Below are 144,179 nucleotides of genomic sequence, written 5' to 3'. Positions count from 1 at the left end.
TTCAGGACATGATCAGTACAATAAGCCGACTTGGTTCCCCAAATTTCATTATTCTATGTTGAAGCGTTTGTTTCCAGTAACAGTTTGAATTTTTAGGTTTCACTCTGTTTTCTCCTATATTCATACATGTATTTGGATCTCTAAATCCAACACGGTTTGTGCTAGCTTCTTGAAACCTGACACAATAAGGTAGTTTCACGTTCTATCTCTATGTTTTGTTTCCTCTTGATGTAGCCCTATGCAGTGACTGGCGAGAAACACTTTCAGGGAAAGGGGTTGCCAAGCTTCCAAAAACTATGAATCTCCAGAAATCTCAGCAAATATTTTTTCACCCAAACTGGATGAAACTTTCAGATAATGATCAGTACACTAAGCACATTTGCTTCACCAAATTTCATTCTTCTATGTTGAAGCGTTCGTTTCCAGTAACAGTTTGAATTTTTAGGTTTCACTCTGTTTTCTCCTATATTGATAGATATATTTGGAACCCTAAATCCAACACGGTTTGTGCTAGCTTCTTGAAACTTGACACAATAAAGTAGTTTCACGTTCTATCTCTATGTTTTGTTTCCTCTTGATGTAGCCCTAAGAAGTGACTGGCGAGAAACACTTTCAGGGAAAGGGGTTGCCAAGCTTCTAAAAATTAAGAATCTCCAGAAATCTCAGCAAATATTGTTTCACGCAAACTGGATGATACTTTCAGGTAATGATCAGTACACTAAGCCGACTTGGTTCCCCAAATTTCGTTCTTCTATGTTGAAGCGTTCATTTCCAGTAACAGTTTGAATTTTTAGGTATCACTCTGTTTTCTCCTATAATGATACATGTTTTTGGAACTCTAAATCCAACACGGTTTGTGCTAGCTTCTTGAAACTTGACACAATAAAGTAGTTTCACGTTCTATCTCTATGTTTTGTTTCCTCTTGATGTAGCCCTATGCAGTGACTGGTGAGAAACACTTTCATGGAAAGGGGTTGCCAAGCTTCCAAAAACTATGAATCTCCAGAATTCTCAGCAAATATTTTTTCACCCAACCTGGATGATACTTTCAGGTAATGATCAGTACAATAAGCCGACTTGGTTCCCCAAATTTCGTTCTTCTATGTTGAAGCGTTCGTTTCCCGTAACAGTTTGAATTTTTAGGTTTCACTCTGTTTTCTCCTATATGGATAGATGTATTTGGAACTCTAAATCCAACACGGTTTGTGCTAGCTTCTTGAAACTTGACACAATAAAGTAGTTTCAAGTTCTATCTCTATGTTTTGTTTCCTTTTGATGTAGCCCTATGCAGTGACTGGTGAGAAACACTTTCATGGAAAGGGGTTGCCAAGCTTCCAAAAACTATGAATCTCCAGAATTCTCAGCAAATATTTTTTCACCCAAACTGGATGAAACTTTCAGGTAATGATCAGTACACTAAGCACACTTGCTTCACCAAATTTCATTCTTCTATGTTGAAGCGTTCGTTTCCAGTAACAGTTTGAATTTTTAGGTTTCACTCTGTTTTCTCCTATATTGATAGTTGTATTTGGAACTCTAAATCCAACACGGTTTGTGATTGCTTCTTGAAACTTGACACCTTAAAGTAGTTTCACGTTCTATCTCTATGTTTTGTTTCCTCTTGATGTAGCCCTATGCAGTGACTGGCGAGAAACACTTTCACGGAAAGGGGTTGCCAAGCTTCCAAAAACTATGAATCTCCAGAAATCTCAGCAAATATTTTTTCACCCAAACTGGATGAAACTTTTAGGTAATGATCAGTACACTAAGCACACTTGCTTCACCAAATTTCATTCTTCTATGTTGAAGCGTTCGTTTCCAGTAACAGTTTGAATTTTTAGGTTTCACTCTGTTTTCTCCTATATTCATACAATTATTTGGATCTCTAAATCCAACACGGTTTGTGCTAGCTTCTTGAAACCTGACAAAATAAGGTAGTTTCAAGTTCTATATCTATGTTTTGTTTCCTCTAGATGTAGCCCTAAGAAGTGACTGGCAAGAAACACTTTAGGGAGAGGGGTTGCCAAGCTTCTATAAATTACGAATCTCCAGAAATCTCAGCAAATATTTTTTCACCCAAACTGGATGATACTTTCAGGTAATGATCAGTACAATAAGCCGACTTGGTTCCCCAAATTTTGTACTTCTATGTTGACGCGTTCGTTTCCAGTAACAGTTTGAATTTTTAGGTTTCACTCTGTTTTCTCCTATATTCATACATGTATTTGGAATTCTAAATCCAACACGGTTTGTGCTAGCTTCTTGAAACTTGACACAATAAAGTAGTTTCACGTTCTATCTCTATGTTTTGTTTCCTCTTGAAGTACCCTAAGCAGTGACTGGCGAGAAACACTTTCAGGGAAAGGGGTTGCCAAGCTTCTAAAAATTACGAATCTCCAGAAATCTCAGCAAATATTTTTTCACCAAACTGGATGATACTTTCAGGTAATGATCAGTACACTAAGTAAACTTGCTTCACCAAATTTCATTCTTCTATGTTGAAGCTTTCGTTTCCAGTAACAGTTTGAATTTTTAGGTTTCACTCTGTTTTCTCCTATATTGATAGATGTATTTGGAACTCTAAATCCAACACGGTTTGTGCTAGTTTCTTGAAACTTGACACAATAAAGTAGTTTCAAGTTCTATCTCTATGTTTTGTTTCCTTTTGAAGTAGCCCTATGCAGTGACTGGCGAGAAACACTTTCATGGAAAGGGGTTGCCAAGCTTCCAAAAACTATGAATCTCCAGAAATCCCAGCAAATATTTTTTCACCCAAACTGGATGAAACTTTCAGGTAATGATCAGTACACTAAGCACACTTGCTTCACCAAATTTCATTCTTCTATGTTGAAGCGTTCGTTTCCAGTAACAGTTTGAATTTTTAGGTTTCACTCTGTTTTCTCCTATATTGATAGATGTATTTGGAACCCTAAATCCAACACGGTTTGTAATAGCTTCTTGAAACTTGACACAATAAAGTAGTTTCACGTTCTATCTCTATGTTTTGTTTCCTCTTGATGTAGCCCTAAGCAGTGACTGGCGAGAAACACTTTCATGGAAAGGGGTTTCCAAGCTTCTAAAAATTACGAATCTCCAGAAATCTCAGCAAATATTTTTTCACCCAAACTGGATGATACTTTCAGGTCATGATCAGTACAATAAGCCGACTCGGTTCCCCAAATTTCGTTCTTCTATGTTGAAGCGTTCGTTTCCAGTAACAGTTTGAAGTTTTAGATTTCAATCTGTTTTCTCCTATATTGATAGATGTATTTGGAACTCTAAATCCTACACGGTTTGTGCTAGCTTCTTGAAACTTGACACAATAAAGTAGTTTCACGTTCTATCTCTATGTTTTGTTTCCTCTTGAAGTAGCCCTAAGCAGTGACTGGCGAGAAACACTTTCAGGGAAAGGGGTTGCCAAGCTTCTAAAAATTACGAATCTCCAGAAATCTCAGCAAATATTTTTTTCATCCCAACTGGATGATACTTTCAGGTAATGATCAGTACAATAAGCCGACTTGGTTCCCCAAATTTCGTTCTTCTATGTTGAAGCGTTCGTTTCCAGTAACAGTTTGAATTTTTAGGTTTCACTCTGTTTTCTCCTATATTCATACATGTATTTGGAACTCTAAATCCAACACGGTTTGTGCTAGCTTCTTGAAACTTGACACAATAAAGTAGTTTCACGTTCTATCTCTATGTTTTGTTTCCTCTTGAAGTAGCCCTAAGCAGTGACTGGCGAGAAACACTTTCATGGAAAAGGGTTGCCAAGCTTCTAAAAATTACGAATCTCCAGAAATCTCAGCAAATATTTTTTCACCAAACTGGATGATACTTTCAGTTAATGATCAGTACACTAAGCAAACTTGCTTCACCAAATTTAATTCTTCTATGTTGAAGCTTTCGTTTCCAGTAACAGTTTGAATTTTTAGGTTTCACTCTGTTTTCTCCTATATTGATAGATGTATTTGGAACTCTAAATCCAACACGGTTTGTGCTAGCTTCTTGAAACTTGACACAATAAAGTAGTTTCACGTTCTATCTCTATGTTTTGTTTCCTTTTGATGTAGCCCTATGCAGTGACTGGCGAGAAACACTTTCATGGAAAGGGGTTGCCAAGCTTCCAAAAACTATGAATCTCCAGAAATCTCAGCAAATATTTTTTCACCCAAACTGGATGAAACTTTTAGGTAATGATCAGTACACTAAGCACACTTGCTTCACCAAATTTCATTCTTCTATGTTGAAGCGTTCGTTTCCAGTAACAGTTTGAATTTTTAGGTTTCATTCTGTTTTCTCCTATATCGATAGATGTATTTGGAACCCTAAATCCAACACGGTTTGTGCTAGCTTCTTGAAACTTGACACAATAAAGTAGTTTCACGTTCTATCTCTATGTTTTGTTTCCTCTTGATGTAGCCCTAAGCAGTGACTGGCGAGAAACACTTTCATGGAAAGGGGTTGCCAAGCTTCTAAAAATTACGAATCTCCAGAAATCTCAGCAAATATTTTTTCACCCAAACTGGATGATACTTTCAGGTCATGATCAGTACAATAAGCCGACTTGGTTCCCCAAATTTCGTTCTTCTATGTTGAAGCGTTCGTTTCCAGTAACAGTTTGAATTTTTAGGTTTCACTCTGTTTTCTCCTATATTCATACATGTATTTGGATCTCTAAATCCAACACGGTTTGTGCTAGCTTCTTGAAACTTGACAGAATAAAGTAGTTTCACGTTCTATCTCTATGTTTTGTTTCCTCTTGAAGTAGCCCTAAGCAGTGACTGGCGAGAAACACTTTCAGGGAAAGGGGTTGCCAAGCTTCTAAAAATTACGAATCTCCAGAAATCTCAGCAAATATTTTTTCACCCCAACTGGATGATACTTTCAGGTAATGATCAGTACAATAAGCCGACTTGGTTCCCCAAATTTCGTTCTTCTATGTTGAAGCGTTCGTTTCCAGTAACAGTTTGAATTTTTAGGTTTCACTCTGTTTTCTCCTATATTCATACATGTATTTGGAACTCTAAATCCAACACGGTTTGTGCTAGCTTCTTGAAACTTGACACAATAAAGTAGTTTCACGTTCTGTCTCTATGTTTTGTTTCCTCTTGAAGTAGCCCTAAGCAGTGACTGGCGAGAAACACTTTCAGGGAAAGGGGTTGCCAAGCTTTTAAAAATTACGAATCTCCAGAAATCTCAGCAAATATTTTTTCACCAAACTGGATGATACTTTCAGTTAATGATCAGTACACTAAGCAAACTTGCTTCACCAAATTTCATTCTTCTATGTTGAAGCTTTCGTTTCCAGTAACAGTTTGAATTTTTAGGTTTCACTCTGTTTTCTCCTATATTCATACATGTATTTGGAACTCTAAATCCAACACGGTTTGTGCTAGCTTCTTGAAACTTGACACAATAAAGTAGTTTCACGTTCTATCTCTATGTTTTGTTTCCTCTTGATGTAGCCCTAAGCAATGTCTGGCGAGAAACACTTTCAAGGAAAGGGGTTGCCAAGCTTCTAAAAATTACGAATCTCCAGAAATCTCAGCAAATATTTTTTCACCCAAACTGGATGAAACTTTCAGGTAATGATCAGTACACTAGCCGACTTGGTTCCCCAAATTTCGTTCTTCTATGTTGAAGCGTTCGTTTCCAGTAACAGTTTGAATTTTTAGGTTTCACTCTTTTTTCTCCTATATTGATAGATGTATTTGGAACTCTAAATCCAACACGGTTTTTGCCAGTTTCTTGAAACTTGACACAATAAAGTAGTTTCACGTTCTATCTCTATGTTTTGTTTCCTATTGATGTAGCCCTAAGCAGTGACTGGCGAGAAACACTTTCAGGGAAAGGGGATGCCAAGCTTCTAAAAATTACGAATCTCCAGAAATCTCAGCAAATATTTTTTCACCCAAACTGGATGATACTTTCTGGTAATGATCATTACAATAAGCCGACTTGGTTCCCCAAATTTCGTTCTTCTATGTTGAAGCGTTCGTTTCCAGTAACAGTTTGAATTTTTAGGTTTCAATATATTTTCTCCTATATTGATAGATGTATTTGAAACTCTAAATCCAACACGGTTTGTGCTAGATTCTTGAAACTTGACACAATAAAGTAGTTTCACGTTCTATCTCTATGTTTTGTTTCCTCTTGATGTAGCCCTAAGAAGTGACTGGCGAGAAACACTTTCAGGGAAAGGGGTTCCCAAGATTCTAAAAATTACGAATCTCCAGAAATCTCAGCAAATATTTTTTCACCAAACTGGATGATACTTTCAGGGAATGATCAGTACACTAAGTAAACTTGCTTCACCAAATTTCATTTTTCTATGTTGAAGTTTTCGTTTCCAGTAACAGTTTGAATTTTTAGGTTTCACTCTGTTTTCTCCTATATTGATAGATGTATTTGGAACCCTAAATCCAACACGGTTTTTGCTAGCTTCTTGAAACTTGACACAATAAAGTAGTTTCACGTTCTATCTCTATGTTTTGTTTCCTCTTGATGTAGCCCTAAGCAGTGTCTGGCGAGAAACACTTTCAAGGAAAGGGGTTGCCAAGCTTCTAAAAATTACAAATCTCCAGAAATCTCAGCAAATATTTTTTCACCCAACCTAGATGATACTTTCAGGTAATGATCAGTACACTAAGCCGACTTGGTTCCCCAAATTTCGTTCTTCTATGTTGAAGCGTTCGTTTCCAGTAACAGTTTGAATTTTTAGGTTTCACTCTGTTTTCTCCTATATTCATACATGCATTTGGAACTCTAAATCCAACACGGTTTGTGCTAGCTTCTTGAAACTTGACACAATAAAGTAGTTTCATGTTCTATCTCTATGTTTTGTTTCCTTTTGAAGTAGCCCTAAGCAGTGACTGGCGAGAAACACTTTCAGGGAAAGGGGTTGCCAAGCTTCTAAAAATTACGAATCTCCAGAAATCTCAGCAAATATTTTTTCACCCAAACTGGATGATACTTTCAGGTAATGATCGGTACACTAAGCAAACTTGCTTCACCAAATTTCATTCTTCTATGTTGAAGCTTTCGTTTCCAGTAACAGTTTGAATTTTTAGGTTTCACTCTGTTTTCTCCTATATTCATACATGTATTTGGAACTCTAAATCCAACACGGTTTGTGCTAGTTTCTTGAAACTTGACACAATAAAGTAGTTTCACGTTCTGTCTCTATGTTGTGTTTCCTCTTGATGTAGCCCTAAGCAGTGTCTGGCGAGAAACACTTTCAAGGAAAGGGGTTGCCAAGCTTCTAAAAATTACGAATCTCCAGAAATCTCAGCAAATATTTTTTCACCCAAACTGGATGATACTTTCAGGTAATGATCAGTACACTAAGCCGACTTGGTTCCCCAAATTTAGTTCTTCTATGTTGAAGCGTTCGTTTCCAGTAACAGTTTGAATTTTTAGGTTTCACTCTGTTTTCTCCTATATTGATAGATGTATTAGGAACTCTAAATCCAACACGGTTTGTGCTAGCTTATTGAAACTTGACACAATAAAGTAGTTTCACGTTCTATCTCTAAGTTTTGTTTCCTCTTGATGTAGCCCTAAGCAGTGACTGGAGAGAAACACTTTCAAGGAAAGGGGTTGCCAAGCTTCTAAAAATTACGAATCTCCAGAAATCTCTGCAAATATTTTTTCACCCAAACTGGATGATACTTTCAGGTAATGATCAGTACACTAAGCCGACTTGGTTCCCCAAATTTCGTTCTTCTATGTTGAAGCGTTCGTTTCCAGTAACAGTTTGAATTTTTAGGTTTCACTCTGTTTTCTCCTATATTGATAGATGTATTTGGAACTCTAAATCCAACACGGTTTGTGCTAGTTTCTTGAAACTTGACACAATAAAGTAGTTTCAAGTTCTATCTCTATGTGTTGTTTCCTCTTGATGTAGCCCTATGCAGTGACTGGCGAGAAACACTTTCATGGAAAGGGGTTGCCAAGCTTCCAAAAACTATGAATCTCCAGAAATCTCAGCAAATATTTTTTCACCCAAACTGGATGAAACTTTCAGGTAATGATCAGTACACTAAGCACATTTGCTTCACCAAATTTCATTCTTCTATGTTGAAGCGTTCGTTTCCAGTAACAGTTTGAATTTTTAGGTTTCACTCTGTTTTCTCCTATATTGATAGATGTATTTGGAACCCTAAATCCAACACGGTTTGTGCTAGCTTCTTGAAACTTGACACTATAAAGTAGTTTCACGTTCTATCTCTATGTTTTGTTTCCTCTTGATGTAGCCCTAAGCAGTGACTGGTGAGAAACACTTTCAGGGAAAGGGGTTGCCAAGCTTCTAAAAATTACGAATCTCCAGAAATCTCAGCAAATATTTTTTCACCCAAACTGGATGATACTTTCAGGTAATGATCAGTACAATAAGCCGACTTGGTTCCCCAAATTTCGTTCTTCTATGTTGAAGCGTTCGTTTCCCGTAACAGTTTGAATTTTTAGGTTTCAATCTGTTTTCTCCTATATGGATAGATGTATTTGGAACTCTAAATCTAACACGGTTTGTGCTAGCTTCTTGAAACTTGACACAATAAAGTAGTTTCACGTTCTATCTCTATGTTTTGTTTCCTCTTGATGTAGCCCTAAGAAGTGACTGGCGAGAAACACTTTCAGGGAAAGGGGTTGCCAAGCTTCTAAAAATTAAGAATCTCCAGAAATCTCAGCAAATATTGTTTCACGCAAACTGGATGATACTTTCAGGTAATGATCAGTACACTAAGCCGACTTGGTTCCCCAAATTTCGTTCTTCTATGTTGAAGCGTTCGTTTCCAGTAACAGTTTGAATTTTTAGGTTTCACTCTGTTTTCTCCTATATTGATAGATGTATTTGGAACTCTAAATCCAACACGGTTTTTGCTAGTTTCTTGAAACTTGACACAAAAAAGTAGTTTCAAGTTCTATCTCTATGTTTTGTTTCCTTTTGATGTAGCCCTATGCAGTGACTGGCGAGAAACACTTTCATAAAAAGGGGTTGCCAAGCTTCCAAAAACTATGAATCTCCAGAAATCTCAGCAAATATTTTTTCACCCAAACTGGATGAAACTTTCAGGTAATGATCAGTCCACTAAGCACACTTGCTTCACCAAATTTCATTCTTCTATTTTGAAGCGTTCGTTTCCAGTAACAGTTTGAATTTTTAGGTTTCACTGTGTTTTCTCCTATATTGATAGATGTATTTGGAACTCTAAATCCAACACGGTTTGTGCTAGCTTCTTGAAACTTGACACAATATAGTAGTTTCACGTTCTATCTCTATGTTTTGTTTCCTCTTGATGTAGCCCTAAGCAGTGACTGGCGAGAAACACTTTCATGGAAAGGGGTTGCCAAGCTTCTAAAAATTACGAATCTCCAGAAATCTCAGCAAATATTTTTTCACCCAAACTGGATGATACTTTCAGGACATGATCAGTACAATAAGCCGACTTGGTTCCCCAAATTTCATTATTCTATGTTGAAGCGTTTGTTTCCAGTAACAGTTTGAATTTTTAGGTTTCACTCTGTTTTCTCCTATATTCATACATGTATTTGGATCTCTAAATCCAACACGGTTTGTGCTAGCTTCTTGAAACCTGACACAATAAGGTAGTTTCACGTTCTATCTCTATGTTTTGTTTCCTCTTGATGTAGCCCTATGCAGTGACTGGCGAGAAACACTTTCAGGGAAAGGGGTTGCCAAGCTTCCAAAAACTATGAATCTCCAGAAATCTCAGCAAATATTTTTTCACCCAAACTGGATGAAACTTTCAGATAATGATCAGTACACTAAGCACATTTGCTTCACCAAATTTCATTCTTCTATGTTGAAGCGTTCGTTTCCAGTAACAGTTTGAATTTTTAGGTTTCACTCTGTTTTCTCCTATATTGATAGATATATTTGGAACCCTAAATCCAACACGGTTTGTGCTAGCTTCTTGAAACTTGACACAATAAAGTAGTTTCACGTTCTATCTCTATGTTTTGTTTCCTCTTGATGTAGCCCTAAGAAGTGACTGGCGAGAAACACTTTCAGGGAAAGGGGTTGCCAAGCTTCTAAAAATTAAGAATCTCCAGAAATCTCAGCAAATATTGTTTCACGCAAACTGGATGATACTTTCAGGTAATGATCAGTACACTAAGCCGACTTGGTTCCCCAAATTTCGTTCTTCTATGTTGAAGCGTTCATTTCCAGTAACAGTTTGAATTTTTAGGTATCACTCTGTTTTCTCCTATAATGATACATGTTTTTGGAACTCTAAATCCAACACGGTTTGTGCTAGCTTCTTGAAACTTGACACAATAAAGTAGTTTCACGTTCTATCTCTATGTTTTGTTTCCTCTTGATGTAGCCCTATGCAGTGACTGGTGAGAAACACTTTCATGGAAAGGGGTTGCCAAGCTTCCAAAAACTATGAATCTCCAGAATTCTCAGCAAATATTTTTTCACCCAACCTGGATGATACTTTCAGGTAATGATCAGTACAATAAGCCGACTTGGTTCCCCAAATTTCGTTCTTCTATGTTGAAGCGTTCGTTTCCCGTAACAGTTTGAATTTTTAGGTTTCACTCTGTTTTCTCCTATATGGATAGATGTATTTGGAACTCTAAATCCAACACGGTTTGTGCTAGCTTCTTGAAACTTGACACAATAAAGTAGTTTCAAGTTCTATCTCTATGTTTTGTTTCCTTTTGATGTAGCCCTATGCAGTGACTGGTGAGAAACACTTTCATGGAAAGGGGTTGCCAAGCTTCCAAAAACTATGAATCTCCAGAATTCTCAGCAAATATTTTTTCACCCAAACTGGATGATACTTTCAGGTAATGATCAGTACACTAGGCGACTTGGTTCCCCAAATTTTGTTCTTCTATGTTGAAGCGTTCGTTTCCAGTAACAGTTTGAATTTTTAGGTTTCACTCTGTTTTCTCCTATATTGATAGATGTATTTGGAACCCTAAATCCAACACGGTTTGTGCTAGCTTCTTTAAACTTGACACAATAAAGTAGTTTCACGTTCTATCTCTATGTTTTGTTTCCTCTTGATGTAGCCCTAAGCAGTGACTGGCGAGAAACACTTTCAGGGAAAGGGGTTGCCAAGATTCTAATAATTACGAATCTCCAGAAATCTCAGCAAATATTTTTTCACCCAAACTGGATGATACTTTCAGGTAATGATCAGTACAATAAGCCGACTTGGTTCCCCAAATTTCGTTCTTCTATGTTGAAGCGTTCGTTTCCCGTAACAGTTTGAATTTTTAGGTTTCAATCTGTTTTCTCCTATATGGATAGATGTATTTGGAACTCTAAATCCAACACGGTTTGTGCTAGCTTCTTGAAACTTGACACAATAAAGTAGTTTCACGTTCTATCTCTATGTTTTGTTTCCTCTTGATGTAGCCCTAAGAAGTGACTGGCGAGAAACACTTTCAGGGAAAGGGGTTGCCAAGCTTCTAAAAATTAAGAATCTCCAGAAATCTCAGCAAATATTGTTTCACCCAAACTGGATGATACTTTCAGGTAATGATCAGTACAATAAGCCGACTTGGTTCCCCAAATTTCGTTCTTCTATTTGAAGCGTTCGTTTCCAGTAACAGTTTGAATTTTTAGGTTTCACTCTGTTTTCTCCTATATTCATACATGCATTTGGAACTCTAAATCCAACACGGTGTGTGCTAGCTTCTTGAAACTTGACACACTAAAGTAGTTTCACGTTCTATCTCTGTTTTGTTTCCTTTTGAAGTAGCCCTAAGCAGTGACTGGCGAGAAACACTTTCAGGGAAAGGGGTTGCCAAGCTTCTAAAAATTACGAATCTCCAGAAATCTCAGCAAATATTTTTTCACCCAAACTGGATGATACTTTCAGGTAATGATCGGTACACTAAGCAAACTTGCTTCACCAAATTTCATTCTTCTATGTTGAAGCTTTCGTTTCCAGTAACAGTTTGAATTTTTAGGTTTCACTCTGTTTTCTCCTATATTCATACATGTATTTGGAACTCTAAATCCAACACGGTTTGTGCTAGATTCTTGAAACTTGACACAATAAAGTAGTTTCACGTTCTATCTCTATGTTTTGTTTCCTCTTGATGTAGCCCTAAGAAGTGACTGGCGAGAAACACTTTCAGGGAAAGGGGTTCCCAAGATTCTAAAAATTACGAATCTCCAGAAATCTCAGCAAATATTTTTTCACCAAACTGGATGATACTTTCAGGGAATGATCAGTACACTAAGTAAACTTGCTTCACCAAATTTCATTTTTCTATGTTGAAGTTTTCGTTTCCAGTAACAGTTTGAATTTTTAGGTTTCACTCTGTTTTCTCCTATATTGATAGATGTATTTGGAACCCTAAATCCAACACGGTTTTTGCTAGCTTCTTGAAACTTGACACAATAAAGTAGTTTCACGTTCTATCTCTATGTTTTGTTTCCTCTTGATGTAGCCCTAAGCAGTGTCTGGCGAGAAACACTTTCAAGGAAAGGGGTTGCCAAGCTTCTAAAAATTACAAATCTCCAGAAATCTCAGCAAATATTTTTTCACCCAACCTAGATGATACTTTCAGGTAATGATCAGTACACTAAGCCGACTTGGTTCCCCAAATTTCGTTCTTCTATGTTGAAGCGTTCGTTTCCAGTAACAGTTTGAATTTTTAGGTTTCACTCTGTTTTCTCCTATATTCATACATGCATTTGGAACTCTAAATCCAACACGGTTTGTGCTAGCTTCTTGAAACTTGACACAATAAAGTAGTTTCATGTTCTATCTCTATGTTTTGTTTCCTTTTGAAGTAGCCCTAAGCAGTGACTGGCGAGAAACACTTTCAGGGAAAGGGGTTGCCAAGCTTCTAAAAATTACGAATCTCCAGAAATCTCAGCAAATATTTTTTCACCCAAACTGGATGATACTTTCAGGTAATGATCGGTACACTAAGCAAACTTGCTTCACCAAATTTCATTCTTCTATGTTGAAGCTTTCGTTTCCAGTAACAGTTTGAATTTTTAGGTTTCACTCTGTTTTCTCCTATATTCATACATGTATTTGGAACTCTAAATCCAACACGGTTTGTGCTAGTTTCTTGAAACTTGACACAATAAAGTAGTTTCACGTTCTGTCTCTATGTTGTGTTTCCTCTTGATGTAGCCCTAAGCAGTGTCTGGCGAGAAACACTTTCAAGGAAAGGGGTTGCCAAGCTTCTAAAAATTACGAATCTCCAGAAATCTCAGCAAATATTTTTTCACCCAAACTGGATGATACTTTCAGGTAATGATCAGTACACTAAGCCGACTTGGTTCCCCAAATTTAGTTCTTCTATGTTGAAGCGTTCGTTTCCAGTAACAGTTTGAATTTTTAGGTTTCACTCTGTTTTCTCCTATATTGATAGATGTATTAGGAACTCTAAATCCAACACGGTTTGTGCTAGCTTATTGAAACTTGACACAATAAAGTAGTTTCACGTTCTATCTCTAAGTTTTGTTTCCTCTTGATGTAGCCCTAAGCAGTGACTGGAGAGAAACACTTTCAAGGAAAGGGGTTGCCAAGCTTCTAAAAATTACGAATCTCCAGAAATCTCTGCAAATATTTTTTCACCCAAACTGGATGATACTTTCAGGTAATGATCAGTACACTAAGCCGACTTGGTTCCCCAAATTTCGTTCTTCTATGTTGAAGCGTTCGTTTCCAGTAACAGTTTGAATTTTTAGGTTTCACTCTGTTTTCTCCTATATTGATAGATGTATTTGGAACTCTAAATCCAACACGGTTTGTGCTAGTTTCTTGAAACTTGACACAATAAAGTAGTTTCAAGTTCTATCTCTATGTGTTGTTTCCTCTTGATGTAGCCCTATGCAGTGACTGGCGAGAAACACTTTCATGGAAAGGGGTTGCCAAGCTTCCAAAAACTATGAATCTCCAGAAATCTCAGCAAATATTTTTTCACCCAAACTGGATGAAACTTTCAGGTAATGATCAGTACACTAAGCACATTTGCTTCACCAAATTTCATTCTTCTATGTTGAAGCGTTCGTTTCCAGTAACAGTTTGAATTTTTAGGTTTCACTCTGTTTTCTCCTATATTGATAGATGTATTTGGAACCCTAAATCCAACACGGTTTGTGCTAGCTTCTTGAAACTTGACACTATAAAGTAGTTTCACGTTCTATCTCTATGTTTTGTTTCCTCTTGATGTAGCCCTAAGCAGTGACTGGTGAGAAACACTTTCAGGGAAAGGGGTTGCCAAGCTTCTAAAAATTACGAATCTCCAGAAATCTCAGCAAATATTTTTTCACCCAAACTGGATGATACTTTCAGGTAATGATCAGTACAATAAGCCGACTTGGTTCCCCAAATTTCGTTCTTCTATGTTGAAGCGTTCGTTTCCCGTAACAGTTTGAATTTTTAGGTTTCAATCTGTTTTCTCCTATATGGATAGATGTATTTGGAACTCTAAATCTAACACGGTTTGTGCTAGCTTCTTGAAACTTGACACAATAAAGTAGTTTCACGTTCTATCTCTATGTTTTGTTTCCTCTTGATGTAGCCCTAAGAAGTGACTGGCGAGAAACACTTTCAGGGAAAGGGGTTGCCAAGCTTCTAAAAATTAAGAATCTCCAGAAATCTCAGCAAATATTGTTTCACGCAAACTGGATGATACTTTCAGGTAATGATCAGTACACTAAGCCGACTTGGTTCCCCAAATTTCGTTCTTCTATGTTGAAGCGTTCGTTTCCAGTAACAGTTTGAATTTTTAGGTTTCACTCTGTTTTCTCCTATATTGATAGATGTATTTGGAACTCTAAATCCAACACGGTTTTTGCTAGTTTCTTGAAACTTGACACAAAAAAGTAGTTTCAAGTTCTATCTCTATGTTTTGTTTCCTTTTGATGTAGCCCTATGCAGTGACTGGCGAGAAACACTTTCATAAAAAGGGGTTGCCAAGCTTCCAAAAACTATGAATCTCCAGAAATCTCAGCAAATATTTTTTCACCCAAACTGGATGAAACTTTCAGGTAATGATCAGTCCACTAAGCACACTTGCTTCACCAAATTTCATTCTTCTATTTTGAAGCGTTCGTTTCCAGTAACAGTTTGAATTTTTAGGTTTCACTGTGTTTTCTCCTATATTGATAGATGTATTTGGAACTCTAAATCCAACACGGTTTGTGCTAGCTTCTTGAAACTTGACACAATATAGTAGTTTCACGTTCTATCTCTATGTTTTGTTTCCTCTTGATGTAGCCCTAAGCAGTGACTGGCGAGAAACACTTTCATGGAAAGGGGTTGCCAAGCTTCTAAAAATTACGAATCTCCAGAAATCTCAGCAAATATTTTTTCACCCAAACTGGATGATACTTTCAGGACATGATCAGTACAATAAGCCGACTTGGTTCCCCAAATTTCATTATTCTATGTTGAAGCGTTTGTTTCCAGTAACAGTTTGAATTTTTAGGTTTCACTCTGTTTTCTCCTATATTCATACATGTATTTGGATCTCTAAATCCAACACGGTTTGTGCTAGCTTCTTGAAACCTGACACAATAAGGTAGTTTCACGTTCTATCTCTATGTTTTGTTTCCTCTTGATGTAGCCCTATGCAGTGACTGGCGAGAAACACTTTCAGGGAAAGGGGTTGCCAAGCTTCCAAAAACTATGAATCTCCAGAAATCTCAGCAAATATTTTTTCACCCAAACTGGATGAAACTTTCAGATAATGATCAGTACACTAAGCACATTTGCTTCACCAAATTTCATTCTTCTATGTTGAAGCGTTCGTTTCCAGTAACAGTTTGAATTTTTAGGTTTCACTCTGTTTTCTCCTATATTGATAGATATATTTGGAACCCTAAATCCAACACGGTTTGTGCTAGCTTCTTGAAACTTGACACAATAAAGTAGTTTCACGTTCTATCTCTATGTTTTGTTTCCTCTTGATGTAGCCCTAAGAAGTGACTGGCGAGAAACACTTTCAGGGAAAGGGGTTGCCAAGCTTCTAAAAATTAAGAATCTCCAGAAATCTCAGCAAATATTGTTTCACGCAAACTGGATGATACTTTCAGGTAATGATCAGTACACTAAGCCGACTTGGTTCCCCAAATTTCGTTCTTCTATGTTGAAGCGTTCATTTCCAGTAACAGTTTGAATTTTTAGGTATCACTCTGTTTTCTCCTATAATGATACATGTTTTTGGAACTCTAAATCCAACACGGTTTGTGCTAGCTTCTTGAAACTTGACACAATAAAGTAGTTTCACGTTCTATCTCTATGTTTTGTTTCCTCTTGATGTAGCCCTATGCAGTGACTGGTGAGAAACACTTTCATGGAAAGGGGTTGCCAAGCTTCCAAAAACTATGAATCTCCAGAATTCTCAGCAAATATTTTTTCACCCAACCTGGATGATACTTTCAGGTAATGATCAGTACAATAAGCCGACTTGGTTCCCCAAATTTCGTTCTTCTATGTTGAAGCGTTCGTTTCCCGTAACAGTTTGAATTTTTAGGTTTCACTCTGTTTTCTCCTATATGGATAGATGTATTTGGAACTCTAAATCCAACACGGTTTGTGCTAGCTTCTTGAAACTTGACACAATAAAGTAGTTTCAAGTTCTATCTCTATGTTTTGTTTCCTTTTGATGTAGCCCTATGCAGTGACTGGTGAGAAACACTTTCATGGAAAGGGGTTGCCAAGCTTCCAAAAACTATGAATCTCCAGAATTCTCAGCAAATATTTTTTCACCCAAACTGGATGAAACTTTCAGGTAATGATCAGTACACTAAGCACACTTGCTTCACCAAATTTCATTCTTCTATGTTGAAGCGTTCGTTTCCAGTAACAGTTTGAATTTTTAGGTTTCACTCTGTTTTCTCCTATATTGATAGTTGTATTTGGAACTCTAAATCCAACACGGTTTGTGATTGCTTCTTGAAACTTGACACCTTAAAGTAGTTTCACGTTCTATCTCTATGTTTTGTTTCCTCTTGATGTAGCCCTATGCAGTGACTGGCGAGAAACACTTTCACGGAAAGGGGTTGCCAAGCTTCCAAAAACTATGAATCTCCAGAAATCTCAGCAAATATTTTTTCACCCAAACTGGATGAAACTTTTAGGTAATGATCAGTACACTAAGCACACTTGCTTCACCAAATTTCATTCTTCTTTGTTGAAGCGTTCGTTTCCAGTAACAGTTTGAATTTTTAGGTTTCACTCTGTTTTCTCCTATATTCATACAATTATTTGGATCTCTAAATCCAACACGGTTTGTGCTAGCTTCTTGAAACCTGACAAAATAAGGTAGTTTCAAGTTCTATATCTATGTTTTGTTTCCTCTAGATGTAGCCCTAAGAAGTGACTGGCAAGAAACACTTTAGGGAGAGGGGTTGCCAAGCTTCTATAAATTACGAATCTCCAGAAATCTCAGCAAATATTTTTTCACCCAAACTGGATGATACTTTCAGGTAATGATCAGTACAATAAGCCGACTTGGTTCCCCAAATTTTGTACTTCTATGTTGACGCGTTCGTTTCCAGTAACAGTTTGAATTTTTAGGTTTCACTCTGTTTTCTCCTATATTCATACATGTATTTGGAATTCTAAATCCAACACGGTTTGTGCTAGCTTCTTGAAACTTGACACAATAAAGTAGTTTCACGTTCTATCTCTATGTTTTGTTTCCTCTTGAAGTACCCTAAGCAGTGACTGGCGAGAAACACTTTCAGGGAAAGGGGTTGCCAAGCTTCTAAAAATTACGAATCTCCAGAAATCTCAGCAAATATTTTTTCACCAAACTGGATGATACTTTCAGGTAATGATCAGTACACTAAGTAAACTTGCTTCACCAAATTTCATTCTTCTATGTTGAAGCTTTCGTTTCCAGTAACAGTTTGAATTTTTAGGTTTCACTCTGTTTTCTCCTATATTGATAGATGTATTTGGAACTCTAAATCCAACACGGTTTGTGCTAGTTTCTTGAAACTTGACACAATAAAGTAGTTTCAAGTTCTATCTCTATGTTTTGTTTCCTTTTGAAGTAGCCCTATGCAGTGACTGGCGAGAAACACTTTCATGGAAAGGGGTTGCCAAGCTTCCAAAAACTATGAATCTCCAGAAATCCCAGCAAATATTTTTTCACCCAAACTGGATGAAACTTTCAGGTAATGATCAGTACACTAAGCACACTTGCTTCACCAAATTTCATTCTTCTATGTTGAAGCGTTCGTTTCCAGTAACAGTTTGAATTTTTAGGTTTCACTCTGTTTTCTCCTATATTGATAGATGTATTTGGAACCCTAAATCCAACACGGTTTGTGCTAGCTTCTTGAAACTTGACACAATAAAGTAGTTTCACGTTCTATCTCTATGTTTTGTTTCCTCTTGATGTAGCCCTAAGCAGTGACTGGCGAGAAACACTTTCATGGAAAGGGGTTTCCAAGCTTCTAAAAATTACGAATCTCCAGAAATCTCAGCAAATATTTTTTCACCCAAACTGGATGATACTTTCAGGTCATGATCAGTACAATAAGCCGACTTGGTTCCCCAAATTTCGTTCTTCTATGTTGAAGCGTTCGTTTCCAGTAACAGTTTGAAGTTTTAGATTTCAATCTGTTTTCTCCTATATTGATAGATGTATTTGGAACTCTAAATCCTACACGGTTTGTGCTAGCTTCTTGAAACTTGACACAATAAAGTAGTTTCATGTTCTATCTCTATGTTTTGTTTCCTCTTGAAGTAGCCCTAAGCAGTGACTGGCGAGAAACACTTTCAGGGAAAGGGGTTGCCAAGCTTCTAAAAATTACGAATCTCCAGAAATCTCAGCAAATATTTTTTTCATCCCAACTGGATGATACTTTCAGGTAATGATCAGTACAATAAGCCGACTTGGTTCCCCAAATTTCGTTCTTCTATGTTGAAGCGTTCGTTTCCAGTAACAGTTTGAATTTTTAGGTTTCACTCTGTTTTCTCCTATATTCATACATGTATTTGGAACTCTAAATCCAACACGGTTTGTGCTAGCTTCTTGAAACTTGACACAATAAAGTAGTTTCACGTTCTATCTCTATGTTTTGTTTCCTCTTGAAGTAGCCCTAAGCAGTGACTGGCGAGAAACACTTTCATGGAAAAGGGTTGCCAAGCTTCTAAAAATTACGAATCTCCAGAAATCTCAGCAAATATTTTTTCACCAAACTGGATGATACTTTCAGTTAATGATCAGTACACTAAGCAAACTTGCTTCACCAAATTTAATTCTTCTATGTTGAAGCTTTCGTTTCCAGTAACAGTTTGAATTTTTAGGTTTCACTCTGTTTTCTCCTATATTGATAGATGTATTTGGAACTCTAAATCCAACACGGTTTGTGCTAGCTTCTTGAAACTTGACACAATAAAGTAGTTTCACGTTCTATCTCTATGTTTTGTTTCCTTTTGATGTAGCCCTATGCAGTGACTGGCGAGAAACACTTTCATGGAAAGGGGTTGCCAAGCTTCCAAAAACTATGAATCTCCAGAAATCTCAGCAAATATTTTTTCACCCAAACTGGATGAAACTTTTAGGTAATGATCAGTACACTAAGCACACTTGCTTCACCAAATTTCATTCTTCTATGTTGAAGCGTTCGTTTCCAGTAACAGTTTGAATTTTTAGGTTTCATTCTGTTTTCTCCTATATCGATAGATGTATTTGGAACCCTAAATCCAACACGGTTTGTGCTAGCTTCTTGAAACTTGACACAATAAAGTAGTTTCACGTTCTATCTCTATGTTTTGTTTCCTCTTGATGTAGCCCTAAGCAGTGACTGGCGAGAAACACTTTCATGGAAAGGGGTTGCCAAGCTTCTAAAAATTACGAATCTCCAGAAATCTCAGCAAATATTTTTTCACCCAAACTGGATGATACTTTCAGGTCATGATCAGTACAATAAGCCGACTTGGTTCCCCAAATTTCGTTCTTCTATGTTGAAGCGTTCGTTTCCAGTAACAGTTTGAATTTTTAGGTTTCAATCTGTTTTCTCCTATATTGATAGATGTATTTGGAACTCTAAATCCAACACGGTTTGTGCTAGCTTCTTGAAACTTGACACAATAAAGTAGTTTCACGTTCTATCTCTATGTTTTGTTTCCTCTTGAAGTAGCCCTAAGCAGTGACTGGCGAGAAACACTTTCAGGGAAAGGGGTTGCCAAGCTTCTAAAATTACGAATCTCCAGAAATCTCAGCAAATATTGTTTCACCCAAACTGGATGATACTTTCAGGTAATGATCAGTACAATAAGCCGACTTGGTTCCCCAAATTTCGTTCTTTTATGTTGAAGCGTTCGTTTCCAGTAACAGTTTGAATTTTTAGGTTTCACTCTGTTTTCTCCTATATTGATAGATGTATTTGGAACTCTAAATCCAACACGGTTTGTGCTAGCTTCTTGAAACTTGACACAATAAAGTAGTTTCACGTTCTATCTCTATGTTTTGTTTCCTCTTGATGTAGCCCTAGGCAGTGTCTGGCGAGAAACACTTTCAAGGAAAGGGGTTGCCAAGCTTCTAAAAATTACGAATCTCCAGAAATCTCAGCAAATATTTTTTCACCCAACCTGGATGATACTTTCAGGTAATGATCAGTACACTAAGCCGACTTGGTTCCCCAAATTTCGTTCTTCTATGTTGAAGTGTTCGTTTCCAGGAACAGTTTGAATTTTTAGGTTTCACTCTGTTTTCTCCTATATTGATAGATGTATTTGGAACTCTAAATCCAACACGGTTTGTGCTAGTTTCTTGAAACTTGACACAATAAAGTAGTTTCAAGTTCTATCTCTATGTTTTGTTTCCTCTTGATGTAGCCCTATGCAGTGACTGGCGAGAAACACTTTCATGGAAAGGGGTTGCAAAGCTTCCAAAAAATATGAATCTCCAGAAATCTCAGCAAATATTTTTTCACCCAAACTGGATGAAACTTTCAGGTAATGATCAGTACACTAAGCACATTTGCTTCACCAAATTTCATTCTTCTATGTTGAAGCGTTCGTTTCCAGTAACAGTTTGAATTTTTAGGTTTCACTCTGTTTTCTCCTATATTGATAGATGTATTTGGAACCCTAAATCCAATACGGTTTGTGCTAGCTTCTTGAAACTTGACAGTATAAATTAGTTTCACGTTCTATCTCTGTGTTTTGTTTCCTCTTGATGTAGCCCTAAGCAGTGACTGGCGAGAAACACTTTCATGGAAAGGGGTTGCCAAGCTTCTAAAAATTACGAATCTCCAGAAATCTCAGCAAATATTTTTTCACCCAAACTGGATGATACTTTCAGGTAATGATCAGTACAATAAGCCGACTTGGTTTCCCAAATTTCGTTCTTCTATGTTGAAGCGTTCGTTTCCCGTAACAGTTTGAATTTTTAGGTTTCAATCTGTTTTCTCCTATATGGATAGATGTATTTGGAACTCTAAATCTAACACGGTTTGTGCTAGCTTCTTGAAACTTGACACAATAAAGTAGTTTCACGTTCTATCTCTATGTTTTGTTTCCTCTTGATGTAGCCCTAAGAAGTGACTGGCGAGAAACACTTTCAGGGAAAGGGGTTGCCAAGCTTCTAAAAATTAAGAATCTCCAGAAATCTCAGCAAATATTGTTTCACCCAAACTGGATGATACTTTCAGGTAATGATCAGTACAATAAGCCGACTTGGTTCCACAAATGTCGTTCTTCTATGTTTAAGCGTTCGTTTCCAGTAACAGTTTGAATTTTTAGGTTTCACTCTGTTTTCTCCTATATTGATAGATGTATTTGGAACTCTAAATCCAACACGGTTTTTGCTAGTTTCTTGAAACTTGACACAATAAAGTAGTTTCAAGTTCTCTCTCTATGTTTTGTTTCCTTTTGATATAGCCCTATGCAGTGACTGGTGAGAAACACTTTCATGGAAAGGGGTTGCCAAGCTTCCAAAAACTATGAATCTCCAGAAATATCAGCAAATATTTTTTCACCCAAACTGGATGAAACTTTCAGGTAATGATCAGTACACTAAGCACACTTGCTTCACCAAATTTCATTCTTCTATGTTGAAGCGTTCGTTTCCAGTAACAGTTTGAATTTTTAGGTTTCACTCTGTTTTCTCCTATATTGATAGATGTATTTGGAAGCCTAAATCCAACACGGTTTGTGCTAGCTTCTTGAAACTTGACACAATAAAGTAGTTTCACGTTCTATCTCTAGGTTTTGTTTCCTCTTGATGTAGCCCTAAGCAGTGACTGGCGAGAAACACTTTCATGGAAAGGGGTTGCCAAGCTTCTAAAAATTACGAATCTCCAGAAATCTCAGCAAATATTTTTTCACCCAAACTGGATGATACTTTCAGGTCATGATCAGTACAATAAGCCGACTTGGTTCCCCAAATTTCGTTCTTCTATGTTGAAGCGTTCGTTTCCAGTAACAGTTTGAATTTTTAGGTTTCACTCTGTTTTCTCCTATATTCATACATGTATTTGGATCTCTAAATCCAACACGGTTTGTGCTAGCTTCTTGAAACCTGACACAATAAGGTAGTTTCAAGTTCTATCTCTATGTTTTGTTTCCTCTTGATGTAGCCCTAAGAAGTGACTGGCAAGAAACACTTTCAGGGAAAGGGGTTGCCAAGCTTCTAAAAATTACGAATCTCCAGAAATCTCAGCAAATATTTTTTCACCCAAACTGGATGATACTTTCAGGTAATGATCAGTACAATAAGCCGACTTGGTTCCCCAAATTTTGTACTTCTATGTTAACGCGTTCGTTTCCAGTAACAGTTTGAATTTTTAGGTTTCACTCTGTTTTCTCCTATATTCATACATGTATTTGGAATTCTAAATCCAACACGGTTTGTGCTAGCTTCTTGAAACTTGACACAATAAAGTAGTTTCACGTTCTATCTCTATGTTTTGTTTCCTCTTGAAGTAGCCCTAAGCAGTGACTGGCGAGAAACACTTTCAGGGAAAGGGGTTGCCAAGCTTCTAAAAATTACGAATCTCCAGAAATCTCAGCAAATATTTTTTCACCCCAACTGGATGATACTTTCAGGTAATGATCAGTACAATAAGCCGACTTGGTTCCCCAAATTTCGTTCTTCTATTTGAAGCGTTCGTTTCCAGTAACAGTTTGAATTTTTAAGTTTCACTCTGTTTTCTCCTATATTCATACATGTATTTGGATCTCTAAATCCAACACGGTTAGTGCTAGCTTCTTGAAACTTGACACAATAAAGTAGTTTCACGTTCTATCTCTATGTTTTGTTTCCTCTTGATGTAGCCCTATGCAGTGACTGGCGAGAAACACTTTCATGGAAAGGGGTTGCCAAGCTTCCAAAAACTATGAATCTCCAGAAATCTCAGCAAATATTTTTTCACCCAAACTGGATGAAACTTTCAGGTAATGATCAGTACACTAAGCACACTTGCTTCAACAAATTTCATTCTTCTATGTTGAAGCGTTCGTTTCCAGTAACAGTTTGAATTTTTAGGTTTCACTCTGTTTTCTCCTATATGGATAGATGTATTTGGAACTCTAAATACAACACGGTTTGTGCTAGTTTCTTGAAACTTGACACCATAAAGTAGTTTCAAGTTCTATCTCTATGTTTTGTTTCCTCTTGATGTAGCCCTATGCAGTGACTGGCGAGAAACACTTTCATGGAAAGGGGTTGCCAAGCTTCCAAAAACTATGAATCTCCAGAAATCTCAGCAAATACTTTTTCACCCAAACTGGATGAAACTTTCAGGTAATGATCAGTACACTAAGCACACTTGCTTCACCAAATTTCATTCTTCTATGTTGAAGCGTTCGTTTCCAGTAACAGTTTGAATTTTTAGGTTTCACTCTGTTTTCTCCTATATTGATAGATGTATTTGGAACCCTAAATCCAACACGGTTTGTGCTAGGTTCTTGAAAGTTGACACAATAAAGTAGTTTCACGTTCTATCTCTATGTTTTGTTTCCTCTTGATGTAGCCCTAAGCAGTGACTGGCGAGAAACACTTTCATGGAAAGGGGTTGCCAAGCTTCTAAAAATTACGGATCTCCAGAAATCTCAGCAAATATTTCTTCACCCAAACTGGATGATACTTTCAGGTAATGATCAGTACAATAAGCCGACTTGGTTCCCCAAATTTCGTTCTTCTATGTTGAAGCGTTCGTTTCCAGTAACAGTTTGAATTTTTAGGTTTCAATCTGATTTCTCCTATATGGATAGATGTATTTGGAACTCTAAATCCAACACGGTTTGTGCTAGCTTTTTGAAACTTGACACAATAAAGTAGTTTCACGTTCTATCTCTGTGTTTTGTTTCCTCTTGAAGTAGCCCTAAGAAGTGACTGGCGAGAAACACTTTCAGGGAAAGGGGTTGCCAAGCTTCCAAAAACTATGAATCTCCAGAAATCTCAGCAAATACTTTTTCACCCAAACTGGATGGAACTTTCAGGTAATGATCAGTACACTAAGCACACTTGCTTCACCAAATTTCATTCTTCTATGTTGAAGCGTTCATTTCCAGTAACAGTTTGAATTTTTAGGTTTCACTCTGTTTTCTCCTATATTGATAGATGTATTTGGAACCCTAAATCCAACACGGTTTGTGCTAGCTTCTTGAAACTTGACACAATAAAGTAGTTTCACGTTCTATCTCTATGTTTTGTTTCCTCTTGATGTAGCCCTAAGCAGTGACTGGCGAGAAACACTTTCAGGGAAAGGGGTTGCCAAGCTTCTAAAAATTACGAATCTCCAGAAATCTCAGCAAATATTTTTTCACCCAAACTGGATGATACTTTCAGGTAATGATCAGTACAATAAGCCGACTTGGTTCCCCAAATTTCGTTCTTCTATGTTGAAGCGTTCGTTTCCAGTAACAGTTTGAATTTTTAGGTTTCAATCTGTTTTCTCCTATATGGATAGATGTATTTGGAACTCTAAGTCCAACACGGTTTGTGCTAGCTTCTTGAAACTTGACACAATAAAGTAGTTTCACGTTCTATCTCTATGTTTTGTTTCCTCTTGAAGTAGCCCTAAGAAGTGACTGGCGAGAAACACTTTCAGGGAAAGGGGTTGCCAAGCTTCTAAAAATTACGAATCTCCAGAAATCTCAGCAAATATTTTTTCACCCAAACTGGATGATACTTTCAGGTAATGATCAGTACACTAAGCCGACTTGGTTCCCCAAATTTCGTTCTTCTATGTTGAAGCGTTCGTTTCCAGTAACAGTTTGAATTTTTAGGTTTCACTCTGTTTTCTCCTATATTGATAGATGTATATGGAACTCTAAATCAAACACGGTTTGTGCTAGCTTCTTGAAACTTGACACAATAAAGTAGTTTCACGTTCTATCTGTATGTTTTGTTTCCTCTTGAAGTAGCCCTAAGCAGTGACTGGCGAGAAACACTTTCATGGAAAGGGGTTGCCAAGCTTCTAAAAATTACGAATCTCCAGAAATTTCAGCAAATATTTTTTCACCCAAACTGGATGATACTTTCAGGTAATGATCAGTACACTAAGCACAGTTGCTTCACCAAATTTCGTTCTTCTATGTTTAAGCTTTCGTTTCCAGTAACAGTTTGAATTTTTAGGTTTCATTCTGTTTTCTCCTATATTGATAGATGTATTTGGAACTCTAAATCCAACACGGTTTGTGCTAGCTTCTTGAAACTTGACACAATAAAGTAGTTTCACGTTCTCTCTCTATGTTTTGTTTCCTCTTGATGTAGCCCTAAGCAGTGTCTGGCGAGAAACACTTTCAGGGAAAGGCGTTGCCAAGCTTCTAAAAATTACGAATCTCCAGAAATCTCAGCAAATATTTTTTCACCCAAACTGGATGATACTTTCAGGTAATGATCAGTACACTAAGCCGACTTGGTTCCCCAAATTTCGTTCTTCTATGTTGAAGCGTTCGTATCCAGTAACAGTTTGAATTTTTAGGTTTCACTCTGTTTTCTCCTATATTGATAGATGTATTTGGAACTCTAAATCCAACACGGTTTGTGCTAGCTTCTTGAAACTTGACACAATAAAGTAGTTTCACGTTCTATCTCTATGTTTTGTTTCCTCTTGATGTAGCCCTATGCAGTGACTGGCGAGAAACACTTTCATGGAAAGGGGTTGCCAAGCTTCCAAAAACTATGAATCTCCAGAAATCTCAGCAAATATTTTTTCACCCAAACTGGATGAAACTTTCAGGTAATGATCAGTACACTAAGCACACTTGCTTCACCAAATTTCATTATTCTATGTTGAAGCGTTCGTTTCCAGTAACAGTTTGAATTTTTAGGTTTCACTCTGTTTTCTCCTATATGGATAGATGTATTTGGAACTCTAAATCCAACACGGTTTGTGCTAGTTTCTTGAAACTTGACACCATAAAGTAGTTTCAAGTTCTATCTCTATGTTTTGTTTCCTCTTGATGTAGCCCTATGCAGTGACTGGCAAGAAACACTTTCATGGAAAGGGGTTGCCAAGCTTCCAAAAACTATGAATCTCCAGAAATCTCAGCAAATACTTTTTCACCCAAACTGGATGAAACTTTCAGGTAATGATCAGTACACTAAGCACACTTGCTTCACCAAATTTCATTCTTCTATGTTGAAGCGTTCGTATCCAGTAACAGTTTGAATTTTTAGGTTTCACTCTGTTTTCTCCTATATGGATAGATGTATTTGGAACTCTAAATCCAACACGGTTTGTGCTAGCTTCTTGAAACTTGACACAATAAAGTAGTTTCACGTTCTATCTCTATGTTTTGTTTCCTCTTGATGTAGCCCTATGCAGTGACTGGCGAGAAACACTTTCAAGGAAAGGGGTTGCCAAGCTTCCAAAAACTATGAATCTCCAGAAATCTCAGCAAATATTTTTTCACCCAAACTGGATGAAACTTTCAGGTAATGATCAGTACACTAAGCACACTTGCTTCACCAAATTTCATTATTCTATGTTGAAGCGTTCGTTTCCAGTAACAGTTTGAATTTTTAGGTTTCACTCTGTTTTCTCCTATATGGATAGATGTATTTGGAACTCTAAATCCAACACGGTTTGTGCTAGTTTCTTGAAACTTGACACCATAAAGTAGTTTCAAGTTCTATCTCTATGTTTTGTTTCCTCTTGATGTAGCCCTATGCAGTGACTGGCGAGAAACACTTTCATGGAAAGGGGTTGCCAAGCTTCCAAAAACTATGAATCTCCAGAAATCTCAGCAAATACTTTTTAACCCAAACTGGATGAAACTTTCAGGTAATGATCAGTACACTAAGCACACTTGCTTCACCAAATTTCATTCTTCTATGTTGAAGCGTTCGTTTCCAGTAACAGTTTGAATTTTTAGGTTTCACTCTGTTTTCTCCTATATTGATAGATGTATTTGGAACCCTAAATCCAACACGGTTTGTGCTAGGTTCTTGAAAGTTGACACAATAAAGTAGTTTCACGTTCTATCTCTATGTTTTGTTTCCTCTTGATGTAGCCCTAAGCAGTGACTGGCGAGAAACACTTTCAGGGAAAGGGGTTGCCAAGCTTCTAAAAATTACGGATCTCCAGAAATCTCAGCAAATATTTTTTCACCCAAACAGGATGATACTTTCAGGTAATGATCAGTACAATAAGCCGACTTGGTTCCCCAAATTTCGTTCTTCTATGTTGAAGCGTTCGTTTCCAGTAACAGTTTGAATTTTTAGGTTTCAATCTGTTTTCTCCTATATGGATAGATGTATTTGGAACTCTAAATCCAACACGGTTTGTGCTAGCTTTTTGAAACTTGACACAATAAAGTAGTTTCACGTTCTATCTCTATGTTTTGTTTCCTCTTGAAGTAGCCCTAAGAAGTGACTGGCGAGAAACACTTTCAGGGAAAGGGGTTGCCAAGCTTCTAAAAATTACGAATCTCCAGAAATCTCAGCAAATATTTTTTCACCCAAACTGGATGATACTTTCAGGTAATGATCAGTACAATAAGCTGACTTGGTTCCCCAAATTTCGTTCTTCTATTTGAAGCGTTCTTTTCCAGTAACAGTTTGAATTTTTAGGTTTCACTCTGTTTTCTCCTATATTAATAGATGTATTTGGAACTCTAAATCCAACACGGTTTGTGCTAGCTTCTTGAAACTTGACACAATAAAGTAGTTTCACGTTCTCTCTCTATGTTTTGTTTCCCCTTGATGTAGCCCTAAGCAGTGTCTGGCGAGAAACACTTTCAGGGAAAGGGGTTGCCAAGCTTCTAAAAATTACGAATCTCCAGAAATCTCAGCAAATATTTTTTCACCCAAACTGGATGATACTTTCAGGTAATGATCAGTACACTAAGCCGACTTGGTTCCCCAAATTTCGTTCTTCTATGTTGAAGCGTTCGTTTCCAGTAACAGTTTGAATTTTTAGGTTTCACTCTGTTTTCTCCTATATTGATAGATGTATTTGGAACTCTAAATCCAACACGGTTTGTGCTAGCTTCTTGAAACTTGACACAATAAAGTAGTTTCACGTTCTATCTCTATGTTTTGTTTCCTCTTGATGTAGCCCTAAGCAGTGACTGGCGAGAAACACTTTCAGGGAAAGGGGTTGCCAAGCTTCTAAAAATTACGGATCTCCAGAAATCTCAGCAAATATTTTTTCACCCAAACAGGATGATACTTTCAGGTAATGATCAGTACAATAAGCCGACTTGGTTCCCCAAATTTCGTTCTTCTATGTTGAAGCGTTCGTTTCCAGTAACAGTTTGAATTTTTGGTTTCAATCTGTTTTCTCCTATATGGATAGATGTATTTGGAACTCTAAATCCAACACGGTTTGTGCTAGCTTTTTGAAACTTGACACAATAAAGTAGTTTCACGTTCTATCTCTATGTTTTGTTTCCTCTTGAAGTAGCCCTAAGAAGTGACTGGCGAGAAACACTTTCAGGGAAAGGGGTTGCCAAGCTTCTAAAAATTACGAATCTCCAGAAATCTCAGCAAATATTTTTTCACCCAAACTGGATGATACTTTCAGGTAATGATCAGTACAATAAGCTGACTTGGTTCCCCAAATTTCGTTCTTCTATTTGAAGCGTTCGTTTCCAGTAACAGTTTGAATTTTTAGGTTTCACTCTGTTTTCTCCTATATTAATAGATGTATTTGGAACTCTAAATCCAACACGGTTTGTGCTAGCTTCTTGAAACTTGACACAATAAAGTAGTTTCACGTTCTCTCTCTATGTTTTGTTTCCCCTTGATGTAGCCCTAAGCAGTGTCTGGCGAGAAACACTTTCAGGGAAAGGGGTTGCCAAGCTTCTAAAAATTACGAATCTCCAGAAATCTCAGCAAATATTTTTTCACCCAAACTGGATGATACTTTCAGGTAATGATCAGTACACTAAGCTGACTTGGTTCCCCAAATTTCGTTCTTCTATGTTGAAGCGTTCGTTTCCAGTAACAGTTTGAATTTTTAGGTTTCACTCTGTTTTCTCCTATATTGATAGATGTATTTGGAACTCTAAATCCAACACGGTTTGTGCTAGCTTCTTGAAACTTGACACAATAAAGTAGTTTCACGTTCTATCTCTATGTTTTGTTTCCTCTTGATGTAGCCCTATGCAGTGACTGGCGAGAAACACTTTCATGGAAAGGGGTTGCCAAGCTTCCAAAAACTATGAATCTCCAGAAATCTCAGCCAATATTTTTTCACCCAAACTGGATGAAACTTTCAGGTAATGATCAGTACACTAAGCACACTTGCTTCACCAAATTTCATTCTTCTATGTTGAAGCGTTCGTTTCCAGTAACAGTTTGAATTTTTAGGTTTCACTCTGTTTTCTCCTATATTGATAGATGTATTTGGAACCCTATATCCAACACGGTTTGTGCTAGCTTCTTGAAACTTGACACAATAAAGTAGTTTCACGTTCTCTCTCTATGTTTTGTTTCCTCTTGATGTAGCCCTAAGCAGTGTCTGGCGAGAAACACTTTCAGGGAAAGGGGTTGCCAAGCTTCTAAAAATTACGAATCTCCAGAAATCTCAGCAAATATTTTTTCACCCAAACTGGATGATACTTTCAGGTAATGATCAGTACACTAAGCCGACTTGGTTCCCCAAATTTCGTTCTTCTATGTTGAAGCGTTCGTTTCCAGTAACAGTTTGAATTTTTAGGTTTCACTCTGTTTTCTCCTATATTGATAGATGTATATGGAACTCTAAATCAAACACGGTTTGTGCTAGCTTCTTGAAACTTGACACAATAAAGTAGTTTCACGTTCTATCTGTATGTTTTGTTTCCTCTTGAAGTAGCCCTAAGCAGTGACTTGCGAGAAACACTTTCAGGGAAAGGGGTTGCCAAGCTTCTAAAAATTACGAATCTCCAGAAATCTCAGCAAATATTTTTTCACCCAAACTGGATGATACTTTCAGGTAATGATCAGTACACTAAGCACAGTTGCTTCACCAAATTTCGTTCTTCTATGTTTAAGCTTTCGTTTCCAGTAACAGATTGAATTTTTAAGTTTCACTCTGTTTTCTCCTATATTGATAGATGTATTTGGAACTCTAAATCCAACACGGTTTGTGCTAGCTTCTTGAAACTTGACACAATAAAGTAGTTTCACGTTCTCTCTCTAAGTTTTGTTTCCTCTTGATGTAGCCCTAAGCAGTGTCTGGCGAGAAACACTTTCAGGGAAAGGCGTTGCCAAGCTTCTAAAAATTACGAATCTCCAGAAATCTCAGCAAATATTTTTTCACCCAAACTGGATGATACTTTCAGGTAATGATCAGTACACTAAGCCGACTTGGTTCCCCAAATTTCGTTCTTCTATGTTGAAGCGTTCGTATCCAGTAACAGTTTGAATTTTTAGGTTTCACTCTGTTTTCTCCTATATTGATAGATGTATTTGGAACTCTAAATCCAACACGGTTTGTGCTAGCTTCTTGAAACTTGACACAATAAAGTAGTTTCACGTTCTATCTCTATGTTTTGTTTCCTCTTGATATAGCCCTATGCAGTGACTGGCGAGAAACACTTTCATGGAAAGGGGTTGCCAAGCTTCCAAAAACTATGAATCTCCAAAAATCTCAGCAAATATTTTTTCACCCAAACTGGATGAAACTTTCAGGTAATGATCAGTACACTAAGCACACTTGCTTCACCAAATTTCATTATTCTATGTTGAAGCGTTCGTTTCCAGTAACAGTTTGAATTTTTAGGTTTCACTCTGTTTTCTCCTATATGGATAGATGTATTTGGAACTCTAAATCCAACATGGTTTGTGCTAGTTTCTTGAAACTTGACACCATAAAGTAGTTTCAAGTTCTATCTCTATGTTTTGTTTCCTCTTGATGTAGCCCTATGCAGTGACTGGCGAGAAACACTTTCATGGAAAGGGGTTGCCAAGCTTCCAAAAACTATGAATCTCCAGAAATCTCAGCAAATACTTTTTCACCCAAACTGGATGAATCTTTCAGGTAATGATCAGTACACTAAGCACACTTGCTTCACCAAATTTCATTCTTCTATGTTGAAGCGTTCGTTTCCAGTAACAGTTTGAATTTTTAGGTTTCACTCTGTTTTCTCCTATATTGATAGATGTATTTGGAACCCTAAATCCAACACGGTTTGTGCTAGGTTCTTGAAAGTTGACACAATAAAGTAGTTTCACGTTCTCTCTCTATGTTTTGTTTCCTCTTGATGTAGCCGTAAGCAGTGACTGGCGAGAAACACATTCAGGGAAAGGGGTTGCCAAGCTTCTAAAAATTACGGATCTCCAGAAATCTCAGCAAATATTTTTTCACCCAAACTGGATGATACTTTCAGGTAATGATCAGTACAATAAGCCGACTTGGTTCCCCAAATTTCGTTCTTCTATGTTGAAGCGTTCGTTTCCAGTAACAGTTTGAATTTTTAGGTTTCAATCTGTTTTCTCCTATATGGATAGATGTATTTGGAACTCTAAATCCAACACGGTTTGTGCTAGCTTCTTGAAACTTGACACAATAAAGTAGTTTCATGTTCTATCTCTATGTTTTTTTTCCTCTTGAAGTAGCCCTAAGAAGTGACTGGCGAGAAACACTTTCATGGAAAGGGGTTGCCAAGCTTCTAAAAATTACGAATCTCCAGAAATCTCAGCAAATATTTTTTCACCCAAACTGGATGATACTTTCAGGTAATGATCAGTACAATAAGCCGACTTGGTTCCCCATATTTCGTTCTTCTATTTGAAGCGTTCATTTCCAGTAACAGTTTGAATTTTTAGGTTTCACTCTGTTTTCTCCTATATTCATACATGTATTTGGAACTCTAAATCCAACACGGTTTGTGCTAGCTTCTTGAAACTTGACACAATAAAGTAGTTTCAAGTTCTATCTCTATGTTTTGTTTCCTCTTGATGTAGCCCTATGCAGTGACTGGCGAGAAACACTTTCATGGAAAGGGGTTGCCAAGCTTCCAAAAACAATGAATCTCCAGAAATCTCAGCAAATATTTTTTCACCCAAACTGGATGAAACTTTCAGGTAATGATCAGTACACTAAGCACACTTGCTTCACCAAATTTCATTCTTCTATGTTGAAGCGTTCGTTTCCAGTAACAGTTTGAATTTTTAGGTTTCACTCTGTTTTCTCCTATATGGATAGATGTATTTGGAACTCTAAATCCAACACGGTTTGTGCTAGTTTCTTGAAACTTGACACAATAAAGTAGTTTCAAGTTCTATCTCTATGTTTGGTTTCCTCTTGATGTAGCCCTATGCAGTGACTGGCGAGAAACACTTTCGTGGAAATGGGTTGCCAAGCTTCCAAAATCTATGAATCTCCAGAAATCTCAGCAAATACTTTTTCACCCAAACTGGATGAAACTTTCAGGTAATGATCAGTACACTAAGCACACTTGCTTCACCAAATTTCATTCTTCTATGTTGAAGCGTTCATTTCCAGTAACAGTTTGAATTTTTAGGTTTCACTCTGTTTTCTCCTATATTGATAGATGTATTTGGAACCCTAAATCCAACACGGTTTGTGCTAGCTTCTTGAAACTTGACACAATAAAGTAGTTTCACGTTCTATCTCTATGTTTTGTTTCCTCTTGATGTAGCCCTAAGCAGTGACTGGCGAGAAACACTTTCAGGGAAAGGGGTTGCCAAGCTTCTAAAAATTACGAATCTCCAGAAATCTCAGCAAATATTTTTTCACCCAAACTGGATGATACTTTCAGGTAATGATCAGTACAATAAGCCGACTTGGTTCCCCAAATTTCGTTCTTCTATGTTGAAGCGTTCGTTTCCAGTAACAGTTTGAATTTTTAGGTTTCAATCTGTTTTCTCCTATATGGATAGATGTATTTGGAACTCTAAATCCAACACGGTTTGTGCTAGCTTCTTGAAACTTGACACAATAAAGTAGTTTCACGTTCTATCTCTATGTTTTGTTTCCTCTTGAAGTAGCCCTAAGAAGTGACTGGCGAGAAACACTTTCAGGGAAAGGGGTTGCCAAGCTTCTAAAAATTACGAATCTCCAGAAATCTCAGCAAATATTTTTTCACCCAAACTGGATGAAACTTTCATGTAATGATCAGTACACTAAGCACACTTGCTTCACCAAATATCATTCTTCTATGTTGAAACGTTCGTTTCCAGTAACAGTTTGAATTTTTAGGTTTCACTCTGTTTTCTCCTATATTGATAGATGTATTTGGAACCCTAAATCCAACACGGTTTGTGCTAGCTTCTTGAAACTTGACACAATAAAGTAGTTTCACGTTCTATCTCTATGTTTTGTTTCCTCTTGATGTAGCCCTAAGCAGTGACTGGCGAGAAACACTTTCAGGGAACGGGGTTGCTAAGCTTCTAAAAATTACGAATCTCCAGAAATCTCAGCAAATATTTTTTCACCCAAACTGGATGATACTTTCAGGTAATGATCAGTACAATAAGCCGACTTGGTTCCCCAAATTTCGTTCTTCTATGTTGAAGCGTTCGTTTCCAGTAACAGTTTGAATTTTTAGGTTTCAATCTGTTTTCTCCTATATGGATAGATGTATTTGGAACTCTAAATCCAAAACGGTTTGTGCTAGCTTCTTGAAACTTGACACAATAAAGTAGTTTCACGTTCTATCTCTATGTTTTGTTTCCTCTTGAAGTAGCCCTAAGCAGTGACTGGCGAGAAACACTTTCAGGGAAAGGGGTTGCCAAGCTTCTAAAAATTACGAATCTCCAGAAATCTCAGCAAATATTTTTTCACCCAAACTGGATGATACTTTCAGGTAATGATCAGTACACTAAGCACAGTTGCTTCACCAAATTTCGTTCTTCTATGTTTAAGCTTTCATTTCCAGTAACAGTTTGAATTTTTAGGTTTCACTCTGTTTTCTCCTATATGGATTGATGTATTTGGAACTCTAAATCCAACACGGTTTGTGCTAGCTTCTTGAAACTTGACACAATAAAGTAGTTTCACGTTCTATCTCTATGTTTTGTTTCCTCTTGAAGTAGCCATAGAAGTGACTGGCGAGAAACACTTTCAAGGAAAGGGGTTGCCAAGCTTCTAAAAATTACGAATACCCAGAAATCTCAGCAAATATTTTTTCACCCAAACTGGATGATACTTTCAAGTAATGATCAGTACACTAAGCCGACTTGGTTCCACAAATGTCGTTCTTCTATGTTTAAGCGTTCGTTTCCAGTAACAGTTTGAATTTTTAGTTTTCACTCTGTTTTCTCCTATATTGATAGATGTATTTGGAACTCTAAATCCAACAAGGTTTGAGCTAGCTTCTTGAAACTTGACACAATAAAGTAGTTTCACGTTCTATCTCTATGTTTTGTTTCCTCTTGATGTAGCCCTATGCAGTGACTGGCGAGAAACACTTTCATGGAAAGGGGTTGCCAAGCTTCCAAAAACTATGAATCTCAGAAATCTCAGCAAATATTTTTTCACCCAAACTGGATGAAACTTTCAGGTAATGATCAGTACACTAAGCACACTTGCTTCACCAAATTTCATTCTTCTATGTTGAAGCGTTCGTTTCCAGTAACAGTTTGAATTTTTAGGTTTCACCCTGTTTTCTCCTATATGGATAGATGTATTTGGAACTCTAAATCCAACACGGTTTGTGCTAGTTTCTTGAAACTTGACACAATAAAGTAGTTTCAAGTTCTATCTCTATGTTTTGTTTCCTCTTGATGTAGTCCTATGCAGTGACTGGCGAGAAACACTTTCATGGAAAGGGGTTGCCAAGCTTCCCAAAACTATGAATCTCCAGAAATCTCAGCAAATACTTTTTCACCCAAACTGGATGAAACTTTCAAGTAATGATCAGTACACTAAGCACACTTGCTTCACCAAATTTCATTCTTCTATGTTGAAGCGTTCATTTCCAGTAACAGTTTGAATTTTTAGGTTTCACTCTGTTTTCTCCTATATTGATAGATGTATTTTGAACCCTAAATCCAACACGGTTTGTGCTAGCTTCTTGAAACTTGACACAATAAAGTAGTTTCACGTTCTATCTCTATGTTTTGTTTCCTCTTGATGTAGCCCTATGCAGTGACTGGCGAGAAACACTTTCAAGGAAAGGGGTTGCCAAGCTTCTAAAAATTACGAATCTTCAGAAATCTCAGCAAATATTTTTTCACCCAATCTGGATGATACTTTCAGGTAATGATCAGTACAATAAGCCGACTTGGTTCCCCAAATTTTGTTCTTCTATTTGAAGCGTTCGTTTCCAGTAACAGTTTGAATTTTTAGGTTTCACTCTGTTTTCTCCTATATTCATACATGTATTTGGATCTCTAAATCCAACACGGTTAGTGCTAGCTTCTTGAAACTTGACACAATAAAGTAGTTTCACGTTCTATCTCTATGTTTTGTTTCCTCTTGAAGTAGCCCTAAGCAGTGACTGGCGAGAAACACTTTCAGGGAAAGGGGTTGCCAAGCTTCTAAAAATTACGAATCTCCAGAAATCTCAGCAAATATTTTTTTACCCGAACTGGATGATACTTTCAGGTAATGATCAGTACACTAAGCACAGTTGCTTCACCAAATTTCGTTCTTCTATGCTGAATCGTTCATTTCCAGTAACAGTTTGAATTTTTAGGTTTCACTCTGTTTTCTCCTATATTGATAGATGTATTTGGAACTCTAAATCCAACACGGTTTGTGCTAGCTTCTTGAAACTTGACACAATAAAGTAGTTTCACGTTCTCTCTCTATGTTTTGTTTCCTCTTGATGTAGCCCTAAGCAGTGTCTGGCGAGAAACACTTTCAGGGAAAGGGGTTGCCAAGCTTCTAAAAATTACGAATCTCCAGAAATCTCAGCAAATATTTTTTCACCCAAACTGGATGATACTTTCAGGTAATGATCAGTACACTAAGCCGACTTGGTTCCCCAAATTTCGTTCTTCTATGTTGAAGCGTTCGTTTCCAGTAACAGTTTGAATTTTTAGGTTTCACTCTGTTTTCTCCTATATTGATAGATGTATTTGGAACTCTAAATCCAACACGGTTTGAGCTAGCTTCTTGAAACTTGACACAATAAAGTAGTTTCACGTTCTATCTCTATGTTTTGTTTCCTCTTGATGTAGCCCTATGCAGTGACTGGCGAGAAACACTTTCATGGAAAGGGGTTGCCAAGCTTCCAAAAACTATGAATCTCAGAAATCTCAGCAAATATTTTTTCACCCAAACTGGATGAAACTTTCAGGTAATGATCAGTACACTAAGCACACTTGCTTCACCAAATTTCATTCTTCTATGTTGAAGCGTTCGTTTCCAGTAACAGTTTGAATTTTTAGGTTTCACCCTGTTTTCTCCTATATGGATAGATGTATTTGGAACTCTAAATCCAACACGGTTTGTGCTAGTTTCTTGAAACTTGACACAATAAAGTAGTTTCAAGTTCTATCTCTATGTTTTGTTTCCTCTTGATGTAGTCCTATGCAGTGACTGGCGAGAAACACTTTCATGGAAAGGGGTTGCCAAGCTTCCCAAAACTATGAATCTCCAGAAATCTCAGCAAATACTTTTTCACCCAAACTGGATGAAACTTTCAAGTAATGATCAGTACACTAAGCACACTTGCTTCACCAAATTTCATTCTTCTATGTTAAAGCGTTCATTTCCAGTAACAGTTTGAATTTTTAGGTTTCACTCTGTTTTCTCCTATATTGATAGATGTATTTTGAACCCTAAATCCAACACGGTTTGTGCTAGCTTCTTGAAACTTGACACAATAAAGTAGTTTCACGTTCTATCTCTATGTTTTGTTTCCTCTTGATGTAGCCCTATGCAGTGACTGGCGAGAAACACTTTCAGGGAAAGGGGTTGCCAAGCTTCTAAAAATTACGAATCTCCAGAAATCTCAGCAAACATATTTTCACCCAAACTGGATGATACTTTCAGGTAATGATCAGTACAATAAGCCGACTTGGTTCCCCAAATTTCGTTCTTCTATGTTGAAGCGTTCGTTTCCAGTAACAGTTTGAATTTTTAGGTTTCAATCTGTTTTCTCCTATATGGATAGATGTATTTGGAACTCTAAATCCAACACGGTTTGTGCTAGCTTCTTGAAACTTGACACAATAAAGTAGTTTCACGTTCTATCTGTATGTTTTGTTTCCTCTTGAAGTAGCCCTAAGAAGTGACTGGCGAGAAACACTTTCAAGGAAAGGGGTTGCCAAGCTTCTAAAAATTACGAATCTTCAGAAATCTCAGCAAATATTTTTTCACCCAATCTGGATGATACTTTCAGGTAATGATCAGTACAATAAGCCGACTTGGTTCCCCAAATTTTGTTCTTCTATTTGAAGCGTTCGTTTCCAGTAACAGTTTGAATTTTTAGGTTTCACTCTGTTTTCTCCTATATTCATACATGTATTTGGATCTCTAAATCCAACACGGTTAGTGCTAGCTTCTTGAAACTTGACACAATAAAGTAGTTTCACGTTCTATCTCTATGTTTTGTTTCCTCTTGAAGTAGCCCTAAGCAGTGACTGGCGAGAAACACTTTCAGGGAAAGGGGTTGCCAAGCTTCTAAAAATTACGAATCTCCAGAAATCTCAGCAAATATTTTTTCACCCGAACTGGATGATACTTTCAGGTAATGATCAGTACACTAAGCACAGTTGCTTCACCAAATTTCGTTCTTCTATGTTGAATCGTTCGTTTCCAGTAACAGTTTGAATTTTTAGGTTTCACTCTGTTTTCTCCTATATTGATAGATGTATTTGGAACTCTAAATCCAACACGGTTTGTGCTAGCTTCTTGAAACTTGACACAATAAAGTAGTTTCACGTTCTCTCTCTATGTTTTGTTTCCTCTTGATGTAGCCCTAAGCAGTGTCTGGCGAGAAACACTTTCAGGGAAAGGGGTTGCCAAGCTTCTAAAAATTACGAATCTCCAGAAATCTCAGCAAATATTTTTTCACCCAAACTGGATGATACTTTCAGGTAATGATCAGTACACTAAGCCGACTTGGTTCCCCAAATTTCGTTCTTCTATGTTGAAGCGTTCGTTTCCAGTAACAGTTTGAATTTTTAGGTTTCACTCTGTTTTCTCCTATATTGATAGATGTATTTGGAACTCTAAATCCAACACGGTTTGAGCTAGCTTCTTGAAACTTGACACAATAAAGTAGTTTCACGTTCTATCTCTATGTTTTGTTTCCTCTTGATGTAGCCCTATGCAGTGACTGGCGAGAAACACTTTCAGGGAAAGGGGTTGCCAAGCTTCTAAAAATTACGAATCTCCAGAAATCTCAGCAAATATTTTTTCACCCAAACTGGATGATACTTTCAGGTAATGATCAGTACAATAAGCCGACTTGGTTCCCCAAATTTCGTTCTTCTATGTTGAAGCATTCGTTTCCAGTAACAGTTTGAATTTTTAGGTTTCAATCTGTTTTCTCCTATATGGATAGATGTATTTGGAACTCTAAATCCAACACGGTTTGTGCTAGCTTCTTGAAACTTGACACAATAAAGTAGTTTCACGTTCTATCTCTATGTTTTGTTTCCTCTTGATGTAGTCCTATGCAGTGACTGGCGAGAAACACTTTCATGGAAAGGGGTTGCCAAGCTTCCCAAAACTATGAATCTCCAGAAATCTCAGCAAATACTTTTTCACCCAAACTGGATGAAACTTTCAAGTAATGATCAGTACACTAAGCACACTTGCTTCACCAAATTTCATTCTTCTATGTTGAAGCGTTCATTTCCAGTAACAGTTTGAATTTTTAGGTTTCACTCTGTTTTCTCCTATATTGATAGATGTATTTTGAACCCTAAATCCAACACGGTTTGTGCTAGCTTCTTGAAACTTGACACAATAAAGTAGTTTCACGTTCTATCTCTATGTTTTGTTTCCTCTTGATGTAGCCCTATGCAGTGACTGGCGAGAAACACTTTCAGGGAAAGGGGTTGCCAAGCTTCTAAAAATTACGAATGTCCAGAAATCTCAGCAAATATATTTTCACCCAAACTGGATGATACTTTCAGGTAATGATCAGTACAATAAGCCGACTTGGTTCCCCAAATTTCGTTCTTCTATGTTGAAGCGTTCGTTTCCAGTAACAGTTTGAATTTTTAGGTTTCAATCTGTTTTCTCCTATATGGATAGATGTATTTGGAACTCTAAATCCAACACGGTTTGTGCTAGCTTCTTGAAACTTGACACAATAAAGTAGTTTCACGTTCTATCTGTATGTTTTGTTTCCTCTTGAAGTAGCCCTAAGAAGTGACTGGCGAGAAACACTTTCAAGGAAAGGGGTTGCCAAGCTTCTAAAAATTACGAATCTTCAGAAATCTCAGCAAATATTTTTTCACCCAATCTGGATGATACTTTCAGGTAATGATCAGTACAATAAGCCGACTTGGTTCCCCAAATTTTGTTCTTCTATTTGAAGCGTTCGTTTCCAGTAACAGTTTGAATTTTTAGGTTTCACTCTGTTTTCTCCTATATTCATACATGTATTTGGATCTCTAAATCCAACACGGTTAGTGCTAGCTTCTTGAAACTTGACACAATAAAGTAGTTTCACGTTCTATCTCTATGTTTTGTTTCCTCTTGAAGTAGCCCTAAGCAGTGACTGGCGAGAAACACTTTCAGGGAAAGGGGTTGCCAAGCTTCTAAAAATTACGAATCTCCAGAAATCTCAGCAAATATTTTTTCACCCGAACTGGATGATACTTTCAGGTAATGATCAGTACACTAAGCACAGTTGCTTCACCAAATTTCGTTCTTCTATGTTGAATCGTTCGTTTCCAGTAACAGTTTGAATTTTTAGGTTTCACTCTGTTTTCTCCTATATTGATAGATGTATTTGGAACTCTAAATCCAACACGGTTTGAGCTAGCTTCTTGAAACTTGACACAATAAAGTAGTTTCACGTTCTATCTCTATGTTTTGTTTCCTCTTGATGTAGCCCTATGCAGTGACTGGCGAGAAACACTTTCATGGAAAGGGGTTGCCAAGCTTCCAAAAACTATGAATCTCAGAAATCTCAGCAAATATTTTTTCACCCAAACTGGATGAAACTTTCAGGTAATGATCAGTACACTAAGCACACTTGCTTCACCAAATTTCATTCTTCTATGTTGAAGCGTTCGTTTCCAGTAACAGTTTGAATTTTTAGGTTTCACCCTGTTTTCTCCTATATGGATAGATGTATTTGGAACTCTAAATCCAACACGGTTTGTGCTAGTTTCTTGAAACTTGACACAATAAAGTAGTTTCATGTTCTATCTCTATGTTTTGTTTCCTCTTGATGTAGTCCTATGCAGTGACTGGCGAGAAACACTTTCATGGAAAGGGGTTGCCAAGCTTCCCAAAACTATGAATCTCCAGAAATCTCAGCAAATACTTTTTCACCCAAACTGGATGAAACTTTCAAGTAATGATCAGTACACTAAGCACACTTGCTTCACCAAATTTCATTCTTCTATGTTGAAGCGTTCATTTCCAGTAACAGTTTGAATTTTTAGGTTTCACTCTGTTTTCTCCTATATTGATAGATGTATTTTGAACCCTAAATCCAACACGGTTTGTGCTAGCTTCTTGAAACTTGACACAATAAAGTAGTTTCACGTTCTATCTCTATGTTTTGTTTCCTCTTGATGTAGCCCTATGCAGTGACTGGCGAGAAACACTTTCAGGGAAAGGGGTTGCCAAGCTTCTAAAAATTACGAATCTCCAGAAATCTCAGCAAATATATTTTCACCCAAACTGGATGATACTTTCAGGTAATGATCAGTACAATAAGCCGACTTGGTTCCCCAAATTTCGTTCTTCTATGTTGAAGCGTTCGTTTCCAGTAACAGTTTGAATTTTTAGGTTTCAATCTGTTTTCTCCTATATGGATAGATGTATTTGGAACTCTAAATCCAACACGGTTTGTGCTAGCTTCTTGAAACTTGACACAATAAAGTAGTTTCACGTTCTATCTGTATGTTTTGTTTCCTCTTGAAGTAGCCCTAAGAAGTGACTGGCGAGAAACACTTTCAAGGAAAGGGGTTGCCAAGCTTCTAAAAATTACGAATCTTCAGAAATCTCAGCAAATATTTTTTCACCCAATCTGGATGATACTTTCAGGTAATGATCAGTACAATAAGCCGACTTGGTTCCCCAAATTTTGTTCTTCTATTTGAAGCGTTCGTTTCCAGTAACAGTTTGAATTTTTAGGTTTCACTCTGTTTTCTCCTATATTCATACATGTATTTGGATCTCTAAATCCAACACGGTTAGTGCTAGCTTCTTGAAACTTGACACAATAAAGTAGTTTCACGTTCTATCTCTATGTTTTGTTTCCTCTTGAAGTAGCCCTAAGCAGTGACTGGCGAGAAACACTTTCAGGGAAAGGGGTTGCCAAGCTTCTAAAAATTACGAATCTCCAGAAATCTCAGCAAATATTTTTTCACCCGAACTGGATGATACTTTCAGGTAATGATCAGTACACTAAGCACAGTTGCTTCACCAAATTTCGTTCTTCTATGTTGAATCGTTCGTTTCCAGTAACAGTTTGAATTTTTAGGTTTCACTCTGTTTTCTCCTATATTGATAGATGTATTTGGAACTCTAAATCCAACACGGTTTGTGCTAGCTTCTTGAAACTTGACACAATAAAGTAGTTTCACGTTCTCTCTCTATGTTTTGTTTCCTCTTGATGTAGCCCTAAGCAGTGTCTGGCGAGAAACACTTTCAGGGAAAGGGGTTGCCAAGCTTCTAAAAATTACGAATCTCCAGAAATCTCAGCAAATATTTTTTCACCCAAACTGGATGATACTTTCAGGTAATGATCAGTACACTAAGCCGACTTGGTTCCCCAAATTTCGTTCTTCTATGTTGAAGCGTTCGTTTCCAGTAACAGTTTGAATTTTTAGGTTTCACTCTGTTTTCTCCTATATTGATAGATGTATTTGGAACTCTAAATCCAACAGGGTTTGTGCTAGCTTCTTGAAACTTGACACAATAATGTAGTTTCACGTTCTATCCCTATGTTTTGTTTCCTCTTGATGTAGCCCTATGCAGTTACTGGCGAGAAACACTTTCATGGAAAGGGGTTGCCAAGCTTCCAAAAACTATGAATCTCCAGAAATTTCAGCAAATATTTTTTCCCCCAAACTGGATGAAACTTTCAGGTAATGATCAGTACACTAAGCAAACTTGCTTCACCAAAATTCATTCTTCTATGTTGAAGCTTTCGTTTCCAGTAACAGTTTGAATTTTTAGGTTTCACTCTGTTTTCTCCTATATTGATAGATGTATATGGAACTCTAAATCAAACACGGTTTGTGCTAGCTTCTTGAAACTTGACACAATAAAGTAGTTTCACGTTCTATCTCTATGTTTTGTTTCCTCTTGAAGTAGCCCTAAGCAGTGACTGGCGAGAAACACTTTCAGGGAAAGGGGTTGCCAAGCTTCTAAAAATTACGATCTCCAGAAATCTCAGCAAATATTTTTTCACCCAAACTGGATGATACTTTCAGGTAATGATCAGTACACTAAGCACAGTTGCTTCACCAAATTTCGTTCTTCTATGTTTAAGCTTTCGTTTCCAGTAACAGTTTGAATTTTTAGGTTTCACTCTGTTTTCTCCTATATTGATAGATGTATTTGGAACTCTAAATCCAACACGGTTTGTGCTAGCTTCTTGAAATTGACACAATAAAGTAGTTTCACGTTCTCTCTCTATGTTTTGTTTCCTCTTGATGTAGCCCTAAGCAGTGTCTGGCGAGAAACACTTTCAGCGAAAGGGGTTGCCAAGCTTCTAAAAATTACGAATCTCCAGAAATCTCAGCAAATATTTTTTCACCCAAAATGGATGATACTTTCAGGTAATGATCAGTACACTAAGCCGACTTGGTTCCCCAAATTTCGTTCTTCTATGTTGAAGCGTTCGTATCCAGTAACAGTTTGAATTTTTAGGTTTCACTCTGTTTTCTCTTATATTGATAGATGTATTTGGAACTCTAAATCCAACACGGTTTGTGCTAGCTTCTTGAAACTTGACACAATAAAGTAGTTTCACGTTCTATCTCTATGTTTTGTTTCCTCTTGATGTAGCCCTATGCAGTGACTGGCGAGAAACACTTTCATGGAAAGGGGTTGCCAAGCTTCCAAAAACTATGAATCTCCAGAAATCTCAGCAAATATTTTTTCACCCAAACTGGATGAAACTTTCAGGTAATGATCAGTACACTAAGCACACTTGCTTCACCAAATTTGATTCTTCTATGTTGAAGCGTTCGATTCCAGTAACAGTTTGAATTTTTAGGTTTCACTCTGTTTTCTCCTATATGGATAGATGTATTTGGAACTCTAAATCCAACACGGTTTGTGCTAGTTTCTTGAAACTTGACACCATAAAGTAGTTTCAAGTTCTATCTCTATGTTTTGTTTCCTCTTGATGTAGCCCTATGCAGTGACTGGCGAGAAACACTTTCATGGAAAGGGGTTGCCAAGCTTCCAAAAACTATGAATCTCCAGAAATCTCAGCAAATACTTTTTCACCCAAACTGGATGAAACTTTCAGGTAATGATCAGTACACTAAGCACACTTGCTTCACCAAATTTCATTCTTCTATGTTGAAGCGTTCATTTCCAGTAACAGTTTGAATTTTTAGGTTTCAATCTGATTTCTCCTATATGGATAGATGTATTTGGAACTCTAAATCCAACACGGTTTGTGCTAGCTTTTTGAAACTTGACACAATAAAGTAGTTTCACGTTCTATCTCTATGTTTTGTTTCCTCTTGAAGTAGCCCTAAGAAGTGACTGGCGAGAAACACTTTCAGGGAAAGGGGTTGCCAAGCTTCCAAAAACTATGAATCTCCAGAAATCTCAGCAAATACTTTTTCACCCAAACTGGATGGAACTTTCAGGTAATGATCAGTACACTAAGCACACTTGCTTCACCAAATTTCATTCTTCTATATTGAAGCGTTCATTTCCAGTAACAGTTTGAATTTTTAGGTTTCACTCTGTTTTCTCCTATATTGATAGATGTATTTGGAACCCTAAATCCAACACGGTTTGTGCTAGCTTCTTGAAACTTGACACAATAAAGTAGTTTCACGTTCTCTCTCTATGTTTTGTTTCCTCTTGATGTAGCCCTAAACAGTGACTGGCGAGAAACACTTTCAGGGAAAGGGGTTGCCAAGCTTCTAAAAATTACGAATCTCCAGAAATCTCAGCAAATATTTTTTCACCCAAACTGGATGATACTTTCAGGTAATGATCACTACAATAAGCCGACTTGGTTCCCCAAATTTCGTTCTTCTATTTGAAGCGTTCGTTTCCAGTAACAGTTTGAATTTTTAGGTTTCACTCTGTTTTCTCCTATATTCATACATGTATTTGGATCTCTAAATCCAACACGGTTTGTGCTAGCTTCTTGAAACTTGACAAAATAAAGTAGTTTCAAGTTCTATCTCTATGTTTTGTTTCCTCTTGATGTAGCCCTATGCAGTGACTGGCGAGAAACACTGTCATGGAAAGGGGTTGCCAAGCTTCCAAAAACTATGAATCTCCAGAAATCTCAGCAAATATTTTTACACCCAAACTGGATGAAACTTTCAGGTAATGATCAGTACACAAAGCACACTAGCTTCACCAAATTTCATTCTTCTATGTTGAAGCGTTCGTTTCCAGTAACAGTTTGAATTTTTAGGTTTCACTCTGTTTTCTCCTATATGGATAGATCTATTTGGAACTCTAAATCCAACACGGTTTGTGCTAGTTTCTTGAAACTTGACACAATAAAGTAGTTTCAAGTTCTATCTCTATGTTTGGTTTCCTCTTGATGTAGCCCTATGCAGTGACTGGCGAGAAACACTTTCATGGAATGGGGTTGCCAAGCTTCCAAAATCTATGAATCTCCAGAAATCTTAGCAAATACTTTTTCACCCAAACTGGATGAAACTTTCAGGTAATGATCAGTACACTAAGCACACTTGCTTCACCAAATTTCATTCTTCTATGTTGAAGCGTTCATTTCCAGTAACAGTTTGAATTTTTAGGTTTCACTCTGTTTTCTCCTATATTGATAGATGTATTTTGAACCCTAAATCCAACACGGTTTGTGCTAGCTTCTTGAAACTTGACACAATAAAGTAGTTTCACGTTCTATCTCTATGTTTTGTTTCCTCTTGATGTAGCCCTAAGCAGTGACTGGCGAGAAACACTTTCAGGGAAAGGGGTTGCCAAGCTTCTAAAAATTACGAATCTCCAGAAATCTCAGCAAATATTTTTTCACCCAAACTGGATGATACTTTCAGGTAATGATCAGTACAATAAGCCGACTTCGTTCCCCAAATTTCGTTCTTCTATGTTGAAGCGTTCATTTCCAGTAACAGTTTGAATTTTTAGGTTTCAATCTGTTTTCTCCTATATGGATAGATGTATTTGGAACTCTAAATCCAACACGGTTTGTGCTAGCTTCTTGAAACTTGACACAATAAAGTAGTTTCACGTTCTATCTCTATGTTTTGTTTCCTCTTGAAGTAGCCCTAAGAAGTGACTGGCGAGAAACACATTCAGGGAAAGGGGTTGCCAAGCTTCTAAAAATTACGAATCTCCAGAAATCTCAGCAAATATTTTTTCACCCAAACTGGATGATACTTTCAGGTAATGATCAGTACAATAAGCCGACTTGGTTCCCCATATTTCGTTCTTCTATTTGAAGCGTTCGTTTCCAGTAACAGTTTGAATTTTTAGGTTTCACTCTGTTTTCTCCTATATTCATACATGTATTTGGAACTCTAAATCCAACACGGTTTGTGCTAGCTTCTTGAAACTTGACACAATAAAGTAGTTTCACGTTCTATCTCTATGTTTTGTTTCCTCTTGATGTAGCCCTATGCAGTGACTGGCGAGAAACACTTTCATGGAAAGGGGTTGCCAAGCTTCCAAAAACTATGAATCTCCAGAAATCTCAGCAAATATTTTTTCACCCAAACTGGATGAAACTTTCAGGTAATGATCAGTACACTAAGCACACTTGCTTCACCAAATTTCATTATTCTATGTTGAAGCGTTCGTTTCCAGTAACAGTTTGAATTTTTAGGTTTCACTCTGTTTTCTCCTATATGGATAGATGTATTTGGAACTCTAAATCCAACACGGTTTGTGCTAGTTTCTTGAAACTTGACACCATAAAGTAGTTTCAAGTTCTATCTCTATGTTTTGTTTCCTCTTGATGTAGCCCTATGCAGTGACTGGCGAGAAACACTTTCATGGAAAGGGGTTGCCAAGCTTCCAAAAACTATGAATCTCCAGAAATCTCAGCAAATACTTTTTCACCCAAACTGGATGAATCTTTCAGGTAATGATCAGTACACTAAGCACACTTGCTTCACCAAATTTCATTCTTCTATGTTGAAGCGTTCGTTTCCAGTAACAGTTTGAATTTTTAGGTTTCACTCTGTTTTCTCCTATATTGATAGATGTATTTGGAACCCTAAATCCAACACGGTTTGTGCTAGGTTCTTGAAAGTTGACACAATAAAGTAGTTTCACGTTCTCTCTCTATGTATTGTTTCCTCTTGATGTAGCCCTAAGCAGTGACTGGCGAGAAACACTTTCAGGGAAAGGGGTTGCCAAGCTTCTAAAAATTACGGATCTCCAGAAATCTCAGCAAATATTTTTTCACCCAAACTGGATGATACTTTCAGGTAATGATCAGTACAATAAGCCGACTTGGTTCCCCAAATTTCGTTCTTCTATGTTGAAGCGTTCGTTTCCAGTAACAGTTTGAATTTTTAGGTTTCAATCTGTTTTCTCCTATATGGATAGATGTATTTGGAACTCTAAATCCAACACGGTTTGTGCTAGCTTCTTGAAACTTGACACAATAAAGTAGTTTCATGTTCTATCTCTATGTTTTTTTTCCTCTTGAAGTAGCCCTAAGAAGTGACTGGCGAGAAACACTTTCAGGGAAAGGGGTTGCCAAGCTTCTAAAAATTACGAATCTCCAGAAATCTCAGCAAATATTTTTTCACCCAAACTGGATGATACTTTCAGGTAATGATCAGTACAATAAGCCGACTTGGTTCCCCAAATTTCGTTCTTCTATGTTGAAGCGTTCATTTCCAGTAACAGTTTGAATTTTTAGGTTTCAATCTGTTTTCTCCTATATGGATAGATGTATTTGGAACTCTAAATCCAACACGGTTTGTGCTAGCTTCTTGAAACTTGACACAATAAAGTAGTTTCACGTTCTATCTGTATGTTTTGTTTCCTCTTGAAGTAGCCCTAAGAAGTGACTGGCGAGAAACACTTTCAAGGAAAGGGGTTGCCAAGCTTCTAAAAATTACGAATCTTCAGAAATCTCAGCAAATATTTTTTCACCCAATCTGGATGATACTTTCAGGTAATGATCAGTACAATAAGCCGACTTGGTTCCCCAAATTTTGTTCTTCTATTTGAAGCGTTCGTTTCCAGTAACAGTTTGAATTTTTAGGTTTCACTCTGTTTTCTCCTATATTCATACATGTATTTGGATCTCTAAATCCAACACGGTTAGTGCTAGCTTCTTGAAACTTGACACAATAAAGTAGTTTCACGTTCTATCTCTATGTTTTGTTTCCTCTTGAAGTAGCCCTAAGCAGTGACTGGCGAGAAACACTTTCAGGGAAAGGGGTTGCCAAGCTTCTAAAAATTACGAATCTCCAGAAATCTCAGCAAATATTTTTTCACCCGAACTGGATGATACTTTCAGGTAATGATCAGTACACTAAGCACAGTTGCTTCACCAAATTTCGTTCTTCTATGTTGAATCGTTCGTTTCCAGTAACAGTTTGAATTTTTAGGTTTCACTCTGTTTTCTCCTATATTGATAGATGTATTTGGAACTCTAAATCCAACACGGTTTGTGCTAGCTTCTTGAAACTTGACACAATAAAGTAGTTTCACGTTCTCTCTCTATGTTTTGTTTCCTCTTGATGTAGCCCTAAGCAGTGTCTGGCGAGAAACACTTTCAGGGAAAGGGGTTGCCAAGCTTCTAAAAATTACGAATCTCCAGAAATCTCAGCAAATATTTTTTCACCCAAACTGGATGATACTTTCAGGTAATGATCAGTACACTAAGCCGACTTGGTTCCCCAAATTTCGTTCTTCTATGTTGAAGCGTTCGTTTCCAGTAACAGTTTGAATTTTTAGGTTTCACTCTGTTTTCTCCTATATTGATAGATGTATTTGGAACTCTAAATCCAACAGGGTTTGTGCTAGCTTCTTGAAACTTGACACAATAATGTAGTTTCACGTTCTATCCCTATGTTTTGTTTCCTCTTGATGTAGCCCTATGCAGTTACTGGCGAGAAACACTTTCATGGAAAGGGGTTGCCAAGCTTCCAAAAACTATGAATCTCCAGAAATCTCAGCAAATATTTTTTCCCCCAAACTGGATGAAACTTTCAGGTAATGATCAGTACACTAAGCAAACTTGCTTCACCAAAATTCATTCTTCTATGTTGAAGCTTTCGTTTCCAGTAACAGTTTGAATTTTTAGGTTTCACTCTGTTTTCTCCTATATTGATAGATGTATATGGAACTCTAAATCAAACACGGTTTGTGCTAGCTTCTTGAAACTTGACACAATAAAGTAGTTTCACGTTCTATCTCTATGTTTTGTTTCCTCTTGAAGTAGCCCTAAGCAGTGACTGGCGAGAAACACTTTCAGGGAAAGGGGTTGCCAAGCTTCTAAAAATTACGAATCTCCAGAAATCTCAGCAAATATTTTTTCACCCAAACTGGATGATACTTTCAGGTAATGATCAGTACACTAAGCACAGTTGCTTCACCAAATTTCGTTCTTCTATGTTTAAGCTTTCGTTTCCAGTAACAGTTTGAATTTTTAGGTTTCACTCTGTTTTCTCCTATATTGATAGATGTATTTGGAACTCTAAATCCAACACGGTTTGTGCTAGCTTCTTGAAATTGACACAATAAAGTAGTTTCACGTTCTCTCTCTATGTTTTGTTTCCTCTTGATGTAGCCCTAAGCAGTGTCTGGCGAGAAACACTTTCAGCGAAAGGGGTTGCCAAGCTTCTAAAAATTACGAATCTCCAGAAATCTCAGCAAATATTTTTTCACCCAAAATGGATGATACTTTCAGGTAATGATCAGTACACTAAGCCGACTTGGTTCCCCAAATTTCGTTCTTCTATGTTGAAGCGTTCGTATCCAGTAACAGTTTGAATTTTTAGGTTTCACTCTGTTTTCTCTTATATTGATAGATGTATTTGGAACTCTAAATCCAACACGGTTTGTGCTAGCTTCTTGAAACTTGACACAATAAAGTAGTTTCACGTTCTATCTCTATGTTTTGTTTCCTCTTGATGTAGCCCTATGCAGTGACTGGCGAGAAACACTTTCATGGAAAGGGGTTGCCAAGCTTCCAAAAACTATGAATCTCCAGAAATCTCAGCAAATATTTTTTCACCCAAACTGGATGAAACTTTCAGGTAATGATCAGTACACTAAGCACACTTGCTTCACCAAATTTGATTCTTCTATGTTGAAGCGTTCGATTCCAGTAACAGTTTGAATTTTTAGGTTTCACTCTGTTTTCTCCTATATGGATAGATGTATTTGGAACTCTAAATCCAACACGGTTTGTGCTAGTTTCTTGAAACTTGACACCATAAAGTAGTTTCAAGTTCTATCTCTATGTTTTGTTTCCTCTTGATGTAGCCCTATGCAGTGACTGGCGAGAAACACTTTCATGGAAAGGGGTTGCCAAGCTTCCAAAAACTATGAATCTCCAGAAATCTCAGCAAATACTTTTTCACCCAAACTGGATGAAACTTTCAGGTAATGATCAGTACACTAAGCACACTTGCTTCACCAAATTTCATTCTTCTATGTTGAAGCGTTCGTTTCCAGTAACAGTTTGAATTTTTAGGTTTCAATCTGATTTCTCCTATATGGATAGATGTATTTGGAACTCTAAATCCAACACGGTTTGTGCTAGCTTTTTGAAACTTGACACAATAAAGTAGTTTCACGTTCTATCTCTATGTTTTGTTTCCTCTTGAAGTAGCCCTAAGAAGTGACTGGCGAGAAACACTTTCAGGGAAAGAAGTTGCCAAGCTTCCAAAAACTATGAATCTCCAGAAATCTCAGCAAATACTTTTTCACCCAAACTGGATGGAACTTTCAGGTAATGATCAGTACACTAAGCACACTTGCTTCACCAAATTTCATTCTTCTATATTGAAGCGTTCATTTCCAGTAACAGTTTGAATTTTTAGGTTTCACTCTGTTTTCTCCTATATTGATAGATGTATTTGGAACCCTAAATCCAACACGGTTTGTGCTAGCTTCTTGAAACTTGACACAATAAAGTAGTTTCACGTTCTCTCTCTATGTTTTGTTTCCTCTTGATGTAGCCCTAAGCAGTGACTGGCGAGAAACACTTTCAGGGAAAGGGGTTGCCAAGCTTCTAAAAATTACGAATCTCCAGAAATCTCAGCAAATATTTTTTCACCCAAACTGGATGATACTTTCAGGTAATGATCACTACAATAAGCCGACTTGGTTCCCCAAATTTCGTTCTTCTATTTGAAGCGTTCGTTTCCAGTAACAGTTTGAATTTTTAGGTTTCACTCTGTTTTCTCCTATATTCATACATGTATTTGGATCTCTAAATCCAACACGGTTTGTGCTAGCTTCTTGAAACTTGACACAATAAAGTAGTTTCAAGTTCTATCTCTATGTTTTGTTTCCTCTTGATGTAGCCCTATGCAGTGACTGGCGAGAAACACTGTCATGGAAAGGGGTTGCCAAGCTTCCAAAAACTATGAATCTCCAGAAATCTCAGCAAATATTTTTACACCCAAACTGGATGAAACTTTCAGGTAATGATCAGTACACAAAGCACACTAGCTTCACCAAATTTCATTCTTCTATGTTGAAGCGTTCGTTTCCAGTAACAGTTTGAATTTTTAGGTTTCACTCTGTTTTCTCCTATATGGATAGATGTATTTGGAACTCTAAATCCAACACGGTTTGTGCTAGTTTCTTGAAACTTGACACAATAAAGTAGTTTCAAGTTCTATCTCTATGTTTGGTTTCCTCTTGATGTAGCCCTATGCAGTGACTGGCGAGAAACACTTTCATGGAATGGGGTTGCCAAGCTTCCAAAATCTATGAATCTCCAGAAATCTTAGCAAATACTTTTTCACCCAAACTGGATGAAACTTTCAGGTAATGATCAGTACACTAAGCACACTTGCTTCACCAAATTTCATTCTTCTATGTTGAAGCGTTCATTTCCAGTAACAGTTTGAATTTTTAGGTTTCACTCTGTTTTCTCCTATATTGATAGATGTATTTTGAACCCTAAATCCAACACGGTTTGTGCTAGCTTCTTGAAACTTGACACAATAAAGTAGTTTCAAGTTCTATCTCTATGTTTTGTTTCCTCTTGATGTAGCCCTAAGCAGTGACTGGCGAGAAACACTTTCAGGGAAAGGGGTTGCCAAGCTTCTAAAAATTACGAATCTACAGAAATCTCAGCAAATATTTTTTCACCCAAACTGGATGATACTTTCAGGTAATGATCAGTACAATAAGCCGACTTGGTTCCCCAAATTTCGTTCTTCTATGTTGAAGCGTTCATTTCCAGTAACAGTTTGAATTTTTAGGTTTCAATCTGTTTTCTCCTATATGGATAGATGTATTTGGAACTCTAAATCCAACACGGTTTGTGCTATCTTCTTGAAACTTGACACAATAAAGTAGTTTCACGTTCTATCTCTATGTTTTGTTTCCTCTTGAAGTAGCCCTAAGAAGTGACTGGCGAGAAACACATTCAGGGAAAGGGGTTGCCAAGCTTCTAAAAATTACGAATCTCCAGAAATCTCAGCAAATATTTTTTCACCCAAACTGGATGATACTTTCAGGTAATGATCAGTACAATAAGCCGACTTGGTTCCCCATATTTCGTTCTTCTATTTGAAGCGTTCGTTTCCAGTAACAGTTTGAATTTTTAGGTTTCACTCTGTTTTCTCCTATATTCATACATGTATTTGGAACTCTAAATCCAACACGGTTTGTGCTAGCTTCTTGAAACTTGACACAATAAAGTAGTTTCACGTTCTATCTCTATGTTTTGTTTCCTCTTGATGTAGCCCTATGCAGTGACTGGCGAGAAACACTTTCATGGAAAGGGGTTGCCAAGCTTCCAAAAACTATGAATCTCCAGAAATCTCAGCAAATATTTTTTCACCCAAACTGGATGAAACTTTCAGGTAATGATCAGTACACTAAGCACACTTGCTTCACCAAATTTCATTATTCTATGTTGAAGCGTTCGTTTCCAGTAACAGTTTGAATTTTTAGGTTTCACTCTGTTTTCTCCTATATGGATAGATGTATTTGGAACTCTAAATCCAACACGGTTTGTGCTAGTTTCTTGAAACTTGACACCATAAAGTAGTTTCAAGTTCTATCTCTATGTTTTGTTTCCTCTTGATGTAGCCCTATGCAGTGACTGGCGAGAAACACTTTCATGGAAAGGGGTTGCCAAGCTTCCAAAAACTATGAATCTCCAGAAATCTCAGCAAATACTTTTTCACCCAAACTGGATGAATCTTTCAGGTAATGATCAGTACACTAAGCACACTTGCTTCACCAAATTTCATTCTTCTATGTTGAAGCGTTCGTTTCCAGTAACAGTTTGAATTTTTAGGTTTCACTCTGTTTTCTCCTATATTGATAGATGTATTTGGAACCCTAAATCCAACACGGTTTGTGCTAGGTTCTTGAAAGTTGACACAATAAAGTAGTTTCACGTTCTCTCTCTATGTTTTGTTTCCTCTTGATGTAGCCCTAAGCAGTGACTGGCGAGAAACACTTTCAGGGAAAGGGGTTGCCAAGCTTCTAAAAATTACGGATCTCCAGAAATCTCAGCAAATATTTTTTCACCCAAACTGGATGATACTTTCAGGTAATGATCAGTACAATAAGCCGACTTGGTTCCCCAAATTTCGTTCTTCTATGTTGAAGCGTTCGTTTCCAGTAACAGTTTGAATTTTTAGGTTTCAATCTGTTTTCTCCTATATGGATAGATGTATTTGGAACTCTAAATCCAACACGGTTTGTGCTAGCTTCTTGAAACTTGACACAATAAAGTAGTTTCATGTTCTATCTCTATGTTTTTTTTCCTCTTGAAGTAGCCCTAAGAAGTGACTGGCGAGAAACACTTTCAGGGAAAGGGGTTGCCAAGCTTCTAAAAATTACGAATCTCCAGAAATCTCAGCAAATATTTTTTCACCCAAACTGGATGATACTTTCAGGTAATGATCAGTACAATAAGCCGACTTGGTTCCCCATATTTCGTTCTTCTATTTGAAGCGTTCATTTCCAGTAACAGTTTGAATTTTTAGGTTTCACTCTGTTTTCTCCTATAGTCATACATGTATTTGGAACTCTAATCCAACACGGTTTGTGCTAGCTTCTTGAAACTTGACACAATAAAGTAGTTTCAAGTTCTATCTCTATGTTTTGTTTCCTCTTGATGTAGCCCTATGCAGTGACTGGCGAGAAACACTTTCATGGAAAGGGGTTGCCAAGCTTCCAAAAACAATGAATCTCCAGAAATCTCAGCAAATATTTTTTCACCCAAACTGGATGAAACTTTCAGGTAATGATCAGTACACTAAGCACACTTGCTTCACCAAATTTCATTCTTCTATGTTGAAGCGTTCGTTTCCAGTAACAGTTTGAATTTTTAGGTTTCACTCTGTTTTCTCCTATATGGATAGATGTATTTGGAACTCTAAATCCAACACAGTTTGTGCTAGTTTCTTGAAACTTGACACAATAAAGTAGTTTCAAGTTCTATCTCTATGTTTGGTTTCCTCTTGATGTAGCCCTATGCAGTGACTGGCGAGAAACACTTTCGTGGAAATGGGTTGCCAAGCTTCCAAAATCTATGAATCTCCAGAAATCTCAGCAAATACTTTTTCACCCAAACTGGATGAAACTTTCAGGTAATGATCAGTACACTAAGCACACTTGCTTCACCAAATTTCATTCTTCTATGTTGAAGTGTTCATTTCCAGTAACAGTTTGAATTTTTAGGTTTCACTCTGTTTTCTCCTATATTGATAGATGTATTTGGAACCCTAAATCCAACACGGTTTGTGCTAGCTTCTTGAAACTTGACACAATAAAGTAGTTTCACGTTCTCTCTCTATGTTTTGTTTCCTCTTGATGTAGCCCTAAGCAGTGTCTGGCGAGAAACACTTTCAGGGAAAGGGGTTGCCAAGCTTCTAAAAATTACGAATCTCCAGAAATCTCAGCAAATATTTTTTCACCCAAACTGGATGATACTTTCAGGTAATGATCAGTACACTAAGCCGACTTGGTTCCCCAAATTTCGTTCTTCTATGTTGAAGAGTTCGTTTCCAGTAACAGTTTGAATTTTTAGGTTTCACTCTGTTTTCTCCTATATTGATAGATGTATTTGGAACTCTAAATCCAACAGGGTTTGTGCTAGCTTCTTGAAACTTGACACAATAATGTAGTTTCACGTTCTATCCCTATGTTTTGTTTCCTCTTGATGTAGCCCTATGCAGTTACTGGCGAGAAACACTTTCATGGAAAGGGGTTGCCAAGCTTCCAAAAACTATGAATCTCCAGAAATCTCAGCAAATATTTTTTCCCCCAAACTGGATGAAACTTTCAGGTAATGATCAGTACACTAAGCAAACTTGCTTCACCAAAATTCATTCTTCTATGTTGAAGCTTTCGTTTCCAGTAACAGTTTGAATTTTTAGGTTTCACTCTGTTTTCTCCTATATTGATAGATGTATATGGAACTCTAAATCAAACACGGTTTGTGCTAGCTTCTTGAAACTTGACACAATAAAGTAGTTTCACGTTCTATCTCTATGTTTTGTTTCCTCTTGAAGTAGCCCTAAGCAGTGACTGGCGAGAAACACTTTCAGGGAAAGGGGTTGCCAAGCTTCTAAAAATTACGAATCTCCAGAAATCTCAGCAAATATTTTTTCACCCAAACTGGATGATACTTTCAGGTAATGATCAGTACACTAAGCACAGTTGCTTCACCAAATTTCGTTCTTCTATGTTTAAGCTTTCGTTTCCAGTAACAGTTTGAATTTTTAGGTTTCACTCTGTTTTCTCCTATATTGATAGATGTATTTGGAACTCTAAATCCAACACGGATTGTGCTAGCTTCTTGAAATTGACACAATAAAGTAGTTTCACGTTCTCTCTCTATGTTTTGTTTCCTCTTGATGTAGCCCTAAGCAGTGTCTGGCGAGAAACACTTTCAGCGAAAGGGGTTGCCAAGCTTCTAAAAATTACGAATCTCCAGAAATCTCAGCAAATATTTTTTCACCCAAAATGGATGATACTTTCAGGTAATGATCAGTACACTAAGCCGACTTGGTTCCCCAAATTTCGTTCTTCTATGTTGAAGCGTTCGTATCCAGTAACAGTTTGAATTTTTAGGTTTCACTCTGTTTTCTCTTATATTGATAGATGTATTTGGAACTCTAAATCCAACACGGTTTGTGCTAGCTTCTTGAAACTTGACACAATAAAGTAGTTTCACGTTCTATCTCTATGTTTTGTTTCCTCTTGATGTAGCCCTATGCAGTGACTGGCGAGAAACACTTTCATGGAAAGGGGTTGCCAAGCTTCCAAAAACTATGAATCTCCAGAAATCTCAGCAAATATTTTTTCACCCAAACTGGATGAAACTTTCAGGTAATGATCAGTACACTAAGCACACTTGCTTCACCAAATTTGATTCTTCTATGTTGAAGCGTTCGATTCCAGTAACAGTTTGAATTTTTAGGTTTCACTCTGTTTTCTCCTATATGGATAGATGTATTTGGAACTCTAAATCCAACACGGTTTGAGCTAGCTTCTTGAAACTTGACACAATAAAGTAGTTTCACGTTCTATCTCTATGTTTTGTTTCCTCTTGATGTAGCCCTATGCAGTGACTGGCGAGAAACACTTTCATGGAAAGGGGTTGCCAAGCTTCCAAAAACTATGAATCTCAGAAATCTCAGCAAATATTTTTTCACCCAAACTGGATGAAACTTTCAGGTAATGATCAGTACACTAAGCACACTTGCTTCACCAAATTTCATTCTTCTATGTTGAAGCGTTCGTTTCCAGTAACAGTTTGAATTTTTAGGTTTCACCCTGTTTTCTCCTATATGGATAGATGTATTTGGAACTCTAAATCCAACACGGTTTGTGCTAGTTTCTTGAAACTTGACACAATAAAGTAGTTTCAAGTTCTATCTCTATGTTTTGTTTCCTCTTGATGTAGTCCTATGCAGTGACTGGCGAGAAACACTTTCATGGAAAGGGGTTGCCAAGCTTCCTAAAACTATGAATCTCCAGAAATCTCAGCAAATACTTTTTCACCCAAACTGGATGAAACTTTCAAGTAATGATCAGTACACTAAGCACACTTGCTTCACCAAATTTCATTCTTCTATGTTGAAGCGTTCATTTCCAGTAACAGTTTGAATTTTTAGGTTTCACTCTGTTTTCTCCTATATTGATAGATGTATTTTGAACCCTAAATCCAACACGGTTTGTGCTAGCTTCTTGAAACTTGACACAATAAAGTAGTTTCACGTTCTATCTCTATGTTTTGTTTCCTCTTGATGTAGCCCTATGCAGTGACTGGCGAGAAACACTTTCAGGGAAAGGGGTTGCCAAGCTTCTAAAAATTACGAATCTCCAGAAATCTCAGCAAATATATTTTCACCCAAACTTGATGATAATTTCAGGTAATGATCAGTACAATAAGCCGACTTGGTTCCCCAAATTTCGTTCTTCTATGTTGAAACGTTCGTTTCCAGTAACAGTTTGAATTTTTAGGTTTCAATCTGTTTTCTCCTATATGGATAGATGTATTTGGAACTCTAAATCCAACACGGTTTGTGCTAGCTTCTTGAAACTTGACACAATAAAGTAGTTTCACGTTCTCTCTCTATGTTTTGTTTCCTCTTGATGTAGCCCTAAGCAGTGTCTGGCGAGAAACACTTTCAGGGAAAGGGGTTGCCAAGCTTCTAAAAATTACGAATCTCCAGAAATCTCAGCAAATATTTTTTCACCCAAACTGGATGATACTTTCAGGTAATGATCAGTACACTAAGCCGACTTGGTTCCCCAAATTTCGTTCTTCTATGTTGAAGCGTTCGTTTCCAGTAACAGTTTGAATTTTTAGGTTTCACTCTGTTTTCTCCTATATTGATAGATGTATTTGGAACTCTAAATCCAACACGGTTTGTGCTAGCTTCTTGAAACTTGACACAATAAAGTAGTTTCACGTTCTATCTCTATGTTTTGTTTCCTCTTGATGTAGCCCTATGCAGTGACTGGCGAGAAACACTTTCATGGAAAGGGGTTGCCAAGCTTCCAAAAACTATGAATCTCCAGAAAGCTCAGCAAATATTTTTTCACCCAAACTGGATGAAACTTTCAGGTAATGATCAGTACACTAAGCACACTTGCTTCACCAAATTTCATTCTTCTATGTTGAAGCGTTCTTTTCCAGTAACAGTTTGAATTTTTAGGTTTCACTCTGTTTTCTCCTATATTGATAGATGTATTTGGAACCCTATATCCAACACGGTTTGTGCTAGCTTCTTGAAACTTGACACAATAAAGTAGTTTCACGTTCTCTCTCTATGTTTTGTTTCCTCTTGAAGTAGCCCTAAGCAGTGTCTGGCGAGAAACACTTTCAGGGAAAGGGGTTGCCAAGCTTCTAAAAATTACGAATCTCCAGAAATCTCAGCAAATATTTTTTCACCCAAAATGGATGATACTTTCAGGTAATGATCAGTACACTAAGCCGACTTGGTTCCCCAAATTTCGTTCTTCTATGTTGAAGCGTTCGTTTCCAGTAACAGTTTGAATTTTTAGGTTTCACTCTGTTTTCTCCTATATTGATAGATGTATTTGGAACTCTAAATCCAACACGGTTTGTGATAGCTTCTTGAAACTTGACACAATAAAGTAGTTTCACGTTCTATCTCTATGTTTTGTTTCCTCTTGATGTAGCCCTATGCAGTGACTGGCGAGAAACACTTTCATGGAAAGGGTTGCCAAGCTTCCAAAAACTATGAATCTCCAGAAATCTCAGCAAATATTTTTTCCCCCAAACTGGATGAAACTTTCAGGTAATGATCAGTACACTAAGCAAACTTGCTTCACCAAAATTCATTCTTCTATGTTGAAGCTTTCGTTTCCAGTAACAGTTTGAATTTTTAGGTTTCAATCTGTTTTCTCCTATATGGATAGATGTATATGGAACTCTAAATCAAACACGGTTTGTGCTAGCTTCTTGAAACTTGACACAATAAAGTAGTTTCACGTTCTATCTCTATGTTTTGTTTCCTCTTGAAGTAGCCCTAAGCAGTGACTGGCGAGAAACACTTTCAGGGAAAGGGGTTGCCAAGCTTCGAAAAATTACGAATCTCCAGAAATCTCAGCAAATATTTTTTCACCCAAACTGGATGATACTTTCAGGTAATGATCAGTACACTAAGCACAGTTGCTTCACCAAATTTCGTTCTTCTATGTTTAAGCTTTCGTTTCCAGTAACAGTTTGAATTTTTAGGTTTCACTCTGTTTTCTCCTATATTGATAGATGTATTTGGAACTCTAAATCCAACACGGTTTGTGCTAGCTTCTTGAAACTTGACACAATAAAGTAGTTTCACGTTCTCTCTCTATGTTTTGTTTCCTCTTGATGTAGCCCTAAGCAGTGTCTGGCGAGAAACACTTTCAGGGAAAGGCGTTGCCAAGCTTCTAAAAATTACGAATCTCCAGAAATCTCAGCAAATATTTTTTCACCCAAACTGGATGATACTTTCAGGTAATGATCAGTACAATAAGCCGACTTGGTTCCCCAAATTTCGTTCTTCTATGTTGAAGCGTTCGTATCCAGTAACAGTTTGAATTTTTAGGTTTCACTCTGTTTTCTCCTATATTGATAGATGTATTTGGACCTCTAAATCCAACACGGTTTGTGCTAGCTTCTTGAAACTTGACACAATAAAGTAGTTTCACGTTCTATCTCTATGTTTTGTTTCCTCTTGATGTAGCCCTATGCAGTGAATGGCGAGAAACACTTTCATGGAAAGGGGTTGCCAAGCTTCTAAAAACTATGAATCTCCAGATATCTCAGCAAATATTTTTTCCTCCAAACTGGATGAAACTTTCAGGTAATGATCAGTACACTAAGCACACTTGCTTCACCAAATTTCATTCTTCTATGTTGAAGCGTTCGTTTCCAGTAACAGTTTGAATTTTTTGGTTTCACTCTGTTTTCTCCTATATTGATAGATGTATTTGGAACCCTATATCCAACACGGTTTGTGCTAGCTTCTTGAAACTTGACACAATAAAGTAGTTTCACGTTCTATCTCTATATTTTGTTTCCTCTTGAAGTAGCCCTAAGCAGTGACTGGCGAGAAACACTTTCAAGGAAAGGGGTTGCCAAGCTTCTAAAAATTACGAATCTCCAGAAATCTCAGCAAATATTTTTTCACCCAAACTGGATGATACTTTCAGGTAATGATCAGTACACTAAGCACAGTTGCTTCACCAAATTTCGTTCTTCTATGTTGAAGCTTTCGTTTCCAGTAACAGTTTGAATTTTTAGGTTTCACTCTGTTTTCTCCTATATTAATAGATGTATTTGGAACTCTAAATCCAACACGGTTTGTGCTAGCTTCTTGAAACTTGACACAATAAAGTAGTTTCACGTTCTCTCTCTATGTTTTGTTTCCTCTTGATGTAGCCCTAAGCAGTGTCTGGCGAGAAACACTTTCAGGGAAAGGGGTTGCCAAGCTTCTAAAAATTACGAATCTCCAGAAATCTCAGCAAATATTTTTTCACCCAAACTGGATGATACTTTCAGGTAATGATCAGTACATTAAGCCGACTTGGTTCCCCAAATTTCGTTCTTCTATGTTGAAGCGTTCGTTTCCAGTAACAGTTTGAATTTTTAGGTTTCACTCTGTTTTCTCCTATATTGATAGATGTATTTGGAACCCTAAATCCAACACGGTTTGTGCTAGCTTCTTGAAACTTGACACAATAAAGTAGTTTCACGTTCTATCTCTATGTTTTGTTTCCTCTTGATGTAGCCCTAAGCAGTGACTGGCGAGAAACACTTTCAGGGAAAGGGGTTGCCAAGCTTCTAAAAATTACGAATCTCCAGAAATCTCAGCAAATATTTTTTCACCCAAACTGGATGATACTTTCAGGTAATTATCAGTACAATAAGCCGACTTGGTTCCCCAAATTTCGTTCTTCTATGTTGAAGCGTTCGTTTCCAGTAACAGTTTGAATTTTTAGGTTTCAATCTGTTTTCTCCTATATGGATAGATGTATTTGGAACTCTAAATCCAACACGGTTTGTGCTAGCTTCTTGAAACTTGACACAATAAAGTAGTTTCACGTTCTATCTCTACGTTTTGTTTCCTCTTGTAGTAGCCCTAAGAAGTGACTGGCGAGAAACACTTTCAGGGAAAGGGGTTGCCAAGCTTCTAAAAATTACGAATCTCCAGAAATCTCAGCAAATATTTTTTCACCCAAACTGGATGATACTTTCAGGTAATGATCAGTACAATAAGCCGACTTGGTTCCCCATATTTCGTTCTTCTATTTGAAGCGTTCGTTTCCAGTAACAGTTTGAATTTTTAGGTTTCACTCTGTTTTCTCCTATATTGATAGATGTATTTGGAACTCTAAATCCAACACGGTTTGTGCTAGCTTCTTGAAACTTGACACAATAAAGTAGTTTCACGTTCTATCTCTATGTTTTGTTTCCTCTTGATGTAGCCCTATGCAGTGACTGGCGAGAAACACTTTCATGGAAAGGGGTTGCCAAGCTTCCAAAAACTATGAATCTCCAGAAATCTCAGCAAATATTTTTTCACCCAAACTGGATGAAACTTTCAGGTAATGATCAGTACACTAAGCACACTTGCTTCACCAAATTTCATTCTTCTATGTTGAAGCGTTCGTTTCCAGTAACAGTTTGAATTTTTAGGTTTCACTCTGTTTTCTCCTATATTGATAGATGTATTTGGAACCCTATATCCAACACGGTTTGTGCTAGCTTCTTGAAACTTGACACAATAAAGTAGTTTCACGTTCTATCTCTATATTTTGTTTCCTCTTGAAGTAGCCCTAAGCAGTGACTGGCGAGAAACACTTTCAAGGAAAGGGGTTGCCAAGCTTCTAAAAATTACGAATCTCCAGAAATCTCAGCAAATATTTTTTCACCCAAACTGGATGATACTTTCAGGTAATGATCAGTACACTAAGCACAGTTGCTTCACCAAATTTCGTTCTTCTATGTTGAAGCTTTCGTTTCCAGTAACAGTTTGAATTTTTAGGTTTCACTCTGTTTTCTCCTATATTAATAGATGTATTTGGAACTCTAAATCCAACACGGTTTGTGCTAGCTTCTTGAAACTTGACACAATAAAGTAGTTTCACGTTCTCTCTCTATGTTTTGTTTCCTCTTGATGTAGCCCTAAGCAGTGTCTGGCGAGAAACACTTTCAGGGAAAGGGGTTGCCAAGCTTCTAAAAATTACGAATCTCCAGAAATCTCAGCAAATATTTTTTCACCTTAACTGGATGATACTTTCAGGTAATTATCAGTACAATAAGCCGACTTGGTTCCCCAAATTTCGTTCTTCTATGTTGAAGCGTTCGTTTCCAGTAACAGTTTGAATTTTTAGGTTTCAATCTGTTTTCTCCTATATGGATAGATGTATTTGGAACTCTAAATCCAACACGGTTTGTGCTAGCTTCTTGAAACTTGACACAATAAAGTAGTTTCACGTTCTATCTCTATGTTTTGTTTCCTCTTGATGTAGCCCTATGCAGTGACTGGCGAGAAACACTTTCATGGAAAGGGGTTGCCAAGCTTCCAAAAACTATGAATCTCCAGAAATCTCAGCAAATATTTTTTCACCCAAACTGGATGAAACTTTCAGGTAATGATCAGTACACTAAGCACACTTGCTTCACCAAATTTCATTCTTCTATGTTGAAGCGTTCGTTTCCAGTAACAGTTTGAATTTTTAGGTTTCACTCTGTTTTCTCCTATATTGATAGATGTATTTGGAACCCTATATCCAACACGGTTTGTGCTAGCTTTGAAACTTGACACAATAAAGTAGTTTCACGTTCTATCTCTATGTTTTGTTTCCTCTTGATGTAGCCCTATGCAGTGACTGGCGAGAAACACTTTCATGGAAAGGGGTTGCAAGCTTCCAAAAACTATGAATCTCCAGAAATCTCAGCAAATATTTTTTCACCCAAACTGGATGAAACTTTCAGGTAATGATCAGTACACTAAGCACACTTGCTTCACCAAATTTCATTCTTCTATGTTGAAGCGTTCGTTTCCAGTAACAGTTTGAATTTTTAGGTTTCACTCTGTTTTCTCCTACATGATAGATGTATTTGGAACTCTAAATCCAACACGGTTTGTGCTAGCTTCTTGAAACTTGACACAATAAAGTAGTTTCACGTTCTATCTCTATGTTTTGTTTCCTCTTGATGTAGCCCTAAGCAGTGACTGGCGAGAAACACTTTAACGAAAAGGGGTTGCCAAGCTTCTAAAAATTACGAATTCCAGAAATCTCAGCAAATATTTTTTCACCCAAACTGGATGATACTTTCAGGCAATGATCAGTACACTAAGCCAACTTGGTTCCCCAAATTTCGTTCTTCTATGTTGAAGCGTTCGTTTCCAGTAACAGTTTGAATTTTTAGGTTTCACTCTGTTTTCTCCTATATTGATAGATGTATTTGGAACTCTAAATCCAACACGGTTTGTGCTAGTTTCTTGAAACTTGACACAATAAAGTAGTTTCAAGTTCTATCTCTATGTTTTGTTTCCTCTTGATGTAGCCCTATGCAGTGACTGGCGAGAAACACTTTCATGGAAAGGGGTTGCCAAGCTTCCAAAAACTATGAATCTCCAGAAATCTCAGAAAATATTTTTTCACCCAAACTGGATGAAACTTTCAGGTAATGATCAGTACACTAAGCACAGTTGATTCACCAAATTTCATTCTTCTATGTTGAAGCGTTCGTTTCCAGTAACAGTTTGAATTTTTAGGTTTCACTCTGTTTTCTCCAATATTGATAGATGTATTTGGAACTCTAAATACAACACGGTTTGTGCTAGCTTCTTGTAACTTGACACAATAAAGTAGTTTCACGTTCTCTCTCTATGTTTTGTTTCCTCTTGATGTAGCCCTAAGCAGTGACTGGCGAGAAACACTTTAACGAAAAGGGGGTGCCAAGCTTCTAAAAATTACGAATCTCCAGAAATCTCAGCAAATATTGTTTCACCCAAACTGGATGATACTTTCAGGTAATGATCAGTACACTAAGCCGACTTGGTTCCCCAAATTTCGTTCTTCTATGTTGAAGCGTTCGTTTCCAGTAACAGTTTGAATTTTTAGGTTTCACTCTGTTTTCTCCTATATTGATAGATGTATTTGGAACTCTAAATCCAACACGGTTTGTGCTAGTTTCTTGAAACTTGACACAATAAAGTAGTTTCAAGTTCTATCTCTATGTTTTGTTTCCTCTTGATGTAGCCCTATGCAGTTACTGGCGAGAAACACTTTAATGGAAAGGGGTTGCCAAGCTTCCAAAAACTATGAATCTCCAGAAATCTCAGCAAATATTTTTTCACCCAAACTGGATGAAACTTTCAGGTAATGATCAGTACACTAAGCACACTTGCTTCACCAAATTTCATTCTTCCATGTTGAAGCGTTCGTTTCCAGTAACAGTTTGAATTTTTAGGTTTCAATCTGTTTTCTCCTATATGGATAGATGTATTTGGAACTCTAAATCCAACACGGTTTGTGCTAGCTTCTTGAAACTTGACACAATAAAGTAGTTTCACGTTCTATCTCTACGTTTTGTTTCCTCTTGTAGTAGCCCTAAGAAGTGACTGGCGAGAAACACTTTCAGGGAAAGGGGTTGCCAAGCTTCTAAAAATTACGAATCTCCAGAAATCTCAGCAAATATTTTTTCACCCAAACTGGATGATACTTTCAGGTAATGATCAGTACAATAAGCCGACTTGGTTCCCCATATTTCGTTCTTCTATTTGAAGCGTTCGTTTCCAGTAACAGTTTGAATTTTTAGGTTTCACTCTGTTTTCTCCTATATTGATAGATGTATTTGGAACTCTAAATCCAACACGGTTTGTGCTAGCTTCTTGAAACTTGACACAATAAAGTAGTTTCACGTTCTCTCTCTATGTTTTGTTTCCTCTTGATGTAGCCCTAAGCAGTGTCTGGCAAGAAACACTTTCATGGAAAGGGGTTGCCAAGCTTCTAAAATTACGAATCTCCAGAAATCTCAGCAAATATTTTTTCACCCAAACTGGATGATACTTTCAGGTAATAATAAGTACACTAAGCCGACTTGGTTCCCCAAATTTCGTTCTTCTATGTTGAAGCGTTCGTTTCCAGTAACAGTTTGAATTTTTAGGTTTCACTCTGTTTTCTCCTATATTGATAGATGTATTTGGAACTCTAAATCCAACACGGTTTGTGCTAGCTTCTTGAAACTTGACACAATAAAGTAGTTTCAAGTTCTATCTCTATGTTTTGTTTCCTCTTGATGTAGCCCTATGCAGTGACTGGCGAGAAACACTTTCATGGAAAGGGGTTGCCAAGCTTCCAAAAACTATGAATCTCCAGAAATCTCAGCAAATATTTTTTCACCCAAACTGGATGAAACTTTCAGGTAATGATCAGTACACTAAGCACACTTGCTTCACCAAATTTCATTCTTCTATGTTGAAGCGTTCGTTTCCAGTAACAGTTTGAATTTTTAGGTTTCACTCTGTTTTCTCCTATATTGATAGATGTATTTGGAACCCTATATCCAACACGGTTTGTGCTAGCTTCTTGAAACTTGACACAATAAAGTAGTTTCACGTTCTATCTCTATATTTTGTTTCCTCTTGAAGTAGCCCTAAGCAGTGACTGGCGAGAAACACTTTCAAAGAAAGGGGTTGCCAAGCTTCTAAAAATTACGAATCTCCAGAAATCTCAGCAAATATTTTTTCACCCAAACTGGATGATACTTTCAGGTAATGATCAGTACACTAAGCACAGTTGCTTCACCAAATTTCGTTCTTCTATGTTGAAGCTTTCGTTTCCAGTAACAGTTTGAATTTTTAGGTTTCACTCTGTTTTCTCCTATATTAATAGATGTATTTGGAACTCTAAATCCAACACGGTTTGTGCTAGCTTCTTGAAACTTGACACAATAAAGTAGTTTCACGTTCTCTCTCTATGTTTTGTTTCCTCTTGATGTAGCCCTAAGCAGTGTCTGGCGAGAAACACTTTCAGGGAAAGGGGTTGCCAAGCTTCTAAAAATTACGAATCTCCAGAAATCTCAGCAAATATTTTTTCACCTTAACTGGATGATACTTTCAGGTAATGATCAGTACACTAAGCCGACTTGGTTCCCCAAATTTCGTTCTTCTATGTTGAAGCGTTCGTTTCCAGTAACAGTTTGAATTTTTAGGTTTCACTCTGTTTTCTCCTATATTGATAGATGTATTTGGAACCCTAAATCCAACACGGTTTGTGCTAGCTTCTTGAAACTTGACACAATAAAGTAGTTTCACGTTCTATCTCTATGTTTTGTTTCCTCTTGATGTAGCCCTAAGCAGTGACTGGCGAGAAACACTTTCAGGGAAAGGGGTTGCCAAGCTTCTAAAAATTACGAATCTCCAGAAATCTCAGCAAATATTTTTTCACCCAAACTGGATGATACTTTCAGGTAATTATCAGTACAATAAGCCGACTTGGTTCCCCAAATTTCGTTCTTCTATGTTGAAGCGTTCGTTTCCAGTAACAGTTTGAATTTTTAGGTTTCAATCTGTTTTCTCCTATATGGATAGATGTATTTGGAACTCTAAATCCAACACGGTTTGTGCTAGCTTCTTGAAACTTGACACAATAAAGTAGTTTCACGTTCTATCTCTACGTTTTGTTTCCTCTTGTAGTAGCCCTAAGAAGTGACTGGCGAGAAACACTTTCAGGGAAAGGGGTTGCCAAGCTTCTAAAAATTACGAATCTCCAGAAATCTCAGCAAATATTTTTTCACCCAAACTGGATGATACTTTCAGGTAATGATCAGTACAATAAGCCGACTTGGTTCCCCATATTTCGTTCTTCTATTTGAAGCGTTCGTTTCCAGTAACAGTTTGAATTTTTAGGTTTCACTCTGTTTTCTCCTATATTGATAGATGTATTTGGAACTCTAAATCCAACACGGTTTGTGCTAGCTTCTTGAAACTTGACACAATAAAGTAGTTTCACGTTCTCTCTCTATGTTTTGTTTCCTCTTGATGTAGCCCTAAGCAGTGTCTGGCGAGAAACACTTTCATGGAAAGGGGTTGCCAAGCTTCTAAAATTACGAATCTCCAGAAATCTCAGCAAATATTTTTTCACCCAAACTGGATGATACTTTCAGGTAATGATCAGTACACTAAGCCGACTTGGTTCCCCAAATTTCGTTCTTCTATGTTGAAGCGTTCGTTTCCAGTAACAGTTTGAATTTTTAGGTTTCACTCTGTTTTCTCCTATATTGATAGATGTATTTGGAACTCTAAATCCAACACGGTTTGTGCTAGCTTCTTGAAACTTGACACAATAAAGTAGTTTCACGTTCTATCTCTATGTTTTGTTTCCTCTTGATGTAGCCCTATGCAGTGACTGGCGAGAAACACTTTCATGGAAAGGGGTTGCCAAGCTTCCAAAAACTATGAATCTCCAGAAATCTCAGCAAATATTTTTTCACCCAAACTGGATGAAACTTTCAGGTAATGATCAGTACACTAAGCACACTTGCTTCACCAAATTTCATTCTTCTATGTTGAAGCGTTCGTTTCCAGTAACAGTTTGAATTTTTAGGTTTCACTCTGTTTTCTCCTATATTGATAGATGTATTTGGAACCCTATATCCAACACGGTTTGTGCTAGCTTCTTGAAACTTGACACAATAAAGTAGTTTCACGTTCTATCTCTATGTTTTGTTTCCTCTTGATGTAGCCCTATGCAGTGACTGGCGAGAAACACTTTCATGGAAAGGGGTTGCAAGCTTCCAAAAACTATGAATCTCCAGAAATCTCAGCAAATATTTTTTCACCCAAACTGGATGAAACTTTCAGGTAATGATCAGTACACTAAGCACACTTGCTTCACCAAATTTCATTCTTCTATGTTGAAGCGTTCGTTTCCAGTAACAGTTTGAATTTTTAGGTTTCACTCTGTTTTCTCCTACATTGATAGATGTATTTGGAACCCTAAATCCAACACGGTTTGTGCTAGCTTCTTGAAACTTGACACAATAAAGTAGTTTCACGTTCTATCTCTATGTTTTGTTTCCTCTTGATGTAGCCCTAAGCAGTGACTGGCGAGAAACACTTTAACGAAAAGGGGTTGCCAAGCTTCTAAAAATTACGAATTCCAGAAATCTCAGCAAATATTTTTTCACCCAAACTGGATGATACTTTCAGGTATTGATCAGTACACTAAGCCAACTTGGTTCCCCAAATTTCGTTCTTCTATGTTGAAGCGTTCGTTTCCAGTAACAGTTTGAATTTTTAGGTTTCACTCTGTTTTCTCCTATATTGATAGATGTATTTGGAACTCTAAATCCAACACGGTTTGTGCTAGTTTCTTGAAACTTGACACAATAAAGTAGTTTCAAGTTCTATCTCTATGTTTTGTTTCCTCTTGATGTAGCCCTATGCAGTGACTGGCGAGAAACACTTTCATGGAAAGGGGTTGCCAAGCTTCCAAAAACTATGAATCTCCAGAAATCTCAGAAAATATTTTTTCACCCAAACTGGATGAAACTTTCAGGTAATGATCAGTACACTAAGCACAGTTGATTCACCAAATTTAATTCTTCTATGTTGAAGCGTTCGTTTCCAGTAACAGTTTGAATTTTTAGGTTTCACTCTGTTTTCTCCAATATTGATAGATGTATTTGGAACTCTAAATACAACACGGTTTGTGCTAGCTTCTTGTAACTTGACACAATAAAGTAGTTTCACGTTCTCTCTCTATGTTTTGTTTCCTCTTGATGTAGCCCTAAGCAGTGACTGGCGAGAAACACTTTAACGAAAAGGGGGTGCCAAGCTTCTAAAAATTACGAATCTCCAGAAATCTCAGCAAATATTGTTTCACCCAAACTGGATGATACTTTCAGGTAATGATCAGTACACTAAGCCGACTTGGTTCCCCAAATTTCGTTCTTCTATGTTGAAGCGTTCGTTTCCAGTAACAGTTTGAATTTTTAGGTTTCACTCTGTTTTCTCCTATATTGATAGATGTATTTGGAACTCTAAATCCAACACGGTTTGTGCTAGTTTCTTGAAACTTGACACAATAAAGTAGTTTCAAGTTCTATCTCTATGTTTTGTTTCCTCTTGATGTAGCCCTATGCAGTGACTGGCGAGAAACACTTTAATGGAAAGGGGTTGCCAAGCTTCCAAAAACTATGAATCTCCAGAAATCTCAGCAAATATTTTTTCACCCAAACTGGATGAAACTTTCAGGTAATGATCAGTACACTAAGCACACTTGCTTCACCAAATTTCATTCTTCCATGTTGAAGCGTTCGTTCCCAGTAACAGTTTGAATTTTTAGGTTTCACTCTGTTTTCTCCTATATTGATAGATGTATTTGGAACCCTAAATCCAACACGGTTTGTGCTAGCTTCTTGAAACTTGACACAATAAAGTAGTTTCAAGTTCTATCTCTATGTTTTGTTTCCTCTTGATGTAGCCCTAAGCAGTGACTGGCGAGAAACACTTTCAGGAAAGGGGTTGCCAAGCTTCCAAAAATTACGAATCTCCAGAAATCTCAGCAAATATTTTTTCACCCAAACTGGATGATACTTTCAGGTAATGATCAGTACAATAAGCCGACTTGGTTCCCCAAATTTCGTTCTTCTATGTTGAAGCGTTCGTTTCCAGTAACAGTTTGAATTTTTAGGTTTCACTCTGTTTTCTCCTATATGGATAGATGTATTTGGAACTCTAAATCCAACACGGTTTGTGCTAGCTTCTTGAAACTTGACACAATAAAGTAGTTTCACGTTCTATCTCTATGTTTTGTTTCCTCTTGATGTAGCCCTAAGCAGTGACTGGCGAGAAACACTTTCAGGGAAAGGTGTTGCCAAGCTTCTAAAAATTACGAATCTCCAGAAATCTCAGCAAATATTTTTTCACCCAAACTGGATGATACTTTCAGGTAATGATCAGTACACTAAGCCGACTTGGTTCCCCAAATTTCGTTCTTCTATGTTGAAGCGTTCGTTTCCGGTAACAGTTTGAATTTTTAGGTTTCACTCTGTTTTCTACTATATTGATAGATGTATTTGGAACTCTAAATCCAACACGGTTTGTGCTAGCTTCTTGAAACTTGACACAATAAAGTAGTTTCACGTTCTATCTCTATTTTTTGTTTCCTCTTGATGTAGCCCTATGCAGTGACTGGCGAGAAACACTTTCATGGAAAGGGGTTGCCAAGCTTCCAAAAACTATGAATCTCCAGAAATCTCAGCAAATATTTTTTCACCCAAACTGGATGAAACTTTCAGGTAATGATCAGTACACTAAGCACACTTGCTTCACCAAATTTCATTCTTCTATGTTGAAGCGTTCGTTTCCAGTAACAGTTTGAATTTTTAGGTTTCACTCTGTTTTCTCCTATATTGATAGATGTATTTGGAACCATATATCCAACACGGTTTGTGCTAGCTTCTTGAAACTTGACACAATAAAGTAGTTTCACGTTCTATCTCTATGTTTTGTTTCCTCTTGATGTAGCCCTATGCAGTGACTGGCGAGAAACACTTTCATGGAAAGGGGTTGCAAGCTTCCAAAAACTATGAATCTCCAGAAATCTCAGCAAATATTTTTTCACCCAAACTGGATGAAACTTTCAGGTAATGATCAGTACACTAAGCACACTTGCTTCACCAAATTTCGTTCTTCTATGTTGAAGCGTTCGTTTCCAGTAACAGTTTGAATTTTTAGGTTTCACTCTGTTTTCTCCTATATGGAGAGATGTATTTGGAACTCAAAATCCAACACGGTTTGTGCTAGCTTCTTGAAACTTGACACAATAAAGTAGTTTCACGTTCTATCTCTATGTTTTGTTTCCTCTTGATGTAGCCCTATGAAGTGACTGGCGAGAAACACTTTCAGGGAAAGGGGTTGCCAAGCTTCTAAAAATTAAGAATCTCCAGAAATCTCAGCAAATATTGTTTCACCCAAACTGGATGATACCTTCAGGTAATGATCAGTACAATAAGCCGACATGGTTCATCAAATTTCGTTCTTCTATTTGAAGCGTTCGTTTCCAGTAACAGTTTGAAATTTTAGGTTTCACTCTGTCTTCTCCTATATACATACATGTATTTGGAACTCTAAATCCAACACGGTGTCTGCTAGCTTCTTGAAACTTGACACAATAAAGTAGTTTCACGTTCTATCTCTATGTTTTGTTTCCTCTTGAAGTAGCCCTAAGCAGTGACTGGCGAGAAACACTTTAAGGGAAAGGGGTTGCCAAGCTTCTAAAAATTACGAATCTCCAGAAATCTCAGCAAATATTGTTTCACCCAAACTGGATGATACTTTCAGGTAATGATCAGTACACTAAGCAAACTTGCTTCACCAAATTTCATTCTTCTATGTTGAAGCTTTCGTTTCCAGTAACAGTTTGAATTTTTAGGTTTCACTCTGTTTTCTCCTGTATTGATAGATGTATTTGGAATTCTAAATCAAACACGGTTTGTGCTAGCTTCTTGAAACTTGACACAATAAAGTAGTTTCACGTTCTATCTCTATGTTTTGTTTCCTCTTGAAGTAGCCCTAAGCAGTGACTGGCGAGAAACACTTTCAAGGAAAGGGGTTGCCAAGCTTCTAAAAATTACGAATCTCCAGAAATCTCAGCAAATATTTTTTCACCCAAACTGGATGATACTTTCAGGTAATGATCAGTACACTAAGCCGACTTGGTTCACCAAATTTCGTTCTTCTATGTTGAAGCGTTCGTTTCCAGTAACAGTTTGAAATTTTAGGTTTCACTCTGTTTTCTCCTATATTGATAGATGTATTTGGAAGTCTAAATCCAACACGGTTTTTGCTAGTTTCTTGAAACTTGACACAATAAAGTAGTTTCAAGTTCTATCTCTATGTTTTGTTTCCTCTTGATGTAGCCCTATGCAGTGACTGGCGAGAAACACTTTCATGGAAAGGGGTTGCCAAGCTTCCAAAAACTATGAATCTCCAGAAATCTCAGCAAATATTTTTTCCCCCAAACTGGATGAAACTTTCAGGTAATGATCAGTACACTAAGCACACTTGCTTCACCAAATTTCATTCTTCTATGTTGAAGCGTTCGTTTCCAGTAACAGTTTGAATTTTTAGGTTTCACTCTGTTTTCTCCTATATTGATAGATGTATTTGGAACCCTATATCCAACACGGTTTGTGCTAGCTTCTTGAAACTTGACACAATAAAGTAGTTTCACGTTCTATCTCTATGTTTTGTTTCCTCTTGATGTAGCCCTAAGAAGTGACTGGCGAGAAACAGTTTCAGGGAAAGGGGTTGCCAAGCTTCTAAAAATTACGAATCTCCAGAAATCTCAGCAAATATTGTTTCACCCAAACTGGATGATACTTTCAGGTAATGATCAGTACAATAAGCCGACTTGGTTCCCCAAATTTCGTTCTTCTATGTTGAAGCGTTCGTTTCCAGTAACACTTTGAATTTTTAGGTTTCACTCTATTTTCTCCTATATTCATACATGTATTTGGATCTCTAAATCCAACACGGTTTGTGCTAGCTTCTTGAAACTTGACACAATAAGGTAGTTTCACGTTCTATCTCTATGTTTTGTTTCCTCTTGATGTAGCCCTAAGAAGTGACTGGCGAGAAACACTTTCAGGGAAAGGGGTTGCCAAGCTTCTAAAAATTACGAATCTCCAGAAATCTCAGCAAATATTTTTTCACCCAAACTGGATGATACTTTCAGGTAATGATCAGTACAATAAGCCGACTTGGTTCCCCAAATTTCGTTCTTCTATGTTGAAGCGTTCGTTTCCAGTAACAGTTTGAATTTTTAGGTTTCACTCTGTTTTCTCCTATATTGATAGATGTATTTGGAATTCTAAATCCAACACGGTTTGGGCTAGCTTCTTGAAACTTGACACAATAAAGTAGTTTCACGTTCTATCTCTATGTTTTCTTTCCTCTTGAAGTAGCCCTAAGCAGTGACTGGCGAGAAACACTTTCAGGGAAAGGGGTTGCCAAGCTTCTAAAAATTACGAATCTCCAGAAATCTCAGCAAATATTTTTTCACCAAACTGGATGATACTTTCAGGTAATGATCAGTACACTAAGCAAACTTGCTTAACCAAATTTCATTCTTCTATGTTGAAGCTTTCGTTTCCAGTAACAGTTTGAATTTTTAGGTTTCACTCTGTTTTCTCCTATATTGATAGTTGTATTTGGAACTCTAAATCCAACACGGTTTGTGATTGCTTCTTGAAACTTGACACAATAAAGTAGTTTCACGTTCTATCTCTATGTTTTGTTTCCTCTTGATGTAGCCCTATGCAGTGACTGGCGAGAAACACTTTCATGGAAAGGGGTTGCCAAGCTTCCAAAAACTATGAATCTCCAGAAATCTCAGCAAATATTTTTTCCCCCAAACTGAATGAAACTTTCAGGTAATGATCAGTACACTAAGCACACTTGCTTCACCAAATTTCATTCTTCTATGTTGAAGCGTTCGTTTCCAGTAACAGTTTGAATTTTTAGGTTTCACTCTGTTTTCTTCTATATTGATAGATGTATTTGGAACCCTATATCCAACACGGTTTGTGCTAGCTTCTTGAAACTTGACACAATAAAGTAGTTTCACGTTCTATCTCTATGTTTTGTTTCCTCTTGATGTAGCCCTAAGCAGTGACTGGCGAGAAACACTTTAACGAAAAGGGGTTGCCAAGCTTCTAAAAATTACGAATTCCAGAAATCTCAGCAAATATTTTTTCACCCAAACTGGATGATACTTTCAGGTAATGATAAGTACACTAAGCCGACTTGGTTCCCCGAATTTCGTTCTTCTATGTTGAAGCGTTCGTTTCCAGTAACAGTTTGAATTTTTAGGTTTCACTCTGTTTTCTCCTATATTCATACATGTATTTGGATCTCTAAATCCAACACGGTTTGTGCTAGCTTCTTGAAACTTAACACAATAAGGTAGTTTCACGTTCTATCTCTATGTTTTGTTTCCTCTTGATGTAGCCCTAAGAAGTGACTGGCGAGAAACACTTTCAGGGAAAGTGGTTGCCAAGCTTCTAAAAATTACGAATCTCCAGAAATCTCAGCAAATATTTTTTTCACCCAAACTGGATGATACTTTCAGGTAATGATCAGTACAATAAGCCGACTTGGTTCCCCAAATTTTGTTCTTCTATGTTGAAGCGTTCGTTTCCAGTAACAGTTTGAATTTTTAGGTTTCAATCTGTTTTCTCCTATATGGATAGATGTATTTGGAACTATAAATCCAACACGGTTTGTGCTAGCTTCTTGAAACTTGACACAATAAAGTAGTTTCACGTTCTATCTCTATGTTTTGTTTCCTCTTGAAGTAGCCCTAAGCAGTGACTGGCGAGAAACACTTTCAGGGAAAGGGGTTGCCAAGCTTCTAAAAATTACGAATCTCCAGAAATCTCAGCAAATATTTTTTCACCAAACTGGATGATACTTTCAGGTAATGATCAGTACACTAAGCAAACTTGCTTCACCAAATTTCATTCTTCTATGTTGAAGCTTTCGTTTCCAGTAACAGTTTGAATTTTTAGGTTTCACTCTGTTTTCTCCTATATTGATAGTTGTATTTGGAACTCTAAATCCAACACGGTTTGTGCTTGCTTCTTGAAACTTGACACAATAAAGTAGTTTCACGTTCTATCTCTATGTTTTGTTTCCTCTTGATGTAGCCCTATGCAGTGACTGGCGAGAAACACTTTCATGGAAAGGGGTTGCCAAGCTTCCAAAAACTATGAATCTCCAGAAATCTCAGCAAATATTTTTTCCCCCAAACTGGATGAAACTTTCAGGTAATGATCAGTACACTAAGCACACTTGCTTCACCAAATTTCATTCTTCTATGTTGAAGCGTTCGTTTCCAGTAACAGTTTGAATTTTTAGGTTTCACTCTGTTTTCTCCTATATTGATAGATGTATTTGGAACCCTATATCCAACACGGTTTGTGCTAGCTTCTTGAAACTTGACACAATAAAGTAGTTTCACGTTCTATCTCTATGTTTTGTTTCCTCTTGAGGTAGCCCTAAGAAGTGACTGGCGAGAAACACTTTCAGGGAAAGGGGTTGCCAAGCTTCTAAAAATTACGAATCTCCCGAAATCTCAGCAAATATTGTTTCACCCAAACTGGATGATACTTTCAGGTAATGATCAGTACAATAAGCCGACTTGGTTCCCCAAATTTCGTTCTTCTATTTGAAGCGTTCGTTTCCAGTAACAGTTTGAAATTTTAGGTTTCACTCTGTTTTCTCCTATATTCATACATGTATTTGGAATTCTAAATCCAACACGGTTTGTGCTAGCTTCTTGAAACTTGACACAATAAAGTAGTTTCACGTTCTATCTCTATGTTTTGTTTCCTCTTGATGTAGCCCTAAGCAGTGACTGGCGAGAAACACTTTCAGGGAAAGGGGTTGCCAAGCTTCTAAAAATTACGAATCTCCAGAAATCTCAGCAAATATTTTTTCACCAAACTGGATGATACTTTCAGGTAATGATCAGTACACTAAGCAAACTTGCTTCACCAAATTTCATTCTTCTATGTTGAAGCTTTCGTTTCCAGTAACATTTTGAATTTTTAGGTTTCACTCTGTTTTCTCCTATATTGATAGTTGTATTTGGAACTCTAAATCCAACACGGTTTGTGCTTGCTTCTTGAAACTTGACACAATAAAGTAGTTTCACGTTCTATCTCTATGTTTTGTTTAATCTTGATGTAGCCCTATGCAGTGACTGGCGAGAAACACTTTCATGGAAAGGGGTTGCCAAGCTTCCAAAAACTATGAATCTCCAGAAATCTCAGCAAATATTTTTTCACCCAAACTGGATGATACTTTCAGGTAATGATCAGTACACTAAGCACACTTGCTTCACCAAATTTCGTTCTTCTATGTTGAAGCGTTCGTTTCCAGTAACAGTTTGAATTTTTAGGTTTCACTCTGTTTTCTCCTATATTCATACATGTATTTGGATCTCTAAATCCAACACGGTTTGTGCTAGCTTCTTGAAACTTGACACAATAAGGTAGTTTCACGTTCTATCTCTATGTTTTGTTTCCTCTTGATGTAGCCCTAAGCAGTGACTGGCGAGAAACACTTTAACGAAAAGGGGTTGCCAAGCTTCTAAAAATTACGAATTCCAGAAATCTCAGCAAATATTTTTTCACCCAAACTGGATGATACTTTCAGGTAATGATCAGTACACTAAGCCGACTTGGTTCCCCAAATTTCGTTCTTCTATGTTGAAGCGTTCGTTTCCAGTAACAGTTTGAATTTTTAGGTTTCACTCTGTTTTCTCCTATATTCATACATGTATTTGGATCTCTAAATCCAACACGGTTTGTGCTAGCTTCTTGAAACTTGACACAATAAGGTAGTTTCACGTTCTATCTCTATGTTTTGTTTCCTCTTGATGTAGCCCTAAGAAGTGACTGGCGAGAAACACTTTCAGGGAAAGGGGTTGCCAAGCTTCTAAAAATTACGAATCTCCAGAAATCTCAGCAAATATTTTTTTCACCCAAACTGGATGATACTTTCAGGTAATGATCAGTACAATAAGCCGACTTGGTTCCCCAAATTTTGTTCTTCTATGTTGAAGCGTTCGTTTCCAGTAACAGTTTGAATTTTTAGGTTTCAGTCTGTTTTCTCCTATATTCATACATGTATTTGGAATTCTAAATCCAACACGGTTTGTGCTAGCTTCTTGAAACTTGACACAATAAAGTAGTTTCACGTTCTATCTCTATGTTTTATTTCCTCTTGAAGTAGCCCTAAGCAGTGACTGGCGAGAAACACTTTCAGGGAAAGGGGTTGCCAAGCTTCTAAAAATTACGAATCTCCAGAAATCTCAGCAAATATTTTTTCACCAAACTGGATGATACTTTCAGGTAGTGATCAGTACACTAAGCAAACTTGCTTCACCAAATTTCATTCTTCTATGTTGAAGCTTTCGTTTCCAGTAACAGTTTGAATTTTTAGGTTTCACTCTGTTTTCTCCTATATTGATAGTTGTATTTGGAACTCTAAATCCAACACGGTTTGTGCTAGCTTCTTGAAACTTGACACAATAAGGTAGTTTCACGTTCTATCTCTATGTTTTGTTTCCTCTTGATGTAGCCCTAAGAAGTGACTGGCGAGAAACACTTTCAGGGAAAGGGGTTGCCAAGCTTCTAAAAATTACGAATCTCCAGAAATCTCAGCAAATATTTTTTTCACCCAAACTGGATGATACTTTCAGGTAATGATCAGTACAATAAGCCGACTTGGTTCCCCAAATTTTGTTCTTCTATGTTGAAGCGTTCGTTTCCAGTAACAGTTTGAATTTTTAGGTTTCAGTCTGTTTTCTCCTATATTCATACATGTATTTGGAATTCTAAATCCAACACGGTTTGTGCTAGCTTCTTGAAACTTGACACAATAAAGTAGTTTCACGTTCTATCTCTATGTTTTATTTCCTCTTGAAGTAGCCCTAAGCAGTGACTGGCGAGAAACACTTTCAGGGAAAGGGGTTGCCAAGCTTCTAAAAATTACGAATCTCCAGAAATCTCAGCAAATATTTTTTCACCAAACTGGATGATACTTTCAGGTAGTGATCAGTACACTAAGCAAACTTGCTTCACCAAATTTCATTCTTCTATGTTGAAGCTTTCGTTTCCAGTAACAGTTTGAATTTTTAGGTTTCACTCTGTTTTCTCCTATATTGATAGTTGTATTTGGAACTCTAAATCCAACACGGTTTGTGATTGCTTCTTGAAACTTGACACAATAAAGTAGTTTCACGTTCTATCTCTATGTTTTGTTTCCTCTTGATGTAGCCCTATGCAGTGACTGGCGAGAAACACTTTCATGGAAAGGGGTTGCCAAGCTTCCAAAAACTATGAATCTCCAGAAATCTCAGCAAATATTTTTTCCCCCAAACTGGATGAAACTTTCAGGTAATGATCAGTACACTAAGCACACTTGCTTCACCAAATTTCATTCTTCTATGTTGAAGCGTTCGTTTCCAGTAACAGTTTGAATTTTTAGGTTTCACTCTGTTTTCTCCTATATTGATAGATGTATTTGGAACCCTATATCCAACACGGTTTGTGCTAGCTTCTTGAAACTTGACACAATAAAGTAGTTTCACGTTCTATCTCTATGTTTTGTTTCCTCTTGATGTAGCCCTAAGAAGTGACTGGCGAGAAACACTTTCAGGGAAAGGGGTTGCCAAGCTTCTAAAAATTACGAATCTCCAGAAATCTCAGCAAATATTTTTTCACCAAACTGGATGATACTTTCAGGTAATGATCAGTACACTAAGCAAACTTGCTTCACCAAATTTCATTCTTCTATGTTGAAGCTTTCGTTTCCAGTAACAGTTTGAATTTTTAGGTTTCACTCTGTTTTCTCCTATATTGATAGTTGTATTTGGAACTCTAAATCCAACATGGTTTGTGCTTGCTTCTTGAAACTTGACACAATAAAGTAGTTTCACGTTCTATCTCTATGTTTTGTTTCCTCTTGATGTAGCCCTATGCAGTGACTGGCGAGAAACACTTTCATGGAAAGGGGTTGCCAAGCTTCCAAAAACTATGAATCTCCAGAAATCTCAGCAAATATTTTTCCCCCAAACTGGATGAAACTTTCAGGTAATGATCAGTACACTAAGCACACTTGCTTCACCAAATTTCATTCTTCTATGTTGAAGCGTTCGTTTCCAGTAACAGTTTGAATTTTTAGGTTTCACTCTGTTTTCTCCTATATTGATAGATGTATTTGGAACCCTATATCCAACACGGTTTGTGCTAGCTTCTTGAAACTTGACACAATAAAGTAGTTTCACGTTCTATCTCTATGTTTTGTTTCCTCTTGATGTAGCCCTAAGAAGTGACTGGCGAGAAACACTTTCAGGGAAAGGGGTTGCCAAGCTTCTAAAAATTACGAATCTCCCGAAATCTCAGCAAATATTGTTTCACCCAAACTGGATGATACTTTCAGGTAATGATCAGTACAATAAGCCGACTTGGTTCCCCAAATTTCGTTCTTCTATGTTGAAGCGTTCGTTTCCAGTAACAGTTTGAATTTTTAGGTTTCACTCTGTTTTCTCCTATATTCATACAATTATTTGGATCTCTAAATCCAACACGGTTTGTGCTAGCTTCTTGAAACTTGACACAATAAGGTAGTTTCACGTTCTATCTCTATGTTTTGTTTCCTCTTGATGTAGCCCTAAGAAGTGACTGGCGAGAAACACTTTCAGGGAAAGGGGTTGCCAAGCTTCTAAAAATTACGAATCTCCAGAAATCTCAGCGAATATTTTTTCACCCAAACTGGATGATACTTTCAGGTAATGATCAGTACAATAAGCCGACTTGGTTCCCCAAATTTTGTTCTTCTATGTTGAAGCGTTCGTTTCCAGTAACAGTTTGAATTTTTAGGTTTCACTCTGTTTTCTCCTATATTCATACATGTATTTGGAATTCTAAATCCAACACGGTTTGTGCTAGCTTCTTGAAACTTGACACAATAAAGTAGTTTCACGTTCTATCTCTATGTTTTGTTTCCTCTTGAAGTAGCCCTAAGCAGTGACTGGCGAGAAACACTTTCAGGGAAAGGGGTTGCCAAGCTTCTAAAAATTACGAATCTCCAGAAATCTCAGCAAATATTTTTTCACCAAACTGGATGATACTTTCAGGTAATGATCAGTACACTAAGCAAACTTGCTTCACCAAATTTCATTCTTCTATGTTGAAGCTTTCGTTTCCAGTAACAGTTTGAATTTTTAGGTTTCACTCTGTTTTCTCCTATATTGATAGTTGTATTTGGAACTCTAAATCCAACACGGTTTGTGCTTGCTTCTTGAAACTTGACACAATAAAGTAGTTTCACGTTCTATCTCTATGTTTTGTTTAATCTTGATGTAGCCCTATGCAGTGACTGGCGAGAAACACTTTCATGGAAAGGGGTTGCCAAGCTTCCAAAAACTATGAATCTCCAGAAATCTCAGCAAATATTTTTTCACCCAAACTGGATGAAACTTTCAGGTAATGATCAGTACACTAAGCACACTTGCTTCACCAAATTTCATTCTTCTATGTTGAAGCGTTCGTTTCCAGTAACAGTTTGAATTTTTAGGTTTCACTCTGTTTTCTCCTATATTGATAGATGTATTTGGAACCCTATATCCAACACGGTTTGTGCTAGCTTCTTGAAACTTGACACAATAAAGTAGTTTCACGTTCTATCTCTATGTTTTGTTTCCTCTTGATGTAGCCCTAAGCAGTGACTGGCGAGAAACACTTTAACGAAAAGGGGTTGCCAAGCTTCTAAAAATTACGAATTCCAGAAATCTCAGCAAATATTTTTTCACCCAAACTGGATGATACTTTCAGGTAATGATCAGTACACTAAGCCGACTTGGTTCCCCAAATTTCGTTCTTCTATGTTGAAGCGTTCGTTTCCAGTAACAGTTTGAATTTTTAGGTTTCACTCTGTTTTCTCCTATATTCATACATGTATTTGGATCTCTAAATCCAACACGGTTTGTGCTAGCTTCTTGAAACTTGACACAATAAGGTAGTTTCACGTTCTATCTCTATGTTTTGTTTCCTCTTGATGTAGCCCTAAGAAGTGACTGGCGAGAAACACTTTCAGGGAAAGGGGTTGCCAAGCTTCTAAAAATTACGAATCTCCAGAAATCTCAGCAAATATTTTTTTCACCCAAACTGGATGATACTTTCAGGTAATGATCAGTACAATAAGCCGACTTGGTTCCCCAAATTTTGTTCTTCTATGTTGAAGCGTTCGTTTCCAGTAACAGTTTGAATTTTTAGGTTTCAGTCTGTTTTCTCCTATATTCATACATGTATTTGGAATTCTAAATCCAACACGGTTTGTGCTAGCTTCTTGAAACTTGACACAATAAAGTAGTTTCACGTTCTATCTCTATGTTTTGTTTCCTCTTGAAGTAGCCCTAAGCAGTGACTGGCGAGAAACACTTTCAGGGAAGAGGGTTGCCAAGCTTCTAAAAATTACGAATCTCCAGAAATCTCAGCAAATATTTTTTCACCAAACTGGATGATACTTTCAGGTAATGATCAGTACACTAAGCAAACTTGCTTCACCAAATTTCATTCTTCTATGTTGAAGCTTTCGTTTCCAGTAACAGTTTGAATTTTTAGGTTTCACTCTGTTTTCTCCTATATTGATAGTTGTATTTGGAACTCTAAATCCAACACGGTTTGTGCTTGCTTCTTGAAACTTGACACAATAAAGTAGTTTCACGTTCTATCTCTATGTTTTGTTTCCTCTTGATGTAGCCCTATGCAGTGACTGGCGAGAAACACTTTCATGGAAAGGGGTTGCCAAGCTTCCAAAAACTATGAATCTCCAGAAATCTCAGCAAATATTTTTTCCCCCAAACTGGATGAAACTTTCAGGTAATGATCAGTACACTAAGCACACTTGCTTCACCAAATTTCATTCTTCTATGTTGAAGCGTTCGTTTCCAGTAACAGTTTGAATTTTTAGGTTTCACTCTGTTTTCTCCTATATTGATAGATGTATTTGGAACCCTATATCCAACACGGTTTGTGCTAGCTTTTTGAAACTTGACACAATAAAGTAGTTTCACGTTCTATCTCTATGTTTTGTTTCCTCTTGAGGTAGCCCTAAGAAGTGACTGGCGAGAAACACTTTCAGGGAAAGGGGTTGCCAAGCTTCTAAAAATTACGAATCTCCCGAAATCTCAGCAAATATTCTTTCACCCAAACTGGATGATACTTTCAGGTAATGATCAGTACAATAAGCCGACTTGGTTCCCCAAATTTCGTTCTTCTATGTTGAAGCGTTCGTTTCCAGTAACAGTTTGAATTTTTAGGTTTCACTCTGTTTTCTCCTATATTCATACAATTATTTGGATCTCTAAATCCAACACGGTTTGTGCTAGCTTCTTGAAACTTGACACAATAAGGTAGTTTCACGTTCTATCTCTATGTTTTGTTTCCTCTTGATGTAGCCCTAAGAAGTGACTGGCGAGAAACACTTTCAGGGAAAGGGGTTGCCAAGCTTCTAAAAATTACGAATCTCCAGAAATCTCAGCAAATATTTTTTCACCCAAACTGGATGATACTTTCAGGTAATGATCAGTACAATAAGCCGACTTGGTTCCCCAAATTTTGTTCTTCTATGTTGAAGCGTTCGTTTCCAGTAACAGTTTGAATTTTTAGGTTTCACTCTGTTTTCTCCTATATTCATACATGATTTGGAATTCTAAATCCAACACGGTTTGTGCTAGCTTCTTGAAACTTGACACAATAAAGTAGTTTCACGTTCTATCTCTATGTTTTGTTTCCTCTTGAAGTAGCCCTAAGCAGTGACTGGCGAGAAACACTTTCAGGGAAAGGGGTTGCCAAGCTTCTAAAAATTACGAATCTCCAGAAATCTCAGCAAATATTTTTTCACCAAACTGGATGATACTTTCAGGTAATGATCAGTACACTAAGCAAACTGGCTTCACCAAATTTCATTCTTCTATGTTGAAGCTTTCATTTCCAGTAACAGTTTGAATTTTTAGGTTTCACTCTGTTTTCTCCTATATTGATAGTTGTATTTGGAACTCTAAATCCAACACGGTTTGTGCTTGCTTCTTGAAACTTGACACAATAAAGTAGTTTCACGTTCTATCTCTATGTTTTGTTTAATCTTGATGTAGCCCTATGCAGTGACTGGCGAGAAACACTTTCATGGAAAGGAGTTGCCAAGCTTCCAAAAACTATGAATCTCCAGAAATCTCAGCAAATATTTTTTCACCCAAACTGGATGAAACTTTCAGGTAATGATCAGTACACTAAGCACACTTGCTTCACCAAATTTCATTCTTCTATGTTGAAGCGTTCGTTTCCAGTAACAGTTTGAATTTTTAGGTTTCACTCTGTTTTCTCCTATATTGATAGATGTATTTGGAACCCTATATCCAACACGGTTTGTGCTAGCTTCTTGAAACTTGACACAATAAAGTAGTTTCACGTTCTATCTCTATGTTTTGTTTCCTCTTGATGTAGCCCTAAGCAGTGACTGGCGAGAAACACTTTAACGAAAAGGGGTTGCCAAGCTTCTAAAAATTACGAATTCCAGAAATCTCAGCAAATATTTTTTCACCCAAACTGGATGATACTTTCAGGTAATGATCAGTACACTAAGCCGACTTGGTTCCCCAAATTTCGTTCTTCTATGTTGAAGCGTTCGTTTCCAGTAACAGTTTGAATTATTAGGTTTCACTCTGTTTTCTCCTATATTCATACATGTATTTGGATCTCTAAATCCAACACGGTTTGTGCTAGCTTCTTGAAACTTGACACAATAAGGTAGTTTCACGTTCTATCTCTATGTTTTGTTTCCTCTTGATGTAGCCCTAAGCAGTAACTGGCGAGAAACACTTTAACGAAAAGGGGTTGCCAAGCTTCTAAAAATTACGAATTCCAGAAATCTCAGCAAATATTTTTTCACCCAAACTGGATGATACTTTCAGGTAATGATCAGTACACTAAGCCGACTTGGTTCCCCAAATTTCGTTCTTCTATGTTGAAGCGTTCGTTTCCAGTAACAGTTTGAATTTTTAGGTTTCACTCTGTTTTCTCCTATATTCATACATGTATTTGGATCTCTAAATCCAACACGGTTTGTGCTAGCTTCTTGAAACTTGACACAATAAGGTAGTTTCACGTTCTAGCTCTATGTTTTGTTTCCTCTTGATGTAGCCCTAAGAAGTGACTGGCGAGAAACACTTTCAGGGAAAGGGGTTGCCAAGCTTCTAAAAATTACGAATCTCCAGAAATCTCAGCAAATATTTTTTTCACCCAAACTGGATGATACTTTCAGGTAATGATCAGTACAATAAGCCGACTTGGTTCCCCAAGTTTTGTTCTTCTATGTTGAAGCGTTCGTTTCCAGTAACGGTTTGAATTTTTAGGTTTCAGTCTGTTTTCTCCTATATTCATACATGTATTTGGAATTCTAAATCCAACACGGTTTGTGCTAGCTTCTTGAAACTTGACACAATAAAGTAGTTTCACGTTCTATCTCTATGTTTTGTTTCCTCTTGAAGTAGCCCTAAGCAGTGACTGGCGAGAAACACTTTCAGGGAAAGGGGTTGCCAAGCTTCTAAAAATTACGAATCTCCAGAAATCTCAGCAAATATTTTTTCACCAAACTGGATGATACTTTCAGGTAATGATCAGTACACTAAGCAAACTTGCTTCACCAAATTTCATTCTTCTATGTTGAAGCTTTCGTTTCCAGTAACAGTTTGAATTTTTAGGTTTCACTCTGTTTTCTCCTATATTGATAGTTGTATTTGGAACTCTAAATCCAACACGGTTTGTGCTTGCTTCTTGAAACTTGACACAATAAAGTAGTTTCACGTTCTATCTCTATGTTTTGTTTCCTCTTGATGTAGCCCTATGCAGTGACTGGCGAGAAACACTTTCATGGAAAGGGGTTGCCAAGCTTCCAAAAACTATGAATCTCCAGAAATCTCAGCAAATATTTTTTCACCCAAACTGGATGAAACTTTCAGGTAATGATCAGTACACTAAGCACACTTGCTTCACCAAATTTCATTCTTCTATGTTGAAGCGTTCGTTTCCAGTAACAGTTTGAATTTTTAGGTTTCACTCTGTTTTCTCCTATATTGATAGATGTATTTGGAACCCTATATCCAACACGGTTTGTGCTAGCTTCTTGAAACTTGACACAATAAAGTAGTTTCACGTTCTATCTCTATGTTTTGTTTCCTCTTGATGTAGCCCTAAGCAGTGACTGGCGAGAAACACTTTAACGAAAAGGGGTTGCCAAGCTTCTAAAAATTACGAATTCCAGAAATCTCAGCAAATATTTTTTCACCCAAACTGGATGATACTTTCAGGTAATGATCAGTACACTAAGCCGACTTGGTTCCCCAAATTTCGTTCTTCTATGTTGAAGCGTTCGTTTCCAGTAACAGTTTGAATTTTTAGGTTTCACTCTGTTTTCTCCTATATTCATACATGTATTTGGATCTCTAAATCCAACACGGTTTGTGCTAGCTTCTTGAAACTTGACACAATAAGGTAGTTTCACGTTCTATCTCTATGTTTTGTTTCCTCTTGATGTAGCCCTAAGAAGTGACTGGCGAGAAACACTTTCAGGGAAAGGGGTTGCCAAGCTTCTAAAAATTACGAATCTCCAGAAATCTCAGCAAATATTTTTTCACCCAAACTGGATGATACTTTCAGGTAATGATCAGTACAATAAGCCGACTTGGTTCCCCAAATTTTGTTCTTCTATGTTGAAGCGTTCGTTTCCAGTAACAGTTTGAATTTTTAGGTTTCAGTCTGTTTTCTCCTATATTCTTACATGTATTTGGAATTCTAAATCCAACACGGTTTGTGCTAGCTTCTTGAAACTTGACACAATAAAGTAGTTTCACGTTCTATCTCTATGTTTTGTTTCCTCTTGAAGTAGCCCTAAGCAGTGACTGGCGAGAAACACTTTCAGGGAAAGGGGTTGCCAAGCTTCTAAAAATTACGAATCTCCAGAAATCTCAGCAAATATTTTTTCACCAAACTGGATGATACTTTCAGGTAATGATCAGTACACTAAGCAAACTTGCTTCACCAAATTTCATTCTTCTATGTTGAAGCTTTCGTTTCCAGTAACAGTTTGAATTTTTAGGTTTCACTCTGTTTTCTCCTATATTGATAGTTGTATTTGGAACTCTAAATCCAACACGGTTTGTGCTTGCTTCTTGAAACTTGACACAATAAAGTAGTTTCACGTTCTATCTCTATGTTTTGATTCCTCTTGATGTAGCCCTATGCAGTGACTGGCGAGAAACACTTTCATGGAAAGGGGTTGCCAAGCTTCCAAAAACTATGAATCTCCAGAAATCTCAGCAAATATTTTTTCCCCCAAACTGGATGAAACTTTCAGGTAATGATCAGTACACTAAGCACACTTGCTTCACCAAATTTCATTCTTCTATGTTGAAGCGTTCGTTTCCAGTAACAGTTTGAATTTTTAGGTTTCACTCTGTTTTCTCCTATATTGATAGATGTATTTGGAACCCTATATCCAACACGGTTTGTGCTAGCTTCTTGAAACTTGACACAATAAAGTAGTTTCACGTTCTATCTCTATGTTTTGTTTCCTCTTGATGTAGCCCTAAGAAGTGACTGGCGAGAAACACTTTCAGGGAAAGGGGTTGCCAAGCTTCTAAAAATTACGAATCTCCAGAAATCTCAGCAAATATTGTTTCACCCAAACTGGATGATACTTTCAGGTAATGATCAGTACAATAAGCCGACTTGGTTCCCCAAATTTCGTTCTTCTATGTTGAAGCGTTCGTTTCCAGTAACAGTTTGAATTTTTAGGTTTCACTCTGTTTTCTCCTATATTCATACATGTATTTGGATCTCTAAATCCAACACGGTTTGTGCTAGCTTCTTGAAACTTGACACAATAAGGTAGTTTCACGTTCTATCTCTATGTTTTGTTTCCTCTTGATGTAGCCCTAAGAAGTGACTGGCGAGAAACACTTTCAGGGAAAGGGGTTGCCAAGCTTCTAAAAATTACGAATCTCCAGAAATCTCAGCAAATATTTTTTCACCCAAACTGGATGATACTTTCAGGTAATGATCAGTACAATAAGCCGACTTGGTTCCCCAAATTTCGTTCTTCTATGTTGAAGCGTTCGTTTCCAGTAACAGTTTGAATTTTTAGGTTTCACTCTGTTTTCTCCTATATTCATACATGTATTTGGAATTCTAAATCCAACACGGTTTGTGCTAGCTTCTTGAAACTTGACACAATAAAGTAGTTTCACGTTCTATCTCTATGTTTTGTTTCCTCTTGAAGTAGCCCTAAGCAGTGACTGGCGAGAAACACTTTCAGGGAAAGGGGTTGCCAAGCTTCTAAAAATTACGAATCTCCAGAAATCTCAGCAAATATTTTTTCACCAAACTGGATGATACTTTCAGGTAATGATCAGTACACTAAGCAAACTTGCTTCACCAAATTTCATTCTTCTATGTTGAAGCTTTCGTTTCCAGTAACAGTTTGAATTTTTAGGTTTCACTCTGTTTTCTCCTATATTGATAGTTGTATTTGGAACTCTAAATCCAACACGGTTTGTGCTTGCTTCTTGAAACTTGACACAATAAAGTAGTTTCACGTTCTATCTCTATGTTTTGTTTAATCTTGATGTAGCCCTATGCAGTGACTGGCGAGAAACACTTTCATGGAAAGGGGTTGCCAAGCTTCCAAAAACTATGAATCTCCAGAAATCTCAGCAAATATTTTTTCACCCAAACTGGATGAAACTTTCAGGTAATGATCAGTACACTAAGCACACTTGCTTCACCAAATTTCATTCTTCTATGTTGAAGCGTTCGTTTCCAGTAACAGTTTGAATTTTTAGGTTTCACTCTGTTTTCTCCTATATTGATAGATGTATTTGGAACCCTATATCCAACACGGTTTGTGCTAGCTTCTTGAAACTTGACACAATAAAGTAGTTTCACGTTCTATCTCTATGTTTTGTTTCCTCTTGATGTAGCCCTAAGCAGTGACTGGCGAGAAACACTTTAACGAAAAGGGGTTGCCAAGCTTCTAAAAATTACGAATTCCAGAAATCTCAGCAAATATTTTTTTCACCCAAACTGGATGATACTTTCAGGTAATGATCAGTACACTAAGCCGACTTGGTTCCCCAAATTTCGTTCTTCTATGTTGAAGCGTTCGTTTCCAGTAACAGTTTGAATTTTTAGGTTTCACTCTGTTTTCTCCTATATTCATACATGTATTTGGATCTCTAAATCCAACACGGTTTGTGCTAGCTTCTTGAAACTTGACACAATAAGGTAGTTTCACGTTCTATCTCTATGTTTTGTTTCCTCTTGATGTAGCCCTAAGAAGTGACTGGCGAGAAACACTTTCAGGGAAAGGGGTTGCCAAGCTTCTAAAAATTACGAATCTCCAGAAATCTCAGCAAATATTTTTTCACCCAAACTGGATGATACTTTCAGGTAATGATCAGTACAATAAGCCGACTTGGTTCCCCAAATTTTGTTCTTCTATGTTGAAGCGTTCGTTTCCAGTAACAGTTTGAATTTTTAGGTTTCAGTCTGTTTTCTCCTATATTCTTACATGTATTTGGAATTCTAAATCCAACACGGTTTGTGCTAGCTTCTTGAAACTTGACACAATAAAGTAGTTTCACGTTCTATCTCTATGTTTTGTTTCCTCTTGAAGTAGCCCTAAGCAGTGACTGGCGAGAAACACTTTCAGGGAAAGGGGTTGCCAAGCTTCTAAAAATTACGAATCTCCAGAAATCTCAGCAAATATTTTTTCACCAAACTGGATGATACTTTCAGGTAATGATCAGTACACTAAGCAAACTTGCTTCACCAAATTTCATTCTTCTATGTTGAAGCTTTCGTTTCCAGTAACAGTTTGAATTTTTAGGTTTCACTCTGTTTTCTCCTATATTGATAGTTGTATTTGGAACTCTAAATCCAACACGGTTTGTGCTTGCTTCTTGAAACTTGACACAATAAAGTAGTTTCACGTTCTATCTCTATGTTTTGATTCCTCTTGATGTAGCCCTATGCAGTGACTGGCGAGAAACACTTTCATGGAAAGGGGTTGCCAAGCTTCCAAAAACTATGAATCTCCAGAAATCTCAGCAAATATTTTTTCCCCCAAACTGGATGAAACTTTCAGGTAATGATCAGTACACTAAGCACACTTGCTTCACCAAATTTCATTCTTCTATGTTGAAGCGTTCGTTTCCAGTAACAGTTTGAATTTTTAGGTTTCACTCTGTTTTCTCCTATATTGATAGATGTATTTGGAACCCTATATCCAACACGGTTTGTGCTAGCTTCTTGAAACTTGACACAATAAAGTAGTTTCACGTTCTATCTCTATGTTTTGTTTCCTCTTGATGTAGCCCTAAGAAGTGACTGGCGAGAAACACTTTCAGGGAAAGGGGTTGCCAAGCTTCTAAAAATTACGAATCTCCAGAAATCTCAGCAAATATTGTTTCACCCAAACTGGATGATACTTTCAGGTAATGATCAGTACAATAAGCCGACTTGGTTCCCCAAATTTCGTTCTTCTATTTTTAAGCGTTCGTTTCCAGTAACAGTTTGAATTTTTAGGTTTCACTCTGTTTTCTCCTATATTCATACATGTATTTGGATCTCTAAATCCAACACGGTTTGTGCTAGCTTCTTGAAACTTGACACAATAAGGTAGTTTCACGTTCTATCTCTATGTTTTGTTTCCTCTTGATGTAGCCCTAAGAAGTGACTGGCGAGAAACACTTTCAGGGAAAGGGGTTGCCAAGCTTCTAAAAATTACGAATCTCCAGAAATCTCAGCAAATATTTTTTCACCCAAACTGGATGATACTTTCAGGTAATGATCAGTACAATAAGCCGACTTGGTTCCCCAAATTTTGTTCTTCTATGTTGAAGCGTTCGTTTCCAGTAACAGTTTGAATTTTTAGGTTTCACTCTGTTTTCTCCTATATTGATAGATGTATTTGGAACCCTATATCCAACACGGTTTGTGCTAGCTTTTTGAAACTTGACACAATAAAGTAGTTTCACGTTCTATCTCTATGTTTTGTTTCCTCTTGAGGTAGCCCTAAGAAGTGACTGGCGAGAAACACTTTCAGGGAAAGGGGTTGCCAAGCTTCTAAAAATTACGAATCTCCCGAAATCTCAGCAAATATTCTTTCACCCAAACTGGATGATACTTTCAGGTAATGATCAGTACAATAAGCCGACTTGGTTCCCCAAATTTCGTTCTTCTATGTTGAAGCGTTCGTTTCCAGTAACAGTTTGAATTTTTAGGTTTCACTCTGTTTTCTCCTATATTCATACAATTATTTGGATCTCTAAATCCAACACGGTTTGTGCTAGCTTCTTGAAACTTGACACAATAAGGTAGTTTCACGTTCTATCTCTATGTTTTGTTTCCTCTTGATGTAGCCCTAAGAAGTGACTGGCGAGAAACACTTTCAGGGAAAGGGGTTGCCAAGCTTCTAAAAATTACGAATCTCCAGAAATCTCAGCAAATATTTTTTCACCCAAACTGGATGATACTTTCAGGTAATGATCAGTACAATAAGCCGACTTGGTTCCCCAAATTTTGTTCTTCTATGTTGAAGCGTTCGTTTCCAGTAACAGTTTGAATTTTTAGGTTTCACTCTGTTTTCTCCTATATTCATACATGTATTTGGAATTCTAAATCCAACACGGTTTGTGCTAGCTTCTTGAAACTTGACACAATAAAGTAGTTTCACGTTCTATCTCTATGTTTTGTTTCCTCTTGAAGTAGCCCTAAGCAGTGACTGGCGAGAAACACTTTCAGGGAAAGGGGTTGCCAAGCTTCTAAAAATTACGAATCTCCAGAAATCTCAGCAAATATTTTTTCACCAAACTGGATGATACTTTCAGGTAATGATCAGTACACTAAGCAAACTTGCTTCACCAAATTTCATTCTTCTATGTTGAAGCTTTCGTTTCCAGTAACAGTTTGAATTTTTAGGTTTCACTCTGTTTTCTCCTATATTGATAGTTGTATTTGGAACTCTAAATCCAACACGGTTTGTGCTTGCTTCTTGAAACTTGACACAATAAAGTAGTTTCACGTTCTATCTCTATGTTTTGTTTAATCTTGATGTAGCCCTATGCAGTGACTGGCGAGAAACACTTTCATGGAAAGGGGTTGCCAAGCTTCCAAAAACTATGAATCTCCAGAAATCTCAGCAAATATTTTTTCACCCAAACTGGATGAAACTTTCAGGTAATGATCAGTACACTAAGCACACTTGCTTCACCAAATTTCATTCTTCTATGTTGAAGCGTTCGTTTCCAGTAACAGTTTGAATTTTTAGGTTTCACTCTGTTTTCTCCTATATTGATAGATGTATTTGGAACCCTATATCCAACACGGTTTGTGCTAGCTTCTTGAAACTTGACACAATAAAGTAGTTTCACGTTCTATCTCTATGTTTTGTTTCCTCTTAATGTAGCCCTAAGCAGTGACTGGCGAGAAACACTTTAACGAAAAGGGGTTGCCAAGCTTCTAAAAATTACGAATTCCAGAAATCTCAGCAAATATTTTTTTCACCCAAACTGGATGATACTTTCAGGTAATGATCAGTACACTAAGCCGACTTGGTTCCCCAAATTTCGTTCTTCTATGTTGAAGCGTTCGTTTCCAGTAACAGTTTGAATTTTTAGGTTTCACTCTGTTTTCTCCTATATTCATACATGTATTTGGATCTCTAAATCCAACACGGTTTGTGCTAGCTTCTTGAAACTTGACACAATAAGGTAGTTTCACGTTCTATCTCTATGTTTTGTTTCCTCTTGATGTAGCCCTAAGAAGTGACTGGCGAGAAACACTTTCAGGGAAAGGGGTTGCCAAGCTTCTAAAAATTACGAATCTCCAGAAATCTCAGCAAATATTTTTTCACCCAAACTGGATGATACTTTCAGGTAATGATCAGTACAATAAGCCGACTTGGTTCCCCAAATTTTGCTCTTCTATGTTGAAGCGTTCGTTTCCAGTAACAGTTTGAATTTTTAGGTTTCAGTCTGTTTTCTCCTATATTCTTACATGTATTTGGAATTCTAAATCCAACACGGTTTGTGCTAGCTTCTTGAAACTTGACACAATAAAGTAGTTTCACGTTCTATCTCTATGTTTTGTTTCCTCTTGAAGTAGCCCTAAGCAGTGACTGGCGAGAAACACTTTCAGGGAAAGGGGTTGCCAAGCTTCTAAAAATTACGAATCTCCAGAAATCTCAGCAAATATTTTTTCACCAAACTGGATGATACTTTCAGGTAATGATCAGTACACTAAGCAAACTTGCTTCACCAAATTTCATTCTTCTATGTTGAAGCTTTCGTTTCCAGTAACAGTTTGAATTTTTAGGTTTCACTCTGTTTTCTCCTATATTGATAGTTGTATTTGGAACTCTATATCCAACACGGTTTGTGCTTGCTTCTTGAAACTTGACACAATAAAGTAGTTTCACGTTCTATCTCTATGTTTTGATTCCTCTTGATGTAGCCCTATGCAGTGACTGGCGAGAAACACTTTCATGGAAAGGGGTTGCCAAGCTTCCAAAAACTATGAATCTCCAGAAATCTCAGCAAATATTTTTTCCCCCAAACTGGATGAAACTTTCAGGTAATGATCAGTACACTAAGCACACTTGCTTCACCAAATTTCATTCTTCTATGTTGAAGCGTTCGTTTCCAGTAACAGTTTGAATTTTTAGGTTTCACTCTGTTTTCTCCTATATTGATAGATGTATTTGGAACCCTATATCCAACACGGTTTGTGCTAGCTTCTTGAAACTTGACACAATAAAGTAGTTTCACGTTCTATCTCTATGTTTTGTTTCCTCTTGATGTAGCCCTAAGAAGTGACTGGCGAGAAACACTTTCAGGGAAAGGGGTTGCCAAGCTTCTAAAAATTACGAATCTCCAGAAATCTCAGCAAATATTGTTTCACCCAAACTGGATGATACTTTCAGGTAATGATCAGTACAATAAGCCGACTTGGTTCCCCAAATTTCGTTCTTCTATGTTGAAGCGTTCGTTTCCAGTAACAGTTTGAATTTTTAGGTTTCACTCTGTTTTCTCCTATATTGATAGATGTATTTGGAACCCTATATCCAACACGGTTTGTGCTAGCTTCTTGAAACTTGACACAATAAAGTAGTTTCACGTTCTATCTCTATGTTTTGTTTCCTCTTGATGTAGCCCTAAGCAGTGACTGGCGAGAAACACTTTAACGAAAAGGGGTTGCCAAGCTTCTAAAAATTACGAATTCCAGAAATCTCAGCAAATATTTTTTTCACCCAAACTGGATGATACTTTCAGGTAATGATCAGTACACTAAGCCGACTTGGTTCCCCAAATTTCGTTCTTCTATGTTGAAGCGTTCGTTTCCAGTAACAGTTTGAATTTTTAGGTTTCACTCTGTTTTCTCCTATATTCATACATGTATTTGGATCTCTAAATCCAACACGGTTTGTGCTAGCTTCTTGAAACTTGACACAATAAGGTAGTTTCACGTTCTATCTCTATGTTTTGTTTCCTCTTGATGTAGCCCTAAGAAGTGACTGGCGAGAAACACTTTCAGGGAAAGGGGTTGCCAAGCTTCTAAAAATTACGAATCTCCAGAAATCTCAGCAAATATTTTTTCACCCAAACTGGATGATACTTTCAGGTAATGATCAGTACAATAAGCCGACTTGGTTCCCCAAATTTTGTTCTTCTATGTTGAAGCGTTCGTTTCCAGTAACAGTGTGAATTTTTAGGTTTCAGTCTGTTTTCTCCTATATTCTTACATGTATTTGGAATTCTAAATCCAACACGGTTTGTGCTAGCTTCTTGAAACTTGACACAATAAAGTAGTTTCCCGTTCTATCTCTATGTTTTGTTTCCTCTTGAAGTAGCCCTAAGCAGTGACTGGCGAGAAACACTTTCAGGGAAAGGGGTTGCCAAGCTTCTAAAAATTACGAATCTCCAGAAATCTCAGCAAATATTTTTTCACCAAACTGGATGATACTTTCAGGTAATGATCAGTACACTAAGCAAACTTGCTTCACCAAATTTCATTCTTCTATGTTGAAGCTTTCGTTTCCAGTAACAGTTTGAATTTTTAGGTTTCACTCTGTTTTCTCCTATATTGATAGTTGTATTTGGAACTCTAAATCCAACACGGTTTGTGCTTGCTTCTTGAAACTTGACACAATAAAGTAGTTTCACGTTCTATCTCTATGTTTTGATTCCTCTTGATGTAGCCCTATGCAGTGACTGGCGAGAAACACTTTCATGGAAAGGGGTTGCCAAGCTTCCAAAAACTATGAATCTCCAGAAATCTCAGCAAATATTTTTTCCCCCAAACTGGATGAAACTTTCAGGTAATGATCAGTACACTAAGCACACTTGCTTCACCAAATTTCATTCTTCTATGTTGAAGCGTTCGTTTCCAGTAACAGTTTGAATTTTTAGGTTTCACTCTGTTTTCTCCTATATTGATAGATGTATTTGGAACCCTATATCCAACACGGTTTGTGCTAGCTTCTTGAAACTTGACACAATAAAGTAGTTTCACGTTCTATCTCTATGTTTTGTTTCCTCTTGATGTAGCCCTAAGAAGTGACTGGCGAGAAACACTTTCAGGGAAAGGGGTTGCCAAGCTTCTAAAAATTACGAATCTCCAGAAATCTCAGCAAATATTGTTTCACCCAAACTGGATGATACTTTCAGGTAATGATCAGTACAATAAGCCGACTTGGTTCCCCAAATTTCGTTCTTCTATGTTGAAGCGTTCGTTTCCAGTAACAGTTTGAATTTTTAGGTTTCACTCTGTTTTCTCCTATATTCATACATGTATTTGGATCTCTAAATCCAACACGGTTTGTGCTAGCTTCTTGAAACTTGACACAATAAGGTAGTTTCACGTTCTATCTCTATGTTTTGTTTCCTCTTGATGTAGCCCTAAGAAGTGACTGGCGAGAAACACTTTCAGGGAAAGGGGTTGCCAAGCTTCTAAAAATTACGAATCTCCAGAAATCTCAGCAAATATTTTTTCACCCAAACTGGATGATACTTTCAGGTAATGATCAGTACAATAAGCCGACTTGGTTCCCCAAATTTTGTTCTTCTATGTTGAAGCGTTCGTTTCCAGTAACAGTTTGAATTTTTAGGTTTCACTCTGTTTTCTCCTATATTGATAGATGTATTTGGAACCCTATATCCAACACGGTTTGTGCTAGCTTTTTGAAACTTGACACAATAAAGTAGTTTCACGTTCTATCTCTATGTTTTGTTTCCTCTTGAGGTAGCCCTAAGAAGTGACTGGCGAGAAACACTTTCAGGGAAAGGGGTTGCCAAGCTTCTAAAAATTACGAATCTCCCGAAATCTCAGCAAATATTCTTTCACCCAAACTGGATGATACTTTCAGGTAATGATCAGTACAATAAGCCGACTTGGTTCCCCAAATTTCGTTCTTCTATGTTGAAGCGTTCGTTTCCAGTAACAGTTTGAATTTTTAGGTTTCACTCTGTTTTCTCCTATATTCATACAATTATTTGGATCTCTAAATCCAACACGGTTTGTGCTAGCTTCTTGAAACTTGACACAATAAGGTAGTTTCACGTTCTATCTCTATGTTTTGTTTCCTCTTGATGTAGCCCTAAGAAGTGACTGGCGAGAAACACTTTCAGGGAAAGGGGTTGCCAAGCTTCTAAAAATTACGAATCTCCAGAAATCTCAGCAAATATTTTTTCACCCAAACTGGATGATACTTTCAGGTAATGATCAGTACAATAAGCCGACTTGGTTCCCCAAATTTTGTTCTTCTATGTTGAAGCGTTCGTTTCCAGTAACAGTTTGAATTTTTAGGTTTCACTCTGTTTTCTCCTATATTCATACATGTATTTGGAATTCTAAATCCAACACGGTTTGTGCTAGCTTCTTGAAACTTGACACAATAAAGTAGTTTCACGTTCTATCTCTATGTTTTGTTTCCTCTTGAAGTAGCCCTAAGCAGTGACTGGCGAGAAACACTTTCAGGGAAAGGGGTTGCCAAGCTTCTAAAAATTACGAATCTCCAGAAATCTCAGCAAATATTTTTTCACCAAACTGGATGATACTTTCAGGTAATGATCAGTACACTAAGCAAACTTGCTTCACCAAATTTCATTCTTCTATGTTGAAGCTTTCGTTTCCAGTAACAGTTTGAATTTTTAGGTTTCACTCTGTTTTCTCCTATATTGATAGTTGTATTTGGAACTCTAAATCCAACACGGTTTGTGCTTGCTTCTTGAAACTTGACACAATAAAGTAGTTTCACGTTCTATCTCTATGTTTTGTTTAATCTTGATGTAGCCCTATGCAGTGACTGGCGAGAAACACTTTCATGGAAAGGAGTTGCCAAGCTTCCAAAAACTATGAATCTCCAGAAATCTCAGCAAATATTTTTTCACCCAAACTGGATGAAACTTTCAGGTAATGATCAGTACACTAAGCACACTTGCTTCACCAAATTTCATTCTTCTATGTTGAAGCGTTCGTTTCCAGTAACAGTTTGAATTTTTAGGTTTCACTCTGTTTTCTCCTATATTGATAGATGTATTTGGAACCCTATATCCAACACGGTTTGTGCTAGCTTCTTGAAACTTGACACAATAAAGTAGTTTCACGTTCTATCTCTATGTTTTGTTTCCTCTTGATGTAGCCCTAAGCAGTGACTGGCGAGAAACACTTTCAGGGAAAGGGGTTGCCAAGCTTCTAAAAATTACGAATTCCAGAAATCTCAGCAAATATTTTTTCACCCAAACTGGATGATACTTTCAGGTAATGATCAGTACACTAAGCCGACTTGGTTCCCCAAATTTCGTTCTTCTATGTTGAAGCGTTCGTTTCCAGTAACAGTTTGAATTATTAGGTTTCACTCTGTTTTCTCCTATATTCATACATGTATTTGGATCTTTAAATCCAACACGGTTTGTGCTAGCTTCTTGAAACTTGACACAATAAGGTAGTTTCACGTTCTATCTCTATGTTTTGTTTCCTCTTGATGTAGCCCTAAGCAGTAACTGGCGAGAAACACTTTAACGAAAAGGGGTTGCCAAGCTTCTAAAAATTACGAATTCCAGAAATCTCAGCAAATATTTTTTCACCCAAACTCGATGATACTTTCAGGTAATGATCAGTACACTAAGCCGACTTGGTTCCCCAAATTTCGTTCTTCTATGTTGAAGCGTTCGTTTCCAGTAACAGTTTGAATTTTTAGGTTTCACTCTGTTTTCTCCTATATTCATACATGTATTTGGATCTCTAAATCCAACACGGTTTGTGCTAGCTTCTTGAAACTTGACACAATAAGGTAGTTTCACGTTCTAGCTCTATGTTTTGTTTCCTCTTGATGTAGCCCTAAGAAGTGACTGGCGAGAAACACTTTCAGGGAAAGGGGTTGCCAAGCTTCTAAAAATTACGAATCTCCAGAAATCTCAGCAAATATTTTTTTCACCCAAACTGGATGATACTTTCAGGTAATGATCAGTACAATAAGCCGACTTGGTTCCCCAAGTTTTGTTCTTCTATGTTGAAGCGTTCGTTTCCAGTAACAGTTTGAATTTTTAGGTTTCAGTCTGTTTTCTCCTATATTCATACATGTATTTGGAATTCTAAATCCAACACGGTTTGTGCTAGCTTCTTGAAACTTGACACAATAAAGTAGTTTCACGTTCTATCTCTATGTTTTGTTTCCTCTTGAAGTAGCCCTAAGCAGTGACTGGCGAGAAACACTTTCAGGGAAAGGGGTTGCCAAGCTTCTAAAAATTACGAATCTCCAGAAATCTCAGCAAATATTTTTTCACCAAACTGGATGATACTTTCAGGTAATGATCAGTACACTAAGCAAACTTGCTTCACCAAATTTCATTCTTCTATGTTGAAGCTTTCGTTTCCAGTAACAGTTTGAATTTTTAGGTTTCACTCTGTTTTCTCCTATATTGATAGTTGTATTTGGAACTCTAAATCCAACACGGTTTGTGCTTGCTTCTTGAAACTTGACACAATAAAGTAGTTTCACGTTCTATCTCTATGTTTTGTTTCCTCTTGATGTAGCCCTATGCAGTGACTGGCGAGAAACACTTTCATGGAAAGGGGTTGCCAAGCTTCCAAAAACTATGAATCTCCAGAAATCTCAGCAAATATTTTTTCCCCCAAACTGGATGAAACTTTCAGGTAATGATCAGTACACTAAGCACACTTGCTTCACCAAATTTCATTCTTCTATGTTGAAGCGTTCGTTTCCAGTAACAGTTTGAATTTTTAGGTTTCACTCTGTTTTCTCCTATATTGATAGATGTATTTGGAACCCTATATCCAACACGGTTTGTGCTAGCTTCTTGAAACTTGACACAATAAAGTAGTTTCACGTTCTATCTCTATGTTTTGTTTCCTCTTGATGTAGCCCTAAGAAGTGACTGGCGAGAAACACTTTCAGGGAAAGGGGTTGCCAAGCTTCTAAAAATTACGAATCTCCAGAAATCTCAGCAAATATTTTTTCACCAAACTGGATGATACTTTCAGGTAATGATCAGTACACTAAGCAAACTTGCTTCACCAAATTTCATTCTTCTATGTTGAAGCTTTCGTTTCCAGTAACAGTTTGAATTTTTAGGTTTCACTCTGTTTTCTCCTATATTGATAGTTGTATTTGGAACTCTAAATCCAACACGGTTTGTGCTTGCTTCTTGAAACTTGACACAATAAAGTAGTTTCACGTTCTATTTCTATGTTTTGTTTCCTCTTGATGTAGCCCTATGCAGTGACTGGCGAGAAACACTTTCATGGAAAGGGGTTGCCAAGCTTCCAAAAACTATGAATCTCCAGAAATCTCAGCAAATATTTTTTTCCCCCAAACTGGATGAAACTTTCAGGTAATGATCAGTACACTAAGCACACTTGCTTCACCAAATTTCATTCTTCTATGTTGAAGCGTTCGTTTCCAGTAACAGTTTGAATTTTTAGGTTTCACTCTGTTTTCTCCTATATTGATAGATGTATTTGGAACCCTATATCCAACACGGTTTGTGCTAGCTTCTTGAAACTTGACACAATAAAGTAGTTTCACGTTCTATCTCTATGTTTTGTTTCCTCTTGATGTAGCCCTAAGAAGTGACTGGCGAGAAACACTTTCAGGGAAAGGGGTTGCCAAGCTTCTAAAAATTACGAATCTCCCGAAATCTCAGCAAATATTGTTTCACCCAAACTGGATGATACTTTCAGGTAATGATCAGTACAATAAGCCGACTTGGTTCCCCAAATTTCGTTCTTCTATGTTGAAGCGTTCGTTTCCAGTAACAGTTTGAATTTTTAGGTTTCACTCTGTTTTCTCCTATATTCATACAATTATTTGGATCTCTAAATCCAACACGGTTTGTGCTAGCTTCTTGAAACTTGACACAATAAGGTAGTTTCACGTTCTATCTCTATGTTTTGTTTCCTCTTGATGTAGCCCTAAGAAGTGACTGGCGAGAAACACTTTCAGGGAAAGGGGTTGCCAAGCTTCTAAAAATTACGAATCTCCAGAAATCTCAGCGAATATTTTTTCACCCAAACTGGATGATACTTTCAGGTAATGATCAGTACAATAAGCCGACTTGGTTCCCCAAATTTTGTTCTTCTATGTTGAAGCGTTCGTTTCCAGTAACAGTTTGAATTTTTAGGTTTCACTCTGTTTTCTCCTATATTCATACATGTATTTGGAATTCTAAATCCAACACGGTTTGTGCTAGCTTCTTGAAACTTGACACAATAAAGTAGTTTCACGTTCTATCTCTATGTTTTGTTTCCTCTTGAAGTAGCCCTAAGCAGTGACTGGCGAGAAACACTTTCAGGGAAAGGGGTTGCCAAGCTTCTAAAAATTACGAATCTCCAGAAATCTCAGCAAATATTTTTTCACCAAACTGGATGATACTTTCAGGTAATGATCAGTACACTAAGCAAACTTGCTTCACCAAATTTCATTCTTCTATGTTGAAGCTTTCGTTTCCAGTAACAGTTTGAATTTTTAGGTTTCACTCTGTTTTCTCCTATATTGATAGTTGTATTTGGAACTCTAAATCCAACACGGTTTGTGCTTGCTTCTTGAAACTTGACACAATAAAGTAGTTTCACGTTCTATCTCTATGTTTTGTTTAATCTTGATGTAGCCCTATGCAGTGACTGGCGAGAAACACTTTCATGGAAAGGGGTTGCCAAGCTTCCAAAAACTATGAATCTCCAGAAATCTCAGCAAATATTTTTTCACCCAAACTGGATGAAACTTTCAGGTAATGATCAGTACACTAAGCACACTTGCTTCACCAAATTTCATTCTTCTATGTTGAAGCGTTCGTTTCCAGTAACAGTTTGAATTTTTAGGTTTCACTCTGTTTTCTCCTATATTGATAGATGTATTTGGAACCCTATATCCAACACGGTTTGTGCTAGCTTCTTGAAACTTGACACAATAAAGTAGTTTCACGTTCTATCTCTATGTTTTGTTTCCTCTTGATGTAGCCCTAAGAAGTGACTGGCGAGAAACACTTTCAGGGAAAGGGGTTGCCAAGCTTCTAAAAATTACGAATCTCCAGAAATCTCAGCAAATATTTTTTCACCAAACTGGATGATACTTTCAGGTAATGATCAGTACACTAAGCAAACTTGCTTCACCAAATTTCATTCTTCTATGTTGAAGCTTTCGTTTCCAGTAACAGTTTGAATTTTTAGGTTTCACTCTGTTTTCTCCTATATTGATAGTTGTATTTGGAACTCTAAATCCAACACGGTTTGTGCTTGCTTCTTGAAACTTGACACAATAAAGTAGTTTCACGTTCTATTTCTATGTTTTGTTTCCTCTTGATGTAGCCCTATGCAGTGACTGGCGAGAAACACTTTCATGGAAAGGGGTTGCCAAGCTTCCAAAAACTATGAATCTCCAGAAATCTCAGCAAATATTTTTTTCCCCCAAACTGGATGAAACTTTCAGGTAATGATCAGTACACTAAGCACACTTGCTTCACCAAATTTCATTCTTCTATGTTGAAGCGTTCGTTTCCAGTAACAGTTTGAATTTTTAGGTTTCACTCTGTTTTCTCCTATATTGATAGATGTATTTGGAACCCTATATCCAACACGGTTTGTGCTAGCTTCTTGAAACTTGACACAATAAAGTAGTTTCACGTTCTATCTCTATGTTTTGTTTCCTCTTGATGTAGCCCTAAGAAGTGACTGGCGAGAAACACTTTCAGGGAAAGGGGTTGCCAAGCTTCTAAAAATTACGAATCTCCCGAAATCTCAGCAAATATTGTTTCACCCAAACTGGATGATACTTTCAGGTAATGATCAGTACAATAAGCCGACTTGGTTCCCCAAATTTTGTTCTTCTATGTTGAAGCGTTCGTTTCCAGTAACAGTTTGAATTTTTAGGTTTCACTCTGTTTTCTCCTATATTCATACATGTATTTGGAATTCTAAATCCAACACGGTTTGTGCTAGCTTCTTGAAACTTGACACAATAAAGTAGTTTCACGTTCTATCTCTATGTTTTGTTTCCTCTTGAAGTAGCCCTAAGCAGTGACTGGCGAGAAACACTTTCAGGGAAAGGGGTTGCCAAGCTTCTAAAAATTACGAATCTCCAGAAATCTCAGCAAATATTTTTTCACCAAACTGGATGATACTTTCAGGTAATGATCAGTACACTAAGCAAACTTGCTTCACCAAATTTCATTCTTCTATGTTGAAGCTTTCGTTTCCAGTAACAGTTTGAATTTTTAGGTTTCACTCTGTTTTCTCCTATATTGATAGTTGTATTTGGAACTCTAAATCCAACACGGTTTGTGCTTGCTTCTTGAAACTTGACACAATAAAGTAGTTTCACGTTCTATCTCTATGTTTTGTTTAATCTTGATGTAGCCCTATGCAGTGACTGGCGAGAAACACTTTCATGGAAAGGGGTTGCCAAGCTTCCAAAAACTATGAATCTCCAGAAATCTCAGCAAATATTTTTTCCCCCAAACTGGATGAAACTTTCAGGTAATGATCAGTACACTAAGCACACTTGCTTCACCAAATTTCATTCTTCTATGTTGAAGCGTTCGTTTCCAGTAACAGTTTGAATTTTTAGGTTTCACTCTGTTTTCTCCTATATTGATAGATGTATTTGGAACCCTATATCCAACACGGTTTGTGCTAGCTTCTTGAAACTTGACACAATAAAGTAGTTTCACGTTCTATCTCTATGTTTTGTTTCCTCTTGATGTAGCCCTAAGCAGTGACTGGCGAGAAACACTTTATCGAAAAGGGTTGCCAAGCTTCTAAAAATTACGAATTCCAGAAATCTCAGCAAATATTTTTTCACCCAAACTGGATGATACTTTCAGGTAATGATCAGTACACTAAGCCGACTTGGTTCCCCAAATTTCGTTCTTCTATGTTGAAGCGTTCGTTTCCAGTAACAGTTTGAATTTTTAGGTTTCACTCTGTTTTCTCCTATATTCATACATGTATTTGGATCTCTAAATCCAACACGGTTTGTGCTAGCTTCTTGAAACTTGACACAATAAGGTAGTTTCACGTTCTATCTCTATGTTTTGTTTCCTCTTGATGTAGCCCTAAGAAGTGACTGGCGAGAAACACTTTCAGGGAAAGGGGTTGCCAAGCTTCTAAAAATTACGAATCTCCAGAAATCTCAGCAAATATTTTTTCACCCAAACTGGATGATACTTTCAGGTAATGATCAGTACAATAAGCCGACTTGGTTCCCCAAATTTTGTTCTTCTATGTTGAAGCGTTCGTTTCCAGTAACAGTTTGAATTTTTAGGTTTCAGTCTGTTTTCTCCTATATTCTTACATGTATTTGGAATTCTAAATCCAACACGGTTTGTGCTAGCTTCTTGAAACTTGACACAATAAAGTAGTTTCACGTTCTATCTCTATGTTTTGTTTCCTCTTGAAGTAGCCCTAAGCAGTGACTGGCGAGAAACACTTTCAGGGAAAGGGGTTGCCAAGCTTCTAAAAATTACGAATCTCCAGAAATCTCAGCAAATATTTTTTCACCAAACTGGATGATACTTTCAGGTAATGATCAGTACACTAAGCAAACTTGCTTCACCAAATTTCATTCTTCTATGTTGAAGCTTTCGTTTCCAGTAACAGTTTGAATTTTTAGGTTTCACTCTGTTTTCTCCTATATTGATAGTTGTATTTGGAACTCTAAATCCAACACGGTTTGTGCTTGCTTCTTGAAACTTGACACAATAAAGTAGTTTCACGTTCTATCTCTATGTTTTGATTCCTCTTGATGTAGCCCTATGCAGTGACTGGCGAGAAACACTTTCATGGAAAGGGGTTGCCAAGCTTCCAAAAACTATGAATCTCCAGAAATCTCAGCAAATATTTTTTCCCCCAAACTGGATGAAACTTTCAGGTAATGATCAGTACACTAAGCACACTTGCTTCACCAAATTTCATTCTTCTATGTTGAAGCGTTCGTTTCCAGTAACAGTTTGAATTTTTAGGTTTCACTCTGTTTTCTCCTATATTGATAGATGTATTTGGAACCCTATATCCAACACGGTTTGTGCTAGCTTCTTGAAACTTGACACAATAAAGTAGTTTCACGTTCTATCTCTATGTTTTGTTTCCTCTTGATGTAGCCCTAAGAAGTGACTGGCGAGAAACACTTTCATGGAAATGGGTTGCCAAGCTTCTAAAAATTACGAATCTCCAGAAATCTCAGCAAATATTGTTTCACCCAAACTGGATGATACTTTCAGGTAATGATCAGTACAATAAGCCGACTTGGTTCCCCAAATTTCGTTCTTCTATGTTGAAGCGTTCGTTTCCAGTAACAGTTTGAATTTTTAGGTTTCACTCTTTTCTCCTATATTCATACATGTATTTGGATCTCTAAATCCAACACGGTTTGTGCTAGCTTCTTGAAACTTGACACAATAAGGTAGTTTCACGTTCTATCTCTATGTTTTGTTTCCTCTTGATGTAGCCCTAAGAAGTGACTGGCGAGAAACACTTTCAGGGAAAGGGGTTGCCAAGCTTCCCAAAATTACGAATCTCCAGAAATCTCAGCAAATATTTTTTCACCCAAACTGGATGATACTTTCAGGTAATGATCAGTACAATAAGCCGACTTGGTTCCCCAAATTTTGTTCTTCTATGTTGAAGCGTTCGTTTCCAGTAACAGTTTGAATTTTTAGGTTTCACTCTGTTTTCTCCTATATTCATACATGTATTTGGAATTCTAAATCCAACACGGTTTGTGCTAGCTTCTTGAAACTTGACACAATAAAGTAGTTTCACGTTCTATCTCTATGTTTTGTTTCCTCTTGAAGTAGCCCTAAGCAGTGACTGGCGAGAAACACTTTCAGGGAAAGGGGTTGCCAAGCTTCTAAAAATTACGAATCTCCAGAAATCTCAGCAAATATTTTTTCACCAAACTGGATGATACTTTCAGGTAATGATCAGTACACTAAGCACACTTGCTTCACCAAATTTCATTCTTCTATGTTGAAGCGTTCGTTTCCAGTAACAGTTTGAATTTTTAGGTTTCACTCTGTTTTCTCCTATATTGATAGATGTATTTGGAACCCTATATCCAACACGGTTTGTGCTAGCTTCTTGAAACTTGACACAATAAAGTAGTTTCACGTTCTATCTCTATGTTTTGTTTCCTCTTGATGTAGCCCTAAGAAGTGACTGGCGAGAAACACTTTCAGGGAAATGGGTTGCCAAGCTTCTAAAAATTACGAATCTCCAGAAATCTCAGCAAATATTGTTTCACCCAAACTGGATGATACTTTCAGGTAATGATCAGTACAATAAGCCGACTTGGTTCCCCAAATTTCGTTCTTCTATGTTGAAGCGTTCGTTTCCAGTAACAGTTTGAATTTTTAGGTTTCACTCTGTTTTCTCCTATATTCATACATGTATTTGGATCTCTAAATCCAACACGGTTTGTGCTAGCTTCTTGAAACTTGACACAATAAGGTAGTTTCACGTTCTATCTCTATGTTTTGTTTCCTCTTGATGTAGCCCTAAGAAGTGACTGGCGAGAAACACTTTCAGGGAAAGGGGTTGCCAAGCTTCCCAAAATTACGAATCTCCAGAAATCTCAGCAAATATTTTTTCACCCAAACTGGATGATACTTTCAGGTAATGATCAGTACAATAAGCCGACTTGGTTCCCCAAATTTTGTTCTTCTATGTTGAAGCGTTCGTTTCCAGTAACAGTTTGAATTTTTAGGTTTCACTCTGTTTTCTCCTATATTCATACATGTATTTGGAATTCTAAATCCAACACGGTTTGTGCTAGCTTCTTGAAACTTGACACAATAAAGTAGTTTCACGTTCTATCTCTATGTTTTGTTTCCTCTTGAAGTAGCCCTAAGCAGTGACTGGCGAAAAACACTTTCAGGGAAAGGGGTTGCCAAGCTTCTAAAAATTACGAATCTCCAGAAATCTCAGCAAATATTTTTTCACCAAACTGGATGATACTTTCAGGTAATGATCAGTACACTAAGCAAACTTGCTTCACCAAATTTCATTCTTCTATGTTGAAGCGTTCGTTTCCAGTAACAGTTTGAATTTTTAGGTTTCACTCTGTTTTCTCCTATATTGATAGTTGTATTTGGAACTCTAAATCCAACACGGTTTGTGCTTGCTTCTTGAAACTTGACACAATAAAGTAGTTTCACGTTCTATCTCTATGTTTTGTTTCCTCTTGATGTAGCCCTATGCAGTGACTGGCGAGAAACACTTTCATGGAAAGGGGTTGCCAAGCTTCCAAAAACTATGAATCTCCAGAAATCTCAGCAAATATTTTTTCACCCAAACTGGATGAAACTTTCAGGTAATGATCAGTACACTAAGCACACTTGCTTCACCAAATTTCATTCTTCTATGTTGAAGCGTTCGTTTCCAGTAACAGTTTGAATTTTTAGGTTTCACTCTGTTTTCTCCTATATTGATAGATGTATTTGGAACCCTATATCCAACACGGTTTGTGCTAGCTTCTTGAAACTTGACACAATAAAGTAGTTTCACGTTCTATCTCTATGTTTTGTTTCCTCTTGATGTAGCCCTAAGCAGTGACTGGCGAGAAACACTTTAACGAAAAGGGGTTGCCAAGCTTCTAAAAATTACGAATTCCAGAAATCTCAGCAAATATTTTTTCACCCAAACTGGATGATACTTTCAGGTAATGATCAGTACACTAAGCCGACTTGGTTCCCCGAATTTCGTTCTTCTATGTTGAAGCGTTCGTTTCCAGTAACAGTTTGAATTTTTAGGTTTCACTCTGTTTTCTACTATATTGATAGATGTATTTGGAACTGTAAATCCAACACGGTTTGTGCTAGCTTCTTGAAACTTGACACAATAAAGTAGTTTCACGTTCTATCTCTATGTTTTGTTTCCTCTTGATGTAGCCCTAAGCAGTGTCTGGCGAGAAACACTTTCAAGGAAAGGGGTTGCCAAGCTTCTAAAAATTACGAATCTCCAGAAATCTCAGCAAATATTTTTTCACCCAAACTGGATGATACTTTCAGGTAACGATCAGTACACTAAGCCGACTTGGTTCCCCAAATTTCGTTCTTCTATGTTGAAGCGTTCGTTTCCAGTAACAGTTTGAATTTTTAGGTTTCACTCTGTTTTCTCCTATATTGATACATGTATTTGGAACTCTAAATCCAACACGGTTTGTGCTAGTTTCTTGAAACTTGACACAATAAAGTAGTTTCAAGTTCTATCTCTATGTTTTGTTTCCTCTTGATGTAGCCCTATGCAGTGACTGGCGAGAAACACTTTCATGGAAAGGGGTTGCCAAGCTTCCAAAAACTATGAATCTCCAGAAATCTCAGCAAATATTTTTTCACCCAAACTGGATGAAATTTTCAGGTAATGATCAGTACACTAAGCACACTTGCTTCACCAAATTTCATTCTTCTATGTTGAAGCGTTCGTTTCCAGTAACAGTTTGAATTTTTAGGTTTCACTCTGTTTTCTCCTATATTGATAGATGTATTTGGAACCCTAAATCCAACACGGTTTGTGCTAGCTTCTTGAAACTTGACACAATAAAGTAGTTTCACGTTCTATCTCTATGTTTTGTTTCCTCTTGATGTAGCCCTAAGCAGTGACTGGCGAGAAACACTTTCAAGGAAAGGGGTTGCCAAGCTTCTAAAAATTACGAATCTCCAGAAATCTCAGCAAATATTTTTTCACCCAAACTGGATGAAACTTTCAGGTAATGATCAGTACAATAAGCCGACTTGGTTCCCCAAATTTCGTTCTTCTATGTTGAAGCGTTCGTTTCCAGTAACAGTTTGAATTTTTAGGTTTCACTCTGTTTTCTCCTATATTCATACATGCATTTGGAACTCTAAATCCAACACGGTGTGTGCTAGCTTCTTGAAACTTGACACAATAAAGTAGTTTCACGTTCTATCTCTGTTTTGTTTCCTTTTGAAGTAGCCCTAAGCAGTGACTGGCGAGAAACACTTTCAGGGAAAGGGGTTGCCAAGCTTCTAAAAATTACGAATCTCCAGAAATCTCAGCAAATATTTTTTCACCCAAACTGGATGATACTTTCAGGTAATGATCGGTACACTAAGCAAACTTGCTTCACCAAATTTCATTCTTCTATGTTGAAGCGTTCGTTTCCAGTAACAGTTTGAATTTTTAGGTTTCACTCTGTTTTCTCCTATATTGATAGTTGTATTTGGAACTCTAAATCCAACACGGTTTGTGCTTGCTTCTTGAAACTTGACACAATAAAGTAGTTTCACGTTCTATCTCTATGTTTTGTTTCCTCTTGATGTAGCCCTATGCAGTGACTGGCGAGAAACACTTTCATGGAAAGGGGTTGCCAAGCTTCCAAAAACTATGAATCTCCAGAAATCTCAGCAAATATTTTTTCACCCAAACTGGATGAAACTTTCAGGTAATGATCAGTACACTAAGCACACTTGCTTCACCAAATTTCATTCTTCTATGTTGAAGCGTTCGTTTCCAGTAACAGTTTGAATTTTTAGGTTTCACTCTGTTTTCTCCTATATTGATAGATGTATTTGGAACCCTATATCCAACAAGGTTTGTGCTAGCTTCTTGAAACTTGACACAATAAAGTAGTTTCACGTTCTATCTCTATGTTTTGTTTCCTCTTGATGTAGCCCTAAGCAGTGACTGGTGAGAAACACTTTAACAAAAAGGGGTTGCCAAGCTTCTAAAAATTACGAATCTCCAGAAATCTCAGCAAATATTTTTTCACCCAAACTGGATGATACTTTCAGGTAATGATCGGTACACTAAGCAAACTTGCTTCACCAAATTTCATTCTTCTATGTTGAAGCTTTCGTTTCCAGTAACAGTTTGAATTTTTAGGTTTCACTCTGTTTTCTCCTATATTCATACATGTATTTGGAACTCTAAATCCAACACGGTTTGTGCTAGTTTCTTGAAACTTGACACAATAAAGTAGTTTCACGTTCTATCTCTATGTTTTGTTTCCTCTTGATGTAGCCCTAAGCAGTGTCTGGCGAGAAACACTTTCAAGGAAATGGGTTGCCAAGCTTCTAAAAATTACGAATCTCCAGAAATCTCAGCAAATATTTTTTCACCCAAACTGGATGATACTTTCAGGTAATGTTCAGTACACTAAGCCGACTTGGTTCCCCAAATTTCGTTCTTCTATGTTGAAGCGTTCGTTTCCAGTAACAGTTTGAATTTTTAGGTTTCACTCTGTTTTCTCCTATATTGATAGATGTATTTGGAACTCTAAATCCAACACGGTTTGTGCTAGCTTATTGAAACTTGACAAAATAAAGTAGTTTCACGTTCTATCTCTAAGTTTTGTTTCCTCTTGATGTAGCCCTAAGCAGTGACTGGCGAGAAACACTTTCAAGGAAAGGGGTTGCCAAGCTTCTAAAAATTACGAATCTCCAGAAATCTCAGCAAATATTTTTTCACCCAAACTGGATGATACTTTCAGGTAATGATCAGTACACTAAGCCGACTTGGTTCCCCAAATTTCGTTCTTCTATGTTGAAGCGTTCGTTTCCAGTAACAGTTTGAATTCTTAGGTTTCACTCTGTTTTCTTCTATATTGATAGATGTATTTGGAACTCTAAATCCAACACGGTTTGTGCTAGTTTCTTGAAACTTGACACAATAAAGTAGTTTCAAGTTCTATCTCTATGTTTTGTTTCCTCTTGATGTAGCCCTATGCAGTGACTGGCGAGAAACACTTTCATGGAAAGGGGTTGCCAAGCTTCAAAAAACTATGAATCTCCAGAAATCTCAGCAAATATTTTTTCACCCAAACTGAATGAAACTTTCAGGTAATGATCAGTACACTAAGCACATTTGCTTCACCAAATTTCATTCTTCTATGTTGAAGCGTTCGTTTCCAGTAACAGTTTGAATTTTTAGGTTTCACTCTGTTTTCTCCTATATTGATAGATGTATTTGGAACCCTAAATCCAACACGGTTTGTGCTAGCTTCTTGAAACTTGACACAATAAAGTAGTTTCACGTTCTATCTCTATGTTTTGTTTCCTCTTGATGTAGCCCTAAGCAGTGACTGGCGAGAAACACTTTCAGGGAAAGGGGTTGCCAAGATTCTAATAATTACGAATCTCCAGAAATCTCAGCAAATATTTTTTCACCCAAACTGGATGATACTTTCCGGTAATGATCAGTACAATAAGCCGACTTGGTTCCCCAAATTTCGTTCTTCTATGTTGAAGCGTTCGTTTCCCGTAACAGTTTGAATTTTTAGGTTTCAATCTGTTTTCTCCTATATGGATAGATGTATTTCGAACTCTAAATCCAACACGGTTTGTGCTAGCTTCTTGAAACTTGACACAATAAAGTAGTTTCACGTTCTATCTCTATGTTTTGTTTCCTCTTGATGTAGCCCTAAGAAGTGACTGGCGAGAAACACTTTCAGGGAAAGGGGGTGCCAAGCTTCTAAAAATTAAGAATCTCCAGAAATCTCAGCAAATATTGTTTCACCCAAACTGGATGATACTTTCAGGTAATGATCAGTACAATAAGCCGACTTGGTTCCCCAAATTTCGTTCTTCTATTTGAAGCGTTCGTTTCCAGTAACAGTTTGAATTTTTAGGTTTCACTCTGTTTTCTCCTATATTCATACATGCATTTGGAACTCTAAATCCAACACGGTGTGTGCTAGCTTCTTGAAACTTGACACAATAAAGTAGTTTCACGTTCTATCTCTATGTTTTGTTTCCTCTTGATGTAGCCCTAAGCAGTGTCTGGCGAGAAACACTTTCATGGAAGGTGGTTGCCAAGCTTCTAAAAAATACGAATCTCCAGAAATCTCAGCAAATATTTTTTCACCCAAACTGGATGATACTTTCAGGTAATGATCAGTACACTAAGCCGACTTGGTTCCCCAAATTTCGTTCTTCTATGTTGAAGCGTTCGTTTCCAGTAACAGTTTGAATTTTTAGGTTTCACTCTGTTTTCTCCTATATTCATACATGTATTTGGAACTCTAAATCCAACACGGTTTGTGCTAGCTTCTTGAAACTTGACACAATAAAGTAGTTTCACGTTCTATCTCGATGTTTTGTTTCCTCTTGAAGTAGCCCTAAGCAGTGACTGGCGAGAAACACTTTCAGGGAAAGGGGTTGCCAAGCTTCTAAAAATTACGAATCTCCAGAAATCTCAGCAAATATTTTTTCACCAAACTGGATGATACTTTCAGTTAATGATCAGTACACTAAGCAAACTTGCTTCACCAAATTTCATTCTTCTATGTTGAAGCTTTCGTTTCCAGTAACAGTTTGAATTTTTAGGTTTCACTCTGTTTTCTCCTATATTCATACATGTATTTGGAACTCTAAATCCAACACGGTTTGTGCTAGCTTCTTGAAACTTGACACAATAAAGTAGTTTCACGTTCTATCTCTATGTTTTGTTTCCTCTTGATGTAGCCCTAAGCAATGTCTGGCGAGAAACACTTTCAAGGAAAGGGGTTGCCAAGCTTCTAAAAATTACGAATCTCCAGAAATCTCAGCAAATATTTTTTCACCCAAACTGGATGAAACTTTCAGGTAATGATCAGTACACTAAGCCGACTTGGTTCCCCAAATTTCGTTCTTCTATGTTGAAGCGTTCGTTTCCAGTAACAGTTTGAATTTTTAGGTTTCACTCTTTTTTCTCCTATATTGATAGATGTATTTGGAACTCTAAATCCAACACGGTTTGTGCTAGCTTCTTGAAACTTGACACAATAAAGTAGTTTCACGTTCTATCTCTATGTTTTGTTTCCTATTGATGTAGCCCTAAGCAGTGACTGGCGAGAAACACTTTCAGGGAAAGGGGATGCCAAGCTTCTAAAAATTACGAATCTCCAGAAATCTCAGCAAATATTTTTTCACCCAAACTGGATGATACTTTCTGGTAATGATCATTACAATAAGCCGACTTGGTTCCCCAAATTTCGTTCTTCTATGTTGAAGCGTTCGTTTCCAGTAACAGTTTGAATTTTTAGGTTTCAATATATTTTCTCCTATATTGATAGATGTATTTGGAACTCTAAATCCAACACGGTTTGTGCTAGATTCTTGAAACTTGACACAATAAAGTAGTTTCACGTTCTATCTCTATGTTTTGTTTCCTCTTGATGCAGCCCTAAGAAGTGACTGGCGAGAAACACTTTCAGGGAAAGGGTTTGCCAAGCTTCTAAAAATTACGAATCTCCAGAAATCTCAGCAAATATTTTTTCACCCAACCTGGATGATACTTTCAGGTAATGATCAGTACAATAAGCCGACTTGGTTCCCCAAATTTCGTTCTTCTATGTTGAAGCATTCGTTTCCAGTAACAGTTTGAAATTTTAGGTTTCACTCTGTTTTCTCCTATATTGATAGATGTATTTGGAAGTCTAAATCCAACACGGTTTTTGCTAGTTTCTTGAAACTTGACACAATAAAGTAGTTTCAAGTTCTATCTATGTTTTGTTTCCTCTTGATGTAGCCCTATGCAGTGACTGGCGAGAAACACTTTCATGGAAAGGGGTTGCCAAGCTTCCAAAAACTATGAATCTCCAGAAATATCAGCAAATATTTTTTCCCCCAAACTGAATGAAACTTTCAGGTAATGATCAGTACACTAAGCACACTTGCTTCACCAAATTTCATTCTTCTATGTTGAAGCGTTCGTTTCCAGTAACAGTTTGAATTTTTAGGTTTCACTCTGTTTTCTCCTATATTGATAGATGTATTTGGAACCCTATATCCAACACGGTTTGTGCTAGCTTCTTGAAACTTGACACAATAAAGTAGTTTCACGTTCTATCTCTATGTTTTGTTTCCTCTTGATGTAGCCCTAAGCAGTGACTGGCGAGAAACACTTTCAGGGAAAGGGGTTGCCAAGCTTCTAAAAATTACGAATCTCCAGAAATCTCAGCAAATATTGTTTCACCCAAACTGGATGATACTTTCAGGTAATGATCAGTACAATAAGCCGACTTGGTTCCCCAAATTTCGTTCTTCTATGTTGAAGCGTTCGTTTCCAGTAACAGTTTGAATTTTTAGGTTTCACTCTGTTTTCTCCTATATTCTTACATGTATTTGGATCTCTAAATCCAACACGGTTTGTGCTAGCTTCTTGAAACTTGACACAATAAGGTCGTTTCACGTTCTATCTCTATGTTTTGTTTCCTCTTGAAGTAGCCCTAAGCAGTGACTGGCGAGAAACACTTTCAGGGAAAGGGGTTGCCAAGCTTCTAAAAATTACGAATCTCCAGAAATCTCAGCAAATATTTTTTCACCAAACTGGATGATACTTTCAGGTAATGATCAGTACACTAAGCAAACTTGCTTCACCAAATTTCATTCTTCTATGTTGAAGCTTTCGTTTCCAGTAACAGTTTGAATTTTTAGGTTTCACTCTGTTTTCTCCTATATTGATAGTTGTATTTGGAACTCTAAATCCAACACGGTTTGTGCTTGCTTCTTGAAACTTGACACAATAAAGTAGTTTCACGTTCTATCTCTATGTTTTGTTTCCTCTTGATGTAGCCCTATGCACTGACTGGCGATAAACACTTTCATGGAAAGGGGTTGCCAAGCTTCCAAAAACTATGAATCTCCAGAAATCTCAGCAAATATTTTTTTCCCCCAAACTGGATGAAACTTTCAGGTAATGATCAGTACACTAAGCACACTTGCTTCACCACATTTCATTCTTCTATGATGAAGCGTTCGTTTCCAGTAACAGTTTGAATTTTTAGGTTTCACTCTGTTTTCTCCTATATTGATAGATGTATTTGGAACCCTATATCCAACACGGTTTGTGCTAGCTTCTTGAAACTTGACACAATAAAGTAGTTTCACGTTCTATCTCTATGTTTTGTTTCCTCTTGATGTAGCCCTAAGAAGTGACTGGCGAGAAACACTTTCAGGGAAAGGGGTTGCCAAGCTTCTAAAAATTACGAATCTCCAGAAATCTCAGCAAATATTGTTTCACCCAAACTGGATGATACTTTCAGGTAATGATCAGTACAATAAGCCGACTTGGTTCCCCAAATTTCGTTCTTCTATGTTGAAGCGTTCGTTTCCAGTAACAGTTTGAATTTTTAGGTTTCACTCTGTTTTCTAATATATTCATACATGTATTTGGATCTCTAAATCCAACACAGTTTGTGCTAGCTTCTTGAAACTTGACACAATAAGGTAGTTTCACGTTCTATCTCTATGTTTTGTTTCCTCTTGATGTAGCCCTAAGAAGTGACTGGCGAGAAACACTTTCAGGGAAAGGGGTTGCCAAGCTTCTAAAAATTACGAATCTCCAGAAATCTCAGCAAATATTTTTTCACCCCAACTGGATGATACTTTCAGGTAATGATCAGTACAATAAGCCGACTTGGTTCCCCAAATTTTGTTCTTCTATGTTGAAGCGTTCGTTTCCAGTAACAGTTTGAATTTTTAGGTTTCACTCTGTTTTCTCCTATATTCATACATGTATTTGGAATTCTAAATCCAACACGGTTTGTGCTAGCTTCTTGAAACTTGACACAATAAAGTAGTTTCACGTTCTATCTCTATGTTTTGTTTCCTCTTGAAGTAGCCCTATGCAGTGACTGGCGAGAAACACTTTCAGGGAAAGGGGTTGCCAAGCTTCCAAAAACTATGAATCTCCAGAAATCTCAGCAAATATTTTTTCACCCAAACTGGATGAAACTTTCAGGTAATGATCAGTACACTAAGCACACTTGCTTCACCAAATTTCATTCTTCTATGTTGAAGCTTTCGTTTCCAGTAACAGTTTGAATTTTTAGGTTTCACTCTGTTTTCTCCTATATTGATAGATGTATTTGGAACCCTATATCCAACACGGTTTGTGCTAGCTTCTTGAAACTTGACACAATAAAGTAGTTTCACGTTCTATCTCTATGTTTTGTTTCCTCTTGATGTAGCCCTAAGCAGTGACTGGCGAGAAACACTTTAACGAAAAGGGGTTGCCAAGCTTCTAAAAATTACGAATTCCAGAAATCTCAGCAAATATTTTTTCACCCAAACTGGATGATACTTTCAGGTAATGATCAGTACAATAAGCCGACTTGGTTCCCCAAATTTCGTTCTTCTATGTTGAAGCGTTCGTTTCCAGTAACAGTTTGAATTTTTAGGTTTCACTCTGTTTTCTCCTATATTCATACATGCATTTGGAACTCTAAATCCAACACGGTGTGTGCTAGCTTCTTGAAACTTGACACAATAAAGTAGTTTCACGTTCTATCTCTGTTTTGTTTCCTTTTGAAGTAGCCCTAAGCAGTGACTGGCGAGAAACACTTTCAGGGAAAGGGGTTGCCAAGCTTCTAAAAATTACGAATCTCCAGAAATCTCAGCAAATATTTTTTCACCCAAACTGGATGATACTTTCAGGTAATGATCGGTACACTAAGCAAACTTGCTTCACCAAATTTCATTCTTCTATGTTGAAGCTTTCGTTTCCAGTAACAGTTTGAATTTTTAGGTTTCACTCTGTTTTCTCCTATATTCATACATGTATTTGGAACTCTAAATCCAACACGGTTTGTGCTAGTTTCTTGAAACGTGACACAATAAAGTAGATTCACGTTCTATCTCTATGTTTTGTTTCCTCTTGAAGTACCCTAAGCAGTGTCTGGCGAGAAACACTTTCAAGGAAAGGGGTTGCCAAGCTTCTAAAAATTACGAATCTCCAGAAATCTCAGCAAATATTTTTTCACCCAAACTGGATGATACTTTCAGGTAATGATCAGTACACTAGGCGACTTGGTTCCCCAAATTTCGTTCTTCTATGTTGAAGCGTTCGTTTCCCGTAACAGTTTGAATTTTTAGGTTTCAATCTGTTTTCTCCTATATGGATAGATGTATTTGGAACTCTAAATCCAACACGGTTTGTGCTAGCTTCTTGAAACTTGACACAATAAAGTAGTTTCAAGTTCTATCTCTATGTTTTGTTTCCTTTTGATGTAGCCCTATGCAGTGACTGGCGAGAAACACTTTCATGGAAAGGGGTTGCCAAGCTTCCAAAAACTATGAATCTCCAGAATTCTCAGCAAATATTTTTTCACCCAAACTGGATGAAACTTTCAGGTAATGATCAGTACACTAAGCACACTTGCTTCACCAAATTTCATTCTTCTATGTTGAAGCGTTCGTTGCCAGTAACAGTTTGAATTTTTAGGTTTCACTCTGTTTTCTCCTATATTGATAGATGTATTTGGAACCCTAAATCCAACACGGTTTGTGCTAGCTTCTTGAAACTTGACACAATAAAGTAGTTTCACGTTCTATCTCTATGTTTTGTTTCCTCTTGATGTAGCCCTAAGCAGTGACTGGCGAGAAACACTTTCATGGAAAGGGGTTGCCAAGCTTCTAAAAATTACGAATCTCCAGAAATCTCAGCAAATATTTTTTCACCCAAACTGGATGATACTTTCAGGACATGATCAGTACAATAAGCCGACTTGGTTCCCAAAATTTCGTTCTTCTATGTTGAAGCGTTTGTTTCCAGTAACAGTTTGAATTTTTAAGTTTCACTCTGTTTTCTCCTATATTCATACATGTATTTGGATCTCTAAATCCAACACGGTTTGTGCTAGCTTCTTGAAACCTGACACAATAAGGTAGTTTCAAGTTCTATATCTATGTTTTGTTTCCTCTAGATGTAGCCCTAAGAAGTGACTGGCAAGAAACACTTTAGGGAGAGGGGTTGCCAAGCTTCTATAAATTACGAATCTCCAGAAATCTCAGCAAATATTTTTTCACCCAAACTGGATGATACTTTCAGGTAATGATCAGTACAATAAGCCGACTTGGTTCCCCAAATTTTGTACTTCTATGTTGACGCGTTCGTTTCCAGTAACAGTTTGAATTTTTAGGTTTCACTCTGTTTTCTCCTATATTCATACATGTATTTGGAATTCTAAATCCAACACGGTTTGTGCTAGCTTCTTGAAACTTGACACAATAAAGTAGTTTCACGTTCTATCTCTATGTTTTGTTTCCTCTTGAAGTACCCTAAGCAGTGACTGGCGAGAAACACTTTCAGGGAAAGGGGTTGCCAAGCTTCTAAAAATTACGAATCTCCAGAAATCTCAGCAAATATTTTTTCACCAAACTGGATGATCCTTTCAGGTAATGATCAGTACACTAAGCACACTTGCTTCACCAAATTTCATTCTTCTATTTTGAAGCGTTCGTTTCCAGTAACAGTTTGAATTTTTAGGTTTCATTCTGTTTTCTCCTATATCGATAGATGTATTTGGAACCCTAAATCCAACACGGTTTGTGCTAGCTTCTTGAAACTTGACACAATAAAGTAGTTTCACGTTCTATCTCTATGTTTTGTTTCCTCTTGATGTAGCCCTAAGCAGTGACTGGCGAGAAACACTTTCATGGAAAGGGGTTGCCAAGCTTCTAAAAATTACGAATCTCCAGAAATCTCAGCAAATATTTTTTCACCCAAACTGGATGATACTTTCAGGTCATGATCAGTACAATAAGCCGACTTGGTTCCCCAAATTTCGTTCTTCTATGTTGAAGCGTTCGTTTCCAGTAACAGTTTGAATTTTTAGGTTTCAATCTGTTTTCTCCTATATTGATAGATGTATTTGGAACTCTAAATCCAACACGGTTTGTGCTAGCTTCTTGAAACTTGACACAATAAAGTAGTTTCACGTTCTATCTCTATGTTTTGTTTCCTCTTGAAGTAGCCCTAAGCAGTGACTGGCGAGAAACACTTTCAGGGAAAGGGGTTGCCAAGCTTCTAAAATTACGAATCTCCAGAAATCTCAGCAAATATTGTTTCACCCAAACTGGATGATACTTTCAGGTAATGATCAGTACAATAAGCCGACTTGGTTCCCCAAATTTCGTTCTTCTATGTTGAAGCGTTCGTTTCCAGTAACAGTTTGAATTTTTAGGTTTCACTCTGTTTTCTCCTATATTGATAGATGTATTTGGAACTCTAAATCCAACACGGTTTGTGCTAGCTTCTTGAAACTTGACACAATAAAGTAGTTTCACGTTCTATCTCTATGTTTTGTTTCCTCTTGATGTAGCCCTAGGCAGTGTCTGGCGAGAAACACTTTCAAGGAAAGGGGTTGCCAAGCTTCTAAAAATTACGAATCTCCAGAAATCTCAGCAAATATTTTTTCACCCAACCTGGATGATACTTTCAGGTAATGATCAGTACACTAAGCCGACTTGGTTCCCCAAATTTCGTTCTTCTATGTTGAAGTGTTCGTTTCCAGTAACAGTTTGAATTTTTAGGTTTCACTCTGTTTTCTCCTATATTGATAGATGTATTTGGAACTCTAAATCCAACACGGTTTGTGCTAGTTTCTTGAAACTTGACACAATAAAGTAGTTTCAAGTTCTATCTCTATGTTTTGTTTCCTCTTGATGTAGCCCTATGCAGTGACTGGCGAGAAACACTTTCATGGAAAGGGGTTGCAAAGCTTCCAAAAAATATGAATCTCCAGAAATCTCAGCAAATATTTTTTCACCCAAACTGGATGAAACTTTCAGGTAATGATCAGTACACTAAGCACATTTGCTTCACCAAATTTCATTCTTCTATGTTGAAGCGTTCGTTTCCAGTAACAGTTTGAATTTTTAGGTTTCACTCTGTTTTCTCCTATATTGATAGATGTATTTGGAACCCTAAATCCAATACGGTTTGTGCTAGCTTCTTGAAACTTGACAGTATAAAGTAGTTTCACGTTCTATCTCTGTGTTTTGTTTCCTCTTGATGTAGCCCTAAGCAGTGACTGGCGAGAAACACTTTCAGGGAAAGGGGTTGCCAAGCTTCTAAAAATTACGAATCTCCAGAAATCTCAGCAAATATTTTTTCACCCAAACTGGATGATACTTTCAGGTAATGATCAGTACAATAAGCCGACTTGGTTTCCCAAATTTCGTTCTTCTATGTTGAAGCGTTCGTTTCCCGTAACAGTTTGAATTTTTAGGTTTCAATCTGTTTTCTCCTATATGGATAGATGTATTTGGAACTCTAAATCTAACACGGTTTGTGCTAGCTTCTTGAAACTTGACACAATAAAGTAGTTTCACGTTCTATCTCTATGTTTTTTTTCCTCTTGATGTAGCCCTAAGAAGTGACTGGCGAGAAAAACTTTCAGGGAAAGGGGTTGCCAAGCTTCTAAAAATTAAGAATCTCCAGAAATCTCAGCAAATATTGTTTCACCCAAACTGGATGATACTTTCAGGTAATGATCAGTGCACTAAGCCGACTTGGTTCCCCAAATTTCGTTCTTCTATGTTGAAGCGTTCGTTTCCAGTAACAGTTTGAATTTTTAGGTTTCACTCTGTTTTCTCCTATATTGATAGATGTATTTGGAACTCTAAATCCAACACGGTTTTTGCTAGTTTCTTGAAACTTGACACAATAAAGTAGTTTCAAGTTCTCTCTCTATGTTTTGTTTCCTTTTGATATAGCCCTATGCAGTGACTGGCGAGAAACACTTTCATGGAAAGGGGTTGCCAAGCTTCCAAAAACTATGAATCTCCAGAAATCTCAGCAAATATTTTTTCACCCAAACTGGATGAAACTTTCAGGTAATGATCAGTACACTAAGCACACTTGCTTCACCAAATTTCATTCTTCTATGTTGAAGCGTTCGTTTCCAGTAACAGTTTGAATTTTTAGGTTTCACTCTGTTTTCTCCTATATTGATAGATGTATTTGGAAGCCTAAATCCAACACGGTTTGTGCTAGCTTCTTGAAACTTGACACAATAAAGAAGTTTCACGTTCTATCTCTATGTTTTGTTTCCTCTTGATGTAGCCCTAAGCAGTGACTGGCGAGAAACACTTTCATGGAAAGGGGTTGCCAAGCTTCTAAAAATTACGAATCTCCAGAAATCTCAGCAAATATTTTTTCACCCAAACTGGATGATACTTTCAGGTCATGATCAGTACAATAAGCCGACTTGGTTCCCCAAATTTCGTTCTTCTATGTTGAAGCGTTCGTTTCCAGTAACAGTTTGAATTTTTAGGTTTCACTCTGTTTTCTCCTATATTCATACATGTATTTGGATCTCTAAATCCAACACGGTTTGTGCTAGCTTCTTGAAACCTGACACAATAAGGTAGTTTCAAGTTCTATCTCTATGTTTTGTTTCCTCTTGATGTAGCCCTAAGAAGTGACTGGCAAGAAACACTTTCAGGGAAAGGGGTTGCCAAGCTTCTAAAAATTACGAATCTCCAGAAATCTCAGCAAATATTTTTTCACCCAAACTGGATGATACTTTCAGGTAATGATCAGTACAATAAGCCGACTTGGTTCCCCAAATTTTGTACTTCTATGTTAACGCGTTCGTTTCCAGTAACAGTTTGAATTTTTAGGTTTCACTCTGTTTTCTCCTATATGGATAGATGTATTTGGAACTCTAAATACAACACGGTTTGTGCTAGTTTCTTGAAACTTGACACCATAAAGTAGTTTCAAGTTCTATCTCTATGTTTTGTTTCCTCTTGATGTAGCCCTATGCAGTGACTGGCGAGAAACACTTTCATGGAAAGGGGTTGCCAAGCTTCCAAAAACTATGAATCTCCAGAAATCTCAGCAAATACTTTTTCACCCAAACTGGATGAAACTTTCAGGTAATGATCAGTACACTAAGCACACTTGCTTCACCAAATTTCATTCTTCTATGTTGAAGCGTTCGTTTCCAGTAACAGTTTGAATTTTTAGGTTTCACTCTGTTTTCTCCTATATTGATAGATGTATTTGGAACCCTAAATCCAACACGGTTTGTGCTAGGTTCTTGAAAGTTGACACAATAAAGTAGTTTCACGTTCTATCTCTATGTTTTGTTTCCTCTTGATGTAGCCCTAAGCAGTGACTGGCGAGAAACACTTTCATGGAAAGGGGTTGCCAAGCTTCTAAAAATTACGGATCTCCAGAAATCTCAGCAAATATTTCTTCACCCAAACTGGATGATACTTTCAGGTAATGATCAGTACAATAAGCCGACTTGGTTCCCCAAATTTCGTTCTTCTATGTTGAAGCGTTCGTTTCCAGTAACAGTTTGAATTTTTAGGTTTCAATCTGATTTCTCCTATATGGATAGATGTATTTGGAACTCTAAATCCAACACGGTTTGTGCTAGCTTTTTGAAACTTGACACAATAAAGTAGTTTCACGTTCTATCTCTGTGTTTTTTTTCCTCTTGAAGTAGCCCTAAGAAGTGACTGGCGAGAAACACTTTCAGGGAAAGGGGTTGCCAAGCTTCCAAAAACTATGAATCTCCAGAAATCTCAGCAAATACTTTTTCACCCAAACTGGATGGAACTTTCAGGTAATGATCAGTACACTAAGCAAACTTGCTTCACCAAATTTCATTCTTCTATGTTGAAGCGTTCATTTCCAGTAACAGTTTGAATTTTTAGGTTTCACTCTGTTTTCTCCTATATTGATAGATGTATTTGGAACCCTAAATCCAACACGGTTTGTGCTAGCTTCTTGAAACTTGACACAATAAAGTAGTTTCACGTTCTATCTCTATGTTTTGTTTCCTCTTGATGTAGCCCTAAGCAGTGACTGGCGAGAAACACTTTCAGGGAAAGGGGTTGCCAAGCTTCTAAAAATTACGAATCTCCAGAAATCTCAGCAAATATTTTTTCACCCAAACTGGATGATACTTTCAGGTAATGATCAGTACAATAAGCCGACTTGGTTCCCCATATTTCGTTCTTCTATTTGAAGCGTTCGTTTCCAGTAACAGTTTGAATTTTTAGGTTTCACTCTGTTTTCTCCTATATTCATACATGTATTTGGAACTCTAAATCCAACACGTTTTGTGCTAGGTTCTTGAAACTTGACACAATAAAGTAGTTTCACGTTCTATCTCTATGTTTTGTTTCCTCTTGAAGTAGCCCTAAGCAGTGACTGGCGAGAAACACTTTCAGGGAAAGGGGTTGCCAAGCTTCTAAAAATTAGGAATCTCCAGAAATCTCAGCAAATATTTTTTCACCCGAACTGGATGATACTTTCAGGTAATGATCAGTACACTAAGCACAGTTGCTTCACCAAATTTCGTTCTTCTATGTTGAAGCGTTCGTTTCCAGTAACAGTTTGAATTTTTAGGTTTCACTCTGTTTTCTCCTATATTGATAGATATATTTGGAACTCTAAATCCAACACGGTTTGTGCTAGCTTCTTGAAACTTGACACAATAAAGTAGTTTCACGTTCTCTATCTATGTTTTGTTTCCTATTGATGTAGCCCTAAGCAGTGTCTGGCGAGAAACACTTTCATGGAAAGGGGTGCCAAGCTTCTAAAAATTACGAATCTCCAGAAATCTCAGCAAATATTTTTTCACCCAAACTGGATGATACTTTCAGGGAATGATCAGTACACTAAGCCGACTTGGTTCCCCAAATTTCGTTCTTCTATGTTGAAGCGTTCGTTTCCAGTAACAGTTTGAATTTTTAGGTTTCACTCTGTTTTCTCCTATATTGATAGATGTATTTGGAACTTTAAATCCAACACGGTTTGTGCTAGCTTCTTGAAACTTGACACAATAAAGTAGTTTCACGTTCTATCTCTATGTTTTGTTTCCTCTTGATGTAGCCCTATGCAGTGACTGGCGAGAAACACTTTCATGGAAAGGGGTTGCCAAGCTTCCAAAAACTATGAATCTCCAGAAATCTCAGCAAATATTTTTTCACCCAAACTGGATGAAACTTTCAGGTAATGATCAGTACACTAAGCACACTTGCTTCACCAAATTTCATTCTTCTATGTTGAAGCGTTCGTTTCCAGTAACAGTTTGAATTTTTAGGTTTCACTCTGTTTTCTCCTATATTGATAGATGTATTTGGAACCCTATATCCAACACGGTTTGTGCTAGCTTCTTGAAACTGGACACAATAAAGTAGTTTCACGTTCTCTCTCTATGTTTTGTTTCCTCTTGATGTAGCCCTAAGCAGTGTCTGGCGAGAAACACTTTCAGGGAAAGGGGTTGCCAAGCTTCTAAAAATTACGAATCTCCAGAAATCTCAGCAAATATTTTTTCACCCAAACTGGATGATACTTTCAGGTAATGATCAGTACACTAAGCCGACTTGGTTCCCCAAATTTCGTTCTTCTATGTTGAAGCGTTCGTTTCCAGTAACAGTTTGAATTTTTAGGTTTCACTCTGTTTTCTCCTATATTGATAGATGTATATGGAACTCTAAATCAAACACGGTTTGTGCTAGCTTCTTGAAACTTGACACAATAAAGTAGTTTCACGTTCTATCTCTATGTTTTGTTTCCTCTTGAAGTAGCCCTAAGCAGTGACTGGCGAGAAACACTTTCATGGAAAGGGGTTGCCAAGCTTCTAAAAATTACGAATCTCCAGAAATTTCAGCAAATATTTTTTCACCCAAACTGGATGATACTTTCAGGTAATGATCAGTACACTAAGCACAGTTGCTTCACCAAATTTCGTTCTTCTATGTTTAAGCTTTCGTTTCCAGTAACAGTTTGAATTTTTAGGTTTCATTCTGTTTTCTCCTATATTGATAGATGTATTTGGAACTCTAAATCCAACACGGTTTGTGCTAGCTTCTTGAAACTTGACACAATAAAGTAGTTTCACGTTCTCTCTCTATGTTTTGTTTCCTCTTGATGTAGCCCTAAGCAGTGTCTGGCGAGAAACACTTTCAGGGAAAGGGGTTGCCAAGCTTCTAAAAATTACGAATCTCCAGAAATCTCAGCAAATATTTTTTCACCCAAACTGGATGATACTTTCAGGTAATGATCAGTACACTAAGCCGACTTGGTTCCCCAAATTTCGTTCTTCTATGTTGAAGCGTTCGTATCCAGTAACAGTTTGAATTTTTAGGTTTCACTCTGTTTTCTCCTATATTGATAGATGTATTTGGAACTCTAAATCCAACACGGTTTGTGCTAGCTTCTTGAAACTTGACACAATAAAGTAGTTTCACGTTCTATCTCTATGTTTTGTTTCCTCTTGATGTAGCCCTATGCAGTGACTGGCGAGAAACACTTTCATGGAAAGGGGTTGCCAAGCTTCCAAAAACTATGAATCTCCAGAAATCTCAGCAAATATTTTTTCACCCAAACTGGATGAAACTTTCAGGTAATGATCAGTACACTAAGCACACTTGCTTCACCAAATTTCATTATTCTATGTTGAAGCGTTCGTTTCCAGTAACAGTTTGAATTTTTAGGTTTCACTCTGTTTTCTCCTATATGGATAGATGTATTTGGAACCCTAAATCCAACACGGTTTGTGCTAGGTTCTTGAAAGTTGACACAATAAAGTAGTTTCACGTTCTATCTCTATGTTTTGTTTCCTCTTGATGTAGCCCTAAGCAGTGACTGGCGAGAAACACTTTCAGGGAAAGGGGTTGCCAAGCTTCTAAAAATTACGGATCTCCAGAAATCTCAGCAAATATTTTTTCACCCAAACAGGATGATACTTTCAGGTAATGATCAGTACAATAAGCCGACTTGGTTCCCCAAATTTCGTTCTTCTATGTTGAAGCGTTCGTTTCCAGTAACAGTTTGAATTTTTAGGTTTCAATCTGTTTTCTCCTATATGGATAGATGTATTTGGAACTCTAAATCCAACACGGTTTGTGCTAGCTTTTTGAAACTTGACACAATAAAGTAGTTTCACGTTCTATCTCTATGTTTTGTTTCCTCTTGAAGTAGCCCTAAGAAGTGACTGGCGAGAAACACTTTCAGGGAAAGTGGTTGCCAAGCTTCTAAAAATTACGAATCTCCAGAAATCTCAGCAAATATTTTTTCACCCAAACTGGATGATACTTTCAGGTAATGATCAGTACAATAAGCTGACTTGGTTCCCCAAATTTCGTTCTTCTATTTGAAGCGTTCGTTTCCAGTAACAGTTTGAATTTTTAGGTTTCACTCTGTTTTCTCCTATATTAATAGATGTATTTGGAACTCTAAATCCAACACGGTTTGTGCTAGCTTCTTGAAACTTGACACAATAAAGTAGTTTCACGTTCTCTCTCTATGTTTTGTTTCCCCTTGATGTAGCCCTAAGCAGTGTCTGGCGAGAAACACTTTCAGGGAAAGGGGTTGCCAAGCTTCTAAAAATTACGAATCTCCAGAAATCTCAGCAAATATTTTTTCACCCAAACTGGATGATACTTTCAGGTAATGATCAGTACACTAAGCCGACCTGGTTCCCCAAATTTCGTTCTTCTAAGTTGAAGCGTTCGTTTCCAGTAACAGTTTGAATTTTTAGGTTTCACTCTGTTTTCTCCTATATTGATAGATGTATTTGGAACTCTAAATCCAACACGGTTTGTGCTAGCTTCTTGAAACTTGACACAATAAAGTAGTTTCACGTTCTCTCTCTATGTTTTGTTTCCTCTTGATGTAGCCCTAAGCAGTGTCTGGCGAGAAACACTTTCAGGGAAAGGGGTTGCGAAGCTTCTAAAAATTACGAATCTCCAGAAATCTCAGCAAATATTTTTTCACCCAAACTGGATGATACTTTCAGGTAATGATCAGTACACTAAGCCGACTTGGTTCCCCAAATTTCGTTCTTCTATGTTGAAGCGTTCGTTTCCAGTAACAGTTTGAATTTTTAGGTTTCACTCTGTTTTCTCCTATATTGATAGATGTATATGGAACTCTAAATCAAACACGGTTTGTGCTAGCTTCTTGAAACTTGACACAATAAAGTAGTTTCACGTTCTATCTGTATGTTTTGTTTCCTCTTGAAGTAGCCCTAAGCAGTGACTTGCGAGAAACACTTTCAGGGAAAGGGGTTGCCAAGCTTCTAAAAATTACGAATCTCCAGAAATCTCAGCAAATATTTTTTCACCCAAACTGGATGAAACTTTCAGGTAATGATCAGTACACTAAGCACACTTGCTTCACCAAATTTCATTATTCTATGTTGAAGCGTTCGTTTCCAGTAACAGTTTGAATTTTTAGGTTTCACTCTGTTTTCTCCTATATGGATAGATGTATTTGGAACCCTAAATCCAACACGGTTTGTGCTAGGTTCTTGAAAGTTGACACAATAAAGTAGTTTCACGTTCTATCTCTATGTTTTGTTTCCTCTTGATGTAGCCCTAAGCAGTGACTGGCGAGAAACACTTTCAGGGAAAGGGGTTGCCAAGCTTCTAAAAATTACGGATCTCCAGAAATCTCAGCAAATATTTTTTCACCCAAACAGGATGATACTTTCAGGTAATGATCAGTACAATAAGCCGACTTGGTTCCCCAAATTTCGTTCTTCTATGTTGAAGCGTTCGTTTCCAGTAACAGTTTGAATTTTTAGGTTTCAATCTGTTTTCTCCTATATGGATAGATGTATTTGGAACTCTAAATCCAACACGGTTTGTGCTAGCTTTTTGAAACTTGACACAATAAAGTAGTTTCACGTTCTATCTCTATGTTTTGTTTCCTCTTGAAGTAGCCCTAAGAAGTGACTGGCAAGAAACACTTTCAGGGAAAGTGGTTGCCAAGCTTCTAAAAATTACGAATCTCCAGAAATCTCAGCAAATATTTTTTCACCCAAACTGGATGATACTTTCAGGTAATGATCAGTACAATAAGCTGACTTGGTTCCCCAAATTTCGTTCTTCTATTTGAAGCGTTCGTTTCCAGTAACAGTTTGAATTTTTAGGTTTCACTCTGTTTTCTCCTATATTAATAGATGTATTTGGAACTCTAAATCCAACACGGTTTGTGCTAGCTTCTTGAAACTTGACACAATAAAGTAGTTTCACGTTCTCTCTCTATGTTTTGTTTCCCCTTGATGTAGCCCTAAGCAGTGTCTGGCGAGAAACACTTTCAGGGAAAGGGGTTGCCAAGCTTCTAAAAATTACGAATCTCCAGAAATCTCAGCAAATATTTTTTCACCCAAACTGGATGATACTTTCAGGTAATGATCAGTACACTAAGCCGACCTGGTTCCCCAAATTTCGTTCTTCTAAGTTGAAGCGTTCGTTTCCAGTAACAGTTTGAATTTTTAGGTTTCACTCTGTTTTCTCCTATATTGATAGATGTATTTGGAACTCTAAATCCAACACGGTTTGTGCTAGCTTCTTGAAACTTGACACAATAAAGTAGTTTCACGTTCTCTCTCTATGTTTTGTTTCCTCTTGATGTAGCCCTAAGCAGTGTCTGGCGAGAAACACTTTCAGGGAAAGGGGTTGCGAAGCTTCTAAAAATTACGAATCTCCAGAAATCTCAGCAAATATTTTTTCACCCAAACTGGATGATACTTTCAGGTAATGATCAGTACACTAAGCCGACTTGGTTCCCCAAATTTCGTTCTTCTATGTTGAAGCGTTCGTTTCCAGTAACAGTTTGAATTTTTAGGTTTCACTCTGTTTTCTCCTATATTGATAGATGTATATGGAACTCTAAATCAAACACGGTTTGTGCTAGCTTCTTGAAACTTGACACAATAAAGTAGTTTCACGTTCTATCTCTATGTTTTGTTTCCTCTTGATGTAGCCCTATGCAGTGACTGGCGAGAAACACTTTCATGGAAAGGGGTTGCCAAGCTTCCAAAAACTATGAATCTCCAAAAATCTCAGCAAATATTTTTTCACCCAAACTGGATGAAACTTTCAGGTAATGATCAGTACACTAAGCACACTTGCTTCACCAAATTTCATTATTCTATGTTGAAGCGTTCGTTTCCAGTAACAGTTTGAATTTTTAGGTTTCACTCTGTTTTCTCCTATATGGATAGATGTATTTGGAACTCTAAATCCAACACGGTTTGTGCTAGTTTCTTGAAACTTGACACCATAAAGTAGTTTCAAGTTCTATCTCTATGTTTTGTTTCCTCTTGATGTAGCCCTATGCAGTGACTGGCGAGAAACACTTTCATGGAAAGGGGTTGCCAAGCTTCCAAAAACTATGAATCTCCAGAAATCTCAGCAAATACTTTTTCACCCAAACTGGATGAATCTTTCAGGTAATGATCAGTACACTAAGCACACTTGCTTCACCAAATTTCATTCTTCTATGTTGAAGCGTTCGTTTCCAGTAACAGTTTGAATTTTTAGGTTTCACTCTGTTTTCTCCTATATTGATAGATGTATTTGGAACCCTAAATCCAACACGGTTTGTGCTAGGTTCTTGAAAGTTGACACAATAAAGTAGTTTCACGTTCTCTCTCTATGTTTTGTTTCCTCTTGATGTAGCCGTAAGCAGTGACTGGCGAGAAACACTTTCAGGGAAAGGGGTTGCCAAGCTTCTAAAAATTACGGATCTCCAGAAATCTCAGCAAATATTTTTTCACCCAAACTGGATGATACTTTCTGGTAATGATCAGTACAATAAGCCGACTTGGTTCCCCAAATTTCGTTCTTCTATGTTGAAGCGTTCGTTTCCAGTAACAGTTTGAATTTTTAGGTTTCAATCTGTTTTCTCCTATATGGATAGATGTATTTGGAACTCTAAATCCAACACGGTTTGTGCTAGCTTCTTGAAACTTGACACAATAAAGTAGTTTCATGTTCTATCTCTATGTTTTTTTTCCTCTTGAAGTAGCCCTAAGAAGTGACTGGCGAGAAACACTTTCAGGGAAAGGGGTTGCCAAGCTTCTAAAAATTACGAATCTCCAGAAATCTCAGCAAATATTTTTTCACCCAAACTGGATGATACTTTCAGGTAATGATCAGTACAATAAGCCGACTTGGTTCCCCATATTTCGTTCTTCTATTTGAAGCGTTCATTTCCAGTAACAGTTTGAATTTTTAGGTTTCACTCTGTTTTCTCCTATATTCATACATGTATTTGGAACTCTAAATCCAACACGGTTTGTGCTAGCTTCTTGAAACTTGACACAATAAAGTAGTTTCAAGTTCTATCTCTATGTTTTGTTTCCTCTTGATGTAGCCCTATGCAGTGACTGGCGAGAAACACTTTCATGGAAAGGGGTTGCCAAGCTTCCAAAAACAATGAATCTCCAGAAATCTCAGCAAATATTTTTTCACCCAAACTGGATGAAACTTTCAGGTAATGATCAGTACACTAAGCACACTTGCTTCACCAAATTTCATTCTTCTATGTTGAAGCGTTCGTTTCCAGTAACAGTTTGAATTTTTAGGTTTCACTCTGTTTTCTCCTATATGGATAGATGTATTTGGAACTCTAAATCCAACACGGTTTGTGCTAGTTTCTTGAAACTTGACACAATAAAGTAGTTTCAAGTTCTATCTCTATGTTTGGTTTCCTCTTGATGTAGCCCTATGCAGTGACTGGCGAGAAACACTTTCGTGGAAATGGGTTGCCAAGCTTCCAAAATCTATGAATCTCCAGAAATCTCAGCAAATACTTTTTCACCCAAACTGGATGAAACTTTCAGGTAATGATCAGTACAAAAAGCACACTTGCTTCACCAAATTTCATTCTTCTATGTTGAAGCGTTCATTTCCAGTAACAGTTTGAATTTTTAGGTTTCACTCTGTTTTCTCCTATATTGATAGATGTATTTGGAACCCTAAATCCAACACGGTTTGTGCTAGCTTCTTGAAACTTGACACAATAAAGTAGTTTCACGTTCTATCTCTATGTTTTGTTTCCTCTTGATGTAGCCCTAAGCAGTGACTGGCGAGAAACACTTTCAGGGAAAGGGGTTGCCAAGCTTCTAAAAATTACGAATCTCCAGAAATCTCAGCAAATATTTTTTCACCCAAACTGGATGATACTTTCAGGTAATGATCAGTACAATAAGCCGACTTGGTTCCCCAAATTTCGTTCTTCTATGTTGAAGCGTTCGTTTCCAGTAACAGTTTGAATTTTTAGGTTTCAATCTGTTTTCTCCTATATGGATAGATGTATTTGGAACTCTAAATCCAACACGGTTTGTGCTAGCTTCTTGAAACTTGACACAATAAAGTAGTTTCACGTTCTATCTCTATGTTTTGTTTCCTCTTGAAGTAGCCCTAAGAAGTGACTGGCGAGAAACACTTTCAGGGAAAGGGGTTGCCAAGCTTCTAAAAATTACGAATCTCCAGAAATCTCAGCAAATATTTTTTCACCCAAACTGGATGAAACTTTCATGTAATGATCAGTACACTAAGCACACTTGCTTCACCAAATATCATTCTTCTATGTTGAAACGTTCGTTTCCAGTAACAGTTTGAATTTTTAGGTTTCACTCTGTTTTCTCCTATATTGATAGATGTATTTGGAACCCTAAATCCAACACGGTTTGTGCTAGCTTCTTGAAACTTGACACAATAAAGTAGTTTCACGTTCTATCTCTATGTTTTGTTTCCTCTTGATGTAGCCCTAAGCAGTGACTGGCGAGAAACACTTTCAGGGAACGGGGTTGCTAAGCTTCCAAAAATTACGAATCTCCAGAAATCTCAGCAAATATTTTTTCACCCAAACTGGATGATACTTTCAGGTAATGATCAGTACAATAAGCCGACTTGGTTCCCCAAATTTCGTTCTTCTATGTTGAAGCGTTCGTTTCCAGTAACAGTTTGAATTTTTAGGTTTCAATCTGTTTTCTCCTATATGGATAGATGTATTTGGAACTCTAAATCCAAAACGGTTTGTGCTAGCTTCTTGAAACTTGACACAATAAAGTAGTTTCACGTTCTATCTCTATGTTTTGTTTCCTCTTGAAGTAGCCCTAAGCAGTGACTGGCGAGAAACACTTTCAGGGAAAGGGGTTGCCAAGCTTCTAAAAATTACGAATCTCCAGAAATCTCAGCAAATATTTTTTCACCCAAACTGGATGATACTTTCAGGTAATGATCAGTACACTAAGCACAGTTGCTTCACCAAATTTCGTTCTTCTATGTTTAAGCTTTCATTTCCAGTAACAGTTTGAATTTTTAGGTTTCACTCTGTTTTCTCCTATATGGATTGATGTATTTGGAACTCTAAATCCAACACGGTTTGTGCTAGCTTCTTGAAACTTGACACAATAAAGTAGTTTCACGTTCTATCTCTATGTTTTGTTTCCTCTTGAAGTAGCCATAGAAGTGACTGGCGAGAAACACTTTCAGGGAAAGGGGTTGCCAAGCTTCTAAAAATTACGAATACCCAGAAATCTCAGCAAATATTTTTTCACCCAAACTGGATGATACTTTCAAGTAATGATCAGTACACTAAGCCGACTTGGTTCCACAAATGTCGTTCTTCTATGTTTAAGCGTTCGTTTCCAGTAACAGTTTGAATTTTTAGGTTTCACTCTGTTTTCTCCTATATTGATAGATGTATTTGGAACTCTAAATCCAACAAGGTTTGAGCTAGCTTCTTGAAACTTGACACAATAAAGTAGTTTCACGTTCTATCTCTATGTTTTGTTTCCTCTTGATGTAGCCCTATGCAGTGACTGGCGAGAAACACTTTCATGGAAAGGGGTTGCCAAGCTTCCAAAAACTATGAATCTCAGAAATCTCAGCAAATATTTTTTCACCCAAACTGGATGATACTTTCAGGTAATGATCAGTACACTAAGCACACTTGCTTCACCAAATTTCATTCTTCTATGTTGAAGCGTTCGTTTCCAGTAACAGTTTGAATTTTTAGGTTTCACCCTGTTTTCTCCTATATGGATAGATGTATTTGGAACTCTAAATCCAACACGGTTTGTGCTAGTTTCTTGAAACTTGACACAATAAAGTAGTTTCAAGTTCTATCTCTATGTTTTGTTTCCTCTTGATGTAGTCCTATGCAGTGACTGGCGAGAAACACTTGCATGGAAAGGGGTTGCCAAGCTTCCCAAAACTATGAATCTCCAGAAATCTCAGCAAATACTTTTTCACCCAAACTGGATGAAACTTTCAAGTAATGATCAGTACACTAAGCACACTTGCTTCACCAAATTTCATTCTTCTATGTTGAAGCGTTCATTTCCAGTAACAGTTTGAATTTTTAGGTTTCACTCTGTTTTCTCCTATATTGTTAGATGTATTTTGAACCCTAAATCCAACACGGTTTGTGCTAGCTTCTTGAAACTTGACACAATAAAGTAGTTTCACGTTCTATCTCTATGTTTTGTTTCCTCTTGATGTAGCCCTATGCAGTGACTGGCGAGAAACACTTTCAAGGAAAGGGGTTGCCAAGCTTCTAAAAATTACGAATCTCCAGAAATCTCAGCAAATATATTTTCACCCAAACTGGATGATACTTTCAGGTAATGATCAGTACAATAAGCCGACTTGGTTCCCCATATTTCGTTCTTCTATTTGAAGCGTTCATTTCCAGTAACAGTTTGAATTTTTAGGTTTCACTCTGTTTTCTCCTATATTCATACATGTATTTGGAACTCTAAATCCAACACGGTTTGTGCTAGCTTCTTGAAACTTGACACAATAAAGTAGTTTCAAGTTCTATCTCTATGTTTTGTTTCCTCTTGATGTAGCCCTATGCAGTGACTGGCGAGAAACACTTTCATGGAAAGGGGTTGCCAAGCTTCCAAAAACAATGAATCTCCAGAAATCTCAGCAAATATTTTTTCACCCAAACTGGATGAAACTTTCAGGTAATGATCAGTACACTAAGCACACTTGCTTCACCAAATTTCATTCTTCTATGTTGAAGCGTTCGTTTCCAGTAACAGTTTGAATTTTTAGGTTTCACTCTGTTTTCTCCTATATGGATAGATGTATTTGGAACTCTAAATCCAACACGGTTTGTGCTAGTTTCTTGAAACTTGACACAATAAAGTAGTTTCAAGTTCTATCTCTATGTTTGGTTTCCTCTTGATGTAGCCCTATGCAGTGACTGGCGAGAAACACTTTCGTGGAAATGGGTTGCCAAGCTTCCAAAATCTATGAATCTCCAGAAATCTCAGCAAATACTTTTTCACCCAAACTGGATGAAACTTTCAGGTAATGATCAGTACACTAAGCACACTTGCTTCACCAAATTTCATTCTTCTATGTTGAAGCGTTCATTTCCAGTAACAGTTTGAATTTTTAGGTTTCACTCTGTTTTCTCCTATATTGATAGATGTATTTGGAACCCTAAATCCAACACGGTTTGTGCTAGCTTCTTGAAACTTGACACAATAAAGTAGTTTCACGTTCTATCTCTATGTTTTGTTTCCTCTTGATGTAGCCCTAAGCAGTGACTGGCGAGAAACACTTTCAGGGAAAGGGGTTGCCAAGCTTCTAAAAATTACGAATCTCCAGAAATCTCAGCAAATATTTTTTCACCCAAACTGGATGATACTTTCAGGTAATGATCAGTACAATAAGCCGACTTGGTTCCCCAAATTTCGTTCTTCTATGTTGAAGCGTTCGTTTCCAGTAACAGTTTGAATTTTTAGGTTTCAATCTGTTTTCTCCTATATGGATAGATGTATTTGGAACTCTAAATCCAACACGGTTTGTGCTAGCTTCTTGAAACTTGACACAATAAAGTAGTTTCACGTTCTATCTCTATGTTTTGTTTCCTCTTGAAGTAGCCCTAAGAAGTGACTGGCGAGAAACACTTTCAGGGAAAGGGGTTGCCAAGCTTCTAAAAATTACGAATCTCCAGAAATCTCAGCAAATATTTTTTCACCCAAACTGGATGAAACTTTCATGTAATGATCAGTACACTAAGCACACTTGCTTCACCAAATATCATTCTTCTATGTTGAAACGTTCGTTTCCAGTAACAGTTTGAATTTTTAGGTTTCACTCTGTTTTCTCCTATATTGATAGATGTATTTGGAACCCTAAATCCAACACGGTTTGTGCTAGCTTCTTGAAACTTGACACAATAAAGTAGTTTCACGTTCTATCTCTATGTTTTGTTTCCTCTTGATGTAGCCCTAAGCAGTGACTGGCGAGAAACACTTTCAGGGAACGGGGTTGCTAAGCTTCTAAAAATTACGAATCTCCAGAAATCTCAGCAAATATTTTTTCACCCAAACTGGATGATACTTTCAGGTAATGATCAGTACAATAAGCCGACTTGGTTCCCCAAATTTCGTTCTTCTATGTTGAAGCGTTCGTTTCCAGTAACAGTTTGAATTTTTAGGTTTCAATCTGTTTTCTCCTATATGGATAGATGTATTTGGAACTCTAAATCCAACACGGTTTGTGCTAGCTTCTTGAAACTTGACACAATAAAGTAGTTTCACGTTCTATCTCTATGTTTTGTTTCCTCTTGAAGTAGCCCTAAGCAGTGACTGGTGAGAAACACTTTCAGGGAAAGGGGTTGCCAAGCTTCTAAAAATTACGAATCTCCAGAAATCTCAGCAAATATTTTTTCACCCAAACTGGATGATACTTTCAGGTAATGATCAGTACACTAAGCACAGTTGCTTCACCAAATTTCGTTCTTCTATGTTTAAGCTTTCATTTCCAGTAACAGTTTGAATTTTTAGGTTTCACTCTGTTTTCTCCTATATGGATTGATGTATTTGGAACTCTAAATCCAACACGGTTTGTGCTAGCTTCTTGAAACTTGACACAATAAAGTAGTTTCACGTTCTATCTCTATGTTTTGTTTCCTCTTGAAGTAGCCATAGAAGTGACTGGCGAGAAACACTTTCAGGGAAAGGGGTTGCCAAGCTTCTAAAAATTACGAATACCCAGAAATCTCAGCAAATATTTTTTCACCCAAACTGGATGATACTTTCAAGTAATGATCAGTACACTAAGCCGACTTGGTTCCACAAATGTCGTTCTTCTATGTTTAAGCGTTCGTTTCCAGTAACAGTTTGAATTTTTAGGTTTCACTCTGTTTTCTCCTATATTGATAGATGTATTTGGAACTCTAAATCCAACAAGGTTTGAGCTAGCTTCTTGAAACTTGACACAATAAAGTAGTTTCACGTTCTATCTCTATGTTTTGTTTCCTCTTGATGTAGCCCTATGCAGTGACTGGCGAGAAACACTTTCATGGAAAGGGGTTGCCAAGCTTCCAAAAACTATGAATCTCAGAAATCTCAGCAAATATTTTTTCACCCAAACTGGATGAAACTTTCAGGTAATGATCAGTACACTAAGCACACTTGCTTCACCAAATTTCATTCTTCTATGTTGAAGCGTTCGTTTCCAGTAACAGTTTGAATTTTTAGGTTTCACCCTGTTTTCTCCTATATGGATAGATGTATTTGGAACTCTAAATCCAACACGGTTTGTGCTAGTTTCTTGAAACTTGACACAATAAAGTAGTTTCAAGTTCTATCTCTATGTTTTGTTTCCTCTTGATGTAGTCCTATGCAGTGACTGGCGAGAAACACTTTCATGGAAAGGGGTTGCCAAGCTTCCCAAAACTATGAATCTCCAGAAATCTCAGCAAATACTTTTTCACCCAAACTGGATGAAACTTTCAAGTAATGATCAGTACACTAAGCACACTTGCTTCACCAAATTTCATTCTTCTATGTTGAAGCGTTCATTTCCAGTAACAGTTTGAATTTTTAGGTTTCACTCTGTTTTCTCCTATATTGATAGATGTATTTTGAACCCTAAATCCAACACGGTTTGTGCTAGCTTCTTGAAACTTGACACAATAAAGTAGTTTCACGTTCTATCTCTATGTTTTGTTTCCTCTTGATGTAGCCCTATGCAGTGACTGGCGAGAAACACTTTCAGGGAAAGGGGTTGCCAAGCTTCTAAAAATTACGAATCTCCAGAAATCTCAGCAAATATATTTTCACCCAAACTGGATGATACTTTCAGGTAATGATCAGTACAATAAGCCGACTTGGTTCCCCAAATTTCGTTCTTCTATGTTGAAGCGTTCGTTTCCAGTAACAGTTTGAATTTTTAGGTTTCAATCTGTTTTCTCCTATATGGATAGATGTATTTGGAACTCTAAATCCAACACGGTTTGTGCTAGCTTCTTGAAACTTGACACAATAAAGTAGTTTCACGTTCTATCTGTATGTTTTGTTTCCTCTTGAAGTAGCCCTAAGAAGTGACTGGCGAGAAACACTTTCAAGGAAAGGGGTTGCCAAGCTTCTAAAAATTACGAATCTTCAGAAATCTCAGCAAATATTTTTTCACCCAATCTGGATGATACTTTCAGGTAATGATCAGTACAATAAGCCGACTTGGTTCCCCAAATTTTGTTCTTCTATTTGAAGCGTTCGTTTCCAGTAACAGTTTGAATTTTTAGGTTTCACTCTGTTTTCTCCTATATTCATACATGTATTTGGATCTCTAAATCCAACACGGTTAGTGCTAGCTTCTTGAAACTTGACACAATAAAGTAGTTTCACGTTCTATCTCTATGTTTTGTTTCCTCTTGAAGTAGCCCTAAGCAGTGACTGGCGAGAAACACTTTCAGGGAAAGGGGTTGCCAAGCTTCTAAAAATTACGAATCTCCAGAAATCTCAGCAAATATTTTTTCACCCGAACTGGATGATACTTTCAGGTAATGATCAGTACACTAAGCACAGTTGCTTCACCAAATTTCGTTCTTCTATGTTGAATCGTTCGTTTCCAGTAACAGTTTGAATTTTTAGGTTTCACTCTGTTTTCTCCTATATTGATAGATGTATTTGGAACTCTAAATCCAACACGGTTTGTGCTAGCTTCTTGAAACTTGACACAATAAAGTAGTTTCACGTTCTCTCTCTATGTTTTGTTTCCTCTTGATGTAGCCCTAAGCAGTGTCTGGCGAGAAACACTTTCAGGGAAAGGGGTTGCCAAGCTTCTAAAAATTACGAATCTCCAGAAATCTCAGCAAATATTTTTTCACCCAAACTGGATGATACTTTCAGGTAATGATCAGTACACTAAGCCGACTTGGTTCCCCAAATTTCGTTCTTCTATGTTGAAGCGTTCGTTTCCAGTAACAGTTTGAATTTTTAGGTTTCACTCTGTTTTCTCCTATATTGATAGATGTATTTGGAACTCTAAATCCAACACGGTTTGAGCTAGCTTCTTGAAACTTGACACAATAAAGTAGTTTCACGTTCTATCTCTATGTTTTGTTTCCTCTTGATGTAGCCCTATGCAGTGACTGGCGAGAAACACTTTCAGGGAAAGGGGTTGCCAAGCTTCTAAAAATCACGAATCTCCAGAAATCTCAGCAAATATTTTTTCACCCAAACTGGATGATACTTTCAGGTAATGATCAGTACAATAAGCCGACTTGGTTCCCCAAATTTCGTTCTTCTATGTTGAAGCGTTCGTTTCCAGTAACAGTTTGAATTTTTAGGTTTCAATCTGTTTTCTCCTATATGGATAGATGTATTTGGAACTCTAAATCCAACACGGTTTGTGCTAGCTTCTTGAAACTTGACACAATAAAGTAGTTTCACGTTCTATCTCTATGTTTTGTTTCCTCTTGATGTAGTCCTATGCAGTGACTGGCGAGAAACACTTTCATGGAAAGGGGTTGCCAAGCTTCCCAAAACTATGAATCTCCAGAAATCTCAGCAAATACTTTTTCACCCAAACTGGATGAAACTTTCAAGTAATGATCAGTACACTAAGCACACTTGCTTCACCAAATTTCATTCTTCTATGTTGAAGCGTTCATTTCCAGTAACAGTTTGAATTTTTAGGTTTCACTCTGTTTTCTCCTATATTGATAGATGTATTTGGAACCCTAAATCCAACACGGTTTGTGCTAGCTTCTTGAAACTTGACACAATAAAGTAGTTTCACGTTCTATCTCTATGTTTTGTTTCCTCTTGATGTAGCCCTAAGCAGTGACTGGCGAGAAACACTTTCAGGGAAAGGGGTTGCCAAGCTTCTAAAAATTACGAATCTCCAGAAATCTCAGCAAATATTTTTTCAACCAAACTGGATGATACTTTCAGGTAATGATCACTACAATAAGCCGACTTGGTTCCCCAAATTTCGTTCTTCTATTTGAAGCGTTCGTTTCCAGTAACAGTTTGAATTTTTAGGTTTCACTCTGTTTTCTCCTATATTCATACATGTATTTGGATCTCTAAATCCAACACGGTTTGTGCTAGCTTCTTGAAACTTGACACAATAAAGTAGTTTCAAGTTCTATCTCTATGTTTTGTTTCCTCTTGATGTAGCCCTATGCAGTGACTGGCGAGAAACACTGTCATGGAAAGGGGTTGCCAAGCTTCCAAAAACTATGAATCTCCAGAAATCTCAGCAAATATTTTTACACCCAAACTGGATGAAACTTTCAGGTAATGATCAGTACACAAAGCACACTAGCTTCACCAAATTTCATTCTTCTATGTTGAAGCGTTCGTTTCCAGTAACAGTTTGAATTTTTAGGTTTCACTCTGTTTTCTCCTATATGGATAGATGTATTTGGAACTCTAAATCCAACACGGTTTGTGCTAGTTTCTTGAAACTTGACACAATAAAGTAGTTTCAAGTTCTATCTCTATGTTTGGTTTCCTCTTGATGTAGCCCTATGCAGTGACTGGCGAGAAACACTTTCATGGAATGGGGTTGCCAAGCTTCCAAAATCTATGAATCTCCAGAAATCTTAGCAAATACTTTTTCACCCAAACTGGATGAAACTTTCAGGTAATGATCAGTACACTAAGCACACTTGCTTCACCAAATTTCATTCTTCTATGTTGAAGCGTTCATTTCCAGTAACAGTTTGAATTTTTAGGTTTCACTCTGTTTTCTCCTATATTGATAGATGTATTTTGAACCCTAAATCCAACACGGTTTGTGCTAGCTTCTTGAAACTTGACACAATAAAGTAGTTTCACGTTCTATCTCTATGTTTTGTTTCCTCTTGATGTAGCCCTAAGCAGTGACTGGCGAGAAACACTTTCAGGGAAAGGGGTTGCCAAGCTTCTAAAAATTACGAATCTCCAGAAATCTCAGCAAATATTTTTTCACCCAAACTGGATGATACTTTCAGGTAATGATCAGTACAATAAGCCGACTTGGTTCCCCAAATTTCGTTCTTCTATGTTGAAGCGTTCATTTCCAGTAACAGTTTGAATTTTTAGGTTTCAATCTGTTTTCTCCTATATGGATAGATGTATTTGGAACTCTAAATCCAACACGGTTTGTGCTAGCTTCTTGAAACTTGACACAATAAAGTAGTTTCACGTTCTATCTCTATGTTTTGTTTCCTCTTGAAGTAGCCCTAAGAAGTGACTGGCGAGAAACACATTCAGGGAAAGGGGTTGCCAAGCTTCTAAAAATTACGAATCTCCAGAAATCTCAGCAAATATTTTTTCAACCAAACTGGATGATACTTTCAGGTAATGATCAGTACAATAAGCCGACTTGGTTCCCCATATTTCGTTCTTCTATTTGAAGCGTTCGTTTCCAGTAACAGTTTGAATTTTTAGGTTTCACTCTGTTTTCTCCTATATTCATACATGTATTTGGAACTCTAAATCCAACACGGTTTGTGCTAGCTTCTTGAAACTTGACACAATAAAGTAGTTTCACGTTCTATCTCTATGTTTTGTTTCCTCTTGATGTAGCCCTATGCAGTGACTGGCGAGAAACACTTTCATGGAAAGGGGTTGCCAAGCTTCCAAAAACTATGAATCTCCAGAAATCTCAGCAAATATTTTTTCACCCAAACTGGATGAAACTTTCAGGTAATGATCAGTACACTAAGCACACTTGCTTCACCAAATTTCATTATTCTATGTTGAAGCGTTCGTTTCCAGTAACAGTTTGAATTTTTAGGTTTCACTCTGTTTTCTCCTATATGGATAGATGTATTTGGAACTCTAAATCCAACACGGTTTGTGCTAGTTTCTTGAAACTTGACACCATAAAGTAGTTTCAAGTTCTATCTCTATGTTTTGTTTCCTCTTGATGTAGCCCTATGCAGTGACTGGCGAGAAACACTTTCATGGAAAGGGGTTGCCAAGCTTCCAAAAACTATGAATCTCCAGAAATCTCAGCAAATACTTTTTCACCCAAACTGGATGAATCTTTCAGGTAATGATCAGTACACTAAGCACACTTGCTTCACCAAATTTCATTCTTCTATGTTGAAGTGTTCATTTCCAGTAACAGTTTGAATTTTTAGGTTTCACTCTGTTTTCTCCTATATTGATAGATGTATTTGGAACTCTAAATCCAACACGGTTTGTGCTAGCTTCTTGAAACTTGACACAATAAAGTAGTTTCACGTTCTCTCTCTATGTTTTGTTTCCTCTTGATGTAGCCCTAAGCAGTGTCTGGCGAGAAACACTTTCAGGGAAAGGGGTTGCCAAGCTTCTAAAAATTACGAATCTCCAGAAATCTCAGCAAATATTTTTTCACCCAAACTGGATGATACTTTCAGGTAATGATCAGTACACTAAGCCGACTTGGTTCCCCAAATTCCGTTCTTCTATGTTGAAGCGTTCGTTTCCAGTAACAGTTTGAATTTTTAGGTTTCACTCTGTTTTCTCCTATATTGATAGATGTATTTGGAACTCTAAATCCAACAGGGTTTGTGCTAGCTTCTTGAAACTTGACACAATAATGTAGTTTCACGTTCTATCCCTATGTTTTGTTTCCTCTTGATGTAGCCCTATGCAGTTACTGGCGAGAAACACTTTCATGGAAAGGGGTTGCCAAGCTTCCAAAAACTATGAATCTCCAGAAATCTCAGCAAATATTTTTCCCCCAAACTGGATGAAACTTTCAGGTAATGATCAGTACACTAAGCAAACTTGCTTCACCAAAATTCATTCTTCTATGTTGAAGCTTTCGTTTCCAGTAACAGTTTGAATTTTTAGGTTTCACTCTGTTTTCTCCTATATTGATAGATGTATATGGAACTCTAAATCAAACACGGTTTGTGCTAGCTTCTTGAAACTTGACACAATAAAGTAGTTTCATGTTCTATCTCTATGTTTTGTTTCCTCTTGAAGTAGCCCTAAGCAGTGACTGGCGAGAAACACTTTCAGGGAAAGGGGTTGCCAAGCTTCTAAAAATTACGAATCTCCAGAAATCTCAGCAAATATTTTTTCACCCAAACTGGATGATACTTTCAGGTAATGATCAGTACACTAAGCACAGTTGCTTCACCAAATTTCGTTCTTCTATGTTTAAGCTTTCGTTTCCAGTAACAGTTTGAATTTTTAGGTTTCACTCTGTTTTCTCCTATATTGATAGATGTATTTGGAACTCTAAATCCAACACGGATTGTGCTAGCTTCTTGAAATTGACACAATAAAGTAGTTTCACGTTCTCTCTCTATGTTTTGTTTCCTCTTGATGTAGCCCTAAGCAGTGTCTGGCGAGAAACACTTTCAGCGAAAGGCGTTGCCAAGCTTCTAAAAATTACGAATCTCCAGAAATCTCAGCAAATATTTTTTCACCCAAAATGGATGATACTTTCAGGTAATGATCAGTACACTAAGCCGACTTGGTTCCCCAAATTTCGTTCTTCTATGTTGAAGCGTTCGTATCCAGTAACAGTTTGAATTTTTAGGTTTCACTCTGTTTTCTCTTATATTGATAGATGTATTTGGAACTCTAAATCCAACACGGTTTGTGCTAGCTTCTTGAAACTTGACACAATAAAGTAGTTTCACGTTCTATCTCTATGTTTTGTTTCCTCTTGATGTAGCCCTATGCAGTGACTGGCGAGAAACACTTTCATGGAAAGGGGTTGCCAAGCTTCCAAAAACTATGAATCTCCAGAAATCTCAGCAAATATTTTTTCACCCAAACTGGATGAAACTTTCAGGTAATGATCAGTACACTAAGCACACTTGCTTCACCAAATTTGATTCTTCTATGTTGAAGCATTCGATTCCAGTAACAGTTTGAATTTTTAGGTTTCACTCTGTTTTCTCCTATATGGATAGATGTATTTGGAACTCTAAATCCAACACGGTTTGTGCTAGTTTCTTGAAACTTGACACCATAAAGTAGTTTCAAGTTCTATCTCTATGTTTTGTTTCCTCTTGATGTAGCCCTATGCAGTGACTGGCGAGAAACACTTTCATGGAAAGGGGTTGCCAAGCTTCCAAAAACTATGAATCTCCAGAAATCTCAGCAAATACTTTTTCACCCAAACTGGATGAAACTTTCAGGTAATGATCAGTACACTAAGCACACTTGCTTCACCAAATTTCATTCTTCTATGTTGAAGCGTTCGTTTCCAGTAACAGTTTGAATTTTTAGGTTTCAATCTGATTTCTCCTATATGGATAGATGTATTTGGAACTCTAAATCCAACACGGTTTGTGCTAGCTTTTTGAAACTTGACACAATAAAGTAGTTTCACGTTCTATCTCTATGTTTTGTTTCCTCTTGAAGTAGCCCTAAGAAGTGACTGGCGAGAAACACTTTCAGGGAAAGGGGTTGCCAAGCTTCCAAAAACTATGAATCTCCAGAAATCTCAGCAAATACTTTTTCACCCAAACTGGATGGAACTTTCAGGTAATGATCAGTACACTAAGCACACTTGCTTCACCAAATTTCATTCTTCTATATTGAAGCGTTCATTTCCAGTAACAGTTTGAATTTTTAGGTTTCACTCTGTTTTCTCCTATATTGATAGATGTATTTGGAACCCTAAATCCAACACGGTTTGTGCTCCTTCTTGAAACTTGACACAATAAAGTAGTTTCACGTTCTATCTCTATGTTTTGTTTCCTCTTGATGTAGCCCTAAGCAGTGACTGGCGAGAAACACTTTCAGGGAAAGGGGTTGCCAAGCTTCTAAAAATTACGAATCTCCAGAAATCTCAGCAAATATTTTTTCACCCAAACTGGATGATACTTTCAGGTAATGATCACTACAATAAGCCGACTTGGTTCCCCAAATTTCGTTCTTCTATTTGAAGCGTTCGTTTCCAGTAACAGTTTGAATTTTTAGGTTTCACTCTGTTTTCTCCTATATTCATACATGTATTTGGATCTCTAAATCCAACACGGTTTGTGCTAGCTTCTTGAAACTTGACACAATAAAGTAGTTTCAAGTTCTATCTCTATGTTTTGTTTCCTCTTCATGTAGCCCTATGCAGTGACTGGCGAGAAACACTGTCATGGAAAGGTGTCGCGACCCCCTTGCCCGCAAGGAAGACGCAACACCGGGAATCTTCTTACAGCTGTTTATTCAAGCTCTCGAGAGTTCTTCTAATCTCCGAGTTCTTCTAATCTCCCAGAAGTCCCTCCCAGCCTTAATAAAGTATCCAAACACCCAATGCGAAGCTGCCACGTGGAGCTTTCTCGTAGGGTGTCAAAGAACCATGTGCCAACTCTCCCAAAGAAGGAGTTGTTTATCACAGACCACCACAAGGCCAGCGCCATCTTGTAATGGCGACCACAGTCCGCAGAAGCGGCTCGCCACAGTTCCCCCTTTCGTTTACTAAAAACAAAACAGGCAAGAGTAGAGGTGAATCGCCATTACTCATACGAAGCCTTCAACCAGGAACCTCATCAGACCCAAGCAGGTCAGGACGTTCCCACATGACCGTTATTGGCTGAATATGAAAACAGACACCACAAAGCTGTTAAGGCCCTGTGAGCTGGCCTCCTTGACGTGCATACAAATCAGGGCTGGATCCAAGCCCTGGGGGCCGGGGGGAATCCACTGCCAGCAGTTTTTTCCTTCTGTTTATAGCACGTCAAAGGGAATCAAGTAGCCCCTGTCTTAGGTCGTTCACTGCCCTTACATTGCTTACCCGTCTTTGGGGAGGCCCCATTCCCCTGTCTTAGGTTGCAGCGCAAGCGTGAAAGTTGCCCGTCTCTGGGTACTACAAGATCAGCTCGTTGTTGCCAAGGCGTTTAATGGTATCTACTCAGCCAGTCATGATTAGGTCTCTGAGGCTGAACTGTGGCTGTATAGAAATACAACGACAAACAAGTTGGCAACACCCTAAAAGAAAGGCACGGGTCATAGAGCGATAGAAAAGTACTAGCGTGGAAACCCATCTGTGTGCAATGGCAGTAAAGCCGGCAGAGTGCAAGGGCTTTCCAACACTAGGAGAATAACAAGGAAGGACATGTCGTTCCCAGTGCAATGTCCGTAAAACTTGGGGTGCAACGACCATGTCAAAGGTTTACTGTTTAATTTGTGCAAGCCAAACTTGAGGTGAGTTGCCAGTTTCCAAAGCTGCAAGTGCTTGTATAATCATAGCTTTATCGCGAGCATTGCGGGCCTTAAGGCGGCAGAGAAACCACAAGCAGAGAACCATACCGAAGCAACACATTGCGCCAAAAATGCCTACCCCCACCCACTCTTTAAAAAAGGAAAAGGCAGAAGATATCCAATCAGTGAATTGACCCAACGTTATGGGATCAACGTGGGTACTATTCAAGACAGCTATCTGGGTTAGTTGAGACTGGATCATGTCTTCCGCTGCCATGGACCAATTTCCGGCCAAGTATTCTCCGATGATACGGGAGGCATTCCTGGAATCATTAAATCTGACAGAGGTTATGCATAAATGTGCACGTTGATCAACACAGCCCAAAAGCACCAAATCAGCCAATTCTTCTACCTGAGCTTGGAGTAAATCTATTCTTTGGTTGGCAGCTAAGATCCCTGACAAAATATGTTGATTAATTGCATTTTGGGACTCAAGTATCATAGAAGTTTGTTGAACAACTTGATTAACGGAGGCAGCAGTCTGCACTTGATTGGCCATGGCCACTCCGGCCGTGACCGCTGCAGCAGCAGATACCGCCACGGCTGTCACTATAGCAGCTGTGATTCCAAAATCCCTGCGGACTCTAAGTAGCTCAACAATGGGGAATTTATCAGGGTCTGCAATAACTGGGATTGGAACAAAGGTTGGAATTTTCATAACCACTGCTACAGCCGAAGAACCATCCCAACATTCAGATAAGAAACAATTAACATTAAAACAATCCAGCATTTCTGACGAGGTGTCATTAGCCAAAAGGAGTAAGAACGGAGATTGAACACAAACCGCTGCAGGGGGCAATGTGGCATTATCCAACAGAGAGTTGAACGAAACAGATGTGAGTCTACTACCTCGCTCACTCTCGTAAACAGTGCCAAAAACATTAGCCAACCAACTTTTGGCTCCCAGCAATTGAGCCAGTGCAGAAATATCAGCTGAAGCCCCCTTTGTGTTGGAAATCAGCCATTGAAACCAGGACCAACCCACTCCTGTAGAGGAGTTGGCACTGTTGCTAAAGTCATAAACATACCTCTTAAGAGAGGGGGAAAGGGAGAAACCTTTAGCAACTTGACGTTTCTCCCAAGAATAATCCTGACAAGGCGTGAATGTTGGGGGGAAACCAAGATTAGGGGTACAGTAAGGAGAAGCCTTAAAATGAGTGGCATAAGGAAGTCCACTAGAATATGGGGGCATTGGAATTAGTACCTCGGAGATACTAGCCAAGGTAGTTATGGTT

This window comes from Spermophilus citellus (assembly GCF_964194105.1).
Source record: "Spermophilus citellus genome assembly, chromosome: 12".
Taxonomy (NCBI): domain Eukaryota; kingdom Metazoa; phylum Chordata; class Mammalia; order Rodentia; family Sciuridae; genus Spermophilus; species Spermophilus citellus.
Note: the sequence above shows the minus strand (reverse complement) of the source record.